This window comes from Anser anser (assembly GCF_964211835.1).
Source record: "Anser anser genome assembly, chromosome: 28".
In the NCBI taxonomy this organism is placed as follows: domain Eukaryota; kingdom Metazoa; phylum Chordata; class Aves; order Anseriformes; family Anatidae; genus Anser; species Anser anser.
Window position 1 is genome coordinate 2,538,591 of NC_139749.1, and position 128,612 is coordinate 2,667,202.

Genomic DNA, 128,612 nt, shown 5'->3' on the forward strand with positions numbered 1-128,612 from the left:
GGAGCCGCTCGCGTGGCCGCACGAGGGACGGGGACGTGGGGACAAGGGGACGCGCGGCCGCTGCCGGCCCTGACCCCGGCACCCCGGCTGCGGGCAGGCGATGCTGCGGGTGGGTGCAGGATGTGGCCCGCGAGCCCTGAGCGAGGCTCGCAGGGTGCTGCTGCCGGGGGAGGCGGGGGGGGGGTCCCCACAGCCCTGCCCCGCTGGGGCTGTGACAGCTTCTGGCTTTTAGCTCGCCCGCAGCCCCCCGGCTCGGGGGGCGCAGCCCGTTCCCGCAGCGCCCGACTTCCCTTTCGGTGTAAATGAAATGGGGGGAAAAACCAAGGTTTTAGGCAAAATGCTCGCCCTGCCCAGAGCGCGGCTCTGCCCGAGAGGTGGCAGCATGCGACCGCGCAGCGGGCCGGGCTGGCTCCGGGTGGGGGTCCCCCCCCCAGGGCACCCCCCCTAGGGTGCAGCCCGCAGGTGCTGAGCCCTGGCTCCGTGCATTAACCCCAAGCCGCTGGGGTGAAGCTGGGACCGGTGGAAACCCGGGCTTTGAGCGGGTCAGGGATGGCAGGAGGGTCAGGAAGGTCTGGCGTCCACGGGGAAAGGCAAATGAATGCCCAAAGCTGCTTTATGCAGCGCCTGAGCCTCTCCCAGCTCCGGGTGAGCTGTGGGGTGAGGGCAGAATTAGTGCCCCTGCTGCCAGGTGGATTTGATGGGGAACGGGCTGGGATGCTGGGGGCTGCCCGGGGCCACCTTCCCTCTCCTGTCCCCCACCAGCCCTACCGGGTTATTCATCACCCACACGGGCAGGACGGGCTCTGCCGCAGCGAAGCGGGAGCTGCCTCCTCCTCCCTGCGCACCCGGGGCAGAATCAGGCCGGGGCACATCTTAGCAGAGCTGCTTCCCCTTCCTCGGCGAAGCCCGTGCCAAGTCACCGCTTCCTTCACCCCACAAACACCCACGTCCCTCCAGCCAGCCTCGTGCAATCGCCCTCCATCAGCCCCAGGGCTTTCCTGCTGCAGCAGGGCACAGCACCGCGGACCGGGGGGTCCCCAGACACCCCCACGGAGGAGGGGACCTAGGGGCACGGCCGGGGCCGCGCTGCTCGGCTGCGTGCAAGGGGGCTGGGATGCCGGGCAGGGAGCCTGGAGCATCCCTGCTGCACCAGCACCCATCCCTAGGGATGCTGCAGGGTGTTTCTAGGAGGGGTGGGGGCAGTGGGACCGGGCACAGGCACTGAGCACCATGCAGGGGATGCCACCGCGCCGGGGATGGGCAGGGGGGAGCCCCTGGGTGCTGGGGGGAGGAAGGCACAGGGGTTTTTCGTGGCCACCCTCCTTGGTCCACAGGTGATGCTGCTGGAGGCCGTCCACGTGGTGACCAAGGACTGAGCCCTGCAAGGACGAGAAATGAAGCGGCTGCCCCCAAATCCAGCGACACCTCTCCCTGCCCCTGCTCCCACCCCGCGCCCTGCAGCGCCTGGTCCCAACGCTCCCCATCCAGGGACTCCTCCGCTACCCGGTCAGCACCGGATTCATGTTTACGGCCCCAAATTCGGTGTGAGAGAGTAACTCAGCGTCTCATAAAACCTTCCATAGTTTTTTAATAAGTGAATTATTTACTGGTGACCCTGACTAAATGCTGTGCGGCATAAATTATTGACGGGCAGATCTGTCAAAAAGTTCTCATAAATAAGTTATCCGGTGCCGTCTTAATGTTCCCAGTAAATTACTCATTCAATCTGCCGTCTAAATGCTCTCCTGGGAAAATTACTCGCGCCTGCTGATTTATGAATTAGGACTGGGCAAATAAGGACGAGCGGGAAGGAGAGCCCTGCCGGGGCACCCCGGGCTTTCACGTCGCTGTGACGTTTTGCCGCGACGTGCAGCGCCTGGCACTGCCCCATCCACCGGCCCCGCGCGGCCGCGGTGCAGGGGGTTTGTAGGGTTTGTAGGGTCTGGCTCCAGGGGTGCCACCTCCTGGGGATTTGGGGAGCATGGGGAGCATGGAGCTCATATAAGGTGGCACAGATCCAGCCCTGCCCTGTGTACCAGTCCCAGCAGCCGTGTCCCCCCCCCCCACATCCCCCAGACCCACCAGCAGCGGGTTCGTGCTCCCCCCGCACCCCCCACACCCCGAGCACCCCTGCAGGGAGCCCCGGCTGGCGGCGGGCTCGTTACCTGGGCTTTATTAACACCGCGGGGCACTGCGCACTTGCTTTATGGCCGCTATCATCACCAGCCGGCAAACACGCATTTCCATCTCCCCCAGCAAGCCTAAATCCTCCCTGCCAAGGACCAGGGCTTGCTCTCGACATCTCGAGTGTGCGGAGAGCCGTATTTCTCCCAGGTCCTGCTGTCATTAAGGCAGCAGGAGCCCGGTGCAGAGGGAAAATTCCCCGGCACCGAGACCCGGCCCCTGTCCGGCACAGCTCCCCTCCCCGTCCCCTCCCCGCGTCCGTTTCTGAAGCACCTCGTTCCTCTGCCTCTTTGCCAGATCTGACGGAAATAATGCATTAAGCGGGGCTCAGCCTCGTGGGGTAACGGGATGAAAAAGCGCAGTCCCCAAGACAAGGCACAGGGTCCCCAAGACAAGGCACAGGGTCCCTATGACAAGGCACAGGGTCCCCAAGACGAGGCACAGGGTTACCAAGACGCGGCACAGGGTCCCCATGATGAGGCACGGGGTCTCCAAAACGAGGCACAGGGTCCCCATGACAAGGTACAGGGTCCTTATGACAAGGCACAGGGTCCCCAAGATGAGGCACAGGGTCCCCATAACGAGGCACAAGGTCCCCAAAACGAGGCACAGGGTCACCATAACGAGGCACAGGGTCCCCAAGATGAGGCACAGGGTCCCCATAATGAGGCACAGGGTCCCCATGACAAGGCACAGGGTCCCCAAGATGAGGCACAGGGTCCCCATGATGAGGCACAGGGTCCCCATGACAAGGCACAGGGTCCCCAAGATGAGGCACAGGGTCCCCACGATGAGGCACAGGGTCACCATGACGAGGCACAGGGTCCCCAAGATGAGGCACAGGGTCACCATGATGAGGCACAGGGTCCCCATGACAAGGCACAGGGTCCCCAAGATGAGGCACAGGGTCCCCATGACAAGGCACAGGGTCCCCTGGCAAGGCACAGGGTCCCCAAGATGAGGCACAGGGTCCCCATGACGAGGCACAGGGTCCCCATAACGAGGCACAGCCTGCGAAGCAGGCAATGAAACCCAGCCCAGAGGACGGGGAACAGGCAAGAAAATTCACACCTTTGATCTGCGAGGGCGACCTCCCACACTTTGCCCTGGGTTTGTCCCCATGGGGGGGGACGGGGACGGGGTGGACGCGCGGGCACTGCCTGGGGATGCCCCTCGATCTCCGCGGCTCTCCCAGAGCATCCCGACGCTGCTCCGTCACCCGCGCGCCAGTGTTTGCTTTAATAATTGAATGCCAGTTTGGGGGACAATTATTTATTTAAAGGAAACAGCGTGTTAACAAGAACACAATCTAATCCCCCGTGACAGATGTCTGCTTTATTAGCACCTCTGTCCGAGAGCCGAGCCCGGGAGGCGAACAAACAGACACGACAAATAAAACCTCGTTAGGAGATGGAAGCACACTCCAGAAATTAGTGTGCAAAAGGGAAAAAAAAATAAAGAATAAACAGCGACGGCACCCCTTCGGTGGCATTTCCATTGGTGTTGGGGTGCTCGAGGTGAGCTGCGAGGGGTGGGGAGAGGTGAAGCTCAGAGCTGGGGCCGGACCGGCCCTGGGGCAACGATGCTGGCGGCAGCGTTTTGGCCATTTCCCTGGCATTTTGGGCAAATGCGTGGTTAGGCAGCACCCGGCCATCCCCAGGGCTCCCAGCTCTGCTCTCGCTGGCCCTGGGGAGCCGCTGCTGCGCGGTTTGCCGATGGGGAAACCGAGGCAGCGAGCGGCAAAGCAGCTGGAACCCGAGGAAGCCCCGCTGAGATCCTTTATCCCCGTGACTTTGACCCGCTTGTGAAATTTGTTTTCCATCAGCCAAGGAGTTCAGAAGTTATTGGCAGGGAGCGGGAGCACGAGCGCATAAGCTGCGTTTCCTTAGGAAATCGAGCCTCCTGCAGCTCTTTGCAAATCACCATCCGCCGAGCAGGCAGGAGCCGGGCACGCAGCGCCCGCTGCCTCCCCTCCTGGAAGGCCGTTAATTACGGCGGAACGGAGGTCACGCTGGTGGGAGCACGGGAGTGCAGGCAAGGAGGCTGCCTCGTAATTGCTTTACAGAAATAATAATAATAAAGAGACCTAACGCGGGGCTGTGGCGCCGGGCTGGACTTCTCCAGCCTGGCCGCTTATTGAATCGGGGAGGGAAATCCACCTCCTTTCCCCGCCGAGGTGCTTTTCGGAAGCTTTCAAATTATTTTTCCGCTCCCCGTTGTTCCATGCCGGTGAGCGGAAAGTGAAATCCCGTCCTCTCCATCACGCTGCGAGCGGGGCTGGCGGCACCGGCCAGGGCCCCCCGGGCATCGCAGCCCCCCAGGCACCTCCCCAGACCTCACCAAAGCCACCGAAGGCCAGGGGACCCTGGGCAGCCCCGCGCCGATGTCACCCGGCACTGCGCCCATGCGGGCCGGGGCTGGCTAACGAGCGGGTTCGTTAGCCATTCCGCTCCAGCGCGCCGCTCGTAATGAGCAAAGGCGAGCGGCTGCCTCCAAATGGGTTCTGGAAGCTGCTCGGAGACATTAGGCTCTGTATAAATATCATTATGATTGTTATTATTATTGGCACAGATGGGCTTTCATGGACCGCCGCGCACCACGGGAGTTCCCGTTCTGCCTCCGGCGCTCGGCGAGTGGGAGAAAACAAATCGCTGATGCCAGCTCCGGCCCCGCGCGGGGCGCCGGGAGGTGTCGTGAGCCTGGTCCCCAGCTGCCCCCCTCCCGGCACCGCCAGGAGCTTCCTGACCGCTCCTCAGGACCCTACCGAGTGGGACCACGGGGACCTCGAAGGGTGTCCCCAAGCCACGATGGCCCACGCTTGCCGCGAGGATGGGTTCGTTCATCCTGCCCCAACTCTGGGGTCGATGGGCTTGATGCTCATTCCTCCGTGCTGCCGTGGTGGCTGGCACGTGGCGGGGGCCAGGGGGTCCTGCTCTGCTTCTTCCAGCCTTGGTTTTGGGGGGTGCCCCCAGCGCCAGCCCCATCGCCAGCCACCCCTGCTCCTGAGCAGCGAACGTGGCAGCGAACGTGGCAGCTCCTCTGCTCTGCTCTGCTCTCCTCCCCCCGTCAGCAAATTCCCCACCGCTCCCCCCTGACCTCCCTCCCTTTCCTTCGTGCCTGACAAACTCCCTCCTATTTCCATCTCCATCTCCTCCGCTCCACATTCCTCCGGGGGGGCAGGGCGGCAGCCCCCCGGTACCCTCGCCCCCCTCCAGCCCCGGGGGCAGAGCAGCGGGCTTTGGCGAGCCGAGGGCAGGATTTGGCCGCTCAGGAGGGCACGGGACGCGACGATGCCTCGTCCCCAGCTGGAACCGGGCGCCCCCGGCGCTCAGCATCTTTTTATTGCCCGGGCGGCGGCACCAGGGGGCAGCGCGGAGCCGCCGGCAGCGGGGCCGGATCCTTCCTCGCCGAGCGGGGGGGCAAAGGGCAGGGCCGGGCCGGGGCGAAGCTGCAGCCCCCAGCCCCCTGCGAGGGACGAGGAAGAGGAGGAGGAGGAAGAGGAGGAAGAGGAGGAGGAGGAGGAAGAGCCCCCGCAGTCCGCCGTGAGCCACCTCCTGCATGGCACGGGGGGCACCCGGCCACGCCAGCGCCCCGCGCGGAGCCCGGGCTGGGGGCGGCAGCTCCGGCAAAAACTAAAAATCAGAGCGAAGGCTAGAAAGCCCTGCTAGAAATCCCCGCCGGAGCCAAGCGCTTGGCCTCTCCGCTCGCGGGCGGCCTCAGCTCCCTGCCCGTCGCCCCGCGCTCCTCCACCCTTGGCAAAGCTGCAGCCGCCGGCGGGCGCAGGAGATGCCTGCTGACTCAGGCAGGCAGCCGGCGCTGGTTCCCATTTGCAATGTTTTCTCTAAAACCCTCAGGGCTAGAAATTCTATTTAAAAAAAAAAAAAAAAAAGAAAGAAAGAAAGAAAGAAACCCAACAACAACAGCCAAGAAAAAAAAAAATAAAAACCCGACCATGAAAGCTGAAGCTTCTGCCTCTACCGAGGGCTTAGCCCGCTCCGCTCGACTTGGAAAGCTTCCCTTCCCCGGAGCCTGTAGGCAAGAGGATTTTTCGAGCCGCTGATAGCCAGGGCCTTCAGTTGGGGCTTAGAAAGTTTTCAAAAGAGGAATAGAGAGAGGGGAGGATCAGCAAGCGTGCGGCGCGGGGGAGAGGCTGCCCGAACGGCGGCGGAGAGGTGAGGCAGGGCGAGGGCGGGGGGCTCGGCCCGCAGCCCCCTGCCCCGGGTGGGTGCCGCGGGGTCCTGGGTGGGTGCTGCTGGGTCCTGGGTGGGTGCTGCTCTCCCCGGGCAGTCCCACACTGTGCACGCCCGTCCAGCTGGCCTGCACGTGCCTGAGTGTGCACACGCAGGGGGACGCACGCCCCGGGACGCACACGTGCAGCGTGACACGCGTGCACAGGCGTGCACGCACGCGGGCGCAGCGGCACAAAGCCACCCCCAGCGTGCTCACACGCGTGTTCGCCCCGCGTGCACGCGCCAACACGCACGCACACGCACAAACACACGTGCACACGCGTGCACACTCATGCACACGCACACTCATGCACACGCATGCACACTCGTGCACACGCGTGCACACTCGTCCAACTCCAAGGTCCCACGCGCGTCCAGCCGCACCCCCCGGGTGCGCACCCCCTCGCCGTGCAAAAAGCCGCCCCCCGCCCAGGCCCGGGCCCCCTCTCGCCCCCCCGCCCCCGCTCCCCCCTCCCCAACTTTCCCGAGTTGCCGCCCCCGGCCCGGCCCCGCCCCGCCGGCAGCGCGCACTCCGGGGCGGCGCGGCACGGCTCGGCACGGCTTTGCACGGCTCGGAGCGGCTCGGCACGGCTCGGAGCGGAGCCAGAGCAGCCCGCGGCCCTTCCCCGGCCCCTGCCCGGCCGGGCCATGCTTTAGCAGCGGCGGCGGGGCCGAGCGGGGCGGCGGGGCAGCGGCCCCCCCCCGCGCCCCGTGCCCGCAGCGCGGCCGGGACGGGAGCATGCGGATCCTCTTCCTCTGCCTCCTGACTCTCGCTGACTCCTACGGGCAAGGTAAGCGCCGGGCACCGGGGGCACCGAAGAGCCTGGCACGGCTCCCGGGGCACGGCACGGCTCGGTCCGGCTCCGCCCGGGGCCGGGACCCGGCTCCGGACCCGCGCGGTGCCGCCGCGCCCCGCTGGGATGCGCCCGGCCCCGGCCAAAGGAGCCCGCGGCTGGGTCCAGGGGGGGGCTCCCGCGGCTCGGGGGGGGGCCGGGCAGGGTCTTGGGGGAGCCCCCCAGCGGGGGCTGGGACCCCGGGTTCGTGCTGGTGGACCCCGGCTGGGGAGCCGCGTCCCCGGGTTGGGAGCAAACGGACCCCCCCTTGCTGCGTCCCGATGCAGCCCGGGGTGGGCTCTGCCCCCCCCCTCCTCCCCCAGCCCGCTTCGGGGCAGGGCCCCCCGGTTTCGGTCCCGCTGGATGCCCCGGTCGGGGCCGTGCCCCCCGTAGGGGTCCTGGCCCCCCCCCGGTCCGGTCCCGCTGGAGCCGGGGTGAGGCCGTTGGAGATGGGGTCCGGGGGGGCCGCGGCGCTCGGACGCAGGAATTTTGTCGGTGCCGGGGCAGGCGGGGGGGACCCGGCAGCTCTGGGGACCCCCAGTGACCGGGGGGATCCACGATAGGGGGGGGACGTGTGGGGGGGACCCGGCCTGGACGTGGCGATGCTGGCCGAGTGGGGACTGCCGTCCGTCCGTCCGTCCGCCCAGGATACCTCTCGGTGAGAGGGGGTGAGCGCCGGGGGCAGCCGGGACCCCCGGCTCCCAGCCTGGGCAGCCCTCAGGAGGGGGGCTGGGGACAGCGTGGGGCACCCCCTTTCCCCCCCCAGTCGCTTTACGGGGCTTGCTGCAACCCAGGGGCTCGCCCAAGCCCCCCCCCCGTCCCTACATGACCCCCCCAAATGACCACAGGGAGCCATCGAGGGAAACTGAGGCACGGGGCGCCGTGCGGCCAAGGTCACGCAGAGCAGGGGGCACGGAGCTGGGGACAGCCCCGGTGCCCCCCCGGCCACCCCGACCACCAGCAGGGCCCCGCAGGGATGGGCACCGTGCGTGCACCGAGCTGCTGGGGTCTCTGCTGGGGTTTCCCCCCCCCGCTGTGTCCCCCCAGATGGCACAGGGGGGGCCGGTGCGTGGCCGGGGCCGGGCGCTCGAGGGCATTGCCCTGCGCCGAGCCAGCCCCTGCACGGCCTCCGGGTCCTTCCCTGCTGCAAAATCCAATCTAATTTTTAATTAAGGGGGCGGCGTTGCTAAGATGCCAGGAACAAAAATGAGTCGAACGGGGGGTTTAAAAGGAGCATGCAAAGCCTCTTAGAGGGCCGAGGCTGGGGCCGGGGGGGGGGGGCCGATCCCAGGCTCCCCCGCGCAGGGCTTGGGGAAGCGCCGCGGGGCTCCGCTGCCCTCCCAGGAACAAAAGCGCCCGCACGGTGCCATGTGCATCGCGCCGGCCTCCGCGCTCTGCCTCGCCGCAGGGACGAGCTGGACGGGCTGCGGGGACGGGGACGGGGGTGGCAGCACCCCGCCAGCATCCCCCTGACCCCCCCCCGAGCGGCCCCGTCCCGCCACGGTCCCCATCTCGCTCCTGCCACCGCTAAGTTTCGCTTCTGCCTCCCCGCCGCGGCCCCGCTCTAAGGTGGGATGCTTGGGGAGAGGGGGGGGGAGCAAAATCTGGTGGGCTCCCCCCACCCTGGAGCCAGGTGTGTGGGTGCTGGGGGGGGGGGTCTGTGCCATTCATGGAGTTACACCCGCTCGCACAAAGATGTTGAATGGGTTTCATCACTCTTCATTTCTCACTAAATAATTTTCTGTATCTTATCTAAATGAAACCCATTATTCTTCCCCCCGTTTCAATCACTCGCTGTGATTGCGCCTCAAATTGAAATATTTATTCATTTTCTGGGCGATTCTTCTTCTCCTTCTCTCTGTGGGTTGTTGTGTGTGGTGGTTTTTTTTTTTTTCTTTTTTCTTTTCTTTTCTTTCCCTCCCTTCTTCCCTCCCAAGGAAGAGCAGCGAAATTGAAACAGCGGAGAGATGGCGGCGGGGGCTCGTCCCGGGGCTCTGGTGCCGGCGGGGGCTGCGCTGAGACCCCGCGAGCTCGCTGCATGCCCCAGGGGAACGTGGCTGAGCCCCGCTGCCTTTGGAGCCCTCACCCCTGGGTGCATCGCTGCTGAAGGGGCAGGAGTGGCACCGGGACCGGGCGCTCCGAGGTCAGGCCTGTCCCTCCGGCCCCCATGCTGGTGCCTTTTTCGGGTAGGGAGCGGGTGCAGGGCTCCGGTCCCCCCGCCCCGTGCCCCTGCAGGCACCCCAGGGTGATGCCAACCACCTGGTGCAGCACCAGCATCCCGCAACCTGGGGCTGCCCCAGACTTATGGGGCAGGAGGGACGGTGCCGGGGCACGGGGCCACCCTCCTTGTGCCGGGGAGCAGGACGAGGTGGCTGGGCAGGGGCTGCGCCCCAAATCTGCCTGCTGGAGCCGGGCGGAGGCAAAGGGGTCTCGGTGGCCACGGGGAGCTGCTGGGGATGGCGGCGGGCACCTGCCCGTGCTCCCCGCCCGGGGCCGCGGTGGCTCGGCTCCCCGCGCGCCGCCGGAGCGGCGGTGGCGTGATGTGATGTGTAAGCTGACCGTCGTCTGCTGCAGGGTAATAAAAGCCCCCGGGAGAGCTCCCGTGCCGCGGCGCGGCGGCTGGGGAGGGTGGGAAGGTGGCCCCGGTCCCCGCGGCTGGGGGGTGCCAGCGCTTGACATCGCCCCCCTCCGTGGGCAGAGGGGGGAGGCCGGGGACGTTCGGGGAGCGAAGGAGCCGCCGGTGGCTTCGGGTTGCTCGGGGCATCCCCGCCACCCTGCACGCCCGCTTTGCCCACCCAGAAAGCCCCGTGCCGCTCTCGGCGTGATCCTACAGCGCTCGCGGACCCGTGCCAGCTGTCCCCAGGGTCCCCTCCGGGTCACCGTGATTGTCCCTGCCACCCTGCAGACCCTCATCCCCAGAACACCTCGGAGGGGGAGATGGAGCCCCAAAGGGTCACCACGCGTCCCCCCAGCCCCACAGCGAGGGGGACCTTGGGGTGGCACTCCCTGTTCCCCGCAGCACCCTTCAGCGATCCCAGTTTGGGCATACTGGGATCGGAGCAGCCTGGGATTAAGGTGCTTGAGCGCAGGGGGAGGGGGCTGGCAGCATGGGGGGCCCGAGACCCCCGGGGTGCTCCCCCGTGGGGCTCCAGCACCGGCACGGAGGGAGGACGGGGGCTGCGCGGGGCGGGTGGGGAGGGTCCCAACCTCCCCAGGGGCCCCAAAGCCCCTTTGCGAGCACCAGGGATGCCGCGGTTTTGTGCAGGGTCCTGCCCCGAGCCTGTGGCACGTCCCTCGCAGAAGGGGCCGGATCCTGCCCCGGCACACAGCGAGCCCCGGCTCAGCCCCGCAGCGGGGCCACGGCAGCCCTTTGGGGCCGGCGGGACGGATCCTGCCGCGGCAGCCACGGCCCCGTGCCGGGACTTGCCCGGGCCGCCCGTGCCAGGGCTGAATCGGCCGCTCCCCAGCTGGGGCCGTGGTTTACTGCCGGGGAAGCATCCCAGGGGGGGTGGGGGGGGCAGCGGCCCCGTCCCGCTCCCATCCCAGCGGCCTCCTGCCCGTTTCCTGCAGGGCCCCCAACTGCGGCCCTCCTCCCACCCGCGGTGACCTCCGGCACCCCACGCGCCCTCCTCTCGGAGGTGAGATCGGGGTCGTCGGCCACCTCGGCCCCACTGACCCGAGCCGACCAGCATTAATTACATCCCCAGCCTTTAATTCGAGATTGATTTAATCCCGAGCCAGCTTTCTGCCTGGCCCAGAGCCCACCTGGGCTGCCCTGGGCTCTCTCGCCGCCCTTCGGGCACCCGTGGGTGCTCGCCCGCCCCGCTCACCCCATCCTTGGGGCCACTGCACCCAGCCCTGCGGCACCCACCTCGCCAGCCTGCGGGGGTGCCCGGGGGCCACCACGGCCCCAGGAAGCCCCCCGGTGTCCCCTCGGTGTCCCCTGCACCTGCAGGACTGGGGAGGGGACCCCGGTGGCCCCGCGGGGTGTCGCCGGCCCCGTCCGGCGGGGACGCAGCCCCCCAGCAGCGCGGGGCGGCGGGGGGATTGTCGCTAACTCCCCGTAAAGGTTCCCCCTAATTGCTTGCCTTACCTCAGGTTTTATCATCAAAGCATCCGTTATTCCCTCTCCAGCCTCCTTTTCTTTTTATTATCTCTTAATTAATCACTCTAGCTTTCACACTTAGCAGATAATTACAGTCTCCTGGGTGCACGGCTCATTTTCATAACCTCCTGCTCCCAGCCGGGGGTGGGCACGGCGCGGGAGGGCGCTGGGTGGTGGTGGGGGGGGGACACACCAAAGGGACCCGTCCTGCGCCCGCAGCGGGACCGCGGCACCCTCGGGCACCCGCAGCCCCGCCTGGGTGGGTGCGCGGCGGCCGGCGCTGAAAATTGACGTTGAGGGGGCCAAAATCAGCCAAAAGGCGTCGTGCAAGGGGCCGGGGGGGGGGCAATGGGGTGCCGGGGGTCCCCACGGGAGGAGGAGGAGGCTCGGGGCAGAGTTAAGGGGATGGAGGGAGCTGAGCGCGCAGCGGGGTGCGGGCGGGGGGCTCGGAGCGGGGCGGGGGGCTCGGAGCCGGCCAGGAGAGTGCCCGGGGCTGGGGGACGGCGGTGGTGGGGGCAGGAGGGGGTTCGAGGAGCCGAAACCCTCGGAAAAAGGCGCAGGGAAGGGAAAAGGGGGGGAGCGAGGCCTTTTTTCTGCAAGGGCTGGAACATAATGGGCTGCCAGCGCTGCCATGGCAACGGGCGGATTATGATCCAAATGGAAATCAAAATAAGGGGGGGGGTGGGGGGGGGGGGAGAAAAAAAGCGAAAAGAGTGGAGTAAAAAGGAGGAGGGGAGGAAAAACAACTTTTATTTCGAACCCGAGAGCGGCCGTGCGGGGGTTGCCATGGGAACGGCGGAGGGGGAAAGAAAAAAAAATTAGAAAAAAAAATTAAAAAAAGGGAGCAAAAACCGCGCACGCGGGCGTGCGAGGGAGCGCGCGTGGGTGCACGAGGGAGCACGTGCCCGGCTGGGCGTGCGAGGGGCACGAGGGGGCCCGCTGGTGGCACCGGGCCCCGGGCGGTGACACCCGGAGCATCCCCGGCCTCCTCTCCCTCGCCTCCTTGCAACGCCCTTCCCGGCGGATTTGGTGGGAAAGGGGGGGTTTTGCGGGGTTCCCGACCTCCCGCGGTGTTTTGGGGTGCACGAGGCTCGGCCGGGGGCCGGGGGGCGTCGTGGGGGCTTGGGGACGGGGCGGGGGGCACGGCGGGTGGACGGGGGCTGAGTGGGGGCTGGAGGTGGCCTCCGCGGGGACACAGGGAGGTGATGAGGGTTGGGGACGGCTTCTGCCGGGGGGGGGCGGGCAGAGATTTGGGGGAAACTGAGGCACGGAGCCTCGCCTGGCCCCGGGGAGGGCTGTGGGGCTCTGCAGGCAGCCTGCCCAAAGCGAACGGGGAGCAGCGGGGAGCAGCCTCCCCCCCACCCCAAATCCAGGGACGCCCCAAAAAGTGCCTCTGCCCCCCCCCCCCCGGGTGCCAGCCCCTGCCCGCCGCGGGCTCGGGGCCTGGCGCGGGGAGCCGAGGGTTAAGCGCCGGGTTTCCTTTCTCTCCCTCTTCTTCCAGAGAGCCTTGGCAGGAAATTCCTCAAATTCCAGGCTTGTAGGATCATTGCTGGGCTCTGACCGCAGCCAGGGCTGCTCCAGCTTCTCCTTTGCGGGACTCGCAGGGGCCGGCGGCGAGGGGGGGGGCTGCAGGGCGGCCCCCACGGCGCTCCCGGCCCCGTCCCCGTCCCCCCCCAGCTGCCACCCCACGGGGACCCCGGCACTGGGGTCGGCCCCATTTGGCCAAGCTGGCTTTGGCGGGCACGAAGCCCCACGGGACCCCCTCGTGTCGCCTCCCTGGGGGTGCTGGCGGGGGGGGGTGGGTGCCCTGCAGCCCCCCCCCCCCCCAGGTTCCCCACCCGGGACCCCAAATCCTCGTGGCGGCCACGGGGTCGGGGCGGGCTGAGATTGCTGCCCCTATTTTCTGGAGCAGAGGGGGAAGGGAGCGCGGGGCCATGCGGTGGGGGGGGACGACGAGGGTCCGCTCCCAAACCCTTGTGGTTTTGAAGGGGACACCTCACCCCCTGTCCCCATCAGCCCCCATCCAACCCCGTTCCCTCCCAGTCGAGGTTTGCACTGAACCCCCCCCCCCCTTTTGCCAGGGCGTGAGCTCAGCACCACGAACCACGGCCGACGCCGGATTTATCCGGGGATATTTATTTATGGGGAAACTGAGGCAGGGCAAGGGGCCGGGGGGGCGGGGGAGGGTTGGTCCTGCCCCGTGGCACCGGGGGGGTCCCGTCCGTGGCGGGGGCTCCGTCCCCCAGTCGCTCTGCCCCGTCCTCTCCCACGCGCCGCGGCGCGGAGGCCCCGTACCGGAGGCTCGCGCTCCCAGCTGCTCGTCCCGATTCAATGTGAATGATAATCCCATTATTAAGAGATGTCTCATTAAGACATCTGTAACGAGAGCGCTTACCAGCAGCTCGGTGGAAGGGTGCCAGCCCTGTTTAAATATTTCTTTCCCCTCCATTAATGATTAGGGAATTTTATTTTTCTTTTTTATTTTTGTTTTTTTTCTCCCCTTTCCCAAAGAAGAAGTCCCCTCCCCCCGGCGCGCACACACAAACAAAAGTCTTAATTAGACATTGTTCCTAACAGGGATATTACACAAATTAATTAAACTCAAGCCAATAAACAGCCCTGCTCCATAATTCTGACAGCCCCAGAAATGAAGAGGAAATAACGAGGGCAGAGGCGCCGCCAGCTCCCGGCTCGCCCATGGGTGGGGGGGGACGGGGGCACCCTGGGACCCGCCATCGTCCCCCCCCCCCCCAGTGGGGGCTGAGCACGGCGTGGGGGGGGAGCAGCGGCCGCACATCTGCAGCCCAGGCCTTTGTGCGAAGGGCAGCGGCGAGGGGAGGAGGAGGAGGAGGAAGAGGAGGAGGAGGAGGAGGAGGAAGGGGCTGGGGTGCGAAGGCTGCCCCGCTCTGCTGAGCCGAAATGCATGGAGCCCGGCATGGGCGCTGCGGGGCCAGCTCGGGGAGGGCGCACGTGGCTGCACGTGCACACACACACACACGTGCACACAGACGTGCACGCACGCACACACGTGCACACGGGTGTGCACAGGAACACAGCCCGCGCTCACGCTCACAGCTCCTGCGGACGCAAGGGTAGCGCCTTGCACGCGCACGGCTGGGGCGCGCGTGCCCGTGCAAGCGTTAAAGTTGGTGCGCACACGTGCACGCTGCTGGGCGAGCACACGGACGTGCACACACACGTGCACACGCCCCTGTGCAAGCAAGCGTCTGGTGCATGCGCACACATGTGCACGTGCTCCCGTGCAAGCATCTGGTGCATGCACACACATGTGCACGTGCTCCCGTGCAAGCGTCTGGTGCATGCACAGACATGTGCACGTGCTCCCGTGCAAGCGTCTGGTGCATGCACACGTGCACACACACGCGTGCACACACACACTCCTGTGCAAGCAAGCATCCGGTGCACGCACACTTGTACACACGTGCACACGTTCCTGTGCATGCACTTGCACACCCATGCACACTCCCGTGCATGCACAGCGCCGTTGCACACGCGCTCCTTCACGCTCATGCTGCACCCCGCTGCGGCCCCTCGCTCTGCGCCCGCCGGCCGTGCCCGGCCCCCCGTGCCCCCCAGGCGCGCCGAGCCTTTGTCTTTCTGCCTGGCTGCCCCCTTTCAGGGGCCGAGGGCAGAAGAAAGGCGCCGGGGTTCTCACAAACGGCCGCTGCCTCCGGGCAGGGCAGGTGGGGGGGAGACGGAGACCCCGGCCCCGGGGCGCTGGAGGGGGCTCGGGGCTCCTGGGGACACCGAGGTCCCGCGGGCGTGATCGCCTTGCGGGGGGACGGGGGGACTGTGGGGACCCCTGAAGCAGGGTTCTGCCAGGATCAACCCTCGGAGCGCCACGGGACGGCACCTTGGGGTCGGCACCGGGTGCTGTGGGGCAGCAGAGGTGTCCCCAGGGGGGCCTGGGGGGGTTCCAATGGGGAATCCGGGGGGGGCAGCAACGGGATTTTCTTGGGACAGCAAGACAGCTCCCATGGGGCAGCAATGGGGTTGCTGTGGGGAGGCAACGGGGTTCCGATGGGATAGCTGTGGGCTTCCCATGGGGAAACGAATGGGGTTCATGTGGGGAAGAAGTGGGGTTCCGGGGGGCTCCCCGCAGGGCACCCCAAACCCCCCACCCCAGGCCCCTGGTGCACGCAGGACGGTGGCAGCTGAAGGGACAGTGGGGTGGCCCCATGGGGACCCTGGCCCCGCGCGGCCCCCCCCAGCCCAGCTCGTTTGCCATAACGCAATAAAGCACTTCATTTATTCGCTCCTCTATTTTCTCCCTCTCCCTGCCCAACACTGGTTTATATTTTATTGGCATCTTTGCTGCGCTGAAAGTAATGTAATTACGAGGGGAATTTATATGTTGTTTCGTAAGTCGGGAGTTCATTTTTTTTGTATTATTATTATTAGGTGGGGAATATTTAAGGCTCCTCAGGAACGAAAAATAGAACCCAATTCCACCGCGTCATCTCCCCCGGTATTTATGCCTCTGCCCAACGAGGTTTCAATTGAAAATTGCTCCGTATGTTCCCAGCGCCGCGTATTTTCTCCCCGTGTCTCATCACAAGCTGGTGCCCCCTCTCCTCCTCGTCCCTGCGGGTCCTCCGCCATCGCTCGTGGCCTTTTTGGGGGTGTCAGAGCCGTCCCCAGATCCTCGCCTTGCGCTACCGCTTGCGCATCCCCTATCGAGGCGCCTTCCCCGTGCCTCAGTTTCCCCCCAGCGCCTTGCAGGGGGGGCAGCAGGGTGGTGGGGCCACGTCCCCGTCCCCCACCCCAGCCCTCCTCCTGCCGTCCCCAGCAGCGCAGGCGTCCCCGCCGCGGTGACACTGATGGGCTGTGACACGGCGGGAGGTGCTGGCCGCCCGCGCGGCGGCGCGGCGCCCGTCTCCTGCCCGGGAGGTAATCGAGGTGGAATATTTGATCGGCCGGGAAATGAGCTGCTAAATTTGTTGTGAGATTGGTGTCACAAGCAATCGCGGCGGCGCTCCTCGGCGGGCGGGGGACGGCAGCGGCGGGGAGCGAGGGGACACCGCGGGCTGGGGACACCGGGGGCTGGCGGAGCCGGTGGCGCTCCAGCTGCTTCGGTGGCACAGGGGGCACGGCGATGTCCCCGATGCGGAGATGTCCCCGATGCGGAGATGTCCCCGATGCAGAGATGTCCCCGATGCAGATGTCCCCGATGCAGAAATGTCCCCGATGCGCACCCCACGTGCCGCTGCCCCCGGGGACGCCGCGCCTGGTGGCACGGCCAAGGTCACCGTGGCCAGGGCGCGGGGAGGACGGCGGGGACCCGGCATGCCCGAAGGCGGCGGGGAGGAGGGGAACCGATCTCCTCCTCATTTGTTTTTATAATTTTGCCTTTTAAAAAATGAAAATAACTGGAGCATCCCTTCCCCGGAGAGCTTTGCTACCACCAGCTTCGGCAGCGGGAAGCGGAGCAGGAGGGGGGGAGAGGCAACGGAGCAGCCCCCGCCAGCCCCGTGCCAGCCCCGCGGGGACGCTGGGGACACCCCGGGGCCACTCCCCGAGATGGCGGCGAGGGGCAGGGCTGGATGCGGCCCCGTCCCCTCCGTCGGCCGCCCTGGTGCCTCCCAGCCTGGCGCTGGGCGCGTGCCAGCGATGCGCTGGCGTCATATGATGGTGGTGAAATACTTTCCGTTCCTGCTGGGACGGGAGGATCGGGAGCGGAGCCGGGGTCCTGGCTCTGGAGGCAGCCACGGGGGGGAAAAACGGGGACATGGATGGGGACGGGGATGGGGATGGGGACAAGGGACAGGGATGGGGACAGGGACAGGGATGGGGTTGGGGACGGGGACAGGGATGGGGATGCTGGCGTAGGGGGTGCAGGGTAGCTGCTGCGGGATTCAATTACCGAGGAATTAAAGGATGGTAATATTCAATTAATGTCAATCAGAGCGGGATTAGAGGAAGGAGATGTTGTCGGATGGGTTGGATGCGGAGTGGATGGGGTTGCGCTTGGGGCTGATAAGGGAGCAGGGGGCACGGATTGGGGCTTTGGCCCCAAATGGTGCAGTTGGCATTGGGATGGGCACCCCAGCATCCTCACGCCGTACCCCAGCATCCTCACACCGTACCCCAGCATTGTCCTGCTGTACCCCAGCATCATCCTGCCGTACCCCAGCATCCTGGCACCGCGTTCCCGTCAGCGTTCCCGTCCCCGCCACCCACCCTCCGGCCACGTTAGCGTTAAAAAGCGAAGGGGAAGGAGAAGAAAATAGAAGAGGGCATTGAGTGACTTCAAACAAGGAGCGGAAGCGGATTCTCCTGCCAAGATGCTTTCAGAGCGCGCGGCTCGCGCTGTTCCCGGGCAGCGCTGTCTTGCTGGGGTAATCGCAGCGAAGCAGCCTCATAAATTGTTGATGGCAACGGGGACCCTCTCTAGCAAATATCAATTTGCTGGCTGCGAGCTGCGGGCGAGCGTGCCGCCGGGCTGGGCTGGCACCCGGGTCCCCGTCCTGCTGCCATCGCCCGCCCGCGTGGCACGGGGACACGGGGACGCTGCGGGAGCAGGCTGGGGGCATCCCCAGCTGCGGGGTCCCCTCTGCCCCGAGCCTCGTCCCAAGTCCCATCCCTGCTCCCCGCGGTCCCCGGGTGGCTTTGGGGCCCTGGCTGCCACCCTGGGTTGGGGACACGCGCGGGGCTCCGTCCTTGAGGCCACCACCTCCACCAGCCACCCGCGTCCCTGCCCTGAGACGCGGCCGGCTTTAGCAGAAAGCCCCAAATTGCCGGAGCCTAAAATAGCTTCTGCTCCTCGGCAGATGGGGCGGGAGGACGGGGAAGTGCCAGGGTCGATCACGTCTCCGCTCCGCCGCGTCCCCCGCCAGCCGCGGCACCCGCCCGCTGCACGGGCAGGATGGCACCCGCGGGCTGCGTGTCCCCCCACCCCCCCGCTCCCGGTTTTGGGGACGCGGCGACACCGCCGGGAGCGCCGCGCTCGGCCCCGTGCCTCGGTTTCCCCACGCTGGCGGTGCCCGAGGTCCATCCGTGGCGCCGTCTGGGTGGTTTTGGGGCCGGCCGCAACGCTTGCGCTTTTTTTCCATCCCATTGCCTCGTGCCGGGTGACAAGTGGCTCGGGGCGCCGGCACCGGGGCGGTGACAGCACGGTGACAGCGTGGGGGCAGAGGGGACGCGGGCGGCGGCGTGGATGCAGCCAGCAGCGTGTCCCAGGGATGGGGACGGGGACGGGGACAGGGCGATGGGGACAGGGACGGGGACAGAGCGATGGCCCCGGCTGCAGCAGCCACCCGCGGCCCCGTCCTCCCTCCCGTCTCTTCCTTTCCGCTCTGCCGGGCAGGGCCACAAGGAAGCCAAATCCTCTTTTCTCTCCCGCAGAATAAAACCAGTGGAGGGTGGTTTTTATTTTTTTTATTTTTTTTTTTCCTCCCCGTGTATTTTTTTTTTCCCCCCCCAATATAAATAGAAGCGAACAACTTGGGAAGAGGAAAAGGGGAAAGGCTTAAATTTAAAAGCGGTGAGAAGAGGAAGGGGAGGAGGGAGAGAGATAAAATAATAAAAAAAAAAGAAAAAAAAACTCGAGCGCGGAGAGATTTAGCTCCATCTGAAAGCTGTCAGCGCGAATAAAAAGCTTTTCTTTGAACCCTCAGTTTAATAGCGAGAGGAGAGAGAGGGAGATTGGAGCACCAGCCCCAGGGCTTAATCAGACCTTCATTTGATAAATAGAGGGAGACAGGGCCGGGCGTGTGGCTCAGTCCCCACCGGGTCCCTCCGCGGGAGCCCCCCGCGTGCCCGAGCACCCACGGGTGGGCACAGGCCGGGTGCGCACGCCCGGCACCCCGCGGCGGTGCCCCGGAGCCTCGCGAGGGGTTTGTGGGCTCCTTGGCGCGATGTCAAGGCCCCGCCGCGGCGAGGGACGCGCGGTGCTCGCTGTGCCGGGGCCGAGCCCCCCCCGCGTCGCCCTGCGCCAGACTAAACAGCGGCGGGGACGGGGACGGGGATGGGGACAGGGACGGGGATGGGGATGGGGATGGGGACGGGGATGGGGATGGGGACGGGGACAGGAGGGTGCCTGCAGCAGGGTGGGGGGCTTCTTCCCACGCCTGCACACGCGTGGGCACACGTGCACGCCCGTGCCCCCCGCTTTGGCGTTCTGCGGGTGCCGCCGGGCGCTCTGTGTCACCCCGCGGTGGCCCTGGGCTGGCCGTGGGTCCCCGCTGTCTGTCTGGCGGCCGCAGCCCCCCCCCCGCGCTGCCTCCCCCCCCTTCCCCAGCTCTGATCTTCCCCCACGCCCACCTCTCTCCAGGCACCTTCCTCTTTGATCTCCGCTCTGCTTTTTTATTCCCCCCCCAGCTCCATCCCTCCCCCCGCCTCTCCCATTCTCTCCTTCCCTTTATCTCCCTCCCTCCCCCTGTCCCCGCTCCCGCTCCTCTCCCAAAACGCTGCCGCGGGGGGGCCACGGGGCGGGGACATCCGAGTGTCCCCAGCCGCCCCCTCCGTGCCCAGGGCCCCGTGGGCGGCTGGGGGCACCCCGGGGTGGGGGTTTGGGATGCCCACGCGGGTGGGATGTGACTGGGGGACACCGGCAGTGACCGTCCCCAAGTCACCGCGGGTCCCGGTGGGCTCTGCGAGGGGCCGCAGGGCTGGGTGCCCCTTCCTCAGCACCCTGGGGTGCCCCTTCCTCAGCACCCTGGGGTGCCCCGTCCGTGGGTCCTGGGGTACCGGGCCCAGGGGTGCTCCCATCCTGGGGATTTGGGGATGCCCGATGCCACGTGCGGGCTGGGGGGGGGTCTCTCCAGTTGCCTGGGGGCGATGCTTTTGGGTTGGTTCCTGGTGCTGGGGCGCAGCCAGGGGGTGCTGGGGGCTCCCCGGCAGCGGCGCGGGGGTTTGGGGAGCTGCCGGGGGCTTTGGCTGCAGGATCAAAGGCAGAGGGGGGCTGGAGCGCCCGGCTCTTGGGGACGGAGCACACGCTGGGGACACAGAGCTGCGTGGTGCTGTGCCATGCAGGGCCGTGCTGCGCCGTGCCGTGCCGTGCCGTGCCGTGCTGTGCCACGCCAAGTGGTGCCATGCTGTGCTGTGCTGAACTGTGCCATGTTGTTCCGTGCCGTGCCGTGCCATGCCGTGCCGTGCTGAATTGTGCCGTGCCGTGCCGAGTTGTGCCGTGCCGAGCCGTGCTGAGCTGTGCTGAGCCGTGCCAGGCCTTGCCGGGCCACGCAGGCGGAGGCAGGGCTGGGGACTTAGCGGCTTCGTTATCTGCAGCTCGCTCATCCCCAGAAGGGATTTCTGCCTCCCCCTCTCCCGCTCCACAGCGGAAATCATTTGAATATTTTAGCAAGAGGCTTTCAAGGAGGGGGGGAGGCGAGCACGGGGGAGAGAGAGAGGCAGCCCCCCCCTGCCACCCCAGGGGGGGGCGAAGTGCCACTCGCCCCGCTGTCCCCACGCTCCCCAAGCGGGCAGGGACCCCGGTGTGCCCAGGTCCCCAACCCTGCCCCCCCCCGCACACGCATGTGACACAGCCGCACGCGTGTGACACGCACCCCGCGCTCCCCCCGCTGCCCTCCCGGTCGATGCCCGCTCGCCACGTGACGGCCGTGGCACCAAGGGGACACGTCCCGGGGGGCTGGGGACGGCGCTGGGGACCCCGGTGCTGGCCGTGCCGTGCCGCACGCGGCTCCCTGGTGCCGGCACAGCCCGGTGCCACCGGTATGACGGAGCACTGGGCGCTGGTGTGTGGGGTGCCCTGGGCCGTCACCGATCCCCGTCCCACGTCCCCAGCGGCGCAGACGCGGTTCGTGGAGGAGCCGGAGGACCAGACCGTGGTGGCCGGCCAGAGGATCGTCCTCTCCTGTGTGGTGCTCAACTACTCCGGGATCGTGCAATGGACCAAAGACGGGCTGGCCCTGGGGATGGGGCAGGGCCTCAAAGGTACCCGGGGGAAGGCTCAGGGAACGTCACCGCGCAGGGCAGGGGGTGTCACCGCGTGGGAGGCTCCTGGGCGTTACGGCTCCCGCGGCGCCACGGCCCTCATTTCCCAGCTCCATGCGCCCGAGCGGGGCCACGTGTCCCGTAGCCAAGCTCCGGCAGGGACTGGGCACTGCTCTCTGCTCCTTCCTGCACACACCGGGGGCCCTGCGTGGCCCAGGGATCCTGCATGCACTGGGGTCCTGGCATGTGTTGGGGTCCTGCGCACACTGGGGTCCTTGCGCACGTTGGGGTCCCTGCGCACACTGGGGTCCCTGAACACTTTGGGGTCCTGCACGCACCGCGGTCTTTGCCGTGCCCAGGTCCCTGCATGCCCTGAGGACCCCCCCATGCCCCGGGGATGCCGCACGTGCCCCATCCCCTCTGCCTGCCCGTGTCCCACGCGGCCGGAGCTGGCAGCGGGCAGTGACCGAGCCCCCAGCCCCGGCGAATCTGGCTCAGAAGCTGGGGGCACGGGGAGCACCCAGGGGGTCCCGTCCCCTCGGCGCTGACCCCCCCGCGCCGTGTCCCCGCAGCCTGGCCGCGCTACCGCATCGTGGGCACGGCCGACTCGGGCCAGTACAACCTGGAGATCAGCGACGCCGAGCTCTCCGACGACGCCGTCTACGAGTGCCAGGCGACCGAGGCCGCGCTGCGCTCGCGCCGGGCCAAGCTCACCGTGCTCAGTAAGGAGCGAGCCCGGCTCCCCCCCGTTGTCCCCGGGTCCCCCGAGCCCCCCCCCGGACCCCCTGAGCCAGCCCAGGCAGGCGCGGGGAAGGCTGCTGCTGCCTACGCCGCCGCCTCCCCCTTGCCTTGCCTCCAGCAGCCTGGCTGTGCCATTATCTTTAATGCCTTAATCTATATTCACGCCGTGGCTGAGTTACGGGACCTACGAGTGCAGTAACTTTGATTTCCCTGACTTTTGTGTCTTGTAAAAAAAAAAAAAGAAAAAAAAAAAAAAGATGATGCCGGAGCCGCAGCGGAAATGTTGCATGAATGGGGTTTTGGGGCGGATTTCTTGCTTTTCTTAATTTTTTTTTCCCCTCTCTTTCTCCTTCTTCCCCTGGCGTTGAAATTCCCATTAGAAAGGCAGGAGATAAAAGGCGCGCGAGTGGGAGCTGTGGCTGGGTACTGAGCCCAGGGGGGTCCCCCTGTGTCCCCCACCCCGCGTGGGGCTCAGATAGCGCAGAGGGCTCCCAGGATGGGGGGGTCCCCATCAGCCATTCCTCCTGCACCCGGCTCCCACCTGCATAATTGCAGCCAGCACCCAGGGGCGCTCTGCAAGCAGCCCAGCCCCTCCCTCAGCACCCGTCCCTGCAGCACAGCACGAACCCCGCCGAGCCCCCCCGGTTCTCCTCTCCCCAAGAGCCCAGCCCTAATAAATCAGTTTTAAATCAAGGTTTTAGCTCCTCAGCTTGGCAGCTGTGGAGGGTCCCCGGTGTCCCCGGTGTCCCCAGTTGGTCCCCTGTCCCCTCTGCAGTCCCCCCCGAGGACCCCACCATCGACGGAGCCCCCGAGATCCTGCTGCGCGCGGGGACGCCGTACAACCTGACGTGCCGGGCGCGCAGCGCCAAGCCCGCCGCCACCATCGTCTGGTACCGGGACGGGCTCCAGCAGGACGGAGCCGTCACCACCACGGTACCGGCCGTCCCGTCCCCTCCCTCGGCCCCGCCGCGGCCCCGCGCGGCGCCGGAGCTCACCGCGGGCACCGTCCCCTTCTCCCTGGCAGGAGGTGCTGGCTGATGGCAAGCGGGAGACGACGACCAGCCAGCTGGCCATCAACCCCACCGACCTGGACATCGGCAGGGTTTTCTCCTGCCGCAGCACCAATGAAGCCGTCCCGGCGGGGAAGGAAACCTTCGTCAAGCTCAACGTGCACCGTGAGTCCGCGACGGGGACGGAGGGGACGATGCCGTGGCGCGGGGACGCGGCACGCGGGTGTCACCGGGGCAGAGCGAGGAGCTTCCAGGGTGCCGGGTGTTGTGGGGTGCCGGGGGGGTCCCAGCATTGTGGTTTGGAGTCCCCCAGAGGGTGCCTGGGTGGGTGGGGGCCGAGGTTGCGCCCGCTGGGGTTCACCGGAGCTGGGCTGCGCCGGCTGCAGGCGGGGGCCAGCTGGGGACGGCGCGGTGAACACCGACCTCCAGTGGCTGCTGCGGGAAGGCTCAGCCCGGCCGGGTCCACGGCCACGGTGGGCACCCAAATCCATCAGGGATGGTGGGTGCCTGCTTCTGGAAGGGGTGAGGGGCACCCAAAGCAGTCAGGGATGGTGGGCGCCTGCTTCTGGAAGGGGTGGGGGGCACCCAAATCCATCAGGGATGGTGGGCGCCTGCTTCTGGAAGGGGTGGGGGGCACCCAAATCTGTCAGGGATGGTGGGCGCCTGCTTCTGGAAGGGATGGGGGGCACCCAAATCCATCAGGGATGGTGGGCGCCTGCTTCTGGAAGGGATGGGGGGCACCCAAATCCATCAGGGATGGTGGGCACCCACTTCTGGAAGGCATGCCAGGCACCCAAATCGATCAGGGACGGTGAGCGCCCATAGCAGGCAGGGATGCCGGGCACCCCAGAAGAACATCGCAGTTTCGGGGCTCTCCCCCCGTGCCGTGCCATGCCCTGGGTGGCAGCACACGGGGCCGGCGTTGCTGCGCCGGGCTGGGGGATTCTCCCCTCGCCCCCTTCTCTCTCTCTGCCACGCTGAGCCCGCCCCAGCGGCCGCGACGGCTCCGTCCGCCTTCCCGCAGATCCCCCGACTGTCACCCTGTCCATCCAGCCCCAGACGGTGCAGGAGGGCGAGCGGGTCGTGTTCACCTGCATGGCCACCGCCAACCCCGAGATCAAAGGCTACAGGTGAGGAGGACCCGCGGACCCTGGGGGGGGGGGGGGGGCTCACCACAGCCTCCGGGCTCGGTGCGGGGCCGGGGGGCGTGCTGAACCCGGGGCTCTCTGCTCCCCCAGGTGGGCCAAGGGGGGGGTGATCATCGAGGAGGCCAAGGAGAACAAGTACGACACGCAGGTGGACTACACCTTCTTCACGGAGCCCGTGTCCTGCGAGGTGCACAACGACATCGGCAGCACCAACGTCAGCACGCTGGTGGACGTGCACTGTGAGCGGGGCAGCCCCCCCAACAACCCCCTCGAGAGCCCCCCCAGGGCTGCCTCCCACCCCCCCCAACCCTCCCCTCTCCCCGCCAGTTGCCCCTCGCATCATGGTGGCCCCCAAGCCCACCGTCACCGACATCGGCTCCGACGTGACGCTGACCTGCATGTGGTCCGGCAACCCCCCGCTGACCCTCACCTGGACCAAGAAGGAATCCAACATGGTACTGAGCCGCGGGGGGGGGGGGGGGCTCAAAAAGGGGCCGTGCCCCCCCCCCGCCAGCCCTCCTGAGCCCCCCCCTTGTCCCCGTGCTGCCCCCCAAGGTCCTGAGCAACAGCAACCAGCTGTACCTGAAGTCGGTGACGCAGGCGGACGCGGGGCAGTACATCTGCAAAGCCATCGTGCCCCGCATCGGCGTGGGCGAGCGCGAGGTCACGCTCTACGTCAACGGTGAGCGGCCGGGGCAGGGGGGGCACGGTGCCCGCGGTGGGACCCCCCCCCCACCCCCGGGTGCCGCTGGGTTTTGGTGACACCCCCCCCATCCCCGTCCCCGTCCCTCCCGCAGGGCCCCCCATCATCTCGAGCGAGGTGGTGCAGTACGCGGCGCGCGGCGACCGCGGCAAGGTGGAGTGCTTCATCGGCAGCACGCCGCCGCCGGACCGCATCGTGAGTCAACCGCGGTCGGGCAGGGGGGACGCCGTCCCCGTCCCCATCCCCGTCCCCTTCCCCATCCCCGTCCCCGGGGGGGGCCGCGGAGAGGCGCTGACGCAGCCCCCCTCTGCCAGGCCTGGGCTTGGAAGGAGAACGTTTTGGAGGCAGGGACGCTGGAGCGCTACACGGTGGAGAGGACCAACACGGGCAGCGGGGTCCTGTCCACCCTCACCATCAACAACGTGATGGAGGCCGACTTCCAGACCCACTACAACTGCACCGCCTGGAACAGCTTCGGGCCGGGCACCGCCATCATCCAGCTGGAGGAGAAAGGTACCGGGGACACGGAGCCGCGGCCACCGCCGCGCCGCCCGGCCCCGGCTCACGTCCCCGCGGCCTCGTCCCTTGCAGAGGTCTTGCCCGTGGGCATCATCGCCGGGGCCACCATCGGGGCCAGCATCCTCGTCATCAGCTTCCTCGTGGCGCTCGCCTGCTTCCTCTACCGGCGTCGGAAAGGAAGTGAGTGGGGGACGGGGACGCCGCGGATGGGGACGGGGCGGGGGGGGGACCGGCCAGGCTGTGCCCCCTCCGTGCCACCTCCGTCCCCGCGCGTCCCCAGGTCGCAAGGATGTCACCCTGCGCAAGCTGGACATCAAGGTGGAGACGGTGAACAGGGAGCCGCTGACGCTGCACGCGGACCGGGAGGAGGACACGGCCAGCGTCTCCACCGCCACCCGCGTCATGAAGGCCATCTACTCGGTAGGGGACAGCCCGCGGCGGGGCCACGCCGCAGCCAGGGCTGCCGGACCGTGGCGGGTGGGAGCGGGGGGGAACGAGGCTGTCTGTCCCCGTTTCCCCTGCAGTCCTTCAAGGATGACGTGGACTTGAAGCAGGACCTGCGCTGTGACACCATCGACACCCGCGAGGAGTACGAGCTGAAGGTCTGCTCCTGGGGCGAGGGGTGGGGAGGGGAGGGGATGGGGATGGGGTGGGATGGGGATGGGGATGGGATGGGATGGGATGGGATGGGATGGGATGGGATGGGATGGGATGGGATGGGATGGGATGGGATGGGATGGGATGGAATGGGGATGGGAATGGGATGGGGATGGGGTGGGGTGGGGTGGGGATGGGATGGGGATGGGAATGGGATGGGGATGGGATGGGGATGGGGTGGGGTGGGGTGGGGTGGGGATGGGGATGGGGATGGGATGAGATGGGATGGGGATGGGGATGGGATGGGGATGGGGATGGGATGGGATGGGATGGGGATGGGGATGGGGATGGGGATGGGGATGGGATGGGGATGGGATGGGGATGGTGATGGGATGGGATGGGATGGGGATGGGGATGGGATGGGGATGGGGATGGGGATGGTGATGGGATGGGATGGGATGGGATGGGATGGGGTTGGATGGGGTGGGATGGGATAGGGTGGGGATAGGGGATGGGATTAGGATGGGGATGGGGATGAGGTGGGAATGGCGACAGGGATTGAATAGGATGGGATGGGATGGGCTGGGATGGGATGGGATGGGGTGGGGTGGGCTGGGGTTGGATGGGGTGGGCTGGGCTGGGATGGGGTGGGCTGGGATGGGGTGGGGATAGGGGATGGGATTAGGATGGGGATGGGGATGAGGTGGGAATGGCGACGGGGATTGGATAGGATGGGATGGGATGGAATGGAGTTGGGATGGGGATGGGATGGCAGAAGGTTGGGAGGGGATGGAAGGCATGGGATGGGGATGTGGACGAGGATGAGGATGGTGTGGAGATGGGGATAGGGACAAGGACACAAATGGTGCTAAGAACAGGAATGAGGCATGAAAAAAGGGAAGCTTGGAGGAGGGAAGGGGCTGGGTCCTCGCCCAGCCCACCCCAGCCACGTTCCCCTCCCACCCCCCCATCCCCGCAGGACCCCACCAACGGCTACTACAACGTCCGTGCCCACGAGGACCGCCCGGCCTCCCGCACCGTCCTGTACGCCGACTACCGCACGCCGGGGCCGGGGCGCTACGAGGCGCGGCCCCCCTCCCGCCTGTCCCACTCGAGCGGCTACGCGCAGCTCAACACCTACAGCCGCGGCCCCGCGTCCGACTACAGCGCCGAGGCGGCCGCGGGCACCGGGGCTCCCCCGGGCACGGCGGGGGGCGAGACGGCCAGCCAGCTCTCCTACGAGAACTACGGGGGCCACGCCGCCTTCCCGGCCGGCGGCGGCTACGGTGGCTACCGGCTGGGCTACGGGCAGCCCCCCAGCCTGGAGCGGGCGCCCTACGACGCCTACGACCCCATGGGCAAGTACGCCAGCGCCACCCGCTTCTCCTACACCTCCCAGCACTCGGACTACGGGCAGCGCTTCCAGCAGCGGATGCAGACGCACGTCTAGGGGTGGGGGGCGGCGGGCGGCGGGGCCCCGGCGACTGTCCCCTGATATTCAGGGGCTCATCCTGACCCCCCCTCGCCCCGCTTCTCCGTGCGCCGGGTCCCTTCTCTTCGAGCTTCCACTCCCCGCTGGGATAGCGGTTGTCTTCGCGGTACCTTCCCAAAGGGGCGCGGGGCATCCTCCCCCTGGCCCCGTGCCCCCCGTCCCGGCCCCCTTTCCCCATTCCCGGCTCGGCTGGGAAGGAGGGGGGAGCCCGGAGCCTTCCCCGATGGGGGCTCAGCCCCGCACACCCCGGCCAGCGCCGCCCGTCCCACGGCACACGTGCGGCCGCGGACGTAAGGACCGCGCCTGGCTTCTGTTTTCTCCCCAAAATGCCCCAGCCCAGCCTGTTCCCGTTCCCTGTGCCTTGACTTTTGGGGTCGGCCCACGCTCGGGGCCGGCTCCCTCCCGTCCTTCCGTCCGTCCGTCCGTCCCACAAAGCCCCCGCTCCCACCCTGCCCCGAGCCGGTGAGCAGGGGGCACCCCGCTCACCCTGGGGGTCCCGGTACGGCAAGCCCCCAAAAACGCCCCCATGCCAAGGGGACGGGGAGCCCTCAGTGAATGTATTACAGGGATGTAGGACAGGGGCAGCTGCTGCACCCCGAGGCTGGGCGAAGGATTTCGGTCCCCAGACGGGCACCAGGACCCCAGAACAAGGGGGACCCCGGAGCAAGTGGGACCCCAGAACAAGCAGGACCCCAGAACAAGGGGGACCCCAATTCCCTCAGGAGCAGGGAGCCGGGTTCTGGCTGGGGCACGAGGGGTTTTGGGGGCACTTTGTGAGCTCAATGCTGGGGAGGTTTAGGGGGGGTTTGGGCTTCCCAGCTGCTTCCTACCCAGCCCAGCTCTCGATACCGGTACCCACCAGACTCGGGGGGGTCCCCGTGGGCCCCTGGGATTAGGTACGAAGCACCCTCCCTGCCTGCCTGGCTCTGCCGTGGGGATCGGGGCGAGCTCGGTGACCCCCATCCTGCAGAGCCTCCTCCTCCTCCTCTTCCTCCTGGCTGCGGAGCCGGCCCCGCGGCAAGCAGGTACGATTCGGCCGCAGGACGGTTCGGGAAGGAAGGGGCACGGCACGGAGGGGGGGGTCCCCATTTTCCCCCCCTTCCCGTCCCCATCGGGTTTAACCTCGACCCCAAAGGTACTGTCAGGACGGTGCTGAACCCGACCCAGCCTGAGCCCCCCCACCCCACCCCGGCCGGCCCGCGTGCCATTTCTTGCGATGGTGCCTGACTTAACCCCGGCTGTCGCCCCAGATGCTGCACCCCCACCGTCTATAGCAATAGCGTCCCGCCGGCCCCGAAGCCAAGCTGAAGCTTTAAACTCAACTCCCCGGGGCAGGGGAGCGGGATCGGGCCCCCCCCCCCGCCCCGGCCACATCCGAGCCCCAAAGGGAGCCCCAGGCCAGGCGGCGGCACCCCGGGGCGCGGGGGCGAGCGGGTCCCCTCCTAGCACAGGCTGTTTTAGACCCCCCCCCTAGAGACACGTATCTGTGACCCCTGCCCCCCAAGCCACCATTTTTTTATTTGTCCTTTTCCTTTTTTTTAAATATTATGTACTATATTTTTAGTCTTAAACACGATATATTATATATATTTAATTTTTTTATATATATATTATAAATATAAATGTTAAAAAAAAAAAGAGGGGGCTGCGGTTTGCCTTTGTAGCATCTATCTCGGGGGGGGGGGGCTCTGCCAGCGGGGCTGGGGACGTGGGCCCGGGGGGGGATGAGGGACTGGGGGGGGGGGGTCCCCAGCCGCAGCACACCCCACGCTGCCTCCGCCGACCTATTTTTTTTCGCCCGAGCTTTCAGCAGGAGCCGCTGCCAAGAGGGGCAGGGGAGGCGCTGGCAGCCCCTCCGCACCCGGCCTCGCTGCGTTTTATTTCTCCCAGCCAAGGCCGCGAACGGGCTCGCTTAATGATTCTGTTTCCCTACAAACGCAGCCTATTACTTTGTGTGTTTCCACGCCTGGTTTATTATGCATGAACCAGGCAATTTGCCTGCTGCTCCCGGGACCCATCTTTAAAACAAAAAGGTGCTTTGTCATTCCTAATGGCTTCTGCTGGAGCGTGGAGCGTGCGGTCGGTGGATGGATGGATGGAAGCATGGGGTGGATGCGCGGGGAGACGGATGTGAGCGGAGGGAGAGGCCTTAAGCTCCTGCTCTGCCCGGAACCCCTTTAACTCGCCGTGAGCATCCCGTCCAGGAGCGAGCCGTGAATTCACACCTGGAGATTAGATCAGCTCCGAAATCCAAGCCCCGGAGGTGCTTCCACCTCGCTAAAGAGGCAGCCGCGTTTCCCCGGGAAGCAACCCTCCCCTCCTCGCCATCCAGCTCATTTATTCCGAGATGTATTCTAATTTATTCCCCAGGATGGAGCGCGCTCGCCGCCTCCTCTCGGCTCCGCAGAAATCCCTCGCCTTGTTCTTCCTCCCTCGCCTCCCCGCAGGCACGAGGCTGCAGCCTCCAGAAGAGCAGGGGAGGGTGACGCGGGGCTGTTATTTCATTTTTCGTGCGTTCCCGCACGCCGGCTCGCGTGGATGTGCTGCACCGAGACGAGGGAGCATCCCAAAAGTTTGGGGGTGCAGATGAAGCACCGCGGGCGCGGGACAAGAGAAATTGCCTTTGGCTTCGCCGGGCTGTCCCTGTCCCCTCAAAGCTGGGGACAACAGAGGGACGGGGCACTTGGCAGCACCCGGGAGCCAACAGGCAGCTGGCTTTGGGTCCTGGGGTTTCCCCCAAACCCAGCCCGAGAGCACCAGGCAAGCAGGGAAGCAGCCCCCGTCACCAGGAGCTCCTGACCAGGGCAGGCACAGCCGCAGCCTCGCTCCCAGCCAGCTGCCAGCTACGGCAGGTTAAAAATAATTAAAAAAAAATGAAATAAGGGTCCCTCTAGAAAAGCGTAATTTGTCTCCCGGAGCCCCGGACCCGCTAATAGCACGCCGTAAGCAAACAGAGGCACGACTCCGGCTCTTCCCTCACCGCCGGCTGTCATGCTGGAATTTAATCTCTCAGCCCTCTGCTCCCCAGGCCGGTGATAAAGTAGAATTTGATTTCGTTCCTAATAAATCAGAGGCTCTTGGAGAGGAGGCGGCAGGAGGGTCGAGGACGCAGCCCCCCGGGCAGGAGTCGGGGCTGAGCCGAGGAACGGGGCTCTGGTGCCGGGCAGGGCGCGAGCAACGGGGACGGCCAAGTCCCCCTTTATCCTCAGAAAGCTGCAAAACACTGGGGACGTTTCTCCCCCCTCCATGAGACACCCCCCTTGTGTGTCCTGTTATCATGGTCCTCCAGGCTGGCGTCTGAGCCAAATCTCTCTTTTTTTGCACCAAAAGCAGGGGCAGGGCCACCAGCACCAGAAGATGGGGGAGAAGGCCCCTAAAGGCCCCTAAAGGCCCCTAACGGCCCCTAACGGCCCCTAACGGCCCCTGACGGCCCCTGACGGCCCCTGACGGCCCCTGACGGCCCCTGACGGCCCCTAAAGGCCCCGCGCCCTCACGGAGCCGCAGCTCCCCACCTCCACCACCGCCCGCCAGCCGGGCGGGCACTGAGCCCCGCCCCTTCCCGCGGGTCCATTTATACCAGCGGAAATCCCGCGAGACTTCAGCGTGGGCGAGAACGAGGGGAGGGGTGTCTTTGCGCGCCCCGCTGCTTACGTCATCAGTAGCTGCCTGGCGGCGGCCGGGGAAGGGGCGAGGGAGGGAAAATGGCGGCCGCGGGCGGCAGCGCCTGGGCCCGGGCCGGGCCTTTGGGCTCCGGAGGCTCTGGCGGGCGCCGAGGGCCCCGTGTGGGGCCTTGGCGTGGGAGAGCCGAGGCCGGGGGGATCTGAGGAGGCCAAGAGCTGGGGGAGGACGGCGGCTGGGGGGGCGCAGCCGGGGCTGGGGCCTTGCCTGGAGCCCCGCGGGCCTCTGCGGGGAGGGCGCTGGGTCCCGGCGCCCAGCGTGGGGCGGTGCGGGGCTGCCCCTGGGGCTGCTCGGGGCTGGGGTGGAGGCAGGAGGGGCTGAGCAGGGCTCCCCCCCCCGGGGCTGCCGAGCTCCCCCTTGTGTCCCGGGGCTCTCTCAGCGCTGCTGCTTGCGAAGCGCCGGCTGGAATGACTGCAGGGCTGGCCCCGGGGGGGAGCGGCGCGTACCGGCGGATCCCCGTCAGGAGCTGTTGGCGATAAACAATAAAACACCGCGCTTCCCTTGGCCGTGCGGCCTGGAGCTGTTCGCCGCGGCCCTTCGTGCGCTTTAACCCCGGCACAACTTCTTCCCGAGGGGCGAAAGCGCCTTGGAGCGAACGCAGCTCCGCGCTCCTTTCCCGGGGAGGCAGGAGGTGGTTCTGCCACCCAAAAAACGTGATCCGAGCCGGTTCCTAACGAGCTGACGGGATTTTAGGGGTGGGCTCCGCTGCCCTGCGCTGTCTCGGTGGGTGCAGCCGGGACCGCGAGGCTTCCCCTGCCCGGAGCGGCTGCAGGAGGCGCGGGGCAGGATCCGGCCCCCAGCACCCCTCCAGCACCCGGCGGCGCGCGTGGAAATCGGTTTTGTGAGCTCTGCCCAGCGGCGATGAAACCCTAAAACCCTTCAGGCCTCGTGCAGGGTTACCCGGGGCCCTTTTCGTGCGGCGCCCCCCCGTTGCCGACCCAGCTCGTCCTCGTGCTGCCGGCTGAGGTCCGGAGCGCGGCGGCGACTCGGCGGCGGTTCCCAAATCCCCCCAAAACGCCCCAATTTCTGCCGGGTCCTGGCAGAGGCACAGCCCTGGAGGAAGCCCCGGACCCAGAGGGGCTCCGGCAGCCCCCAAGGGGCGATGGCCCCGCAATTTTGGGACCCGTCGGAGGGGAGGACCCGAGCCTTTTGGCACCCACAGCACCTCGCGGGCCCTGTCCCCCTTGCCGGCAGATGGCAGGGCCGCTCGTCCCGGGGCCGTGGGGACAGCCAGCGGTGACCTCGCTCTCGTCCCCACAGCGGGTTCGCAGCGTCCCCGAAAAGGGGGGGCTGTCCCCAAAAGCACGTACAGGTCCCCGTCCCGGCGGTGCCAGCGAGGGCTGGGGTCCCCCGAGGACACGATCCTGGGCGCGTGGAGCTGCGCCGAGCCCCCCCTGCCCCGTGCAGGCGCTGTCCCCACCCCTGCGGCTGCAGCAGCGATGGCGGGGGGGGGGGGGAAGTGGCTTCCCCCACGCTCGGCCGCAGGTTTCCTGCGTGAGCCGAAGGGCTCCGGCTGGCCGGGCACCGGGGGACCCCAGGGGCTGGGTGGGCACCCGGGGGGGGGGCCCTGCTGGGGGGGCCATCGCCTCTCGGAGAGCCGGGGGGGGGGCTCTGGGGCTTCCCGGGGGCAGCGCTGGGGTGAGGAATGGTTTAAATCCCGCCCTGGGTGCTGGCGGAGGATCAGCTCAGCCCCGCTGGGCGCAGAGCGAGAGCAAGAGGTGGCAGAAATGATCCGATCTCAAGCTCACGCGGCCCCTCGTTCGTGCTTCCAACTTCAAGGTTCAGCCTTTTCCCCCCCCCCCCCCCAGTCGCGCAGGGTGGCTCTGTGCGGTCACGTTGAGTTCTCAGCAAATTGTGACTTTCCCGGCTGCTGACAGGCACGCTCCCTGCCCGAGGCAGCCCTGGGCTCCGCAGCTCCTCCTCGCCCGCGCACGAGGACAGCGCCGGGGGGCTCAGGAGCTCAGGATGCGGCCCAGCGGTGCCGGAGGGTTTCGGGGTTCAGGATGTGGCCCCCGCACGTCGGCAGCGCCGGCCCCGAGCTCCCTGGGCTGGGTCCAGCCGCGCGGGGCTGCGGCTGCTCCCGATGCTCGTGGGGTCGCATCCTGGCCGTGCTGCTGGTCCCGTGTCCCACCTCTTCGGGGCATCGGTCTCTCGGTCCCGGCACTGCTGCTGTCCTGCCAGGCGTCCCGGGGACGTGCCGAGGGGTGATTTAGGAGTGAGTGGCAACCATGCAGTGGCTCTCAGCCCATCCCCTCCGCCCCGTACCCCAACGCCCAGAGCCGGCCGCTTCCCAAGAGCCAAATCCGAGCACTGGCCCGGACCCAGGTGCGTGCTGACCTCAGGTTGTGTTGCCGCTTTTTATCTGGGGTGCTCCTTGGCGCCACGGTGACCTCCCCGTGTGTCGTATGGCGACGAATGCAGCCCGTGCCAGCTGCGGGGAGCAGCCCCTGGGAGCAGCTGGCACGAATCCGGGCTCTGTGGCTTCTCAGCCTGGGGTCTGGGAGCAGGACAGGGCTGGCTCGTGTCACCTCACGCCTTCCCGAGGGTCCTTCTCCCGACCCTCTGTCCCGGGCACGCTGCTCACCAGCACTGCTGGTCCCTCGGGGACGCATCCTGCAGGGTTCGGGCATCGCGCCCCTGCTCCCCAGGGGCTGATTTACCTTATTTTATTTTTTTTTGCTAACGCTCTGTCCAGCCGAAAGCCGACTGAACGTGGCGCTGAGGCTCGTTCCCTCTTTGTCTTTTCCACCTTGGCTCGCTGGGGGGTTGAAATTAAAAATAAGCTGGCCGAGGTGCCGATGGGGTCCGCTTCCTTCCCTGTGGGCACCTGGCACGGGGCTGGGAGGGCTCAGGGGGGGTCTCTGCCTTTTTGCATCCCCCCCCCCACAACCCCCGTGCTGATTTCTTCGCCCCAAGGAGCTCAGCCCAGTGGGGTTTGGGATGCGCCTCCCCCCTTGCTGCCGTGCTGCCTCCCCCAGGGAAACAATTCGGACCGAGGGGACCGGGATGCTCTGGATGCCACCGCCCGTGGATGCTGAGAGCTTGGGGGAGGGTGGGGGGGGACCCGGCTGTGCCCCCCAACCCTGGGCCGTGCGCGTCCCGCATCCCTGCTCGTTTGCGGCGAGCTCGTTAAGAGGCACGCGGTGCCCCGGCGCGATGCGATGCTCGCCTTCCTCCGGGTAGCGGCGGAGAGAGGCGGCTTTGCTCCTCCCCGTCTCCGCCGCCGCTGACTCTGCCCACCGAGCGGCACAGAGCAGGAATGGAGGGGGACTTGGCCACGAGCGGAGCCCGGCTGCCCGCGCTGCTGCTGGCGCTGCTCGGCCTCGCGCCAGGTGAGTGCACGGGCGCCGAGCCCTCGTCCCGCGTGGCCGGGGCCGCCCGGGGTGGGCAGCGCTGCCGCCGGTGCCGCCCGGCCCTCCGCCGCCGAGCCCTTGGCCGCAGGGGTCCAAACGGCCGCGCAAGAGCGCGCGATGCTCGAAGGAGAGGTTTCGTAACCGGGGGGGGGGACGCCGGGCAGCCCCCCGCTGCAGCCCCCGGCAGGGGCAGCTCGCCCCACGGAGCCCCCCGGGGGCTGTGCCCGAGAGAGAGCGGCGAGGCTCTTACGTAAAACGGGAGAGAGGAATCCCCTTAATTCCCGGCGTGCTAAGCCACACGTTTAATAATTCCCATAAAACCCTCGATTCCGACAGAAAGCATCTAATAGTCCGGGCGGATTAGCGGCGAGGTTTTATCTTCCTAACGCTTAATTGGCTTCGGGAGCGTGCGGCCGGCAGACGGGGGCTGCTGGCGCCGGCGCTCGGCGCGTGCTGCGGGCAAAAATACAGCCAGCGGGCTGGAAAGGAGGCCGGCGCGGTGCCTCGGGCTTTGCCAGCCCCCCGCCCCGATCCGAATCCTTTGCTTCAGGCGTGCGTGGGGGCGATGAGCCGGAGTGGGGTAAAGCCCGGGTTGAAATCACCTTCGGAGACCTTTGGGATCTGAGATCGGAGCTGGACGGAGCTGGACGTCCCCGCGCCGGGGAGCCTCGAGCACCTCGGGGGCCCCGGCTCTGCCCTCCCCTGGGGCCGTTAATAGGATAGGAGGGACCAGCCCGGGACGCGGCGTGCTTGTGCTCGGCGCCCACCCGCTTCTCCCACCCGATTTTCCTCCATCCCTCCCCGCTCCCCCCTCCTTGCACTCGCTGGGGGGCTGCGGCTCGTCCCTCCTGCCCCCGGGGCTCAGCATCTGCCCGGCAGCTGGGCACCGGCCTCGCGTGCCAGACCCTTCCCGCAGCCGGGGCCCCAAAAACTTGGGAATGCCCCCGGGGGAGCAGCGCGGGAGGGAGCGGGGCTCAGCCCGGTGTCAGGCTCGGGTGGAGGAGCCCCAAAAAAGCCCCCGATAAACGGGATCGGGGCGGCACCGCCGCGGGGATGCTGGGGAGCGTTCCTTCCCAGCGGGGCAGGGAGGCAGCTCGGGCTTTATAAAAAGCAAACGCTGGGATGTCCGCGTTTAATCTGCTTTAATATTCCGGCACATCTGCTTCTGGCGGCGGGGCGGGGGGAGAGGAGGGGGCACCGGGGACGTTGCGCCCCGGGTCCCATCCTGGATGGGGCAAAGGCGCTCGCCCCAAGCCCACCGCTGAGCGTCCCGGTCCCTGCGTGGGACAGGGACGGGTGGCAGAGGGGCTTCGACAAGATGCTGCCCCCCCCCCCCCTTCCTCGGCCCCTTTCTCCCCCTGGCAGGGCCGGGGGCGGTGGAGGAGACAGCTTGCGGGTAGGCGGGCGCCGCCAGCAGAGAGGGAGCTGGTGCCGAGCGTGCTTTCGCGCGGCGAGCTGGCGGTGCTGCCAAAAACTCGCGGCGTAGGCTCAGAGCGACATCGCCGCCCTGCATCGCCCAGGTGGCTCCATCCCTCCCGGGCCCCCACGGTCCCTCGTCCCCCCCCCCCCCGCCGGCGACGTCCCCGCGCTCCCAGGCACGTGGCAGCGGGGTGCGGGACCTCGTGCGAGCCCCCGAGCGCCCCGCGCCTCTGGAGCGAGGGGGAACCCAGCCCGGCCGCTCCCCCCCCCAACCCCTGCCCTAACCCCTTGTTGGTTTTTCGTAGGCATCTTGGCAGAGGCGCGTTTTAAGGCGGAAAATGAGGTTTTGCAGATGCTGGCGGGGAACTCCTCGCAGAGTCTGTTGGAGCGTTGTTCTGGTGAGCGCCCGGCCGCAGCGCCCTAGAGCGCGCCGTTCAGATGCGGCACCGGCATCCGAACACGTAGACGCTTTCTTTTTTGGAAACCGACCCCGGCGCCCTCCCCTCCCCGCCGCTAGCGGCAGCCTCGGCGTGCTCTCGGGCCACGTTCCCGTGTCCCCGGCCCGGACAGGGACATCCGCAGCGGGTTCAGAGGACACGAGGCGTCTGCGCCGGGGCCGGGCGATGCTTCCTCCTCCTCCAGCCCGGACGGCGGCACCGGGAGGGGACCCGTCCCCCATGGGGGGGGTCCTGCTGCCCATCCCCGCGTTGTCCCCGCGCACCCGGGTGACTTTCTGCCTTGTCCCCAGAGCTCCTTTTCGGCCGAGTCCGTGCGCAGCCCCAGCAGGTGATCGGCATCCTGGGGGGCTCGGTGCTGCTCTCGCCGGCGCTGCCCCCCGGCAGCAGGGTGAAGGAGATCGAGTGGAGCTTTTCGGCCGGCGCCGGGGCCACGATTCAGGTGGCGGAGTTTGGCCCGGGGGGGTTCGAGCGCCCCGACCCCCACGACCGCTTCAAGCAGCGGCTGGAGATGCTCAACGCGACGGCGCTGAGGATCGGGGGCCTGGAGCTGGGCGACAGCGGGGTCTACGGGGCGCGGATCAAACTGCACCCAGCGCTGGTGGAGGACCAGTCCTTCAACCTCTCCGTGTACGGTGAGCGATGCAAAACGGGGCCGGGCTTCGGGGACGCAACACAAAGCTCCCAGTGCAGGCTCGAAAAGATGGGGGGAACGCGGCAACAGAGCGACGAGGTGATTTAGGATTGACCCCGACCTTCCGTGCTGCCTTGCTTGGCCTTCCGTGCTCCCCACCGTGGGGTCCTTTGTGGGGTGGCCGCGTCCGTGGTGGTGGCCGTGCCCCGTGCCACGGCGTGGGGCGGCGGGAGGTGGCCGAGCGGTGCCGCGCCGGGCTGACCCCGTCCTCCCCTTGGGCACAGAGTCGGTGCCGAGCCCCCGGACCCGCAGCCAGCTCCTGGCCAGCACGGTGGAGTGGTGCAACCTGACCCTGCAGTGCCAGGGCGCCGGCAAAGGCGCCGTCAACGTCACCTGGAGGAGGGACAACGGGCGGCGGGACCTGGGCACCGACCGCTCGCAGCTGTCCCCGGACGGCACCACGCTGCGCCTGGCCCTGCAGCCCGGCACCGCCAACGCCACCTACGCCTGCACCGTCAGCAACCCCGCCGACCAGAAGGTCGTCCTCTTCGACCTGCAGGCCATCTGCCGGAGCGGGGGTGAGGGTGCTTGTGCTGCTCCTGGGGGTGGGGGGTCCTGAGCACCCTTGGGTGCCACCAGCTCAGCCTGGGGTTGTTGGGGGGGTGTGTGGGGAGGTCTCCAGCCGTCCCCCGGCTCAGCCCCGCTCTCTGCCCTCGCAGGGGGGCAGGCGACCTTCTCCAAGTCGGGGTACATCGTCCTCACCCTCATCCTGCTGGCCGTGAGCCTGGGGGGCGCCTTCTGGTGCTGGCGGCTGAACAGCGAGAAGTCGGCGGCGGACCCAGGTCGGTGGAGCCCCTCTCGGCGGCAGCTCGGGGCCGAGCCGTGCCCCGGGGGCCGTTTTCGGGGTCCCCCCTGACACCTCCTCCCCCCTCCTCCCCTGCAGCTGCCACCCCCACGGTGCCGGCCGAGGAGGGCCCCCCCGACCCCCAGTACGCCGAGATCGTGCGCCGGAGTCCCCCGGAAGGTAATGACCAGGTGAGGAGCCCCCCGGGAGGGTCGGGCACTGGGGCTGGGTGCTGCCGGCCAGGGGTGGGGGCACACTGGGGGGGTCCCCATCACCTCGGGGTCTCCATCAGAGCAGGTTCCAGGTCACACCAGGGGCCTGGCCACGTCGGGGTCCCCATCTCGTGGGGTCCCAGCCACGCAGGGCACTGCTGGGTTCTGCCGGGTGCAGGGGGGGCTCCGCGGCACGGGGCCACCATGAGCTCTGCATCCTTCCCGTACCGGGGACGAGCGGGAAGGGCAGCGGGGAGGGCGGGGAGGACCCTCAGCAGCCCCCATTTCTGCCCCAGGGCCTCCGTCCCCCCGAAAATAACCCGGACCCGAGCCCGCCGGAGAAAGCGCCGGTGACCACCGTCTGCGAGCAGATCCGCCGGGCGCCAGAGGACACGGCCGAGGAGGTGACATAGGTCCTCAGGTGCGGGTGGCCCGTGGCCCCCTGTCTGCCCCCGGGGGGGGGTCCGGGGCAGGGTGGGGACCCCCCCAGCCCTGCCACTGCCCCCAGCCCTGCCACTGCCCCCAGCCCTGTCGCTGCCTGCTGCGCCAGGCCCCGTCCCGCTGCCGGATGGAAGGGGGAGAGGAGGGGAGATGCAGGGACGGGCAGACGGCAGCACAGAGGGATGGACAGACAGCAGCGCGGACGGACGGACGGACAGGGCGGCGCGGCGCCCTCAGTCCGCCTGAAGGATTCCTCTCTCTCTCTCCCTCCCCGCAGGCGCCAGCAGCGCTGGAGCATCGGGACGCAACCCAAGGGCCGTGACGTGCGTTGTGTGCCAAACCCGACCCCTCTCCAGCCCCCGTTTTGGCTCCGGGGCACGGGAGGCACCGCCTCTGGGTGCCAGCCGGCCGGACGCTTTCCCACCCACCTCCGGTTTGCCCAACCCTCTGCCCGAAGCCCTCCCAGCCCCTTGGGGAACAAGGAGACGAGCGGCAGCGAGGCTGGGGTCCCCCCTCCGCCACCGGGGCTGGGTGCAGCTCTGATGCCTCAGGACCGCGGTTGGGAAGGGGGGGGGGGGGTCCCAGCCCCCATTTCTTCAAGCTGAGACAGCAGGCTGCCCTGGCAAAAAGAGGGGGGGGGGGGACCAAAACCTTTTTTTGGGGTTACAGGGGGCGGGCAGGGGGCTGGGTGCACCCCGGTGCCAGCCACTGTGGATGCAGGATGAGCCCACCTGGGGCAAATCGTCCCCCCCCCTGCCCCACTGCCCCAGCTGAGCCCCTGCCCTGGTCCCCCCCTCCCGGGGCCGAGCAGCCCCCGGTGGCATCCCGGGGGGGGGGGACGCGGGGGCACCGGTGCCGGCGTGGGTCCGCGCCCACTCTTCCTCTCCCCCGTCGCTGTTTCCGTGTTGCCCGTGCACTGCCTCGAAAAGGGGGGGGGGGTGGAGGGGGGGTCTCACTCGTGTGTGTCCAGCACCTTCTGTCACGGGGCCCCGTGCTCGGCCCCCACCTCCCAGCCTCGCGAAACCAGCAAATAATAAAATCTTGGTGAGAGCGCAGCGGGGAGCCTGCACGGGGCTGCGCGCGCCCAGGCGGGGACCCCTCTCCATCAAATCGTCCCCGGGGCCGCGCTGCAAAGCTCCCCGGCTTGGGGCTGCGCCCCAAAAAAAGAGCACGGTGCGGGGGGGGGGGGGCGCAGCCGCCTCTCGCTTCCCTTTTTGGAACTGCAGAAAACGGCAGCGGGGAGCGCGGTTCCTGCTCTGCGCCGCCCCAGCCCCTGTGCTGCTCCTCTGCAGCCGCCGGCACGGGGACAAGCCTGGCCGTGCCGCGCTCCCCTTCCCTCCCCTCGGCCCCGGTTTTGCTCCGGGGAAGGTTTTTTTCGACACCGCTCCCGGGGAGCCAGCTCGGCGGGGCGGGAGCGCCGGTTCGGCGTAGGGGCCGGGAGCATCCTGCACCCGCTGGCAGCATCCCCGAGCCGGGGGCCGAGCTCCTTGTCCCCGTCTCACAGCCAGCCGAGAGCTTCTCGACGGCGGCGGCGGCGGCTCCCCGTGCTCGTGGTGCCTCGCAGCCAGCAGGAGCCTCCTCCCCGAGCCCTACGCCCAAATCCCCGGGTGACGGGGGCCGGGCGCTCATCCCCAGCCCGTGCCAGGTGGCCGTCCCCGCACGCCGCCGGCCCAGCTGGCGTTATTTACCCAACAGCGGCATCCGGGCTCCAGCCCTCCTTTATTGCACCCGGAGGAGAGCGAGGGCTGGGCAGCGGCTCCAAAGGGCTTCGGGCGCCGGAGAGGTCCCGGCGGGGCTGGGCGGCGGCGGGGAGGCTCTGGCAGAGGGGCTCAGCATCGTCCCCAGGGTGTCCCCAGGTCGCCACTCCCCTGGGAAGGTGCGCTGCTGCCTGTGGGCAGATTTGCATGCGTCCTCACCGCCGCCTGCGCAGCTGAGGTCAGCGCTGCCTCGAGCTGGTGATGGAGACATGGGGGGGTCGCGCGGCCGACGGCGTCCCCTCGAGCCCCGGCTGCTGGCCCTGCTCCTCATCGCCGCAGGTAGGCACGGGGGAGGCGGCGGCCACCAGGCCCCGCTCGCCGGTGGCCCCCCGGTGCTGAGCCCGGAGGCGGTGGCGGTGGGAGAGCCGGGAGTGGGAGGCGAGCTCAGCAGCGACTCGCTGCTGCTGCAGAAACCCAGCGAAATCGTGGCTTCGGGGCTGGGTTGCAGAATGAGTCCTAGTCCTTTTGGAGGTTTCGGTGCAGGTTTGAAAATGGGGGAAACAGCGGGGTGGGAGCAGGGCTCAACCCCACGAAGGAGTCCCGGGCGCTGCTCCCAAGGGAACCCGGGCTGGGACGCCCTCGGTGCTGTTGGGTGCCGTGCCCCGCTCGCTCGCAGCCGATGGGAAGCAGCGTGGGAAGGGCTCAGCGCCGTGCACGGCATCACCATTTATTGCCAGCGTAAATCACCACCGGAGAGCTCTGCTGTCACCGGCGGGGCCGGGACCCGGGCGTGAGAGAGTTTGCTCCTCGTCCTGCTCCGCGTTAGCACTCGGCTCGCAAACCGTCGGGGTTTTGTGCCGGCCCAACCCTGCCCGCCCATCCCCGCAGGGCCCACGGGGGTCCCTTTGCTCAGCTCCCAGCTCGGAGGCAGAGGCGCTGCTCCACGCAGAGCGCTGGGGCTGGGCCGGGACCGCAGCCCCCAGTTTGGGGGGCACCCAGAGCACCGGGGGGGTGGGGGGACACGGCCACCACCAGCCCGAAGGCTCCAGCTCTACGGGGTGAGGGCCTGGGGACGGGGATGGGGACAAGCGGACACCACGCAGGAGCTTCCCAGGGCAGGATCAAGCCGGGAAATGCCGAGGCTGTGTTTGGGGTAAAGCTCGGGGCACGGCCCTTTGTTTGGGGCAAAATACCAGCGGGCGGCTCGGTGCCACCGGGGGCGACGCGCGGCGACGCGGGCTCGCTCTGCACCAGCGTCCCCAGAACGGGGGAGCCGGGAGGGCACCGTGGGGCTGGCCGCCCCCTCCCTCCCCACACCCCCGCTTTGCTGCCTGCATGCCAGCCCTGCAGCATCGCCTTCCTCTCTGCAAAACCAAAGCGGCCCCCGGCCAGAGCGCGGCTGCACCGGCAGCGGGTGGGAAACGCGTGGCCGGCCCCGAGCGGGGTACAGGAAGCGAGCGGCCGGCGCAGGATGGGTCCTGTGATGTGGGGACGCAGCTGGCCCCGCCGGCACGGTCGTCTCCACGCAGCTTTTCGCGTCTCAAAGCCGCATCCCGCCCCTCCTGGCGTCACGGGAGGTCTGCACGGCACGGCCGCGCTAGAAATAGGGCGCTGCCCGCAAAGCCGGCTGCACCCCGAAACTTGGCTCGCGGCTCCGGAGGGTCGCTGGCAGGCGTCTCACGGAGGGCAAGCCTCCAACCTGCCCCGGCTCGAGCCCCACAGCGGGCAGAGCCTGCCCTGCTCCTGGCCAAGCTGCTCCCTGCGGCTGGGGGGGTGAAGCCCCCCGGCAGCCGCGGCCGTCCCTGCGATGGGAACGGGGTGGCACGGGGACAAGGCGGCTCCGCGGGTGGCTGGCGTCAGCGCAGCGGTGCTGGCAGGGTGCTGGAGGCGAGGGGTGAAGGATTAAGGGTGCTTTGGGCTCTGCTTCTTCCTGACCGCCGCTGTCCCGGGCAGGCACCGCAGGCACCCAGCCGCAGCCGGCGAGCGGGGTCCGGGGGCGCTCGGTGCTGCTCTCCCCGGCACTGCCCAACGGCAGCAGCGTGAAGACGGTCGAATGGTACTTCAGGGCTGGCGCCGGTAAAAAAATTCAAGTGGCGGAGTTTGGCCCGGAGGGCTTCCGTCGCCCCGACCCCCGCGACCGCTTCAAGCAGCGGCTGGAGATGCCCAACGCGACGGCGCTGAGGATCGGGGGCCTGGAGCCGGGCGACAGCGGGGTCTACGAGGTGCAGATCAAATACGACAGCACGACGGAAGTGGACGACCCGTCCTTCAACCTCTCCGTCTACGGTGAGCAACTGGAACCGGGGGGGGGGGGGGGTACTGGGAAGCGCTGCCGCCGCCCCTGGGGTTTCCAGCCCGCGGGGAGAGGCGACAAAGCCCTTTTGTGCGGGGAGTTATCAGGAAAAGGAGCCCAGGAAAGGGGAAGAGAAACCGCCGAGCATCTGCCGGGGTGGTGGTGGGGGGGGGATTTTCCTGGCGTTATGACAGATCCGTGCCCCACCTGCGCTTCCCTCTCCCGCCCTTTGGCTGCCCGGCCCTCCCAGCCGGCGTCCCCAGGGTGTCCCCATGCGGGCCGGGTCCCAGCAGGGTTTCTTTGCGCCGCCGCCAGAGCCCGTGCCGCCGCCGCTGATCCAGCACCAGCTCCACTCCCGCGGCGCCCAGGGCTGCAACGTCACCCTGCGGTGCTCGCTGCCCCCCGGGAGCCCCGCTCGGGCCACCTGGCAGCTCGGGGACGCCTCGGGGACGCCGTGGGGACAGAGAGTGGACGGCCAGACCCTGCAGCTGGCCATCCCCGCCAGCGCCCTCAATGCCACCTACACCTGCGTGGCTCGAAGCCCCGCCGAGGAGCAGAGCTGCTCCGTCGACGTCAAGGCCCTGTGCGAGCACGGTAAAGCCCCGCCGCGTCCCCTCCCGCCACGGTGGGGTGGCCTGGGGGGGCGTCCGGCCACCCACCGCCCCTCGTCCCCGCAGAGGCAGGCAGGCAGAGGTGGTACATCTGCCTGGGGGTGCTGGCCGCCGTCGTGGGACCGCTGGCCGTCCTGTTGTGCCTGCGGAGGAGGAGGAGGAGGAGGAGGAAGGCGGCAGAGGGAGGTGGGCACCGCCACCGGGACCGCGTCCCCGTGGCTCCAGGGGATACGGGGGGCACGGGGGGGAGCCGTGTGCCCCCGGGGTGTGATGTCCCCAGGGCTGGGGGGTCCCCGTGCCCCCACGGCGGGGTGGCTCCAGGCCCCCCGTGTCACCCCCGCTCGCCCTCCCCAGCTCCTCTCTCCCCAGCTGCCCTCAGCGTGGCGGAGGAGCCGCAGTACGCCCAGGTCCTGAGGAGAAGCCCCGCCGTGGAGGACGAGCAGGTGAGGCCGGGGGAGGCCACCCGTGGCCCCGCCGGGCAGGGGTTGGGGACAGGGCCGGCCCCACGGGGGGGGGGGGGGGGTCCCGGGGCTGTCCCCAAGGGGTGACCCCGCTGCTGTCTGCTGTGGGGGGGGGTCCTGGGGCTGTCCTCACGGGGGGAACCTCAGGGCTGTCCCCCATGGGGGGGTCCCGGCACTGTCCCTACAGGGGGGTTCCAGGGCTGTCTGTCCCCATGAGGGGACCCTGGTGCTGTCCCCCCACAAGGGACCCCAGGGCTGTCCCCACGGGGGGGTCCCGGTGCTCTCCCCACAGGAGGGTCCCAGGGCTCTCCCTATGGGGGGACCCTGATGCTGTCCCCACGGGGAGATCCTGGTGTGCTGTCCCCACGAGGGGTCCCAGGGCCATCCCTATGGGGGGACCCCAATGCTGTCCCTACAGGGGGTTCTGGGGCTGTCCCTGTGGGGTGACCCCAGGGCCAGGGCTGCCCCCACAGGGGTGTCCTGTTGGTGTCTCCATGGAGGGACCTCGGCGCTGTCCCCTAAGGGAGGTCCCAGGGCTGTCCCCACAGGGGGGTCCTGGGGCTGTCCCTATGGGGCGACCCCGGGGCTGTCCCCACGGGGCTGTCTGGGGTCTCTCCCTACGGGGGGTCCCGTCCCGACCCCATTCCTCTCCCCGCAGCCCCCCCAGCCCCGCACCCCCCTCAAAACCATCTACAGCGAGGTGGGGGCCGGCCTGGCCCAGCCGCAGGCCTGAGCAGCAGGACCACGGCGAGACGGACGGCGGGACGGACGGACGGACAGACAGACGGACGGGCAGACAGGCGGACGCGCGGCCCTTTTACCCCCCTTTTTCGCTTTATTTCACCCCATTTCTGTCCCCTTCCCTCCCCAAACGCAGCGGGGCTCGGCACGACCCCAATAAAGGCGGTTGGAAACGGGGGGGGGCGGTGTCTGTGAGCGTGTGGGGGGGGGACCCCACGGGGGGGGACCCCAAACCCTTAATTTTTTTGGGGGGGGGGGAGAGAAAGGGGCCCGCTTCGCTTTCCGCCCTCTTTTGTCCCCCAGCGCCACCCGTCGGCGGGCCGCGGGAAGGGAGGGGCGGGGCGGCGCCGTGCGTGCGCGCTCCCGCCCCGCCCCGCCGAGCCGGAAGCGGAAGCGGGAGGAGGGAGGGGAGGGGGGGGAGGAGGGAGGGGACGGGCCGGGAGCGCGCCCGGAAGTGTGTGGGCGGCGGCGGCGGTTCCGGTTCCGGCGGCCGTGCGGGGGAGGTAGCGGCGGCGGCGGCGGCGGCGGCAGCAGGAGCGAGGCGCGCACCACATCGGCACCGCGGCCCGGCCGCGCTCCGCCGCCCTCCGCCCCCGCTCCGCCCCCGCAGGTGGGTCCCGGGAAGCGGCCCCGGGAAACGGCCTCGGGAAACGGCTCGGGAGCCGCCGCCATCTCGGGGGGGTTGTAAGGGGAGGGGGGGGGGCAAGGCCGCGCCGCGCCGCCGGGGGCGCTCCTCTGGGGGCGGCCCCGGGGGTTGGGGGGGGGGCCCCCGGTTACCGGAGCCCCCGGCGGGGCGAGCCCCGGGACTGCGGGGGGGGGGGGGGGGTCGGGGCCGGGAACCGGGGGTTGGAGCCGGGCGGGTTGGGGGGGGAGGGCCGGGAACGGGAGCCCCGGGGCAGGGCGGCGCTGGGGGGGGGGCAGGGCCGGGCCGGGCCGGGCGGCGGCGCTGTAACGGGAGCCCCGGGGGCGGCCCGCGGCCCTTCCCATCGCCGAGCGGCGGCGCCGAGCAGGAAACCCCGGCGGGGACGGAGCGGGAGCGGGGGCGGGCAGGGCTGGCAGCGCCCCCCGGGGCACCGGAGCCGGGTTTTGTGTGTGTCCCCCCCCCCCCCCCGCCCCCCCTTTCGGTCCCGGGCCCTTCGCCCCGTCCCGGAATCGAAGCCAGCTGCGAGCTCCCGCCCGGTAACCGGGGGCTTCCCTCCCCCCCTCCCGCCCCGTGTCGGTGTGGGGGAGCTGAGCAGCGCTGCGTGTTTTGGCACCGCTGCCCGGCCTCTGAGCAGGAGGCGAACGGCGCTCGCCGGGGTTGGCTCCCCCCACGTCGTCCCCCCCCCCCCCACCGGGGCCCCGCCGGGACGGGAGGTGAACGGTAACGGGGGGGGGGGAGGGGGAAACAGGGTCGGGGGGGCGAAACTGGGAGCGCCGCCGGCGTGTGGGGCTGGCCGGGGCTGATCTCCTTCTGTTCCTCAGTCAGCAGGAGGGAGAAAATGAAAGCGGGCTGCAGCATCGTGGATAAGGCAGAAGGAGGAGGAGGTAAGGGGGGGGCGCCCCGGGGGGCAGCCCGGAACCGGGGCACGGCGCTCGCCTCTGCCCCCCCTGGCCCCTTCCCGGCCCCGAGGAGCTCGGGCAGGATGAATCCCACCCCCCACACCCCCACCCCCAAAACCTCCTCATCAAAAAGCCGCGTGGCGGTGGGGACGCGAGGGGAGCCCCGCTCGTTGGTACCCCCCAAAGACCTCCGGCTTTAACGCACCGAATCCTCCCCGGGGACGTTCGATTTGTTAGGGTTAATCAATTTTTATTTGTGAGGACCTCCCCGTCGGGTCTCTTGTCCCGTCCCCCCCCCCCATCTCCCCCAAGTTTTGGCACAGCCGTGGCTGTTTTCGTTCGAGCCGCCAGCCCGCGACGGGGGCGTGGGTGCCGGCCGGGCACGGCGAGGCTCCGTGCCCGCTGCCCGAGCCGAAAATCGCGGCCGCGACCGTTTGGAAAAGCGCGGCCCCGGCAGCCGCGCCGGGGAAACGGCTCTGACAAAAGCTGAGCTTGGCAGCCGCCCCGAAACATCTGTCGGCGCGCCTGGCCCCGCAGCAGGGTGCCGCGCTCCGAAAGCCGCGTCGCCGGGGTCCCCGGCAGCCCGCTCTCCGCTCGCCTCGCTCGCAGTCGGTGCCCCCAAGTAGGCAAATCCGGCCCTCTTTGGGTCATCTGAAGCACCCGGAGCCCGAATCGTAGCGGCGTTTAAAGCCGTCGGGCTGCTTCCCGCTACTTCTGCCTTCTCTCTGTTGGTGTTTTTTTTTACGTCCCTTTAAGTTTTGTCTTTTTTTTTTTTTTTTTTTTCCTTTGGAGCTCCTCCAAGGAGACTGGGGCGAAACGAGTAAGGAAGCAGGCGGCTCGAGCGAGCGAGCCGGGCTTCCCTGCTTCTTCCTCACGGAGCGCGCGCTGGGCTCCCAGCTCCCGGCCACGCTCTGTGGCCCCGCTCTGGGGAGAACCCCCCGGGTCTGTAGCGCGGGCGCTCGCGAGCTCCGGAGCCGCGGAGTTGCCGCCTGAGCTCCTTTTCCCGTCGCTCCCCAAGGTTACCACTTCCCCGAGTGGGCGTACAAGACCGAGTCCAGCCCCGGCTCGCGGCAGATCCAGCTCTGGCACTTCATCCTGGAGCTGCTGCAGAAGGAGGAGTTCCGCCATGTCATCGCCTGGCAGCAGGGCGAGTACGGGGAGTTCGTCATCAAGGACCCCGACGAGGTGGCGCGGCTGTGGGGCCGGCGGAAATGCAAGCCCCAGATGAACTACGACAAGCTGAGCCGGGCTCTCAGGTGAGCAGGAGCCCCCCCGGCTCGTCCTGGGGGGAGCCGGTTGCGGTGCCCTGCCCCGCTCCGGGTGCGTTTCGGGGAGCTTCGTGTCGAATCGGAGCTCTGGGGTGCGACTGGGGAGGCGGGGGAGGGAATTCCTGGCTGCCCGTGCCGCGGTCCGCGGCGGCGCGAACCTGCACCTGTGGCTCAGGTGGTTATTAGCAGGACGGCTTCCTTCCGGGGAGCTTTTCTGCCTCGTTTCTCCGCTCCCGTCGCCGCCGCCGGCTTGAGCAAGAAGGTGTGGGAGGAAACCGAGAGGTGTTACTCGATTATCACGCCATCGATGGTACCGTTTCAGAGAAAGCAGCTCCCCTTTCTAACGTTTCTCGTGCTTGCCTCTTCACTGCCAAACCTCCTCCCGGTGCCGCGGGTGGCTGGGGCTGCCCGTGACCACCCCTGGGCGCCGCTCAGGTGGGGGGGGGACGCGTTCCCCGAGCCCCGGCGAGGCTGAAGGGCGCCCTGCTGCTGCTGGCGAGGGCTGAGCGTCCCGCGCCTCGTAACGCGAAAACCTCCGCTGAGACGTCGCTCCCTTTCCTTTCGGCCCATCACCCCGTTTGGTTTTTTTTCCGAGCGTTTCGAAGCGAGGCGGTAAAAACCTCGCCGGATCCGCCACTGCGGCCGTTTCAGTGTTTGAAGGCTGTCGGGAGCAGCCGGGTCCTCGGCAGGCCCTGGCGTTTATCGACGCGGTCGCTAACGCGGACTTCGCTGCCTTACGCCCTCTGATACCTCCTGGGTGGAGCTGGCAAAGGCAAACAAGGCAGCAAACGCAAGAGTCCCGTGCTGGAACAGGAAGGAAACGATAAATCGAGTGGCACCGAGGCCGTAATTGAGGCATGGGAGTGGAAAATAGCCACCACCTGCCAACACCGATCATGCCTTGGCATCTCGGCGCCAAGCGTGACGGCGGCAGGGCAGGAGCCGCGCGCAGGGACCGTGGCTCCCCCCGGGGAGCCCGGGCTCGTCACCCCCCCTCCTGCCAGGAGCCCTCCCCGCTCCGTTTGGCGTCGCCCGCCGCCGAGCACGGGGGATCTGCGGCCGTGAGCCGCCCGCAACGCCTCTGTTTGTACGCCGCAAGGCTGAGGACAAACAGAAGTGGTGTAAGCGGGGAGGAGGCTGCGCTGCAGGTTATGCCTCCTTTCCCCGCGGCCGAGTTCTTCCTCGCTCCGACGTCGTTTGGGGCCGTGAAGGGCCCAAAAAAGGAGCAGGAGGGGAAGGAGACCGGCCGGGGCTTGGTGATCGGCGCCGCCTGGGCAGGCGAGGGAGCGTTTTCAACCCTACGGTGCTCTGGGTAAACAGGAGGGAAATAAATTCCTCGCCCGTGAGTCCGACGGCAGCAGGGACCGGCCCTCCCGATTTCCGGCCCGGTGCCCTGCGCCCTCTTTGTGATGGCGTGCCGGGCCTCGAGGCTGGGAGGAAAAATAAAAGCCAGGGGTGCCTGGGGAGCCTGGTCCCTCCTGCATGGCTCTGGAACTGCCCCGAGCTTTGTTCCGCCGACGCCTCGGGTGCAGATTCCCCTTTTTCAGGCTCGGCGTCGCAGCGCAGGCTGCCTCCTGCCTCTGCCCCTCTCGTTCCGCTCCGGTGCTGCGTGGGGGCGCTTGTGCGAGCCCCCCAGCCCACAGCACCGGTCCCAGTTCGGATGGGGGCGAGAACAGCAGGGGCAGCCCTGGGGGGCCTTCGGGGTCGCCCCTTTTCCCGCGTGTTTTAGGGAATGTCACGCTTTGAAAGCTACCCCTAAAGAACGGGGGACAGGAGGAGCGAGTGCCGTCTGGAAACTTCCCGAGCCCGTATTTTGTTGCCTTCCTGATGTCAGAGCTCTGGGTGACTGCCTCCTGGCAGCCGTGTCAAAGGTGGACGTCGGTCGCGCTACGAAAACAAGACCTTTGGACGGGTTGCCACGTGCCTTGATCGCTCTCCCTGACGTTTCTTTAACAGATACTACTACAACAAGAGGATCCTCCACAAGACTAAAGGCAAAAGGTTCACCTACAAGTTCAACTTCAACAAGCTGGTGATGCCCAACTATCCCTTCATCAACATTCGTCCCAACGGTGAGTGCGGAGCCGGGGCTGCCTTTCCCTTCCCGTTGGCGAGCGCGGCGGGGCCGGGGCGGGCAGAGCAGCCTCTGCGGGTCCCCCCCCTATCGCTCGTCTCCTGCGCTCGAAAGGCTCGGCCGGGGCAATCAGGGCCGGCGCGGTGGGGGCGCCTGGGCGCCGATAAAGCTTTATCTCGAGCGCTCCTTCCCTCGGTTTGTCACCGGCGCATCTGTGGTTGTCCTCGGGGGAGCCTCGGAGCGGTTTGGTTTCCTATTTGGGCTCGCCTCGACGGGTGCCGCAGGTTCGCTCTGCTTTCGCTCCTGGGGGAGGAGGGGGGGGGCGGGCGGGCGTCCTTGGGATAAGAGGGCTTTATTTCTCTTGCAGGGCCCTTGCCTCACATGTTTGTAACCTAAGTTTATGGTGCCATATAAAGGTGAGCCTCCCTGACAAGGAGCTTAGAGGCGTGCGGCCGGGCGGCCCTGTCAGCACGGTCACAAAGTCTGCAGCTCAGCAGCACTTTGCACTCCTCCCCTCTTCCTGCAAAGCCCCCCGCTTGGTTGCGGCTCGGCTCCTTTCGCACCAAAAGGAGTTGCTGTTGTTTTAACGAACGTGCCTGGGGTTCAGAGAAAACCCGGGAGTGAGCTCAGAGCGTTTCTCAAGTTTCCAGAGCAGCGTAGGAACTCGTCTGGGTTTGACTAAAATCGCAGGTATTTCTCGATCCTCCCTGCGGCAGAACGGCGTGCTGACATTCAGGGTAACGAGAAGGAGTTTGGGAACGGAGCGTAATTGTTCCCTGCCTGTCCTAAAAGGCCTTTGAGTCTCTTGCCAGGAGCAGTAGCAGAAGTTCACGCTGGGCTTGTCCTAGAGTCAGCATTACTGCTGCGGTTTCTCTGGAAGAGGGTCCTTTGTTTCGCAGGATCCTTTTTGGTGGAGTTAAATCCCCCCCGTAGCTAGATTTCTGCAGCCGGGGCGATTGTCTGCGTAGCTGCGCTGCCACCGCGCAGCCAGGGAAATTAATGGCGATGGTGTCCGTCAAAAAACCCCCTTCTGGAAGTCATTACAGCGGGGCCCTAGACTCCAAACTCTCCGCAGCAAAGAAAGCGTGACTGCAGAGGCGCCTGAGCCAGCCTTTCTCACAGCGCCGTGCGCTCGGTTCTCACCTCCAGAAGAGCGCCTCAGGGGAAGCCTTGAAGATCTGTCTCGCAGAGAGGGAGGGAAGGGAGAGAGCAGGGGAAAGTGGGGATTGAGCGTTGACTCTGAAACCCCAGCGGCTGAGAAAAACAGGTTACGTGTGGGCAAAGCGATTTCTCATCGGCGCTGCTGTGCTCTGTGCCTACGTACGGCGATGAGCGCTCGCCGGTCTTGGCAGTTGGAGCGAGCTGCATCCCTCTCCGCCCCGGGGAGCCCCAGGCAGGCAGGAGCACGAGCGTGACGGCGAGGCATTGTCCTCCGAGCGAGCGGGAACCCAGAAGGCGAGGCTTGGGAGAGGAGAAGCGTTTGGAAAGGCCTTCTGCCTCACCTGTGTGGGACACGTCGCCTTTACGGCAGCGGGGAGGGGGAAATGTGTTCTCCGGGAGCCCTCAGCCAAAGCATGGGGGTGTAAGATGTAGTACGAAGCCGCGCTGCAGATCTATAATTACTTGCAGCAACAAGTCTGGGCAGTTCCAGCTCAATATTGCTCACTGCTGTTCCTTTTCCCTGTTTGCAGCCACTCCCTCCTATCTCTGGGGCATGCATTTAAAAAAAGAAGTTTGGAGAACTGGAATGCACTTGTCTAATTACAACCTGTTTTCTTTCCTTCTGGCTGGGATGGGGGCTGGGATATCAAACCTGTTTGGGGCACCGGAATCAGGTTTCTTGACTCCGGCTCCCGCAGCTTTGTGAAGGGAAAGGAGGACGGGACGGGGCGGCGCGCTGCGGAGGTGAGAAAGCGTGCAGAGCGACTCGCCTCCCGACGGCTCGCTGCAGCCGGAGCACGCTGGCGAGAGGCGGCCCCGCAGTGGGAGCTCGCCTCAGGAGCCTGGGGGAGAGGAGGCAGCAGGAGCCGGCAGCGCTGCCGGCGGAACCGTTTTGGGGGGGAGAACGTCCTCGCAGCGAAGCCCAAGCCGGGGGCTTTCAGTATCCCACCCCGAGAGCTTGAGGTTTAGCAGCAGCGCCTCCGCGGGCGGCGTTGGCGCGCGGTTGCCTAAGCGTGCCCCCGGTGCGCCGTCACCAAGGACGTTTTCGGGTTAAACCGGAGCGCGGAGGTCAGGGGGAGAGCTGCCCGAAAGTGGAAGTTTCCTTCGGTGGTGCCGGAGGTTCGAGAAACCTCTGCCGGGGCGGAGAGGAGAAGGTTCCTCCCCGGCAGCGGCGAGGTTTCGAGGTGGGCAGAGGAGACGGGAGCCGCGCCGGGGAAGGGAGCAGATGGGGAAGGCGCCTCCCATCCCGGCGTCTGCCGCGCTGTTGACAGCGCATGGCATTTTCGTGTTGCTCTTCCAAACGCCTGCGGGCGCAGCCCGAAAAGCAGCTCCTCACCTGTGATTTAACTCCCTCAGCAGCGGCGCCCTTAACTCTCTCCCCCCCCCCTTTCTCTCTCCGCCTTGCCCCAGGTGTCGTGCCGCAGAGCGCTCCTCCCGTCCCCACGGCTTCGTCCCGCTTCCACTTCCCGCCGCTGGACAGCCACTCTCCCACCGAAGATGCCCAGCCCGGCCGCTTCTCCGGCGGCTCCCTGGTCCCGTCCAACCCAGAAGCTTTGGGCGACGGCGGCGAGAGGAAGCCTGACCTGCCGGAGCTGGAGGACGGCTCCTCCGACTGGCGCCGCGGCGTGGATCTCATGGCCTCGCGCAACGCCGTGGGCGCCGGGGGCATCAACCACCAGAAGCGCAAGCCGGATATCATGCTGCCTCTCTTCACCAGGCCCGGGATCTACCCGGATCCTCACAGCCCCTTTGCTGTGTCCCCTCTGCCGGGGCGCGGCGGGGTCCTCAACGTCCCCATCTCTCCCGCGTTGTCCCTGACGCCCACCCTCTTCTCCTACAGCCCCTCTCCAGGCCTCAGCCCCTTCACGGGCAGCAGCTGCTTCTCTTTTAACCCCGAGGAAATGAAACACTACCTGCATTCGCAAGCTTGCTCCGTCTTCAACTACCATCTGAGTCCGCGGACTTTCCCCCGCTATCCGGGCCTCGTGGTCCCGCCACTACAGTGCCAAATGCCCCTCGAGGAGCAGCCCCAGTTCCCCATCAAGCTGCAGCCTCCGCCCGTCGGGCGCAAGAACAGGGAGAGACTGGAAAGCGCCGAGGAGTCGGCCACCCCCCAGCTCGCCAGTCCTCCCCCCAGGGTGAAGGTCGAGCCCTCGGTGGACAAGGAGGCCGAGCGCCAAGAGCCGCCCGCCAAAGGGAAAGACAAAAGCGAGAAGGAGGAAGGCTCCGGCATGGCAGCGGCGCCCGGCGCCGGCCTGGAAGAGGAGAAGGGGCCCGTGTTTGCCAGACCGGCCGCCCCGTCCTGGCACCCGGCCCCGCCGGCGCCCACCCAGGCCGCCTTCCCGGCCGAAGAGCCGCAGGAGCGAGGGGAGAGCAGCGGCGAGAAGCCCCCGAGAGAGCCCGCCGCAGAGCCGGGGGCTCAGGAGAAGAGGGAGGACGCCCTGATGCCCCCGAAGCTGCGTCTGAAGCGCCGCTGGAACGGGGACCGGCAGGCGGACGCCCCCGAGGAGCGCCCCAACGGCCGCCTCCACTGGCACGGGGCGCTGGGCGGCCCGCACCTGGCGGCCGGACCCAAGGCCGTGGCGGCCGCCGCCGCCGCCTCCGATGCCTAGGCCGGCCGTGCCGAAACCGGCCGTGTATTTATGTAGCAAGGTTGCAGAGCGTTGGGGAGGGGGGGCGGGGGGGGGGGAGGTTGGGGGCGGGCGGGCGTTGGGGTGGGGGGGCCGGGGGGGGGTTGGCGCCGGGGCTAGACATGGTTTGGTAATCGTAGAGACTAGGGGTTTGTGTTCTTTGTTTTCCTTGTTGACTTGCAGGTGAGACGCGGTTGTCTTGTTCCGATCGGGAGAGGCGAGGGAAGCCGGCGAGCTTCAGGCCTCGCGCGAGCTCCGGAGGGGTTGAGGCCTCCACCGAGACGGAGGGACTCCAGGCGCAGTCGGTTTTCCGTGCGCTCTAGTATTTATAGAAGCGGCGATCTCGGAATTCATCTAGTTCCCCCTTTTTTTTTGTTGTTGTTGGTGGTGGTGCTGGTTTATTTTTTATTTTTTTTTTACCGAGTCCGGCGCGATGGCGGGAGAGGATTTCCTGATGCCGTGCCGCTCGGCGGCGGCAGGAGGGGCAGGGGGAGAGGGAACATCGAATGTCGCACGGTCCCCGCGTGGCGGCGGGGTGCGGGAGGGCGGCTGCCAGCCCCCCCGGGGACGTGGGGCGCCGCCGGAGGAGCGGCGGCGGCGGCGAGGTCCCGGCGAGCTGGTCCTGGGAGCGCTTCGGGACCGGGCAGGCGTCCTTTTAGCCTTTCAGAAATAGCGCAGAAGCCATGAGCAAATTACAGGATCTTTCAGGGAAGGGAGTGGGGTGGGAAAAAAAAAAAATAACCTAATGCCTTTAATACACGCATTAAAATGTACCCTAGGTTGGTTTTTTTTTTTTTTTTTTTCTTTTCGTAATTGTATGGGTGGAGCTGGGAGTGATTGGAAGCTTAACACTGAAACGATTGTGGGTGAGTTCATAGAGAAGGAATGACAGGAGCTTTGTTAAATCTCATTTCCTTTGTTCGGTTCCCCTATCACTTTGACTCATGCCTTAACTACGTTGTACACTTTAGGAGAGAGCAGGGGCTGGTGACAGGAGGAGCCCGTGCGGGTGCCAGATGCCTTCGGCCCCGGGTCGGGCCGCTCGGTGGAGGCGGGCTGAGCCTGGCGGAGGCGGCCGGGAGCCGCTCGCGAGCCGGCGGCGGCGTTGGCCCCCCAACCCGCTCTTCCCCGACGTAGCCGCGGCTCTCGTTAGGCCGATGAACTCGGGCTCCGGATTGCGCCGGGGAACGCGGCTCCCTCCCGCTGCGCCACGACGGATTTCGAACGATTCCTTGAAAGGAACGTTTTTTTTTAAAAAAAAATAATTTAATAATAATCGGTAGAGCCGCATCCGCAGCGCCATGACCCACGCGGGTCCCGGCGAGGGGCTCGTGCGGGAGGATTCCTTCTGCAGCCGGGGGGCTTTAGGAGCTGTTGGGAGAGGGCAGGGAGCGCGGGCACGAGGTTGTTCGCGTATGCTGTTAGGCAGGGAAGCGCCGGCCGCGGGGCCGGAGACGCCGCCGCACGAGGAGGGGACCCCGGGGGGAGCTGGGGAGGGGGGGGCAGCGATTTGTGGCCCCCCACCCCACCCCGGGCTGCCTCGTCCCCGTGGGACCCCGCACCGGGATTTACCTCCGGAGGGGCGGGGAGGGAGCCCCTCGGTCCGTGGCCCTCCTCTCCCTTCCCGCAGCCCCGACGTCAGCGTGAACTCAGGAATTAGAAACACGAGGCCTTTCCCCCACCCCCCCCCCACCCCCCCAGTAATGCGTATCGGGGCCCCCCCCCCCCAGTGACCCAAGTGCCGGAGCCCGCGGGTGCTGCTCCCGTTTGGGGTAGGGGGGGCACGGCCCTGGTCGCACTTCTTTAAGGCAAAAAAAAAAAAACAAAACCCAAGAAAGAAACGGAGTCGGGCTGTCGTTTGGCTTTAAAACCGAGTTCGGTTTGGGGGCCGGGGCGTGCCAGGGGGGTGTGTGTTTTTTTTTGGGGGGGGGGGTGGGGTGGGGTTTGTTTCTTCATAGCCATTGCACTGCAAACCGGGAGCTCCGCGTTCAGGGATAAAGGACTCAGGTTCTCAGGACAACGGACCAGGGACCGGCTGCGGGCGGTGGGCTGCGCCTCGGGGGCATGGGGGGGGGGGGGGGCGGCCAGGACCTCCCCCCCTCCCCAAAAAAACCCCCCCCGGCAGTGCCACCCGCGTCCCCGCTGGCTCAGGGGTCACCGCGGTGCAAGGCTGGGGCTCCTCCCGGCCAGGCGGCGTCGCATCGCCCGGCGGCAGCCCCGGGGGGAGCACGCTTATAAAGAACATTTTAAATAAGAAAAAGGAAAAAAAAAAATAATTAAAAAAAAAATTTATATATATTCCGATGTGCCAAAATATTTAAACTTGTAAAGTTTAAATGGTTGAAATCTCAACGTCCACCTGTATTAATTAATCAAGAGCATGTTAATGTTTAAACCATTTTTTGCTTTGTTTAGCCGTAGAGAACCTGTAGGAAAGAGACTTTAATCGGACAACCAGCCGCGAGCCGAGAGTTTGGGGGGAAAAAAGATAACGCGGGCAAGACAGGGCAGGGAGGATTAGCCCCGCGGCTGCCCGTAGCGGTGAGCGAGTCCCGCGGACCGGCCTGCATGCCCCGACCTGGACCCCCCCCCGATCCCCGCGGGGGTCACGGCGGAGGACCCCCCCCTCCAGAAGCATTAACCACGGCGGCGGGACCTTTCCACCCCGCGCTCGGTTGTCCCTTGTTTTTATTTATTCCGTAATTATGTTTTCGTTTTTAAAGTAACTTTTTTTTTTCCTCTCTTTTTTTTTTTGTCTTACGGATCCTGGTGGGTTTAAAAAAAAAAAAATGAGTTTCTTCTTTTGGTTTGAAATAATCGTAATCAGATTGTTTTTAAAGACAAAGTTCGATTGTAGAGTGTTTTTAAGGAGAACGTATTTACCGATAGAAAGTTTTCTTTTTTTTTTTTTAAAAAAAACAAACACTTTTCCTGAGGCATGTTCTTTGACTTTACTAGACTCGATTCAGCAGGGATTAGCAGGGGTGCATACACATACGGGCGGGGACGTGGTTGGCTTCAGCTGTCTGTCCGCGGAGAGCAGGAAGAAAAGTGTGTGTGTATATGTACATAACAATGTAAAGTAGTCCTTAAATACTCCATTGTGCAGTGCCTTTAGACGTTCCACTTTCTATAAAGTCTTCAAAACAAAAAAAAAGTTTGCATATATATATTATATATATATGATGTAATGTTATAGAAATATATGTATAATATACATATTTTTTTCCAGGGGTATCTGATAGCTCTGTATTTTGTTATGGAAGTTGAAAGAAAAAAAAAGAAAAAAAAAAAAAGTATTTTACCTCAAATTAAAAGTTAAATAAACCTTTTAAATAAGCATTTCTGCTCTTAGCTCGCTTCTTGGGGGCTCCCACCCTGCGTCTCCTAGACCCGCCGCCGGCTCCGCCGCGGTCGGCGCCCGCTCCTCGGCCCCGCTCGGTCCCCAGCGAGGAGACGCTGCCCCAGGTGAGCGCCGCTGCGGGTCCGGGCTCGGGTCCCGATCCCATTCCTGCCGTCGGGACGGGGCAGAGCCTCTCCTCCCCGGCCCCCGAAGGCGGCCGGGATTCGTGTCCCCCCCCGGCACGGGACGGGGATCGGGTTGTTGCAGCGCATCCATCGCGCCACAGCCTCTTGGCTCGGCAGCCGCGCCGCTCTTGAGGCCGTTTTAAACTAAATTTAACTAAAACTGGCTGAAATCCACGCCCTGAAATCGGCGCGTTGTTGACCGGGCTTTTTGCCAGGTTTTTTTTTTTTTATTTTTTTTTTTTAAGAGCGTTTCTGCAGTGGAAAGGGGCTTGGGAAGAGGGGCCGGGGGGGAGGCGTGGAGCAGCCCCGCTCTGTCTGGGGAGGCGGGACGGGGCTGCTTTATTTGATTTTTTTTTTTATTTTTTATTATTATTTTTTTTTTGAGCACAGGGACGGATCTGTGTCAGGAGGGGATTAGGGGCTGGAGCTGCTGGCTCCCGGCCCTGTGCTTGCACCACGCAGCTCGGCGTCGCCGCCGTCCCCTTTCCAGGCCTTTCTGTTGTGCTCCTGCGAACGGGGCAGCCCTGGCTCGAGCCCCGCGGCTTTCTGCTCCCTTCCCTCGACGCACGACGAATCTAACGAGCAGCGCGCGTTTGATTAAGCCCCCGGTAATTCCCAGGCCACGTGCGCTGGGGTCCTGAGGGCTGATCCTCCCTCCCCAGCCCTTTCAGCCCTTCCCGTGCCAGCAGTTTTCAGGCGTCGAATCGAAGACCCCTGGCGGAGGGGGCTCTGCGCCCGCTGCTGCCCGAATTCGCTCTCGCCGCGTCTTGCGGCCGCGCGGAGCTCTCGCGGGGTGCCCTGAACGAGAGGCCGCCGCGCCGGGGGTTTAAGGCATCCCTCAGCACGCGCTGGGCCTGCCGGGGGAAGTTCCCAAAGCGCCCGCCTGCGGGTCGCGAGCCCCCCTCCGCCGATGTTTTTCTTCTCCGCGCGTTCGCCCCGCGAGGTCCAAGCGCAGAAAATGTTTCCACGCGCCGGAGCGGAGCTGGCAAGTGAGGGTGAGGGGGGGACGCTGCTCCCCGTCCGAACGCGGGCTGCGGAGCTGCTTCTTCTCCCCCGACGAGCCGGAGCTTCGGGGGCTGCGGGAGACGCCCCCCCTCCCCGCGCGCGCCTCCCAAATCCTCTCGCACCGAGCGCTCGCTTTGGGATGCTCGGCCCCACGCAGGGCCAGCCCCCACCCTGGGGGGAGAAGAGCCAGGAAAACGAGGGGAGAAGCTGAAGTTTCGCAGCCGCCCTCCCAGCTCCTCGATGGGAAGGGGAAACGCAGTTTCGCGGATGCTTTTCCAATTTTGTGATTAAAAAGGAGCCCTCTCCCAGCCCCCCCGCCAACCTCTCTGAAGCAGAACGCTGTCTGCTTTCCAGGGAAAATAAGGGAGGTTTGGGCCCGAGCTGGAAAACCAAAGCTTAGTATTTAGAAACTTCCAGTAAAATCAAAGCAGTAATTTTCCAAAGCGGCCCCAGCAGCTCTTTCTGGGAGCCTGGAGCTGATGGCAAAGCTGATTAGAGGCTCCTCGCCTGCCTGCGCGCTCCCGGCCAGGTGCTCCCCCTCCTTTCCAAACACCGGCGCAGCCAAAAGCCGAGTTCAAAGCCCCGCGCGGGGGGCTCAGGGCAGCGACGTGAGCCGGGGGGGGCTGCGGGAAAGCCCCCAGCCCAGCTCCCCCTTCCACCTTCCCTCGCTTCCCACTCCCAGAGCTGCGGCAGCGAGGGGGTGATGTTGCAGCCTCCTGGTTTTTTTTTTTGGGGGGGGGCACGCAGCGATTTGGGGCTCGCAACACCCCAGGGGGGAGGAAAGGGGGGTCGCTGATGGAGCGGGAAAGCGGCAGCCTCTCGCCCCGCGCCTCCTTTCCATCTCCTTGACCCCCCCCCAAGGGTTTTTTTGTGGGTCCCCGTGTCCTTGCTGCGGGGGGGGGGGGCGACGTGCCCCACGCGGCAGCCTCGGGGGCGCTCAGCCCCGCAGCGGAGGGCACGGGGCGGGAGGGGCCGGTGCTATTGATCTGCCAGATTACTCAATTTCACCCGTATTGATCAGGTAATTGCTTTATCTCAGTTCTCATTTGGCCGCTGCTTTATCTGCTCCCAGCCCCGCTCCCCAGCACCGAGAGGCACACACTGGGGTGGGGTGGGGGGGGGGGGGGTGACAAAAAAACCCACCGCCGCCTCCCCCCCCCAGCCCCGAGCATCCTGGGTCCCCAGATCTCTTTCTCCCCGGCCAGCTGCGGCGCTCGCAGCGTGCATGGGACCGAAGCCCCCCTTTGGGACCGGGCATCCCTATGGGGTCAATGCTATGGGGTGGGGGAACAGCTCGGGGGCTTCCCAAAGGGTGTGAGAAGGGTGCCCAGCCCGGCTCTCGGGGGGATGCTCGCACGCAGCTGGGCGCGTGGGAGGGCTCCGCACCCCGCCGGGGATTCCCCGCGCCCTCTCCCCACGCGCGGGCCAAGGGCAGCTCTGCCTCGCTTTGCTTTCAAGCTTCGCCCCGGGTCTTCTTGTGAAGCCCACCAGCCGCAGGGGTTGGCGCTGCCTGGAGGGGGGGGACGGGGGCTCTTTTTTGGCCTCTCCTCCCCAAAATCCCATCCCACGGGGCTCTGCTCCGTAGGGCAGCTTCGCCAGGATGCTCCCGTGACGGCGGGAGCCTGCCGATACCCCCAAATTCGCAGGTGCGACGAAACCCCCCGAGCTCTTTCATCCCGTCCCTGCCTCCTCCTAGCGCAGCCTTACGCCGGGCAATTAAAACCGCCTCCAGCCCCGCTCCTGCCTCGGGTGCCGTAATCCTCCCTTGGCACCCGAGCCGCGGGGAGGAGGGACGAGCAGCGCCGCCGCCGCCTCTGCCGGCTCCGCGCAGCCCCAGGGCCCGATCCTGCCCGGCACGTGGGCTGAGCGCGAAGTCGCGCTGGATGGGGCCGGGGCGCCCAGAAATGTGAGCGAGATGGGTTTATTACGCGGAGTCTGTTGCTGCGATTGTTATCGATCCGCAGCTGTCACCTTCCATTGCTGCTAATGGGACGTGAAGAGGCTTCGGTGACCGGAGAGGCGCGTGCGCTCCCGCGTGCCGGCCTCATCCTGCTCTGGCGCAGTCCCCCAGCACCCCTGCTCCCGCTGCTGCCTCCTTTCTCCTCTCCTCCTTTCGCATTCCTGTCCATTTCTGCCATTTCTCCTTCTCCCCTCTCTCTCCAGCTCACTTTTCTCGTGCCCTCCTCTTGCAGCCCCCTTTTTCCACCCTCTCCTCCTGTTTTCCATCCCCTCTGCTCCTCTCATCTCGCTCCTGCTCCCTTTTCCCAACGGCTCCCTCCCTCCCTGCTCCCTTTTCGTCCCAATTCCGCCTTTCATTTTTGCCATCACCTCCCTTGCATTTGGCCGTCTCCCTCTCTCGGCCGCACGGCCGCCCCATCCGCTTGGAGCCCCTTTTTGGGGGTCACCATCGGCTCCGCTCCCACCCCGCGGAGTGGGGCTCTCTGCGGCCTCTTCTTTTTCTGCTTTCCTGCCTCGCCTCCTCCTATTATTTTAATTTGAGAGGGCAAGGAGGGAATTAACCCGTGAGAAATGACACGTTGACCCTAGGGCCATCACGGGGGGGGCGGGGGGCACAGGGACGTGGAGGCGCGTGCCCCCCGCTGCCCTCCGGGGGCCGTCGGGGCTGCCCCAGGGGCATCGCCCGGCACCGGGGGCTCCTGGAGCCAGCGGCGTGGGACCGGGATCTGGCCCCGGGGTCCCCGTCCCCTTCGCGTGGTGGGGCTGGCGGCCCCGCTCCCTCCCTCCCCGTGCCGCTGTCGGGAGCCGTTCAAGTCTGAACAGATAGCGAGCCGCCCGGGCGATTACTCCCAATTAAGGGGAGGGAAAGCAAAAGGAGCCGGAGCCCGTGCGGCGCTTTGGTAGGCAAAGCTCGCAGCGCCCGGGGCCCTGGCACCGTGCCGCCGTGGCTCAGGGTGTCGCAATGGGTGGGCAGCCGCGCTCCGGCTACGCCCTGCAGGACTCGCAGCGAGCTCCTGGATCGGCAAGAAACGAGCGGCGGCTCCACCCGGCCGCCGCGCTGCCCGGGCGCGTCCGTCTGGCTCCGGCTGGGCTCGGGCCGCGGGCAGCGGCGCTGCTCCGCCTGGGATCGGGGCGAGCCTGGCCCCAAAGCCCGGGAGGTGCCGCGGCGTCGAGCGGCGTCCCGGTGCCTCCCGCCCTGCCCTGCGCCCTCGTGCGTCGCCCGCTCCCCGGCCGTGCCGCCACGCGTCCGTCTGTCACTCATCCCTCCCCACACCCCAACCCCGGTATCGCTTTCCATCACGTTAGCCTCGGTTGATTTAACCAGAAAACAACCCCAGAATTTAATTCCCCAGCAATGCTTCTCCCATCTCGATCAGGAGGCCGGGCTGCTCCCTGCTGCCTCCGCTGGAGCCGAGCCCCTCGAGTAACCAGGGGATGGGGAACGGGGCCAGCCCGCAGCCCGGGCTTTGTAGGGTGGGCGAAACCCGCTGCCCTCCGGGGGCTTCGTGCCCGCGGCAGACCCCACGTGCCTGGTGGCAACCCGGGCTGGAGCCGGTGGCAGTGCCCGGCCCCGGCGGCCACCCCGAGCCCCTGCGCTGGTGGCTGGCCGTGGAGCATCCCGCTGGGGACGTGCCGGGCTCGGGGCGATAGCAGCCCCCGTGCCTTCTTGTCCCCGTAAAAAAGGTTTGGATGGGGAAAACGGGGCTGGAATGAACCCGGAGCCATCCAGCAGGGTCGGGCTGCCGGCAATTCGGGTGCCTCTGGGCTTCGTGCTCGGTTGCGTGGCTCCAAGGTGAACCCCGTCCCGGCCAGCGCGTCCCACCCGCTTCCCCCGCTCGCGCTGCCAGCCCCGTCCCTTCGGTGCAACCCCTGCGTCGGGCACAAAGGGTCCCGGGGGCATCCCCATTGCCCGCGAGGAAGAGGAGGAGGAGGAGGAGGAGGAGGAGGACGGGGAAGAGACCGCGGCTGCCACAATCGGGCGGCTGCAGCGGTCGGCAGCCCGCGGCCGGTGAGGGGTTAACGCGATTGTCTCCGCAGCCACGGCCGCCCTCCCGGGAGCGCCGAGGACTGGGTTTTCATTTTAAGTAACCCTAACGCGGCGTGCGATGAAATGCATCGGGGTCGGGCGCGACAGAGGCGAGGAGCGCGTCGGGGAGGCGGACGCCGAGCGGCAGCCGGGAGGTAGGAGACGTGCCAGCGGTCCCGGTGCGAGGCACCGCGCGCGCGACCCTCGCCGTGGGCGTCCCAGGGGGGTCCCAGCCCCGGCGGTGCCTGGAGCAGGTCCCGTGCCCATTCAGCACAGGGCATGGGATGTCCCCGGGCACCCCGCTCCTTCCCCCGGTGCTGCTGGGGCGTCCCTTCGGGGTGGTGGCGGATGCTCGGGGTCACCACGGCGGTGGCAGCCTCGTGCTGCCGAGGCTGCTCGGTGCCTCGGTGCGTTCTTCACCGATTTCACCGAGGTCTCGCCCCGCAGACAACTTCCAGGTGGACTCGGCTGCGTCTCTCTGCTGGGTGACCTGCAAGAGAGAAGGGAAAAAGGGGGTAGAAGGGGAAATTTGGGGGGATGGCTTCTCCCAAGCAGGGTTTGGGGAATTATTCCCCCCGGCTGAGCATCCCCGCAGTGCTCGCGTCCAGCCAGGTTGGTGCCCCTGCACCAGCACCGAAGCGGATTTAGCCAGCGAGGGAAAACCCCAAAGAGCTTTAGGGATTAGGAGCAGGCTCAGGGGATGCAGTGGCCGATATCCCATCCCAAATCTCAGCCCCGCTCCTCCGCAGGAGCCGTGGCAGCAGCAAGCCGGGGAGCAGGGATGTGCAGCTGTTCTCAGCCCGGCCCCACAGTCAGCCTGCGTCTGTCCCGTAGCAGCCGGTGTCCCCGTGTCCCCTGTCCCCAGGGTCCTGCAGCCCTACGGTGGCCGTATCCAGCCCCGGACACGCTGCCCCGGCTCAGCATCACTCCCATCCCAGCGCCGGTTTTGCTCGCTAGGGACTCGCGTTTAATTCCCGCGGCGTCGCCCGTGGTGGGGACGGAGCAGAGCGCAGGGGACGGCGTCGCTCCTGCTCGCTGGGGGTGCGCAGAGCCCCCGTCCCCGACCCCTCGCCAGGACGCTCACAGGGCTTTGACTTTCCGAAGTGACCTTCACCCCCTGTCCCCAGCGTCCCTCCCGGGTTAGGGTTTCTGTTTGAGCGCGTTACAAAAGCCTTTTAAATCCCACAGCCCCTGGAGACCGAAGGAAGGGAAGGAGAGGGAGGGAAGGAGGAAAACCTCTGCGAGCACCGGAGCCCGGGACGGATTTGGGGCTGGGGTCCGACCCTGCGGCATGGGGGGCTCCCAGCCCTGGGAAATGGGGGGGGGACGTGTCACCGGGGGTGGCTGCGATGACGCTCCATCCCCATCGCTCTGGGGACGGGGACGGCCGGCAGCCCCTCTCCCTGCCCCATAACCCGGGATGGGGGCGCAGGGGGCGGCCCCACGGCCCCCAGCCCACCCTGCTCGACTCCCCCTGCCCCTTGCTGTTCCGATGGCCCCTAATCCGCTTGTTTTAATAGCATTAAATGCTTTTAAACAAACAGGCCCTTCACCTCTGCCTGCTCCGTGCGCGATGCCCGGGAGGGCTGGGCGGGCTGGCTAAGGAGATTGGAGCGGGATTTGGGAGAGATAAAGGGGCAGGAACCCGGCCAGATCTCACCCCGGACAGACAGACGTGTTTGCCTTGTGCTGTCCCTGGGGGGGGGACACCCAGGTGTCCGGGCTCCTTGAGCAGGGCAGCGGGACCCCAGCCCCAATTCGGAGCCCGCCGCCTCCTTCCTCCACGTCCCCGCTCCCCTCCTCTGCCCCGCGCCGGGGGTCGCTCGCCCCTGGATGGGGCACCCCAGGGTGACACCCCCGGGCTCGGGGGTCCCCGAAGGGCTCTGGGGGGGGGGGGGCGCCCTAACCCCGCAGCCCTCGGCACGGCGGGATTGCAGGCAAGAGACTTGAAAGAGGCGGCGAGGCCCTCGCTAATGAGGGAGAATAAAGAAGCGGGGAGAGAAAAGCAAATGAGGAGAGCAAACAAGGAGGAAAGAAAAGGCAAGAAGAAAAGGCAAGAGTCATTTTCATAACCGCTTGGTGCCGAGCAAGCCCTCGGGGCGGTTTTTCGCCTCCTGCCCTTTGTATCTGCTGTTCTCAGGGGCCTGTTTGCATTTCTGCTCGAATCCAAACACCCCGGATTGCCCCGGTTGTATTTACCCGTCTGGGACGGCGCCGGGCCCATGGCTGAGCCCGCAGCGAGCCCGCCCTGAAGGGCACGGCGTGGGGCGCGCTCCCCTCCGCCGCCTCCCATCGCCCCCGTCCCTTTTTTTGCCTTTTTTTCTCCCCCCCGTTTTCCTTTGAATCTCGAATCACGCTTAGATAAATCACGGGGCATCGAGCCCTCGTCCTCCCGGGCGCCAACAAGCACAAGGGGATGTGCCCCAGGCGGGGATCGGTCGCTCCATCTCTTTCCCTTCCGTGCCCCAAATTTCCTCCTCCATGGGGGGAAATTTCCTCCTCCACGGGAGGAAATATCCTCCATCATGGGGGGAGCAGGGTCTGGGGGGGGGGCTGCGGGGCAACAGAGCCACCCCTGGGCAGGATCCGACCGCGGGAGCCCCCAGACCGCCCGGCCCCGCTCCCCCTGCACCTTTCCAGCAATTTCTCCGCTCCCTGCCAGGGGGGGTAAGAAGATTTACGCGTAACCCATCCCCTCCCCGTATATATGAAGGCGATTCTCCCTAAGACCCTCAGACGCTTTCTCTCGCCCTGCCCGGGACGAGGTCCCCAGCGGTGCCGCAGGTGAGTGGGGCAGGATGCGGCCGTGCCCCGGGGCCTGGCGGTGCTTTGGTTTCCCTTCTCTCCTGGGACACGGGGAGGGCTGAAACGCCACCCGGGCGCTCCAGGGAGAGAGGAGGAACGGTGAATTTGGAGGGTTTTAGCCTGGCGGGGTGCTGGGTGCCACCTGCACCCCTCCACCTGTCCTTCTGCTGCCCCAGGGGTGACCAAATCCTGGGCTTTCCCCATCCCTCCCAGCCAGCCCCGTTCCTGTTCCCTCCATCCCCAGGCCTGGGGGCCCCAGGAGCCCCCCCGAGCCCCCCAGCCAGGACACTGCACCCCCCCCCCAGCCCACACCCCCCTGGGGCAGCCCCTGCGAGCGAGGACGTGACTGTCCCCATGAGGGACCGCGGCGCGGACGGGCTGGGGGACCCCATCGCCCCTCTGCTTTCTGCCCGCAGGCTGCGGGATGCAGTGCGGCTGCGTGCCCCCGCCGCTGCCCGCCCTGCCCGGCTCCTACTGGGTACCAGGTGAGCGCCCAGCACGGCCAAACTGGGAGAGGCGGGGAGCGCCCTGCGGGGCCGAGCGCCCCCAGCGATGCTCCCCGCCACGGACCCACGGCCACCCGGGGGTCGGGGGCACGTCACTGTGGGCCCCCCCCGGCAGAAATGGAGCTGCCTCGGGGGGAGCAGTGATGCTGCGGGGCGATGCCCCCGGGCCCCGGGGAGCCGTCGGGGCCCTAAGAGTGCACGGCTCGCTCCGCAGGGCTGGCCTTCCCCGACTGGGCGTACAAGGCTGAGTCCAGCCCCGGCTCGCGGCAGATCCAGCTCTGGCACTTCATCCTGGAGCTGCTGCAGAAGGAGGAGTTCCGCCATGTCATCGCCTGGCAGCAGGGCGAGTACGGGGAGTTCGTCATCAAGGACCCCGACGAGGTGGCGCGGCTGTGGGGCCGGCGGAAATGCAAGCCCCAGATGAACTACGACAAGCTGAGCCGGGCTCTCAGGTGCCGCAGGGAACGGGGTGGGGCGAGGAGCCCTGGGGGACACCGAGAGCCCTGGGGGACACCGAGAGCCCTGGGGGACACCGAGAGCCCTCGGGGACACCGAGAGCCCTCGGGGACACCGAGAGCCCTCGGGGACACCAAGAGCCCCTGAGGATACCGAGAGCCCTGGGGGACACCGAGAGCCCTCGGGGAAACCGAGAGCCCTCAGGGACACCGAGAGCCCTCAGGGACACCCAGAGCCCTGGGGGACACCGAGAGCCCCTGGGGACACCGAGAGCCCTTGGGGACACCAAGAGCCCTTGGGGACACCCAGAGCCCTGGGGGACACCGAGAGCCCCTGGGGACACCCAGAGCCCTTGGGGACACCGAGAGCCCCTGGGGACACCGAGAGCCCTCGGGGACACCGAGAGCCCTTGGGGACACCGAGAGCCCTGGGGGAAACTGAGAGCCCTGGGGGACACCGAGAGCCCTCGGGGACACTGAGAGCCCTCGGGGACACCGAGAGCCCTTGGGGACACCGAGAGCCCTGGGGGACACCGAGAGCCCTGGGGACACTGAGCGCCCTCGGGGACACCAAGAGCTCTGGGGGACACCGAGAGCCCTTGGGGACACCAAGAGCCCTCGGGGACACCGAGAGCCCTTGGGGACACCGAGAGCCTTGGTGGACACCGAGAGCCCTGGGGGACACCGAGAGCCCTGGGGGACACCGAGAGCCCTCGGGGACACTGAGAGCCCTCGGGGACACCGAGAGCCCTTGGGGACACCGAGAGCCCTGGGGGAAACCGAGAGCCCTGGGGGAAACTGAGAGCCCTCGGGGACACCAAGAGCTCTGGGGGACACCGAGAGCCCTGGGGACACCGAGAGCCCTGGGGGACACCGAGAGCCCTCGGGGACACCGAGAGCCCTGGGGGACACCGAGAGCCCTGGGGACACTGAGCGCCCTCGGGGACACCAAGAGCTCTGGGGGACACCGAGAGCCCTTGGGGACACCAAGAGCCCTCGGGGACACCCAGAGCCCTGGGGGACACCGAGAGCCCCTGGGGACACTGAGAGCTCTCGGGGACACCCAGAGCCCTTGGGGACACCGAGAGCCCTGGGGGACACCAAGAGCCCTGGGGGACACCGAGAGCCCTGGGGACACCCAGAGCCCTGGGGGACACCAAGAGCCCTTGGGGACACCCAGAGCCCTCAGGGACACCGAGAGCCCTGGGGGACACCGAGAGCCCCTGGGGACACTGAGAGCTCTCGGGGACACCCAGAGCCCTGGGGGACACCGAGAGCCCTCGGGGACACCGAGAGCCCTTGGGGACACCGAGAGCCCTGGGGGAAACCGAGAGCCCTGGGGGAAACTGAGAGCCCTCGGGGACACCAAGAGCTCTGGGGGACACCGAGAGCCCTGGGGACACCGAGAGCCCTGGGGGACACCGAGAGCCCTCGGGGACACCGAGAGCCCTGGGGGACACCGAGAGCCCTGGGGACACTGAGCGCCCTCGGGGACACCAAGAGCTCTGGGGGACACCGAGAGCCCTGGGGACACCGAGAGCCCTGGGGGACACCGAGAGCCCTCGGGGACATGGTGGCCACAGGAGCGGGCGGTCCTGGCCCCACGGGCTGCAGCACAGCCCCCCGTATGGGGACAGCGGGGACGTGGCCAGGGGGACCCCTCGGCTCTCCAGGTTCCCAGGATTTCGTGCAAAGCCCCCCCCCACCCATCTGCCCACCCTCCCACCCCCCCGTGCCGCTGACACCCCGGTCCCCCCCCCCAGGTACTACTACAACAAGCGCATCCTGCACAAGACCAAGGGCAAGCGCTTCACCTACAAGTTCAACTTCAGCAAGCTCATCTTCGTCAACTGCCCGCTGTGGGACGCGCGCTGCCCGGCCCTGCTGGCGGGCGCCGTGCCCCCCGCCCTGCCGAGCCAGGTACGGGGGGCTCAGCCCCGGGGGGACGGCCCCGGGGACCCGCTGCCCCCGTCCCCACCGCCGCCACCGCCCCGTTCGTCCCCGCAGCTGGTGCAGAACGTGGTGCTGAGCCGGCGGGCGCTGCTGGAGCCGCTGGTGTGGTCCCGGGGTCCCCGGCACCCCCTGCACCCCGAGGTGCTGGAGAAGAGCCGTAAGTGTGGGGGCACGGCGGGCACGACCCGGGGTGGGCACGACCCACGGGGGGCACGACCCACGGGGGGCACGACCCACGGCCTCGCACGCCCGCGTGCACCAAGCCCGTGCCACCGTCGGGCACGCTGCCACCCAGCCGGGGAGGGGACCCACGGGGTTCGGGGCCTGGGGTGGGGGGCGGTGGGTGCCGGGGTGGGTGGGTGCTGGGGCTGGTGGGTGCCGGGGTCGGTGGGTGCCGGGGTCGGTGGTGCTGGGGCCGGTGGGTGCTGGGGTCGGTGGGTGCCGGGGTCGGTGGTGCTGGGGCCGGTGGGTGCTGGGGCCCATGGGTGCTGGGGCTGGTGGGTGCTGGGGTCAGTGGGTGCCAGGGTCAGTCTGTGCCAGGGTGGGCAGGTGCCAGGGTCGGTGGGTGCCGGGGTAGGTGGGTGCTGGGCTTGGTGGGTGCCGGGGTGGGTGGGTGCCGGGGTGGGTGGGTGCCGGGGTTGGTAGGTTCCAGGGTAGGTGGGTGCCAGGGTCGGTGGGTGCCAGGGTGGGTGGGTGCTGGGGTCGGTGGGTGCCGGGGTCGGTGGGTGCCAGGGTGGGTGGGTGCTGGGGTCGGTGGGTGCCGGGGTCGGTGGGTGCCGGGGTCGGTGGGTGCCAGGGTAGGTGGGTGCCGGGGTCAGTGGGTGCTGGGGCCGGTGGGTGCCAGGGTGGGTGGGTGCCAGGGTCGGTGGGTGCCGGGGTAGGTGGGTGCCGGGGTCAGTGGGTGCTGGGGCCGGTGGGTGCCAGGGTGGGTGGGTGCCAGGGTCGGTGGGTGCTGGGGTCGGTGGGTGCCAGGGTGGGTGGGTGCTGGGGTCGGTGGGTGCCGGGGTCGGTGGGTGCCAGGGTGGGTGGGTGCTGGGGTCGGTGGGTGCCGGGGTCGGTGGGTGCCAGGGTAGGTGGGTGCCAGGGTAGGTGGGTGCCGGGGTTGGTGGATGCCGGGGTGGGTGGGTGCTGGGGCCGGTGGGTGCTGGGGCTGGTGGGTGCCAGGGTAGGTGGGTGCCGGGGTAGGTTATTGCTGGGGCCGGTGGGTGCCAGGGTGGGTGGGTGCTGGGGTCGATGGGTGCTGGGGTTGGTGGGTGCTGGGGTCGTTGGGTGCTGGGGCTGGTGGGTGCCAGGGTAGGTGGGTGCCGGGGTAGGTGGGTGCCGGGGTCAGTGGGTGCTGGGGCCGGTGGGTGCCAGGGTGGGTGGGTGCCGGGGTCGATGGGTGCTGGGGCCGGTGGGTGCTGGGGCCCGTGGGTGCTGGGGTTGGTGGGTGCCGGGGTCGGTTATTGCTGGGGCCGGTGGGTGCCAGGGTGGGTGGGTGCCGGGGTCGGTGGGTGCTGGGGCCGGTGGGTGCAGGGGTTCTCGCCCCCTGGGTGCAGGCAGCAGGGCCGGGTGCAGGCGGGGCCTCCGCCGTTGCCGGTCCCACAGCAGCACCCAGCGGCTGCGGCGGGGAGAGAGGAGGGGGCCGAGGGTGCCGGGGCCGAGGCGAGGTGGAAGGAGAGAGGGGGACGGGGGGGGGGGGGGAGCACCCCGGGGTCCCAGCGTCCTCGGCCGTGGTGGCCGGCCGGGCTCTCAGGGTGCTCCCCGTCCCTCTCGCTGCTCGCAGGGCTGGGCTCCGCGTCCCCCCCGTGCCTGGGGGGCTCCTGCTGCCGCCCCGAGGAGTTTCCCCCCTTGGCCGCCTTCCCCTGCCCGCTGCTGGCCCCCCCGCTGCGCGACTGGGCCCCCTTCCCCGGCCACGTCCTGCCCCCCCCGCGCCATCCCCTGCCGCTGCTGCCCCCCCAGCTGGGAGCCCCCAGCCCCGGGGGGCTCCCCAAAACCGAGCCCTTCCTCCTGGGCCCCCACTGCCCCCCCAGAGCCTTCCCCGGGCTCTTCTTCGGGGGGGGGCTCGCAGCCGAGCACCCGTGCCGGCCGGGGGAGGACGGCGAGGAGGAGGAGGATGAGGAAGAGGAGGACGAAGGCCGGCACGGCGTGGCTCCCGTGCCCCCCCGGCCCCCCAGCTGGGCCCTGCAGCCCCCCTAGGGTGGGCTGCCAGGGGGCAGAGCAGCAGCGAGGCCCCGCGCCTGCCCCCGGTCCCCCCCCCATAAGACGTGACCCCCCCGCATGGCTCAGAAATAAAGCGTCGTGCAGCGAGGGGGCTCGGCGTCTCGCTGCCCCCCCCAAAGCCACCGGGACCCCCGGCCTCACAAAGGGGATTTTGGGGGGGGGGGGGGAAGGTGGTGCGGGGGGAGGCTGGGAGCGCTGTGGGGTTCATGGGGGGGGCGGGGGGGGGCGATCCCGGCGGCCACCGCTCGCTCCCAGGGATTCCCGGAAAAGGGCCCCGGCCCGTTTTCGTTTTCGCTTTCCTTTGGTTTTCCCGCTGGGGAAATCCGCGGGGGGGTGAAAACGGGGGGGGGGGGACACGGGGGGACCCCCGCACCCCGCCCACGGCACCCCCACGCCCAGGACGCGTCTGCGGGGCCCCAACCCTGAGGCTGTGCCCGTGGGTCCCCAAATCTCCGACGTCCTTCTGGATGCCCCCCCCCCCCCCCCCCCAGGCCGGCTGCCCACTGTGGGTCCCCGAAACCCCGGGTGTCCCCCTGGGTCCCCCAAATCTGTGCTGCCCCCACACCTGGGTGTCCCCGAGGGTCCCCCAAATCCCCGCTGTCCCCGTAGGTCCCCAAATCAGTGCCGTGTCTCTGACCCCCCCCCGCCGTTCCTGGATCCCCCAAACCCCCGCTGTCCCCGTAGGTCCCCAAGTCCCTGCTGTTCCTGTAGGTTCCCCAAATCACTGCTGACCCCAACGGTCCCCCAAAATCCCTGCTGTTTCCACAGGTCCCCAAATCACTGCTGTGCCTCTGACCCCCCCCTACACACCTGGCTGTCCACAAAGGTCCCCCAAATCCCTGCTGTCCACAAAGGTCCCCAAATCCCTGCTGTCCCTGAAGGTCCCCAAATCCCCGCTGTCCACAAAGGTCCCCCAAATCCCTGCTGTCCACAAAGGTCCCCAAATCCCTGCTGTCCCTGAAGGTCCCCAAATCCCCGCTGTCCCTGAAGGTCCCCAAATCCCTGCTGTCCCTGAGGCTCCCCCAAATCAGTGCAGTGCCTCTGACCCCCCCCCCCCCCCGCTGTCCCTTTAGGTCCCCAAATCCCTGCTGTCCCTCGGAACCCCCACCCCTCTGGGTTGTCCCCGAGTGTCCCCAAATCCCTGCTGTCCCTACAGGTCCCCAGATTCCCCCTGTCCCCGAGGCTCCCTCAAATCCCTTCTGCCCCTCTGAACCCCCACACCCAGGTGTCCCCAAGTGTCCCCAAACCTCCGCTGTCCCCAAAGCTCCCCAAATCCCTGCTGTCCCCCAAGTGTCCCCAAACCCCCGCTGCCCCTCTAAGACCCCAATCCCCCCTCTTGCCCCTATAGGACCCCAAACCCCCCTCTTTCCCCTGCAGGACCCCAGCCCCCCCCTTGCCCCTCTAACACCCCAAACCCCCTCTTGCCCCTCTAAGACCCCCAAGACCCCCCTGCCCCTACAGGACCCCAACCCCCCCTCTTTCCCCTACAGGACCCCAACCACCCCCTTGCCCCTCTTGTCCCCCAAACCCCCTCTTTCCCCTCTAAGACCCCCAAGACCCCCCTGCCCCTATAGGACCCCCAACCCCCCCCGCCCCTATAGGACCCCAACCCCCCCTCTTTCCCCTACAGCACCCCAACCCCCCCTTGCCCCTCTAAGACCCCCAACCCCCCCCCGCCCCTCTAAGACCCCAACCCCCCCTCTTTCCCCTCTAAGACCCCCAACCCCCCCCTTGCCCCTACAGGACCCCAACCACCCCCTGCCCCCCTCGTCCCCCAAACCCCCTGTTTCCCCTCTAAGACCCCCAACCCCCCCCGCCCCTCTAAGACCCCAACCCCCCCTCTTTCCCCTACAGGACCCCAAACCCCCTCTTGCCCCTATAGGACCCCAACCCCTCCCTCTTTCCCCTATAGGACCCCAACCCCCCCCTTGCCCCTCTTGTCCCCCAAACCCCCTCTTTCCCCTCTAACACCCCCAACCCCCCCCGCCCCTCTAGGACCCCAACCCCCCCCTCTTTCCCCTACAGGACCCCAACCCCCCCCTTGCCCCCCTCGTCCCCCAAACCCCCTCTTTCCCCTCTAAGACCCCCAAGACCCCCCTGCCCCTATAGGACCCCCAACCCCCCCCGCCCCTATAGGACCCCAACCCCCCCTCTTTCCCCTACAGCACCCCAACCCCCCCTTGCCCCTCTAAGACCCCCAACCCCCTCTTTCCCCTCTAAGACCCCCCTGCCCCTATAGGACCCCCACCCCCCCTCTTTCCCCTCCAAGACCCCAACCCCCCCCGCCCCCCCCGCCCCCCCCTCTTTCTCCTACCCCCCCCCCCACTTTCCCCGTGCCACCCCCGCCGCCGACCCCCCCCCGTGCGGCGGCAGCGGGGGCCGGGCGAGCCCGGGGATTGGGAGCGGCCCCTAGGCCTCTCCCTCGGCCCGGCCCCCCAGCGCCGCCGGGCGGGCGCTCGGTGGCGGCGCGGGGGGGGGGGGGGCGGGGGGGGGGGGCTGGAAGCGAAGCCTTTGGGGGGGGGGGTGGGTTCGTTGAACCGGAGCCGGGTCGAAGCGAGCCGGGGCCGGGCCGGGCAGGGCCCGCCGGGGGCCGCCGGGGATGGTGGCGGCCGGCGGGGGTGGGGGGGGGCGGCGGCGGCGGCGGCTCCCGGAGCCCTGAGAGCGGAGCCGAGGCCCAGGGGCCCCCGGGCGGCGGCCGCCGGGGGAGGCACCATGAGCGTGAGGCCGCCGCAGGCCGCCCTCGACAGGTAGGAGAGGGGCCGGGGGGGGGGGAGGGGGGGGCACGGGGCTTTGGGGGGAGCCCCCCGGCTTCGGGGAGGGGCTGCGAGGGCTGGGGAATGGGGGGGGGGGGGAGGGAACGCGGCCTTGGAGGGGGGGGGGGAGAGCCCCGGCCCCGGGGGTTGCGGAGCCGGTGGGGATGGGGGGTGGGGGGTGGGGGGGTGGGGGGGGGGTCGCTGTGAGAAAGGGGGGGTGAAAATGTATAAAAAGGGGGGGGGTCCCTCGGTGAGACGGGCCCCGCGGTATGGGGTCGGGTCGTGGTGTGGGTGGGGGGGGTCGGGGGGGTCGGTGGGGGAAGGGGGGGGGTAGGAAAGGGTCGGGGGGGGGCTACAAAAATGGGGGGGGTCTTACGGGAAAGGGGGTCCTTAGGAAAGGGGGGGGGCAGTGAGACGCCCCCTCCGTGTACTGGGTTTGGCTGCTGGTGTGGTTGGGGGGGGTCAGCGGGGTTGTTGTGGAAAGGGGGGGCCCTAGGAAAGCCAGGGGAGGTGGGCTACAAAAAAGGGGGGGGCTACAAAATGGGGGGGTCCCCAGTGAGGCGGCCCCCGTGGCGTGGGTTTGGCCGCTGGTGTGGTTGGGGGGGTCAGGGGGGTTGGTGGGGAAAGGGGGGGTCTCTGTGGAAAAGGGGGGGCCCTGCGAAAGGGGGGGGGCTACGAAAATAGGGGGTCCCTAGGAAAGGGGGGGTCTGCAGCAAGGATGCCCCCCCCCCCCATGTCCCCGCAGTGGGTTTGGATCCTGGTGTGGTTGTTGGGGGGGGGGGGGCTTTGGTGGGGTTGCTACGAAAGGGGGGATCCCTATAAAAGGGGGGTCCCTACGAAAGGGGGGGTCCCCAGTGAGGACGCCCCCCCCCCCCCCCCCATGTCCTGGGTTTGACTCCTGGTGCGCTTGGGGGGGTTCAGTGGGGTTGCTATGAAAAAGGGGGGGTCCCTACGAAAAGGGGGGGCCCTGCTAAAAGGGGGGGCCCTACCAAAGGGGGGTCCCCAGCAAGGACGCCCCCCCCATGTCCCCGCAGTGGGTTTGGATCCTGGTGTTGTTGGGGGGGGGGGGCTTTGGTGGGGTTGCTACGAAAGGGGGGGAACCCTACAAAAAGGGGGGTCCCTGTAAAAGGGGAGGTTCCTATGAAAGGGGGGGGTCCTGGTGAGGACCCCCCCCCCCCCCCCCGTGTCCCCGTAGTGAATTTGGCTCCCGCTGCGCTTGGTAGAGGGGGGGTTGGTGGTGCTGGGGGGGGGCTTCAGTGGGGCCCCTGTGAAATGGGGGTCAGGGGGTTAGGGTCACACAGCCGGGGTCCCATCGGGGAGCGGGGTCAGGGCAAGGGGGGGTGGGGAAATCGGGGTCCTCCTGCAGCTCCCGGCCCCCCGGCATGACGCGGGGACACGGGGGGGGGGGCACCGAGAGCCGCGGGCTCCCCGTCGCTCCCGCCGGCCCCGCGGGGAGGCGTTGGGTTAATTGCAATTAATACAAACGGGGTGCCGCCGCCGCGGCCAGGGCTCCCCAAACGTCCGAACCTCGCGGTCCTCGGGGTCCGCAGGAGGGGGGGGGGCTGCCGTGCAGCTGCGAACCCAGGACCCCCCCCCCACACACACACACCCCCCAAAGGCTTTTATCGTGTCCCCGGGGCGCTCCTCGTTGCCTTGGGGCTCCCGAAAGGCCGGCGGATCCGCAGCAAGGTGGCCAGCGGATCCGCGGCGAGGTGGCCGTCAGGAAGGGGACCCAGGCTCGCCGCCCCCGCGAGCCCACCGGTGCTGCCCTTACGGCCCCGCGGCCTCGGGACCGGCCGTCGGCCCCCCCCCGGGGAGGGGAAGAAACCCAAAGAGCCCGACCGAAGGCGGCCACGCAGCCTCAAACGGCAGCGGGCGCCCCGGCGGCGGTGGGAAACGGTGGCCGAAAGGAGAAGGAAGGAGGTTTGGTCCTCTGCTGTCCCATACCGATATTGGGGCTCCCCGCCCCCGCCCCCTGGGCACGCGGAGGGGGCGTTTTGCCCCGATTTTCCTCCGTTTCGACCCGATTTCGTGGGAGGGAAGGGGCGGCCAGGTGAGCGCCGGGTTACGGGGTCGGGGCCGGTGCACCTCTGCCCTCCCACCTCCCGCAGCTATATAATAATAATATATATAATAAAGGGCTGGGACGTGGCCTTGGGGCCTGCGTTTGGGGTTAAATCTGCAAGGAACGGGCGCCTCTGGCCCTGGGATGGAGACGGGGACGTTGCACGGGCAGGGCGAGCGGCGCCGACCCCGTGCTCGCCGCTCGCGTCCCGTCCCGGCGTGGGCAGCGTGGCGCCGGGCAGAGCTCCGGACGCTGCCCTTCCCCGGGGGGTGCGGGTTTGGGGGTTGGAGACGGGCATTTTCCTTCCTGCGTGAGGAAGAGGGCGACGAGTTTGCACGTCGTACCCCCAAAAAAAGCCCCACTGCCTTTTTTTAGCGCCGGGACGGAGGCAGGAGGGTGAGGGGCTGGGGCAGGGCGGCTGCGGCCCCCCACGGCCGAGGCTCAATTTTGGGAACCCCCATCCGGCGTCCCCGCGTGGGGACGCGGCGCGGCAGGAGGGGTCCACGACCTCGCTCGCGCCACGGCCCCGAGCGTGGGGCAGGGCCGGGGGCTCCGGGGGGGGGACGGTGCTCGCCCCTGAGCGCCCCCGGGGTGCCGGGAGCCTCGCCGGAGGCTGGAGGAGGCACGAGGGCAGGTGCTCCCTGCGTTATCCCCGCTCCTCGGTGCTGGGCTCGCCCTGCCCGCGGGATAAACGGGGCGCTTCCACCTCCGGGGTGGAGCGCGGCCTTCGAAGCCGCCCCGCCGGGCTTTGCCCCCGGGTTCGTTGGCTGGGGCCCCGCAAGAAAGAAAAGCCCCCGGGGGCACAGGGGGTGCCGCTCGCTGCAACCTGGGCGAGCGCCGGGCGTTACTGCGGGGCTCGGGGCCGCCCCGCGCTCTTTAAATAGCCACCGGCTCTGCCGCCCTTTAAGGTCAGGTGCCTGAAGCGCCCTGGGAGCCGCTCTCGAAGCCACAGGCGACGTGAGAACGGGTTAAAGCGAGGGCTTTCTCCCTCCGCTTCCCCCCCGCGGAGCCCCGGCAGGGCTGCCCCGCTCCTCCCGGCTCCCCGTCCCCGGGCCGCTTTTGGGGCCGGGGGCGCACGGAGAGCAGGGGGCCCCGCTGTGGCTCCCACCTGGGCTCGGCCTCTGCCCTCCGGCCTCCCTCCTCGGTGAGGTTTCGGTCGCGGGAGGACCCCACGGGAGGCGTTCCCCACCCGGCGGTTGTTCGCACCCGTTCCCGAGCCGCGCTGACACGAGGAGACGCGAGCTGCCCCGCCGCAGGGCGCACGGCTCGCCTCCGCGAGGGCGCTCGGGGAGGAGACGTCGCCGCGGGGCAGGTTATTCCCCATCTCGCCGCTACACCCACGTCTCGCACCCCCAAAGCGCCGTCGGCGGCCGCCAGCGGCCGCTGGGCCGTCCAGCTCAGCCAGGCTGGGTTTATCCAAGGCTGATCGGCCCCGGCGGCGCCGGCGGGGAGGGTTCGGGCAGGGTTTGGAGCTCGTGCTCCGGCCGGAGCCGCTCGCTGCCTTTCCCCGCGGGCCCCGGCCCTGTTCCTGGCAGAGCCGGGCCCTGCGCTGCGTGGGAATCGCGCTTCCTTCGCTGGGGATCGGGATCCCGGCCCTGACTGCCCCGTCCGACTCCCTCCGCGCTCCCATGGCGCGCTCTCCTCGCGGGCAGGGCGGGGAAGGGTGGCACAGGCGCTTTTTCAGACAAAATCGGGTGGGAGGAGAGGGCTCCCCGGGGGCCGCTGCTCGGCTCGCTGAACTCCGCTGGTGGCGGTACCGACGCCTGGCATTTAGGCAGCACGGCTCCCGAGCGGCGCGCTTCGCGAACGCCGTCTGATGGAGACGTAAAGACCCGGCGCTGCCCATCCTCGCCTCCCGGCCCGGCTCTCGCGACCCCTCGTGCTCCTGCTGCCGATCTCCGCGGGCGCGGCTCGCGGCTCTTGAGCAACGGGAGCCTTCTGGACACGCTGCCGCCCGGCAGCTCCCGCCTTGGCCTCCGGCCCCTTGCCCTGCTTGGCACGGCCGGGGCGCTTCGAGTGGCCCCGTGCCGCCCCTTGGCACGCTGCGGGACCGGGGACCCAAGCAAGGGCACCGGGGACCCAAGCGAGGGCACCGGGGACCCAAGTGAGAGGATCAGGGACCCAAGCGAGGGCACCGGGGACCCAAGCGAGGGCACCGGGGACCCAAGCGAGGGGACCGGGGACCCGAGCGAGGGCCGTGGCCGGACCCTCGCATCCCCTCCTTGGGCTCTTCCACCCGTTTTACGAAACCCACCAGCTCCCGAGGCGCAGCCTCCCCGCAGGGACCTGGCATCACAAAAATTTGCAGCACACAGACAATTAGAGACGTGGGGAACGGCGCCTGCTCTGCCAATAAATAGGCAGGGCTGCTGCGCTCGCCGGGTTAATTTTTTTTTTTTTTTTCCTCCTTTTAATTAAAAACCTTAATTTAAACAAAGCTCTCGCAGAATCCCCTGCCTGCTGCAGCGAGGTTGCTGCTGCAGGAATCCAGGGATTTGAATTTGGTTTGCTGCGGCGTGGACTGGGGCGGGGGGGGCGGCTTTGCGTCTGATTTGCAAAATGGAAATCGTTACCCACGGGCCGAGGCTTCGCTTCGCCGCTCTCCCTCGGAAATAAAAGCTAAAAAAAAAATAATAAAGGGGGGAGATTTGCTGCAGAAAGCCCCAAAAACGAGCCAGGTTGGACCGCGGCCTCCTGGCGCGGACGGGCAGAGCAGCTGCGGGGTTTTTTCGGCAGCCGCGGGGACCCCGGTGCGGACGGGGCCGCGCGCCCTCCGCTTCGCCCCGCCAGCAGCAGCCTCGGCAAGGCTGCGATCTGCCTCCGCGCACAAACTTGGGAGCGGACCCGTAATTACGAGCTTCCCCCGTGCGTCATCGTTCGGCAGGCGAGCGGCAGGGCCCCGCCGCGGGAGCAGGGGGCAGATTTGGGACCGAACCCGGCACCGGCGCGGGCAGCGGCGAGGAAGCCGCCGGGCGCTGCGCACGTGCCGGGGCTGGACGCGGCCGGGCAAACGCCGCGTCCCTCTGCGGCGCCGTGGGGAATGGTTGGGGGGGGGGGGAAGGGGAGGAAGTTGAATCATTTTTAGCTGAAATTCCTTCCTTCCTTCCTTCCTTCCTGCCCCCAAATATCGGGAGGCGGCCGGCACGGGAAGGGCCGCGGCTGGGCAGGGCTGCGGGCTTGCAGCGGGGAGCGGCGGATCGGCGCGGCGCTGCCTCCACCGCGGCATCCCGCTGCAGGGCCCGCCGGGGTGGCGAGTCGGGCATCCCCCCCCCGGGAGGCGCATTTCCCTCCCCAAGTTGTGGTTTTGCCTTTGGTTTTTTTTCCCCGATTTATTTCTCTTTCCCGCAGCTCTCGCCCCGCTGGCGGGGCCCGCGGCGGCGCGACCGTGCCCGAGCGTCGCGTCCCCAGGAGGGGGGCACCGCGGGGAGCAGCCATTTGGAGCCCTGGAAGGAAAAAAAAGAGCGCGGCGCCTCGGAGGCAGCGGCTGCGAGGCGCTGGCTGGAGGCTGACCCACTTTGCGGGTTCGATTCCGTTTCCCTCTTCATCTTTTAATTGCGCCGTTCGCCCGGCGCGGGCTCCTGAGGTGGCAGCGCGGGCCGGGCCCTAGGTGTTTGCTCTGGGGCGTGGGTGCTGATTTTTCTCCCTTTTTATTGATTTTTTCCCCCACCCTTTTTCGAGCTGAATTGTCCGGAGTGCCCTGTCCCGAAGGAAACAAAGAGGCAAAGGAGGCGGACAAAGCTGGTGGTGCCCACCTCGACCCCGCCGGGTGCTGGGCTCCCGCCGTGCCTCGCCGTGGGGGGCTCAGCACCCCCAGCGTGCTGCCACGGGGGAAATCCCGACCAGAGATGATAATTGAGCTAAAAATAGCTGGAATCGGGGCAAAGAACCTCAGGCCAGTAACGTGACGTGGCCCGGGCGCAGCGGAGCGTGGGACACCCGAGCGGTCGGGCGGGGACGGGGACGCTCCGAGGGCCATCGCCGCCGATGCCGGTTTGGAGCGGGCGAGCGGCCGGAGCCTGGCCCCGGGCCCGCTGTGCCGGGCCCCGATGAGTCAAGGGCGCTGGCGTGAGTCAGCCGGCAATTCCCAAGGAATTTCGGGCCCCGGAGGAGCCTGAAGGGCCTTGGAGCTAAAGCCTGTAGGAAAACCTGAGCGCTGGTCCTTCTGCGGGCGCTGGTTTGGGACCCGATGGCGTCCCCGAGCGAGCGCGTGGCCACCAAAGGCGCAGGGCTCGTTTGTGTGCCCCGTGCGGGGAGCCCGTCACCCCCCCGGGCAAACATCTGCGGGGCCAAAATCCCTGCGGGAACGTGGCAGTCGGCACCGAAGGAGAAACCCCGGCGCTGCTGGAGGAGCTGCTGCAGCTGGAAACCCGCACCAGGGTCAGGACCGAGTCGAGGCGGCGCAAGCGCCCGCGCGGCCTTTGGTTAGAAACGGCCCCGTTTTGGCTCGCCGTAAGTCAATTAGGAAGAAGCTTACGCAAAGCCGAATTAAACGACTCTTGGAGACGGAAATAAGCTGGCGCTGGCCTGGCTTCCGCGGGCCGTGCGGGAAGGGGATCCCGCCGTAAGCGTGGCGTTGGCGTCGCCCCGCGTCGTGCTGGTGCAGGGCTGGGGGCTGCCGGCCGGGCTCCGGGCACACGCGGGCACCTTCGGGCACCCGGGAGCTCGCCCTAAAGCCGGCCCTAAAAGGCTGCTCGGGCCCCGGCCGCGTTCGTCAGCACCTCCCCTCTTAAGTCCTCGCATCCGGGGCGATGCCAAAAGAGGAGCCGATCCTTCCTTGGCCTGGATTAACGGCACCGCCTGACCGGCCGGGTAATCCCGCGGGTAATCTCAGCGGGATCACGCCGGTGCCGTGCCCCCGCGCCTCCCGTGTGCCAGGAGGGAAAGCCGCCGGCTCAGCTCGAGGCTGGGGGGCTTAGGGTTTGCGGGAAGGTCTGCTCCCAAAGGCTCGCCTCACAGCGGGGCCCTGTCCCTTCGTTTCCCGTCTCCGCTGAACCCTCACCAAATCCCCCAGGCCACGGATCTGCCCGGGCTCCTTCCCGCCGAGGGCTTGATTTCGTCCCCTTTTTTTTGGGGGGGCTGTTTGCATCACCGGGGTAGGAAACCAGGGAAGGAGCTGGAGCAGGAGGCGTTGGCCAGCCCCGTGCGATGGAAACGTCCGTCCCCGCTCTCCGGCTTGGCCGGGGGGTGCCAGGCAGGGAGGGGACGCGCAGGAGAGTGCTGATCCCACGGAAAGGGGCGCAATTACCCCAGCGTGCCTGTAATTGTGGTTTCGGGAGCCGTTGCGTCTTGGAAAGCGGCAGCGAGGTTCTCGGGCTGGCGCTGCCGTGGGCTCCAACTTTCCTTCCCCTGGGGGGGGGGTTGGGGGCCGTGCAGGGACCCTGCTGGGTGCCCCCCCACCTCCCGCAGCCTGGGTTTTGGTGCCAGCACGGGGCAGCTCGGCACGAGCGCACGCGTGGGCTTGCGTGTGCCCGGAGCTACAGGAGATGGAGCTCCATCCGGGGGTGCCTGGTGCTCCTAGAGGCTGCTCGCCCTCTCCCCAGGCTTCCCGCAGCCCCCCTGCCTCCCGCCCCCTGTCCCTGCTCCTTCCCAAGGCCGGGAGGACTCGCGCAGGCGGTGTCCGAGTCTCCGAGGCCGTGCCGGGCGGGAGGAGAAGCCCCGGAGGGAGCGCAGGACGCGGGGAGGCGGTTCGGGGTCCCTCCGTCTCCTGATCCATTCGTCTCCTCTTTCCGTCCTCCCCGCACCGCTGTCCTCGGGGCCTCGTGCCTCCTGCCACCACCCTGGCTCCGCTCGGGGTTTCTGCCCCCGGGAAGCGGGCTCGGGGCTGCTCGCACGCTGCACCCTCGCTTCTTCGCCGCCTTTGGGGCGCACGGCAAGGACCGGCGGCCGCTCCTGCCAGCGGTGCCGCGAGCCCCGCAGCGCTTCTCCGGGCGCTTTGGGACCCCTGCGCCACCAGCACGACCCCGGGGGGGCTGCTGGGGCTGGCAGGAGGAGGGACGGGGATGGGACCGGCTCGGGGGACGGAGGCAGGGCCCCCTCCTCCTGCCGCAGCCCTTGGCAGCCGGCGAGCGGCTGCGTCCCTGCGGTGCGCCCAACACCCCAGCCAGCTCCCGCGTCCCGCACCCGAAGCCTTCCCGCAGCACCGGGGAGGCTCAGCGAGGGGAGGAACGCTCGAGCACCCGTCCGTGGTCTGTCCGTCTGTCTGTCCGTCCGTCCCCGTCCGTCCCTCGCGGCTGTGTCTCTGTCCTTCCCTTGCAGCCCGCTGAGACGTGCGGCTGCGCGCCCTGCGTGAGGCGTCTGTCCCCTGCCTGTCCCCTCCGCTGCTCTCCCTCAGCCCCACTCGGGACCCCAAGCGTCCCCTGGGGCTCACCCCAAGCGTCCCCTGGGGCTCTCCCCGAGCCCGGTGGCGGGGCTGGGCTGGGAGAGGCGTTTTCCCGAGGCCAGGCAGCTGGGGGGGAGATGGACGGGTGCCAGCTGCCGATGCTTTCCAGCGCCGGGCATCGGTTTTTGCCGAGAAGGGGACAGGTCCCAGGTCCCGGTGGTGCCTTGGGGTCGCTCCATCTGCCCGACCCCGCTCTCCTCCCCCGCAGGTTGAGCAGCCTGTCTTCCCTGGGCGATTCGTCTTCGGAGCGGAGGTCTCCCGGGCACCGCCGCCAGCCCTCTGACTCCTCCGAAACCACAGGTAGGCTGCGCTGCCCCTCTCGGCAGCTTCTCCAGGATGGCGCTGAGCGTCCTGCCTGCGCCCTGCAGCACCCAGCACTGGCAGTGCATCTCATCCGTCCCCGGGGCATGGGTGGGGAGGGAAATGGGGTTGCAAACGGCCTCTGAAACGTCCCCTGGGGGGCTGCAGAAGACGGGGTGGCTTCTGCTGCTGCTGCTGCTCCTGCTCCTGCTCCTCCTGCTCCTGCTGCTGCTGCTGCTGCTCCTGCTCCTGCTCCTCCTGCTCCTGCTCCTGCTGCTGCTGCTCCTGCTGCTGCTGCTCCTGCTGCTGCCAGGGGGGCCAGGCGGGGGCTGTGGCCCCCGAAACCGGGCGCACCGGGGGATCCGAAGCTCAGAGCCTCGCTTTTTATTCCTCTCCCGTCCCTCCCCAGGTCTGGTCCAGCGCTGCGTCATCATCCAGAAGGACCAGCATGGCTTTGGCTTCACGGTCAGCGGGGACCGCATCGTCCTCGTCCAGTCCGTGCGGCCAGGTGAGGGGGCGGAGGGGACGGGGGGGGGGGGACCCGCAGCCGGTGGTGGTGGTGGGGGTGCGGGTTTCCTCCCTCAGCCCCGCAGCGGCCGCATCCTGCCCGTGGCGGCCGCTGCGGGAGAAGGGAGGAGGTTTCGGGGCGAGGGTACCCGCAGCTCCCCGCCCTGGGGGCAGCGCCAGATTAAGGCCGGGCTCCCCCCCCACTCCCCGTGCAGCCGGCGGGTGGGTGGCTGGGGAATTCCCTTCGGCAGCCCTGGGTAAACACAGATCCAGCAGCCCGCGGCGGCTCTTGGCGCTGTGCTGCAGGAGACGCTGCCGGTTTTGCTGTATAATGACTTTGCGGGGTGGCAGGGCTCGGAGCAGCAATTTAGACAGACAATGAGCTGCTTATTTTACAGCGGATGTTCCCACCTCCTCCCCCTTCCCCCCCCCCCTCCTAGCCCGAAAGCCAGGAAAAATGAGAATATAGGGAAGGGAAAACGCTGCGAGTTTCGAGGGCAGGTCAGCGCCGGAGGTCCTCTCTCCAGCACCGGGAGCTGCGTGGAGAGACCCCCCCCTCGTCCCAGGGGGACGGGGATGGGGACGGGGACCCTTCCTGGAGGTCCTGGTGCTCAGTGTGTGGTCAGGGGCGCGTGGGAGCCCCGGCGAGGGCGAGCGCCCGGGTGCAGGACAGGGGGGGACTCCCGCACCCCCGGGCTCCTCCAGCTGCCACCAACACGAGCGTTAAAGCTGGAGGAGTCCCAGCAATCCCGTGGACTTTCCACTCTCCGAGCTCGCTGCCATGTCTCGGGCCCTTGGCCCGGAGTCGGAGCTGATGGAAACATTTCCTCTCGGTTTTGGCTGGAAGAAAAGAGCATTTTTCGCGTCTTTTAACCTCGACGGCTTTGTTACAGAGCGGGCCGGGGGGGTGGAGGCGGGGGGAGAGAGGAGGCAGAGCGGCGCTGCTCCTCCTGGGCCCCCGCTCCTGCCTTTGGACGGAGGCGGCTCTGGGGACGGGCAGGAGTCACCGGGGACCGGGGGGAACCGGGGATGGGGGGGTCCCGGCTCCGGCCAGGGCTGGCAAAGTTCGGGCCGCGGCTGCGCGAGCAGCGCGGGGCTTCTCGGGGCTGGCAGGCGGCGCTGGGGGCTGCGGCGAGCCTGGCAGCGCGCGGCCTTGGTGACGTCCGTGTGTCCTGGCTGTGCGGCAGGAGGAGCGGCCATGAGAGCCGGGGTGCAGGAGGGCGACCGCATCGTCAAGGTGAGCACCCCCGGCCCCCCGCCTCGCCGCTGCCCCGCGCGCCCCGGCCTGACGCCGCTCCTCCCCTCTCCTCCCCTCGCCAGGTGAACGGCATGATGGTGACCAACAGCTCCCACCTCGAGGTGGTCAAGCTGATCAAGTGTGAGTACGGCCGGGAGCCGCGGAGGAGATGGGTGGGAGGCGCACGGACGTGACGGGGGCGGCTCAGCCCCCGCAGCCGCGGCCGATGGGCACGGTCTGCCCCGCGGCGGGGAAACCGGGGCCCGAAAAGCACAGCTCAGCTGGCCTCCCCGCGGCAGAACCAGCAGCTTCTCAGCTCTGCCCCGTGCTGGCGCGGTTTTCCCCGTGGATGGAGGGCACCAGGGAGCATCGAGCCTGCTGCCGCCCAGAGCTTTCCGTCCCTTTTTGCTCCTGGGGATGAGGCTCGTCGTAAATCCCCAGCTGTGAGGCCTAAAGACAGGGCTTGGTTCTTGGGAGAAGATGAGGAAACCCGTCCCGGTCCTTCCTGCACAGGCTCACAGGGACGGGGACGCGGCCACCCCGGTGCCGTGACACTTGCCCGACGTTTGGGGTCCAGGCAGCGAATAACGCGACTTTTTCTCTCCCTTTCCTTCCCTCCCCGCTCCCGGCTTCTTCCAGCTGGCGCCTACGTCGCTCTGACCCTCCTGGGCTCCCCCCCGCCGTCGGTGGGGCTCTCCAGCTCCCAGCAAGACGTGAGCACACCGGGGGCTCCCCGCGTCACCCCCGCTTGCCCCCCGCCGCCTCCGCCCCCGCCGCTCCCACCGCCGCAGCGCATCACCGGCCCCAAACCCCTGCAGGTCGCGCACCCTGCCCGCCGCCCCCCCCCCTGCCCACTGCCCCCCTCCCTGCGTGGCCGGGGCGAGGGGGGGGGAGACGGGCAAGGCTCAGCCCCTCTCTTTCGCGCCCACCCTCCCTCCGTTGCAGGACCCCGAGGTTCAGAAGCACGCCACGCAGATTCTCCGCAACATGCTGCGGCAGGAGGAGGCAGAGCTGCAGGTACGGCGCAGCCACAGCATTTTTCCTTCCCCCGAGGAAATCCTCCTCCCGGGCTGGGTTTTCCCTCCCCCCGGGGGCAGCTCACCTCTCTCAGCCCTTCGTCCCCGCTCGCCGCAGTCCGCAGCGCCTCCGCCGGGCCGCGCTGGCGTCGGGGGGAGAGGGAGGATATTCGGGTGCTGGCCCGGGGGAGCCCCTGCAGCACGCGGGTGCGCGGTCAGCCCGCCGCCCCCTTCAGCTGCGCCTTTTCCCTCTCCCCGCGGGCTGTGGGATGGGCCGACGGGCTCGGGGCCCTCGTGAGCATCCTCGTCTCTCCGCCCAGCGCTTCTACGAGGCCTACAGCCGCAACCCCGCCACCGTGGTGGAGGAGCAGATCGAGGGGGCACGCCGGCGGGTCAGCCAGCTGCAGCTCAAAATCCTCCAGGAGACCGGCGGCTCCGTGGTACGGGAGACGCGCGGGAGCTTTGGGGGGAAATTCGCGGAGTTGGGACATCCTGGTTACGGTTCGGGTGTCCTGGGCTCCCTCCAGGGCTGGAGGTGGCCGGGCAGGGTGGCGGAGATGTTCGCGCTTTCCCAAATTTGCTGCCGCGGGTGGGAGCCGCTGCAGCCGGGCGTCCCCTTGCTCCATGCCCGGGTGTCCCCGCGCGCTTGGTGGCATCCCAACGCCTCTCCTTGCAGGATTCGGGGCGGCTCTGCGGTGACTCCGGCTTGGCCAGAGCGGCAGAAGGTGAGCGGTGCTGGCAACTTGGCCCTTCCCTGTCCCGCTGCGTGGGGCAATCCCAAACGTGGGGCTCAGCCCCTTCTCCGTCCGCAGGCCGCCTCTCGCTGGACTCTCAGGACGGTGACAGCGGCTTGGAGTCGGGCACAGAGCGGTTCCCCTCCTTCAGCGAGGTGAGAGCGCACCCCAACCGCTGCCGGGCACTGCCGGGGGGGTGAAAATGGGGGTGGAAACCCGCTGCCCCTCACCTGGGGTGGCTGAGGACAGCAGCGAGCCTCAGACGGAGGGCGCTGTGCACCGCTAGGAGCCGAGGAGCTGGCTTTGCGGGTGTAGTTACTTGTTTGCCTTCTGAACAAGCTGAATTTCTTGTAACGCGGTCTCAGCTCTGAATTTTTTGGCCACGCAAGGCAGATCCTGAAGTGCAGCGTACCCGGGCTCGTGGTCCCAGTCCCAAAGTCCTCCCAATAGCCCCGGAGCATGGCTGTGGTGTCCAAGTTCCCCGGGCCCATTGAGAACGGGGTCTCACGGTCTCTGAGCTGGAAACTGCTCCCGAGACAGCCCCAAACATCTCGGCCGGGCGGGCGAGAGCCCCCCCCAGCCCCCGGTGGTGGCGCGGAGCCGTCCCCGCACCCGTCCCCTCCGTCACCTCCCCGTCATCCCGAGCAGATGTCCCTGAACCGCAACTCCGTCCTCTCCGACCACGGCCTGGACAGCCCGTGGACCTCCCCGGTCATCACCTCCCGCCTCTACCAGCACCACCGCCGCCAGGGCTCCGACACCCCCTTCACCCCCACCGCCGAGCAGGTAGGACGGGGCCGATCCTGCCCTGCCGTGGGCTGGGTGCCGCGGCGCTGGGGACGGCCCGGCGGGCGTCCCTGCGCTCCCCGAAGCCGGCGCCTGGCTCCCAGCGCCGTCCCTTGTCCCTTGCAGGGATCGGAGCGCGCGGGACGCCCCCTCATCATCGGGCCGGAGGAGGATTACGACCCGGGATACTTCAACAACGAGGTAGCGGCGGCCAAGCTCCTCTTGGCTTTCGTCCCGTCTCGTCGGGGGCGGCTGGCCGGGGTCACGGGACGGGGCTCTCACCCCTCCCACGGCCTTCCCTTTGTCGCCGCGTGCCCTGGTGCCCGGGAAGCGGTGGCATTTAGAAATCCTCCCAAGGAGGATTTCAGCCGGGCCGCTGACCTCCGCTGCCCCCATCGCCCAGCCTCTGCTGTCACCTCACCCACGCGGCGGGGACGGGGATGGCCCCGGTCGAGCTGGCGGTGCTGGTCCAGGGGGAGGCCGGTGGCCCCGTCGGGGTGGGAGATGGGGAGCAGGGGCTGGGGTTTAGGCCAGCGATGAGCCGCGGGGTGGGGATAATCCGGAGAATTCGGTTCCTTTCTTGCCTAACCGGTGCTTTCTCCTCCGGGTCCTGCAGTGCGACTCCCTCTTCCAGGACCTGGGCAAGCTCAAGTCGCGGCCGGCACACCTGGGGGTCTTCCTGCGCTACATCTTCTCCCAGGCCGATCCCAGCCCCCTGGTAAGAGCTACGGGCACCAAACGGGGGGAAATAGCGACGGGGCAGCGTGTTCGGGGCCCTCCCCGTTTCCCTGGGGTCCCGCAGGGCGCTGGCGGTTTGCAGAGCATCTTGGCAAAGCGCAGGCTCCGCGCAGGGCTCCGGCAGCCGGCTCCTGCTGCAGGCAGCTGCCAGCCAGCGGTGTCCCCAGCCGTGCCTGCGGCGAGGGGAAAGCCCAGTGTAGGGTTACACGGCCTCCCCTTCCTCCCAGGCGTGGCACGGGGAGGGTGCTGCCCTCCCCGGACCCCCGTGAGCGTTTCCTGTTTCATGGCCGTCCGGCGTTACTGAGCGTTTCACCTTCCTGCCTCGAGCCCTTCCTCCCTCCTCGCTGACCAGCTCCGCTCTCCCCTCCTTGCAGCTCTTCTACTTATGCGCAGACGTGTGCCAGCAGACGGCCGCGAAGGATTCCCGGGTCTTGGGAAAGGAAATCTGGAACATCTTCTTGGAGAGGAACGCGGTGAGGACCGGAGCTGTGAGCCTGCGTGGGGATGGGAGACGGGAGGGGAATCAGCTGGAAAGCCAACCTCGCACTTCGGTGTCACGTCCCTTGCACAACGGCCCTTTTTTTTTTAACGGCGTTTTTGCCGCTGCCGTCGCTTTGCTGGTTCCTCCGCATCGGTGCACGTTGCGTAAGGCGCGTACCCACGCGTTGCACAACGGCAGCGGCCTCAGCGCCCGGCAGCTCGGAGCAGGAGGGGCAGGAGGAGCAAGAGGAGCAGCAGGAGCAGCAGGAGCATCCTGGCAGCAAGGATGGGGCTCGAGGCTCTGCCCCTAGCGCTCTTGGGGCACCTACTGTTTGGAGGGAGCAGGTTTCGCTCCCGCTGCTCCAGAGGATTTTGTATTTTGGGTGCTGAGATGAGTGCCAGGCGTTTGTGTGTCTGGGAGCGTTGAGACTCAGCTCTTGGCTGCAGCAATGCCAGGTGGTGGTGCAGGAGCACGGGCACCCTCCCCCAGCAGCTTGGTGCTGCTGTGAGCGTGGTTTCAGCACCCCCAGCTCCTTCCAGCCCTGCTCGCTGCCTGGCAGAAGCGAAGCGGTGCTGAGCTGCTCTTGTGTCGCCTTCCCTCCCCCAGCCTCTCCGAGTGAAAGTGTCGGAGCAGCTCCTGGCTGAGATCGGTGAGTGAGGAGGGTTGGTGAGCTCCAGGCAGATGGCGAGGCTCTCGCAGCCTGCCCCGGGGCAGCCAGGGGATCCTCTGTGCCCCCCCCCCGCGGGCTGCGGTGACACCGGCCGTCCTCTCCTGTCACCCAGAGACTCGCCTGCGGAACGGGGACGATGTCCGAGCCGCCCTCTTTGAGGCTCAGGAGATGGTGATGCCCGAGATCCAGGAGCAGATCCAGGACTACAGGTGGCCCAGCGGCGCAGAGCCCGTTGTGCTCCCCCCCGTGCCTCCGCCCGGTGTCCGGGCTCGTGGCACTGAGCCCCGTGTGCCCGCAGGACGAAGCGCACCATGGGCCTGGGGAGCCTGTACGGGGAGAACGACCTCCTCGACCTGGACGGGGACCCCCAGAAGGAGCGGCAAGTGGCCGAGAAGCAGCTGGCCCAGCTGGGTGACATCCTGTGAGTGCCCGTCGGGAAGGGATCGGGCACGGGAAGGGCTCGGCTCCTCCGTCCTGCCACCTCCCCGTCGTTACTGGGGGAGACTGGGGGAAGGAGAGTTTGGAGCGGGAGCTGGGCGCGCTGGCATCGGGGCAGGAGGAGGGGGCTCCTGGGGGGAGTTGGGGGAGGAAGGGCTCGGTGCTGGGAGCACCTCACCTGGGGGCTGAGCAGAGGAACCCTTCCAAACAAGCTCTGTCATCCCTGTCTCTCTTTCCAGGTCCAAATATGAAGAGGACAGGAGGTGAGTGACCCCTGGACACGGCAGGCGTGCGCCCAGACGCGGCTGCACTGCAGTAGTTAGCTCAGGAGGCAAAAGGGGGGCCCAGAGAGGAGGTGTAGGGGCACCCCCTCCCCGTGCTGGCCCGCGGCACCCTCTCCCAGTGCCGTGTATCCCCGGGGGCCCTCGGGGTGGCCCTGGGGAAGGAGCAGACCCCGTCACCCCACACCCCGCAGGCCATCCTGGCCTCGTTCGCCTCCTCCAGCCCCCGACGCTGTGTCCTGGTGCCTCACCTCCAGCTCACGCTCGCCTCTCTTCCAGCTCCCCCATGGCCTTTGCCCTCAGCACGTACATGAACCACACCGGCATCCGCAGCCGGGAGCCGCGCGTGGCCAGCGCCAGCGAGAAGGCGCAAGCCCTCCCGGACAAGGACAAGTGGCTGCCCTTCTTCCCCAAGACCAAGAAGGTGGGTGGCTGGCTGGCAGCCGGCCCTCGGGGATGGTGCCGCCGCCTCCTGAGGTCGGGGTGACCCTGGGGAGCCGCGCTGTGACGCCAGCGCTCCTCTCGGGTGCCCCAACAGAGCAGCAGCACGAAGAAGGACAAGGATGCCATGGAAGACAAGAAGCGCAACCCCATCCTCAAGTACATCGGGAAGCCCAAAATCTCCTCCCAGAGCAGTGAGTACCGGCACCTTCTGGGACGCCGTTCCACCGACGCCCCGCTGCCGGAGGGGACCTGCAGCCACCCGCCTGCCCTTGGCTCCCCTTCGCCCACAGCAGGCACCTCGCAGCCGCTCCCCCACGCTCTCCTCCTCCAGCCGCCCATTGGAAACCCCTTATCTGGGCCGTCCGTGCTCCCACGTGGCTTTGAGGGGAGCAGGAAGGGAGCTGAGCTTGAGCTCTCCCCAAAATTCATCCTAAATAACCCCATCCTGCAGGCTGCCACAGCCCAGGAGCTGCTGGGGTGGGCTGGGATGGTGGAGAGCCTCCGCACGTGTGCCTACAGCCGTGTGTGTTCCCCTTCCTCCCCTTCTGCTTTCAGTTCTCATGCCGTCAGCTCACACGCTCCCTCTCTGCCTCCTTCGCCGCTGAAACGCAGGATTGATTTGACATCTCATTTTTGTTTTTCCTTTCAGCATTTCATGTCCCTTTGTCCCCTGTCGAAGGTAAAAGGCCTCTTCTTTTATTTGCCATTCACCTCATGCGCTTGGTTTTTGGTTTATCCCCCCCCCCCGAGGCACCCAGCGTTGGGGCGGGAGGAGGGCTGCCCCGCGTGCGCTCGGGACGTCTCCCCGGTGCTGCCCGCTGGCCTTGGGGACACCCCCGTGGTGAGCTCCGGCGGCTCCCCCTGCCCGCCCTCACCGGGGTCCCTTCCTCGCCTTCGCCCCAGCAGTCAAACCCGGCAATGTGAGGAACATTATCCAGCACTTTGAGAACAACCAGCATTACGAGAGCCAGGAGCCCGGCACGCAGCGCCTCTCCACCGGCAGCTTCCCCGAGGACCTGCTGGAGGCTGACGGGTAGGGTGGAGGCTGCCGGGTGCCCTCGGTGGTCCCGGGGCTCTTTGTGGCCGGGACCCTGAGTTTTCCTGCACGTGTGCGTCCCTGCTGCCTCTGCGGGCTCGGCCTGACTGCTCCCGGCTTTGTCTCGCCGCTGCAGCTCCCGCGCCGAGGTCAAGCTGGGCCGGTCGGAGAGCTTGAAAGGCCGCGAGGAGATGAAGAAATCTCGGAAAGCAGAAAACGTGCCCCGGTCCCGCAGCGACGTGGACATGGATGCCGCAGCCGAGGCCACCAGGCTTCACCAGTCGGCGTCGTCCTCCGCCTCCAGCCTGTCCACCAGGTGGGAGCCGCTGCTGGAGCCCAGGCTGGGGGGCACCCGGGTTCCCCTCGGCCCTCAGGAGGGAGCTGGGATGCTCGGGGGCCTGAAACCTCCCCCTCGGGCTGTGACGCTGCCTCCCGGGCAGGCTCCGTGGGTCAAGGCCAAGCCTTGGCCACGCAGAATGGGACGGTCGCTGCGGCACCCAGCTGCCTGCAGAGCTCCGGGGCTGACGTTCGTCATGGGAAACCGGGGGGAAATTGGGCTTAATCTGGTGGGAAACGCCGCAGGGGTGCGGCGGTGGGCAGAGGGGGCTCGCGGGTGATGCTCCTGTCCCTCCCCAGGTCGCTGGAAAACCCCACGCCCCCCTACACGCCCAAGATGGGACGCAGGTGAGTGGCCCGGCCGCCGCTGCCATCGCCTCTACCGCGCCGCCCCGAGCCCGCCGCGGGGCCGGTTTCCTACAGAGCAGGAGGGTCACTGTAGAGGGGACCGGGGGGGGTCAGAGGGGCTCTGCCTAGCTTCTCCCTTCCCACCCCCCGGGGCCTTGCCAGAGCACAAGGGGAAACGGCGCCCAGGGCTGCCCCGGGAGGGAGTCCCCGGAGATGCCTCCGGCTTGGCGCAGTCGTGCTGCGTAACGGCAGCTCCCCGTCCTCGGGGGCTAGGGGGCACCTCTGTTCCCTTGTGTCTCACGCAGGAGCTTAATGGACCTATGTAGATGGCTGCTGGGGGACCTAGTCTTTTAGCTCGAGAGTCAGAGGCTTGTGCTTCTTGTGCGGAAGGTCCCGGGTTCAAGCCGAAATAGGGCCCAGGTAGATATTGGCTGTGCTGGGAGCGCTGCAGGCGGGCTCGCTGGCGGCCGCCGCCGCGGCGTACTCCCACCGCCGCCTTTCACCCTCCCAGGAGCATCGAGTCGCCCAGCCTGGGCTTCGGCGTCGACCCCTTCCTGCCTCACCTCCTGGAGGACGAGCAGGGCCAGCTCTCGGACCTGGAGCCCGAGCTGGACTCGCAGAACTGGCAGCACACGGTCGGCCGGGAGGTGCTGGCCAGCCTGCCGCAGAAGGAGATCGACCGGCAGGAGGTGATCAACGGTAAGGAGCCGGGGGTCTCCCGCCCCCCCCCGCCGGCACCTCGGGAGGCCCAGGGGACGTCCCCAAGCCCGCCTGCCTCTCGCGCAGAGCTCTTTGCCACGGAAGGGTCTCACCTCCGCATCCTCCGGGTCCTCGACCTCCTCTTCTACCAGCGGATGAGGAAGGAGAGCCTGCTGTCCCGCGAGGAGCTGGCGCTGCTCTTCCCCAACCTCCCAGACGTGATCGAAATCCACAGTGAGCCTCCTCCCTCCCGCCTTCCCCTCTCCCCCGCAGGCCTGGCAGCGCCGTCCTGTCTCACCTCTCCGCCCTCTCGTTTCCCGGTGGCTCTCCAGAGCCTGTTAAATTCTGGGATCTGCCAGCGCCCGCCTCTGGGATGCCCGAGCGTCACCAGCCTTTGCGTAGCGTGATCCAAGGACAGGCATCGGTGCCCCGCTCCTTGGCAGATTTCATTCGAGCGGTCCGAGCTCACTTCTTGTCTCTCGCATCCTCGCCCAGATTCTCTCTCCGAATCCATGAAGAAGCTCCGGGAAGAAGGACCAATCATCAAGGAAATCGGGGATCTCATGCTGTCTCGGGTAAGGAGGGATGGCTGCGGGGGGGGGTGCGGAGGCGAGGCAGCCCTGGGGACGTCTGGTTATCCGGGAGGACGGGCTGGAGGGGATGGAGGGGGCTCTGTGGAGCCAGGGCAGCGGGGCGGACGAGCTCTGGGAGAGCCCTGGATGGGGTCGGGGTGGGCCAAGCCTCGGGGTGACCGGGCCCCCCCTGTGCCCCCCCAGTTCGACGGCCTGGCCAAGGAGGAGATCCAGCAGGTGACTGCGGACTTCTGCTCGTACCAGTCCATCGCCCTGGAGCTGATCAAAACCAAGCAGCGCAAGGAGACCCGTTTCCAGATCTTCATGCAGGTTCGCTCCTCTCCTGGGCCGCTCCTCGCCCTGGCGCTCCCCCGGCTCGCCCCCGTCGCACCTCGGGGCCTTCATCCTCTTCCTCCCGCCCTAGGAAGCAGAAAGCAACCCGCAGTGCCGGCGCCTGCAGCTCAAGGACTTGATCATCTCCGAAATGCAGCGCCTGACCAAGTACCCGCTGCTGCTGGAGAACATCCTCAAGCACACCGAGGGTAGGGGGCGCCGGGGGGGGCACCGGGGGCCGTGCGCTCACCTCGGGCACGTCCTTCAGGAAGCGATGGCTTTGGGCCGTGGGGCTCGTGCCTCTCCGTTGTCACCCGGAGCCAAATCCGGGGGCTGTGAGGAGGACGTGCTGCTTTCCAGCGGGGCTGGGGGGGGGGAACCTCCCCCCCTTTCAGCAGGGAGCTCATCTCTGAGCCCGGGGTGCAGCTGCGGGTGCGGGAGCTGGCACGGAGGGATGGGGCAGCACCATCCATCTCCTCCTGACCCTCGGCTCCGCTCCGCCGTCCCAGCGGGCACCTCGGAGCACGACAAGCTGTGCCGAGCCCGGGACCAGTGCCGGGACATCCTCAAGTACGTGAACGAGGCCGTGAAGCAAGCGGAGAACCGGCACCGCCTGGAGGGCTACCAGAAACGCCTGGACGCCACCTCGCTGGAGAGGACCAGCAACCCCCTGGCTGCCGAGTTCAAGGTAGCCCCAGCTCCCCGGGGGGTTCGGGGGGGGGTCGCCCGGTGCCAGCCACGCTCACCGCTGCCCTCTGCCCCCCCCCCCGCAGAGCCTGGACCTCACCTCCCGGCGCATGATCCACGAGGGGCCGCTCACCTGGCGCATCGGCAAGGACAAGACCGTGGGTACGGACCTTCCCGGGGAGAGCCGGGAGATCCCGCCCCCCCCCCCCCGCCTCCTGCAGGATCTGGGCCTTTCACCCCGGGTCCCGGTGGCGTTTTGGGGACTCCGTGAGGCTGGGGACGGCCGGGGACAGCGTATCCGCGGGGCCACCGTCCCTCCCGGCTGCGAGGAGCTGCGAGGAGCTGAGCCCCCGCCGTCCGCTCTCACACCGCAGACCTGCACGTGCTGCTCCTCGAGGACCTCCTGGTGCTGCTGCAGAAGCAGGACGAGAAGCTGGTGCTCAAGTGCCACAGCAAGACGGCGCTGGGCTCCTCGGACAACAAGCAGACCTTCAGCCCCGTCCTCAAGCTCAACTCGGTGCTCATCCGCTCCGTGGCCACAGGTAGGGGGGTTTGGGGGGGACCCGAGGCGGGTGGCAGGGGAGCTGTCCTGCTGGGACCGGGCGGCCCTCGCCGGACCCCGACCTCCTTTCTCCTCCCGCTCCCCGCGCAGATAAGCGAGCCCTCTTCATCATCTGCACGTCGGAGCTGGGCCCCCAGATCTACGAGCTGGTGGCGCTGACGTCCTCCGAGAAAAACACGTAAGGAGGAGCGGGACGGGCGCTGGGAGCTGGCGGGGACTGGGGGTTGGGGGACGGGGGGGTTCCTCCGGGTGTGCCCCCCCCCCCCAACACCCCAGGAGCTGAAGGTGCTGCTCTGGGCCGCCCCAGGTGGATGGAGGTGCTGGAGGAGGCGGTGCAGAGCTCCACCAGGAATGCCACCTTCCCCCCCAAGCGCCGGACGCCGGAGCCCACCCGCGCGGCCCCCTCCAGGTGAGCGGCGGGGCCTTACTGGGAGCCGGGGCCGGAGCCCAGTTCGGCACTGGTTCGGCACTGGGGGACGAGGCCAGCGCGCCACGGGCTCTCTCAGACCCAGGGCGCTGGGGACGCGGCTCCCCCCCTGGTGCGAGAGCGGCTCGCTGGGGACCTGGGGGTGGCTGCCAGGGCTCCCGGCCCCTTGTCGCTGCTGCCCCCCCCCCGCCTAACCCCCCCCTTTCCATCCTCGTAGCCTGGTGCTGCCGGACGCCGACGTCTCCCCCATCCTGTCCCGAGGCGCCGGCTCCGCAGCGGAGGCGGAGGAGAGCTCCTCAGGTGAGCCCCCCCGCGCCCCCCCCCCCACCGCCTCGGCTGCCCCGTCCCCGGGGTGGGGTGGGGGGCGCAGCTCTGAGCCCCCCCCCCCCGTGTCCCCGCAGCGGACGACAATCCCGCCGAGCTGCTGGGCGAGGAGAAGCCCCCGGCGCTGCCCGAGGAGCCGCAAAGCAGCGAGGTAGAGGAGGAAGGGGAGGAAGAGCCCGCGGGGGCGGCCGGAGCCTTCCCGGAGCCCCCCATGCGCCTGGCGCTGCCGGTGCCGCTCTCGGCGGAGGGGCTGGCCGAGGCGGCCCTGGAGGACGGTGAGCACCCTTGGGGGGGGGGGAGATCAAGGAGGGGGGGTCCCCCGAGGGAGCGGGGGTGGGGATGGCACCCAAAAACCGCCTCTTCCCCCCCCCCCCCCCCCCATCCCAGTGGAGAACCTGCGGCTCCTGATCCTGCGGAGGCTCCTGGGCGGCCGCGACGCGGAGCCCGAGGACGACGTGACGCCCACGCCGTCGGTCAGCGGCGGCGCCCAGCCGTGGGACCCGGTGCTCTGCGGCCACGATTCGGCCTCCCAGGAGGTGCTGGCCGAGCCCCCGGCACCCCCCGAGGAACCGAAGCCCCCGCACCACCGAAGCTGGGAGGAGACGAGCCGGACGCGTCCGGCAGCGGAGGAGCCCGGCGGCTACAAGGTCGTCCGGAAAGGTAGGGGGCTGCCGACAGCCCCCCCCCACCCAGGGGCCGGGAGGGGTGCGGGCACCCAGGACCCCCCCCCCCAGCCCTCTCTCTCCCGTACCTGCCCCCGGCTGCGATTTGGGTGCTCGCTCCCTGCTTGCGCGAGGTTTGCGTGAGGGGTGCGGGTAAACCCCGCTCCCTGTGCACGGCGCTGGGTGCTGGTGCTGGGTGCTGTGGGGTGCCGGTGGTGGTGGTGGTGCTGGTGGGTGCTGGTGAGGGGTGCAGGTTGACCCCCCCCCCTCCCTGTGCACAGCCCTGGTGCTGGGTGCTGGTGCTGGGTGCTGTGGGGTGCCGGTGGTGGTGCTGGTGGGTGCTGGTGGGTGCTGGTGCTGGGTGCTGGTGGGTGCTGGTGCTGGTGGTGGGACGCTGATGTGGTGCTGGTGGTGGGGAGCTGATGGGTGCCAGGATTGGGGTGCTGGTGCTGGGGTGCTGGTGTTGGGGTGCCGGTGGTGGTGCTGGGTGTGCTGGTGGTGGGTGCTGGTGGGTGCTGGTGCTGGGTGCTGGTGCTGGGTGCTGGTGGGTGCTGGTGCTGGTGGTGGGACGCTGATGTGGTGCTGGTGGTGGGGTGCTGATGGGTGCTGGTGGGTGCTGGGGTGCTGATGGTACCAGGATTGGGGTGCTGGTGGTGGGGTGCTGGTGCTGGTGTTGGGGTGCTGGTGCTGGGTGCCGGTGGCGGGTCCCGCTCACCCCCCCCCCCTCTTTCCGGGGTGCCCCCTGCAGGCAGCAGCCAATCAGCACCCGAGCTGCAGGAAGGAGGCGGAGCTCGTGTAGATGGTAAAGGGACCCCCCCCGCCCCCCCCCCCAATTCCCAGCCCGGGGGGGGGGTCCCCGGGTCCCAGCAGGGACGCGCGGCCCTGTGATGGGGGGGACGCCCCCGTGTCCCCCGGGGGGAGCCGTGTGTCCCAACGATGACACGGGGCGGGGGGGGGGGGACACGTCCCTGGGATGGTTGGGGGGGGGCTGTGTCCCCTGGGAACGGGGGGGGCCGTGTCCCCAAGGACCGTGCCCCCCCCCCCCCCCCCAGTGGATGCCACCGAGCGCCCTGGCAGCCCCGCTGCCCCACGATCCCGTGGCCGGATCCTGCCACAAATGCCCCCCCCTGCAGCCCCCCCCCCCGGCCATGAGGCCGCCAGCCCCCCCCCCGTGCTCCCACGGCCCCCCCCCGCCACCCCAACACTGCTCCCCCCCCCCCTTTCCAGGCAACTACTTCTACGTCAGCATGCCCCTGGGACCCCCCAAGCCTGCGCCGCCCCCCAGCCCCCCCCGGGGCTCCCCCCCCCGGGACCTCTCCTCCTGCCCCAGCACCGCCGAGGCCCCCCCGGAGCCCCCGGCCCCCCCCGCGACGTCGACCTCATCTTCCGCACCATCGAGCAGCTGACGCTCAAGCTCAACAGGCTGAAGGTGAGCCCCCGTCGTGGTGCCTTGGGGGGGGGGGGGGGGCGGCTTTTTGGCATGGGGGGGACACCCCCAAACCCGTGCTGCCCCCCCCCCCCCAACTCCGTGCCCTTTCTCTTTGTGCCCCCCCCCCAGACCGTGGAAAGAGCCCACCGGGAGCTGCTGCGCTCCCTGGGGCACGGCTCCTCGCCCGACGCCACCCCCGTGGGGGGCTCGGCCCCGGGGACGGAGGGGGGGCCCCAGCGGCCCCCCAGCCCCGAGGGCGGCAGCCCCCTGACCCTGCGGAGCCTGCAGGGCCCCAGCGCCAACACGCCGGGTGAGTGGCGGTGCCTGGCCCCCCGCCGACCCCTTTTTCCCTGTCCCCCCCCCCCGTTATCCCCCTTTTTCCATCCTTTTTGCCCTTCTCTCCATCCCCCTTCGCCCCCTTCTCACCCATTTCTCCCCCCCCCATTTCGCCCCCACCCCACTTTTCATCCCCTTCTCACCTTCCCCTCGCCCCCCACCCTCTTCCCACTGCCCCCCCCGCCCCACACCCCTTTGCCTCCCCCCCTCAGCCCCCTCCCTCCCCCTCACCCCCTTTCTCCCCCTCTCTTCCAGGCTGCCGAGCCCCCCTGGCCGAGGACCCCGCTCACACCGCCGACCTTTAGCCCCGCCGCGGGGTGTGGGGGGGGGGCAAATCTCCCCCCTAAAAATCACTCTAAAGCTGGGGGGGGGGGGGAGCTGCCCACCAGCCCCCCCCGGCACCCCCGGGGGCCGGCAGCGAGCGCGAGGAGCCTCGAGACCCAGGCTGCTGGGGGGGGGGGGGGCTTCTGCTGGAAGGAGGGCGCGCGGGACCCCCGCCCCGCCGGCCCCCACCCTGCATGGCAGCCCCGGCTCGGCCCCCCCCTGCGCCCCCCCCGGCCGCGAGAGCTGGATCTAGTCTGTATAAATGCACTTTGTTTCGTTCCTCTCCGTGCTGCGGCCCCCCCACCCTGTCCCCCCCCCCCGCTGCCTATAAATATGTACGTACGTGCCCCCGCCGTGTAAATAACCCCGCGGCCCTCCCGTGTGTCCCCCCCCGACCCCCCCGCAGCCAGGATGGGGCCCGTTGTCACCGGGTTGGGGGGGGGGGGGACAGCCGGCGACAATCGGAGGCAGCCAGCCCCCGGGGGGGGCCGTGGCGAGGGTCTGGGGGGGGGTGCCTGTGCCCCCCCCCCTTCCTTCATCCCCGTCCCGCGCGTAGAGGCGAGGCCGGCGCTGGGGTGTGGTATATATATTATATATAATAGAGCCAAGACCGACTGGTTGCTGTTCGATGCTGTATAATCTCGTTTATTTCCTTCCTTCCGACGGTAAAGATTTTGGTTTGTGATTATTATTTGATTTTATTTTGATTTTTGTGTCCGTCCGTCCCCCCCCCCCCCCGAATCGAGCCGTCCCCTGGCTAGGGCGCCGCACCCTGCTCCTCCTCGCGGCCCCGCGGCCCGGGGACGGGGTTGCGCTGCTGCAGCAGCTCCCGGAGCCGGGCGAAGGCCTCGCAGCTGGGAGGGAAGCCGTTCCTCTGCGGGGACACCAGGGATGAGGCCGTGTCACCGTAACCCCCCCCCCCCGTCCCCTGTCCCCCCCCCGTGCGCCCCGCTCACCTGCAGCGAGAGGCGCAGCAGCCCCGGCCGCCCCGCGGCCCCCCCCGGCTGCTCCTCCTGCTGCTGCCCCTCCAGCACGGCCAGGAAGGCGCCCAGGCCCCGCTCCGTGATGTGGTTGTCTGCCGGGGGGGGGACACAACATGGACATAGAGGTGGGGACGGGCCCCGTGCCGCCGCCGAGCCCCCCCCCCCGAAGGTCCCCCCCCACTCACGGGCCAGGTTGAGGTTGAGCAGCGCGCGGTTCCCCGGCAGGACGACGTGCCCCCCGCGGTGCCACGCCGGCTCCAGCAGCGGGTGCGACGGCTCGGCCGGATCCTGCGCCTGGGGAGGAGGCGGAGGGGGGGGTGCTGAGGGTGTGTGGGGGGGTCCCAGACGCAGCATCGTGTCCCCCAGCCCCCCCCTTCCCGGTGCCACTCGCCTCCACGCTCTGCTTCTCCTTGCTGGCGGCTTTGGCGCCGCGGCCTCGGGTGGGCCGGGGGTCTGCGGGCGCTGTCGTGGCTGGGGGGGGGGGCAGAGGAGGAGGGAGGTGAGCCGGGCACAGCCCCCCCGTGCCCCCCAGGCCCCTCACTCACGCTTCTTGGGCTGCTTCAAGTCGTCCTTCCGCAGCAGCTCCTGCGAGGGACAGCGCCGGGGAGGGGGGGGGCACCGAGTTCAGCCCCGCTGCACCCCTCGGGCAGCACTTTGGGGACCCCCCCTTGTGCTGGGGGGAAACTGAGGCACGGCCACAGCCCCGCCGGCCCCCAGACAAAACCAGAATTTTTTTTTTAATCTGGCAGCTGTCTGATCGGCCGTGCCCCCCCCCAACCCCAAACCCCCCACGCTGGCCGCCCACCCCCTCACCTTCTTCTTGGCCGTGCCCTTGCTGTGCTTGGCCGGAGGCAGCCTCTCGGCGGCCGCGCTGCCCTGCAGGCTCGGGGCGTGCTCGCTCCTGGCCTCAGCCTGCTTCGGGAGCCACACACCGGTGCTCGGGGGGGGCGCCCAGGAAGCCCCCCCCCATCCCGCACACAAAACGCTCACCGCCTGGGGCTGTCCCAGCGCCTCCGCCAGCAGCAGCCGCCGCCGTTCCACCACCTCGGCGTGCGTCAGCGCGAAAGGACCCAGCACCTGGCACGAGCGGGGCCGGGGCTGCGATAATGGGGCCGGCCCCATCCCGGTCCGACCCCATCCCGCTCTGACCCCAACCTGCTCTGACCCCATCCTGCTCAGCTCCGACCCCATCCCGCTCCGTCCCCATCCTGCTCCGACCCCATCCCGCTCCGACCCCATCCTGCTCCGGCCCCAACCCGCTCCGACCCCATCCTGCTCCGGCCCCAACCCGCTCCAGCCCCATCCCGCTCAGCTCTGGCCCCATCTCCCTCCGGCCCCATCCTGCTCCTGCTCCCTTGCTGGGGGGTGAAGCCCACCTCGGCCAGCCGCAGGGCCCCCACGTCCCCGATGTCGTTGTGCGCCAGGGACAGCGACAGCAGCGAGCGGTTCCAGCGCAAGCCCTGGGGGGGGGGCACAGGATGGGCTGAGGGGGGGGGACGGGCAGCAGGCAGCGGCTCGCCAAGCCCCGCAGCCCCCACCTGGGCGATGTGCCCCGCTCCCACGTCCGAGATGCGGTTGAAGCTGAGGACCAGCGAGACCAGGCCGCGGTTGGAGGAGCTGAGGGTGGAGAGGCTCTGCCCGATGAGCCGGGCGGCCTCGTCGCCGATGCCGTTGTTGCGCAGCGAGAGGTGGGACAGCCTGCGGGGATGGGGGGGGGACAGCGGGGGTCCCGGTGGTCCCAGGCGGGATTTCGCCCCGTAGCGTGCCCCCCGCCCCGCTCTGCGCGGGGTCGAGCGCGGCACTCACGTGCTGCCGGGCCCCATCAGCAGGTGGAAGGAGTGCTCTGGCAAGGGGTTCCCCTCCAGGCTGAGCGTCCTGCGGAGGCAGGAGTTTCCAAAATTCTCTTAATTAAAGATAACGAGACAACAATTAAGGTGTTTCCCCCCCCCCTCCCACCGCCTACCCGAGGCCGGGGCAGCGTGCCAGCAGCGTGGTCAGCGCGGGGAGCAGGCGGTCGGTCAGCCCGGCCCTCCAGAGGCTGCGGGGGGGGGACACAAGTGGCATCAAGCGGCACGTCGCTGGGGAGGGGACGTGGCAGCGCCTGGGGGGGGGTCACCCGCGTGCCCCCTCCCCAGCCCCACACTCACTGCACGGCCCGCAGGTGGGCGAGGGCGGGCAGGCACTTGCCGAGGACGCCCAGCATCTCCTCCTCGACGGTCCAGCCTGACGGGGGGACGAGGCCAAAAAAGCGGGGTGGGGCGGGGGAAAAGCCCCCCCAAATGTGGCCTCGACCCTCCTCAAGGGCCTGCTGCGGCTCGTCCCCCGTCCCCCTAGGGACATTTTGGGGGAACTTTGGGGGCTCACCTCGCACGAAGACCTCGCGGACGCTCCGGGGGTCGTCGTGCTCCGTCTCCACCTGGACGCAGCGCTGGACGTGGCCGTGCCGGCGCCGGGTGCGGGTCTCCGGCCCCGCCGGTTCCTCGCCCTCCGCTGCAGAGGGATGGGTGCCTCGGGACCCCAAACCCCAGCACAACTCCCCCCGCCCCCCCCTCTCCCGCACCCCGCTCACCGGCTGCGGGGCCAGCGGGGGACGGCCGCGGGGTGACCGCGGGGACGGCGGCGATGCCGGCGCGGGCGCAGAGCTCGGCCAGGTCCTGCTCCAGGAGGCCGCTGCACTGGTACTCCTCTGGGGGGGGGGGGCGAGGTGTCAGGGGGGGTCCCCGCTGACTGGGCCCCCCCCCAAGCACTGCCAGCCTCACCTGCGCCCTGCTCGCCCTTCCTCGCCGCGTTCCTCGCCTCCTCCTCGGGGGCAGCCACCGCCACCTTCTCCCGGGGCGTTCGCTCCCGGCGCCGCCTCATGGCCGGCAGCTGGGGAGGGGCCGGGGGGGGGGGGGACACTCAGCGCCCCCCCCCCCCCCCCAGCGCCCCCCGGCCCCGAGGCTGGCACCCAAAGGATCCCTGGGCTAAGGGGGAGCCCCCTCCGAAGGGGACCCGGGGTGGGGGTCCCAGGGGTGGGGAGGACCCTGGGGGGGGTCCCATAGGTGGGGGGGACCCAGTGGGGGTTCCAGAGGTCGGGGGGGACACCTATGGGGGTCTCTATTAGGGGATGTAAGGGGGGTAATGGGGGGGGGGGGCAATGGGGGTCGCCACAGGGAGCAAGGGGGTTGCAGGGATGGGGGGGGAACCGCATGGGGGTCCCCATGGAGGGCTCCAGAAGGGGCATGGGGGGGGTCCCAAGACTGAGGGGTGCCCGTGGAGGTCTCCATGGGGGTCGAAGGAGGGTCCCGGGTGCTGAGGGGCAGCACTGGGGGGGTCCCCAAAGGGGGGAAAGGGGGGTCCCAGAGCGGGGGGGGCCTATAGAAGTTTGCTTAGGGGGTGGGGGGGGTCCCAGGGGGTTTGCACCGCCGGAGGGGGGAGCTGTGGGGGTCCCCCCGCGGAGCAGGGGGTCCCGGTGCCGGGGGGGCCCCGGGGGGCTCCTCGGGGGTCCCCATGGGGCCGGGGGGGGCCCAGGCCGGGCCCCACCTCGCTCGGCGGCCTCGGGCCGTCCCCATGGCAACGCGGGGGCGGGGCCGGAGAGCGGGGGGCGGGGCCGAGACCGGGAGGGGGCGGGGCCGGGAGGGGGTGGGCGGGGCCGAGGTGGAAGGTGGGGAGGGGGTAAGGGTGGGGCCGTGCTGCAGCGCTGATTGGACAATGTTTGGGCCAATCACGGGGCGCGCTTTGGATCCGCTCTGGGAGCGTTGCTGGGCCAGGTCCAGGGGCTGGGCCGGAGCTGCCCTGAGCCTGCCCTGGGCCGGCAGTGGGCGCCCGGCGGGGCCCTCTTGGGCAGCACTGGGACTTACTGGGGCCTTTCCTGGTGTTCTCCTCTGAGTTACGCTGGGCCAACCACCGGCATTTTGTTGGGGCCCTCATGGAAGCACTGCTGGGCCTTTCCTGCAGCCCTCACCGGACCATCACAGGGACAGTCACTGGGCACGTTCTGCTGCTGTTTCTGACTCATTATGGGGCAAATACTGAGCCTTCCCCGGAGCCTTCCCCAGAGCCGTTATTGGAGCATTCCTGGGGCAATCACTGGGCCTTTATTGGAGCCTTAATTGGACCAGAGTTGGGCCACAAACTGGGCCTTTACTGGAGCTTTCATTGCACTTTACTGGGCCATACAGTGGGCTTTTATTGAATCCAGCATTGGCCATTAATGGGCAAGTCACTGGGTCCTTAGTGGTGTTTTATTAGTACCATTATTGGGCCGAAGACAGGGCCTTTAGTGGAGCCTATTGCAAATTTTCTGGGGCAATCCCTTGGCCTGGTTGGGGTCTGTCATGTTACATAGCTGGGCAACCGCTGGGCCTTTAGCGGAGCCTTAACAGGACCAGAGCGGGCGCAAGCCCGGCCCCCCCCGGAGCCCTGCTGGGCAGTTCTGGGCCCGCCACTCGGCCTGGTTGGGCTCTGTCGCTGGACCGGAGCTGGGCCAATCACGGGGCCGGTGCTGGACCTTCAGCAGCCAATCACGGGGCGCGCTTTGGATCCGCTCCGGGAGCGTTGCTGGGCCCGGCCGAGGGACTGGGGAGGAGCTGCCCCTGAGCCTGCCCTGCGGGGCCCTCTTCGGGCAGCACTGGGGCACGGACTGGGATTTACTGGTGCTGGCCTGCGGGCCGTACTGGGCCGATCACCGGTATTTTGTTGGAGCCCTCAGGGAAGCATTGCTGGGCCAAAGATGGGGCCTTTCCTGCAGCCCTCACGGGACAATTCATGAGCCAATTAGTGGGGTTTGAGGGAGCCGTTACTGCAGCATTCCTGGGGCAATCACTGGGCCTTTATTGGAGCCTTAACTGAACAGAGCTGGGCTAAAGCTTGGGTCTTTACTGGAGTGCTGTTGTACATTTTTTGGGCCCGTCCCTTGGTCTTTTTTTGATCTCCCCTTGTCCCAGAGCTGGGCCCATCACTCAGTCTGTACTGGAGCTGTCCTCGCACCTTTACTGGGCCAGTCACTGGGCGTCTTCTGCAGCCCTCATTCAACCATTACAGGGGAAACTTCTAGACATATTCTGCAGCTGTATTTGGATCATTCTAGGGCCAATTCCCGAGCCTTTCCTGGAGCAGGCACTGGTCCATTCCTGGGCCCATCCCTGGCCCTTTCCTTGGGCCCTCGCTGGTTCATTCCTGGGCCCGTCCCTGGGTTGTTCTGGGTCCGTCCCAAGCTGTTGCTGGAGCTCTCCTGGCACCTTCCCTGCACCTCCCGAGGCGCTCCGTGGGGGCCTCACCGGACCGTTACCGGTTGACCCCCGCGGGCCCTTCCTGCAGCCCTCTTGGACCACACCAGCCCCCGCTGTCCCTTGGCCCGGCCCCGGGCCACGCTCGGGGCTTCGCCGCAGCCCCCTCGGATCGCCCCTGGGCCAATCACCGACCCTTTGCCGGCGTTGGGCAATCAGCGAACCAATCAGCGGGCAGCGCCTTGCTCCGGAGTGACCAATCACGAGGCGCGCTCTGGATCCGGCCTGGGCGCTTTGCTGCGCCATCCCCGCGCCCTGCTGCAGCCCCCCGGGCACGTAGGGGGGGTCTGGGGGCCCCTTCCCGGCCCCATCCCGGGGTCGTTCCCGGCCCCATCCCGGGGCTGCGCCCCCCGGGGCCCCCTCTGTGCTCCCCCCACCCCTGGCACAAGGATGCGGCCGCAGGCAGCCTGGAGCCCCGGTTCCAACAACCCGGCTTTATTTACAGGCTGCACCCCCCAGGGCTGGGGGACAGGGACAGGGGCTCCGGGGGGGGCGCTCAGCCCCTGCACGGACCCTGGGACGGACCCACCGTGTCCCCTGTCCTTGTCCCCATAACGTCCTGGAGCCAGGGCAGGGTCCCTTGTCCTTGTCCCCGAGGCAAGGGGCGGTTTTTGGGGCGGGGGGCAGGCGGGGGGGCGGCTCAGCGGTCCTTCCTGCGCAGCGGGGGGGACGGCGGGTGGTGGCGGACGGGGGGCACGTCGTAGTGGCTGGGGATGTGGCTGTTCTTGGGGGAGTCGTAGTGGCTGGGGGGGGCCGGGGCTGGTTCCGCGCCCTCTGCCCCCCCCGGGATGCTCTCTGGGGGGAGAAGAGGGGGCTGCTGGGGGCAGCTGGCAGCAGGGCTGGGGCCGCCCCCCCCCGGCTGTACCCCCTCGTCCGTACCCTCCTCGGGGCCGGCAGGAGGCTCCTCGAGGAGCCCGATCTCGGCATAGGACATCTCCCGCTGCACTGGGGCCTTCATCTCCATGTAGCTGCCCTCGGGGGTCTTGGCCAGGAGGGGGGGCAGGTCCTTGATGGTGGCGTAGGGGTTCTCGCTGGCCAACGAGCTGGCGCTGGCCCCCAGCCCCTCCTGGGGGTGCTCTGCGGGACGAGACAGAGGGGTCCCCATCACAGGGGCAAGGGAGCAGCCCTGCACCAGCTGTGTCCCATCCGTTCCACCCCTCGCTGCACAGAGTGCTCGGTTTTATTCCTGTTTTCATCCCTACTCCCAGGCCTTCTCCTCTCCATCCCCATCCCCATTCTCTTCCCTATCCCTATCCCTATTCTCTTCCCCATCCTCTTTCCCATTTCCATCCCCATCCCAATTTCCATCCCCGTCCCCTTCCCCTACCCCCATTCCCTTTCCCTACCCTCCTTCCCCCTCCCCTTCCCCTTCCCCATCCCCGTTCCTGTTCCCGTCCCCATCCCCTTCCCCTCCCCATCCCCTTCCCCTCCCCATCCCCTTCCCCTCCTCATTCCCTTCCCCTCCCCAGCCCCAGCCCTTCCCCGTGGGTACCCTTGCCGTAGTACTTCCCCAGGCTGCAGCTGTAGCTGTAGCTGTAGCTCCGGTCCAGATGCCCCCCACCTGGAAGCCGAGGACCGTGAAGAAGCAGGGGCCGGGACAAGGGGACAGGTTTGGGATCCCCGTCCCCCCTCTGCACCCCACAAGGTGCTCCCCCAAATCCCGGGGTGCCCAGCACCTTCCCCACTCCCTCTCACCCCTGGGTCCCAGCGGGGGCGCCCCGAGGTGCTTCCAGTCGGGGGGCAGCGTGGCGTTGCCTTCGGGGCCGTAGGGCCTCTCCGCACCAGGGAAGAGCTGGGGGCCGGGTACCTGGGGCCGAAAAAGGAGCCAGGTCGGCCACGGGGCTCCCAGCGTAGCGCCCGGTGCCGTGCCGTGCCGTGCCGTGCCGTACCTTTAGGGAGCTGGCTCTGTCCTGGGCGCTGGGGGCAGGCAGTGTGCACTGGGACAGCGTGTGGTAGCTGGGGTTGGAGTAGTAGTGCGCGTGGCCCGGTGGCACGTCTGGGGGACAGGCGTCAGCCCCGGTGCCACGGGACCCCGGGGGGGGGGGGGCTGGAGAGCCGCGGCCCCGCGTGCCGCTCACCTGGCACCACGTACTCGGAGGTGTCCGTCCGTCCCGCCGTGTACGCCACGGCCAGGTGCCGGTTCTCCTTCCCCTTCTGCCGGTGGCGGTAGCACAGCGCCGCGGCCACCACGGCCACCAGCAAAGCCACCAGGGCCACCAGGCTGACCACCACCCCCAGGGTGCTGTAGGCCAGCGGAGGGGTGGGCACGATGGTGTAGGGCTGGTCGGGGGTCGCTGCAGTGGGGGGGGGGGGACAGGGACAAGTCCTTAGGGTGGGCAGGGGCCCCCCCCCGCAACCCCCCCACCCCTCTCCGTGCTCACTCACCAGCCTCACAGTGGGGTCCGCTCCTGCCAGGGGCGCACGGGCACGCGCCGGTAACGGGGTGACAAGTGGCATTTTGGGGACAGCGGCACAGCTGCTCACACTGGAGCCCAAAAGTCCCGGGGGGGCACTCTGCAGGGTACAGGGGGTGCCCAGGATGGAGCCAGCTGGTGGCCCTGTACCACCCAGGACCCCCCCAGGATGGACACTGGGGGGGGACACGGAGCTGCAGGGTGGTGGGGGTGGGGGGGTCCCCCACCTTCTTCGCAGTGCGTCCCCGTCCAGCCCACGGCGCAGAGGCAGACGCCGGTGGCGGGGTGGCAGGAGGAGCGGTTGGAGCAGGAGCAGCTCAGCGAGCACCTCTTGCCGTAGCGGCCGGGCGGGCAGGCTGCGGGCGGCAGGGCTGCGGTGAGACGAGGGGTGCTCGCTGGCGGGGTGCTGGGGGGGGGGGAGGTGGGAAATAACCCCGCTCCCCACCGGGGGCACTCACAGCGCTGGCAGTTGGGGCCGCGGTAGCCCGGGGCGCAGGTGCAGGATCCGTCCTCGGGCGAGCAGGACGCCCCGTTGCGGCAGGAGCAGGGCTGGCCGCAGCCCCGGCCCCAGAAGCCGTGCGGGCAGCCCCGCTTGCACTGCGGCCCTAAAAGGGGGGAGAAACCGTGAAGGACAAGGACGGGGGTGTCCCAACCCACCCCCCAGGTCCCCCCTCACCTGTCCAGCCGGGCAGGCAGCGGCACTCCCCGGTGACGGCGTCGCAGCCGTCCGCGTGGGCGCAGTCGCAGCGCTGCCCGCAGCCGGCGCCGAACGTCCCGTTCTAGGGGCACGGGGACGGGGTCAGCGGGGGGGACGGCGGCACCGAGCCCCCCCCACCCCTTAGTGCAGACAGGGCTGTTGGGGACGGGGACTGCTCACCGGGCAGGGCTGGTGGCAGCGGGGGCCGTGCCAGCCCGGGGAGCAGCTGCAGGTCCCGCTCTGGGCGCTGCAGGCGGCCCCGTGGGCGCAGTCGCAGCTCCGGTTGCAGCCGGGGCCCCAGGTGCCGGCGGGACACGGCGCCGAGCAGTCGGGTCCGTGCCAGCCTGTGGGGCGAGGGGAAGGGGGGGGGGGGGGGGGGGGGCGGCGTGGGGATGGGGATGGGGAAGGGCAGGGGGATGGGCCCCCCCCACCACCACCACCAGCACCACGTCCCCGCTGCGGCCCCCGTGGCGCACCCACCTTCCTTGCAGGAGCAGGAGCCATCGGTGGGGGAGCAGGCGACGGCGTGCTGGCAGGAGCAGCGCCCCGAGCAGTTCACCCCGAAGGTGTCAGGGGGGCACAGGGAGGAGCAGTGCTCATCCTGGGGGTGGCACAGGGACAGGAGGAGGGGGGGGTTGTGAGAAGGGAAACCCCCCACAAGAGCTGGGAGTCCAGGGACCACCCTGCTCTCTCCCCTCGGCGCACCGCTGCTGGAAGCAGAGCGGGTGACCCCAAAATCCCGACCTCCCAAGGGACCCCCTGAGGTTGCCCCAACCCCCCTCGACCCCAAACAGCCCCCAGACATAACCAGACCCCCGAGCCCACCCCAAGGATGCCCAGTGTCCTCCCCAGGGCCACCCAGACCACCCCCCGTGTCCCGTCCCCCCCCCCCCCCCGGGGGTCTCCACACCCTCCCGTTTCCGCCCCGCAGCGGTGGCAGCTCGGGGACGCACCGTGTAGCCGGGGGGGCAGTGGCAGCGGCCGGTGGCCCCGTCGCAGGTGCCCCGTTGAGGCAGAGGCAGGACTGCAGGCAGCCGGACCCGAAGGAGCCGGGGGGGCAGCTCTCGTTGCAGAAGAGCCCGGCCCAGCCGGGGCGGCAGGAGCACTCCCCGAGCAGCGGGTGGCAACTGGGGGGGCACCCGCTCAGCGCCCCAGTGCTCCCAGTTTGGGGGCACCGGGTGCGCCGGGAGGGGCTCTGCAAACGGCGGGGAGTGGTGGGGGAGCTGTCCCCTGCCCACCCTGAACAACCCCCCCCCCCCCCCCCCAAAATTCTGCATCCTGGGCAGGGACGCGGGGCCCTACCTGAGGCTGTGCTGGGGGTGGCAGAGGCAGCGGCTCTGGCAGTGGAGGCCGTAGAGGCCGGGCAGGCAGCGCGGCTCCTCGCAGCGGCTGCCCTGGAAGCCGGCCTCGCAGAGGCAGGCCCCGTCCACGTGGAAGCACTGGCCCCCGTTGGCGCAGTCGCAGCTCTCCCGGCAGTCCTGCCCGTACCGCCCCACCGGGCACCGCTCCTGGCACCTGCGCGGGGATGGGGATGGTTGGCACGGCCCACGGGGGGGGCTCCCGGGACCCCCTCTCCATCCTCCAGGCTGAGGCCGTGCAGCTCGCCGCATGCCACGCCGCCTGGAGGTCCTGCTCTGGCAGCACCGGCGTTTGGTGACCCCGTCCCCCGTGCGCCCCATCCCCGTGTCCCCCCGTGTGCGCCGCTGTCCCCTCCAGGTGCGCCCCCATCCCTCTGCCCCCCAGCCCCACGTTTCCCTGTCCCCTGTGCCCCATCCCCGTGCCCACTTCCCCACGTGCCCCCGTCCCCCTGCGACCCTGTCCCCACACTCACTGCTCTCCGGTGAAGCCGGGGGCGCACTGGCACTGCCCCCCCAGGGGGTCGCAGCGGCCCCCGTTGTGGCAGCGGCACTCGCCCTGGCAGCCGGGGCCGAAGCGCCCGGGGGGGCACGGCGTGGAGCAGATGTCCCCCTGCCAGGGGACAGCGGGGTCAGCGGGGCTGGAGGGGAAAACGGGGACACCCCCGTGCCTTAAGGGGGGGGGGTCCGCAGCCCACCCACCATCCATCCATGAGGGCACACGCAGGTGTTGGAGCCGGGGGGGTGGCAGATGCCCCCGTTCTGGCAGGGGCAGTGGCTGTCGCACGGCGTCCCCTCGGGGCAGGGCACATCGCAGCTGCGGTGGGAAGGCGAGGGGTGAGCGGGCGGCTGGGACCCCCTCCCCAAGGGGATCCCCCCCCCCCGTGGGACCCCGCACTCACAGGGGGCCGGCGAGCCCCAGGGGGCAGAGGCAGGCGCCGGTGGAGCCGTTGCAGGGGGCTCCGTGGTGGCAGGGGCAGCGGAGGCGGCAGCCCTGCCCGTAGGTGCCCGGGGGACAGGGCTGGCGGCACAGCGGGTCGGCGAAGCCGGGGGGGCAGGCGCAGACCCCGCTCAGCGGGTCGCAGGGGGCCCCGTGGTGGCAGTCGCAGCGGTGCCCGCAGTCCCGGCCCCACGACCGCTCGTCACACTCTGTACGGAGACACCACCGCTGCCTCCCTGCGCCCGGCCCCAGCCCCACACCCAGAACCTGCCACATCCCAGCCCCGTCCCAACCCCGCTCCATCCCAGCCCCATTCTGTCCCCATCCCCATCCCACCCCTCACCTCCATCCCCATGTCACTCCCAGTCCCCATTCCAAACCCCGTCCCATCCCCATCACAATCCCATCTCCTTCCTTTTCCCTTCTCCTTCCCCATCCCTGTCCCTACCTCATCTCCATCCCCACCTCCCTCCCAGTCCCATCCCCATCCCATCCCCATCCCCTCTCATTCCTTTTCCCCATCCCCATCTCCCTCCCAGTCCCTATTCCAATCCCCATCCCATCTCATCCCTTTTCCCTTCTTCTTCCCCATTCCTGTCCCTACCTCATCTCTATCCCCTTCCCCATTTCTCTCCCAGTCCCCATCCCCATCCCCACCCCATCCAACCCCATCCCCATCCCCATCCCCATCCCCATCCCCATCCCATCCCACCCCATCCCCATCCCCATTAACCACCGGGACCCGCCGCACTCCCCCCATTCCCCCATCCAACCCCACAGCCCCACTCCGGCCCCCACACCCGGGAGTCCCCCACCCCGCGCCCCCCCACCCCCCCCTCCCCGCCGAGCCCTCACCGCTGGAGCAGTCGGCGCCCCGCCAGCCCGGCTCGCACTGGCAGCGCTCGGGAGCCACGCACCGGCCGTGGACGCACTCCTGGGTGCAGCGCGCTGCAAGGACACGGCCGGGAGGTGAGGGGGGGGCACAGCCCGGGCCCCCCCCCCCCCCCCCCCCTCGCCCCCTTGCCCCACTCACGGACGCAGACGTCCCTGCTCTCGTAGTAGCCCAGGCAGCACTGGTAGCGCCGGCGGTAGTCGGTGCGCACCGCCTGCCGGTACTCGGTGCGGTACACGATCCTGTGCCAAAACCAGCGCCGTGAGGACGGGGTGCGGGGGGGGGGACACCCTGCCCGAGCCCCCCCCACCCCACCTTGGCCACGGGGCAGCACCCAGGGGGACAGCGCTGAGGACACGCTGCGGTGGGACAGGAGAGCAGGGACCCCCCCGGCCCCGCTCCAGGCACCGGGGGCTGGGTGAGCAGGGTGGGTTTTTTTGGGGGGGGCTGCGCTCACCTTTGCTGCAGGCAGAGCTGGGATGTGCCCAGCACCCCGGTGCAGGGCTCGGTGGAGGCCACGATGTGGGGCTTGGCGTACGACTCCTTCACCGCCGCTGTGAAGCTGCCGGGGGGGCAGAGGGCGCGGGGTGGCGGCAGGTCCTGCGGGGTCCCCGCCGCCCAGTCCCCCCCCCTCCCAGTACGGCTCCTACCTCTCCCAGTAGCTGCAGACGTTGGGGTCGCCGGGGTGGAGGGCGGCCAGGAGGCAGGCGTGCACCGCCAGCGCCGCGGCCCGCAGCGCCATCCTGCACGGGACACGGCGCTGAGCTCGGAGCCGGGCTCGCACGCCGCGTTCCCGCTCCCCACCCACCGCCCCCGGCTCGGATCGGGCTCCCCGCGGGGCCGCGTTCGCATTCCTGCGTGCGGAGGAACGGTCCTGGCCCCGGCCCCAGCCAGGCGTTAAGGGGAAACTGAGGCACGGCCGCACGGGTGGCCCCAGCACCGCGCCGACCCCACAGGCAGCCAGAAACGCCGCGGCCCCGGAGCTGCGCCCGCTCTGCCCCGGCCCCAAACGCAGCCGCTGCTGCTGCGGGGCCCCGAATGTCCCAGCCCGGGGATGGTTTTTGTCAGCCGCCACCACCGCGGCCACGGCGCTGAGGACATCCCATGGGACGCCCCAGGCCTTATCCTGGCATCTCCTCACCCTGAGAACCTCAGCTCCAGCCTCTCCCCCCCGTCCCATCGCAGTGCGCAGCCCTGCCGGGTGTCCCCAGGGTGCCGGGGACCAGGCTGCGGGGCGTGGGGAGGGGAAGGAGTTAACCCTCCCCCCCCACCCCCAGGCCCCCAGCCCTGGCAGCCGCCCCACGTGGCCCCGTTTCAATGCTTTTAATATTTATTTGCAGTTGTGTTTCCTGGATCCGCCGTGTTCTTGCTCAACCGAGCGAGGGACCGGGCTCGCCGGGGCGGCGCTGGGAGCGCGGCCAGCTCGGAGCGGGGTCGGCGGACGGGGCCGCACGCTGCGGAGTTTGGGGGGGGGCGCATCGGGGCTTTGGCAAGACCGAGCAGGAGGGAAGGGCAAGGGCCTGGGCACCGTCCCCATTGGGGACGCCAGGACCCCGTCCCGGTGACCCCGAGCCAGCCCCGCGTGGCCCCGAGCACGCGGCACCGCGTTTACGGGGCCGTTCCGCGGCTCTCCGGTAAATGCACGTGTGCCGCGGGAGGAAACAGAGGTTTCCTGAGCCACGCAGCTGGATTTACGGCCGCTTCCTCGCTGCTCCAGCCAGGCCGGGGCCAGCCACCGGCCCAGCCTGGCCGGGGACACCCCAGAGGTGCCACCACCCCCCCCCCCCCAGCACCATCCTCCTCCTCCCCGCTGGGGCCGCGCTGGCTTGGTGCAAACCCAGGCAGCGGGCGAGGGGGCTGGGGGTGACCCAGCAGCCCCCGCACAACTTCCCCGGGGCCGAGCCCTCCTCGTCCCAAAGCGGCGACGTTTTTCTAGTGGAAAAACCGTTTAGTCAGAAAGTTTCTCCCCGTTTCCCTTCAGCTCCCAGCGGCCGTTTCCAGGGTGAGTAATTGCTCGCCCGCTTCCGAGCCTCCCGCCCCGAGCCTCTCCTCCCTGGGACGGGACCCCCGAGCCCTCCCCATGGCCCCGCAGCGCCCCGGCCCCGGCCCTGCTCCAGCAAAGCCCCGCGCCAGGGGCTGGGGGGCCCCAGCGCCGCTGCGAACAACAGGAACCGCTTGGAGATGCTGGCAGGAAAAGCGAGGAGTCATCAAAACACGGGGCCCAGCTGCTCCTAATCGGGGAGCGGGGGCGGTCTCCTGAGACCCCCAGGGTTGTCTTGGGGGCGCATGGCAAGAGGGACCCCCAAGAGCCAGCACTGCCCGGCCCCACAGGCCCCTCCAAACCACCTCCAGAGCAGGGAGCAACCCATCCCCGTTCCGGGGAGCCCCGACCCTATTTGGGGACAGGGCTGGGGTGCTCAGGCACTGGCGGGGGGGGTCACCAGCACCCAGACCTCCGTCACCTTCACCCCTGGGGTGGCAGCTCCCCTAGGGACCCACCTGCGTGCTCCTTTTGCAAACCAGACCGGGGGAAAGGGGACACCCCGAGGGGCTGGGGGATGGATTTCATCCCGACCCCCCCCAGAAGCTCCCTGCCTTCTCCCTCCCGGGGCCCGGGGTGACGCGGGGTTGGGGAGCATCGCCCGCGGGTGCAAAGCCGAATTGTGCAGTGTGGGAAGCTGGGGGCGGGGGCTGCAGCCGGGGTGAGGGCAGGGGATGGGGGCTCCTGCCCCGTCCCCATCGGGGACACGGAGCCCGGGAAGGCGCCGGGGCCCCCGGAGCTGCTATCTGTGCCCCGGCGCTTCCTCTGCCGCGGGCTGACGCGTTTCCTCCGGGGGCTGCGAACGTCGCGGGGACACCGCAGGGACGGGGACAGGGATGGGGACAGGGATCGGGATGGGAATGGGGCTGGGGCTGGGGATGGGGATGGGGATGGGGACGGGGATGGGGCTGGGGCTGGGGATGGGGATGGGAATGGGGACAGGGTGGGGACGGGGATGGGGATGGGGCTGGGTCCCTCTTAGGGTCAGGGTCAGCGCTGGGGTCACCACAGGGGGTCGCAGCTCCATCCCCCCGCCCTCCCCCGCCACCGGGGGACCCCAGAACCGTGGGCACGGGGCTGGGGACCGTCCCCTCGGGGCCACCCCCGGGGGGCGCGGCGTGGGACACTCACCGGGCCGGGACCGGGACCCCCTCCGGGGTGGGACCGGGACCCCCAGCGGGCCGGGACCGGGACCCCCAGCGGGCCGGGAGGCGCAGCGCGGCCGTCGGAAGCAGAGGGAGGGCCCGGAGCCGCTGTCAGGAAGTTTGGACGCGGAGACAACTACGGAAAAGGGAAAAAAAAAAAAAATCCTAGGGTTGGGTGGTTGTTCTTTTTTTTTTTTTTTTCCTCGCCTTTTCTGGCCAGAAACCAGCAGGTTTGGAACAACAACAGTGCCGGGGCTCGGGGCGGGGGGGGGGCGGCCCCGCAGCCCCTCCGTGAGACACCCCCAAGTGGGTCCCGGCCCCCGACGGCTCTGGGGGACACGAGCGCGGCCCCGAATCCCCCTGAACTCCCCAAATCCCCCCCCTTTTTTTTTCTTTTTTTTTTTTTTGGGCGGCGGGGGTCAGTACGTGAGGAGGCGGCACCCCCCCGGGGCAGCCCCCGGGGCCGCGCCCGGCTGAACAGCAGCACCTGGCGGCCGCGGCCAGCAGAGCCCGGCCGCGCGTCCTGCCGGCAGCCCCGGGCACGTTTCGGTCCCGCAGCCCGGGCGCAATTCGTCCTCGCAGCCCGGCAGCCCGTGCACACATCGGCCCTGCAGCCCGGCATCCCGTGCACGAATCGTCCCGGAATCCCACACACATCATCCCGCAATCCCACGCACATCACCCCTGCATCCCGCACACATCACCCCTGCATCCCACGCACGTGTTGTCCTTGCCGCCCTGCATCCCATGCACATATCATCCCTGCAATCCCACACAACGTCCCTGCATCCCGGGCACAATTTGTCCTTGCAGCCCGGCATCCCGTACACATCATCCCTGCATCCCACACGCATCATCCCTGCATCCCAAGCACATTTTGTCCTTGCCGCCCTGCATCCCCTGCACACATCAGCCCTGCATCCCATGCATATTTTGTCCTTGCAGCCCGGCTTCCCATGCACACACCGGCCCTGCATCCCCCTACAACATCCCTGCATCCCATACGCATCCTCCCTGCATCCCAAGCACATTTTATCCTTGCAGCCCTGCATCCTCTGCACACATCAGCCCTGCATCCCACGCACATTTCGTCCTTGCAGCCCTGCATCCCATGCACATACCATCCCTGCATCCCCATACAACATCCCTGCATCCCATACACATCATCCCTGCATCCCAGGCACAACTTGTCCTTGCAGCCTGGTATCCCGTACACATTATCCCTGCATCCCACACGCATCACCCCTGCATCCCGTACACATCATCCCTGCATCCCAAGCACATTTTATCCTTGCAGCCCTGCATCCCATGCACATTTTGTCCTTGCCGCCCCGCATCCCGCACACATCACACCACGGCCACGCGCCGGGTCCTGCGCTTTGCCCACACCGACCCCGTGCAGCGCTGCAGGCTTGGGACAGAGTGGCTGGAAAGCAGAGGAAAAGGCTCTGGGGGTGTCGGTCGATGCTCACCTGACCATGAGCCCGCAGTGTGCCCAGGTGGCCAAGAAGGCCACCGGCGTCCTGGTTGTGTCAGGAGTAGTGCAGGCAGCAGGAGCAGGGAGGTGATCGTCCCCCTGTACTCTGTGCTCTGCTGAGGCTGCACCTCGAGTGCTGGGTTCAGCTTTGGGCCCCTCACTCCCAGAAGGACATCGAGGCCCTGGAGCGTGTCCAGAGCAGGGCCACGAGGGTGGGGAAGGGCCTGGGACACAAGTGCTGTGAGGAGCGGCTGAGGGACCTGGGGGGGTTTGGGCTGGAGAAGGGGAGGCTCAGGGCAGACCTCATTGCTCTCTGCAGCTCCCTGAAAGGGAGGTATGGGGAGCTGGGGGTCTGCCTCTGCTCACAGATAACCAGGGATAGGACCAGAGGGAATGGCCTCAAGTTGCGGCAGGGGAGGTTCAGGTTGGAAATGAGGAGACATTTCTCCTCAGAAAGAGCGGTCGGGCGTTGGGACGGGTTGCCCAGGGAGGTGGTGGAGTTCCCGTCCCCGGGGGTGTTCAAGGGGAGGTTGGACGTGGTGCTTGGGGATGTGGTGCTTGGGGACGTGGTTTAGTGGGTGACATTGGTGGTAGGGGGCAGTTGGCCAGATGGCCCTGGAGGGCTTTCCCAACCCTAATGATCCTGTGATTCTCCCTGCAGCCCATGCTCATTCTGTCCCTGCAGCCCAGCGCCCCGAGCACTCGGCGTCCCCGCGTGCCAGGATCCCGGCCACAGGCCACACCAGGCACACGTTGTCCCCACATCCCCGGCAGACGCTGTCCCGGCAGCCTGTGCACGCAGCAGCCCCGCGCTGCAGGATCCTGGCCGCTCGGCACCCCTGCGGCCTGGCTGTACACCACGGGATGCCCCCCGGGGCAGCACCCCAGCATCCTGGCCTTACACCGCGGGTACCCCACCACGTATCTCCCCCCCATCCCAAGACCCCCGCCCTAATACCACCCCACATCCCGGGCTCTTCCCCCTCACATTTCACCCCTGGGGGGCTCCCCCAGCCAGGCGGCTCAGCACCGCGCATCGCCCCCTCCCCGCGCCCAGCCGCCCCCCGCGAGCGCGTACATTAGCCGGCCTCAACTGATGTCAAGGCGCCGTTAATTGCCTCTCCTCGTTACAGTAATAGCTCTAATCACTCGTAACGATTTTCACGTCCCAGTGTGGCTCAACCGCTCCCCCCCCCCGCCCAACGGGCTCCATTAGGAGCAAGCCCACCCGCGGCCCCGGGGTTTGCCACGGCCACCCCAAAACGGCCCTGCCCAGAGCAGGGCTGGGCACGGAGGCTGTAGGGGCAGGGGGGCTGCGGGTTGGGGACAGCGGGATTGGGATGAGCTGGGGACATCTGGGCTGGGAGCCCCCTGGAAGTGACGCCCCCCCCCACACACGCATTGCTCTTAAATAAGGCATCCCCGGGGTCACGGGGAAATGTTGCTCGGGGACACTTCAGCAGCACTTCAGCTGCGCCTCGTTAGCGCTGAGATGCCTCTGCAGCCCCTCCGAGACCTCCGGGGCCGGGGGATCGAGGCCCCACAAGTGCACTTAGGGGCTGTGTGGGGTCCGGCCTCCACTCACCCCCCCCCCCGAGACCCACGGTGCCGGGACGCAGCTGCATCCCCGCAGCTGCCACGAGCGCCGTGCCGGCCCCAAAAACCATCCGGCCCCAAAAACCATCCGGCCCCAAAAACCATCCGGCCCCAAGACGGGGCAACCTCCACGCACCAAACCCGCAACCGAGCGGCGCCCCCGGGGGCTCCTCCCGCCCCACAGCGCTGTGGGGTGCCCCATGGCGCATCCCTGTCCGACGGGGGGAGCAGGGCCAGGGGCACCCCGCCGCGCAGGATGCGGCCACAGCATCAACAACCTCATCCTGCTGGATGCGGGATGGGGCCCAGGACCCCGAGCCCTCTTTAACCCTCATCAGCCCCGTCCCCAGCCCGGCTGCGGTGCTGCTGGGGGGGGGTTTGGGGGGGGGACACTCTTCCAGGGAGCAGAGCCGTTAATTACCTCATTGCCAGAGTCCATTACCGCTCCCCCCGGAGCAGCTGAAATGGAGAAACTGCGGGGTGGGGATGAAATCAATCAGGGCTGAACACTTCTGGGAGCGGGGCTGGCGTGGGGGGGGCTTAACCCTTCCCTAGCTGCCCCGCGGGGGAAACTGAGGCACGGCCACGGGGAGACCTGGCCCCGGGTCCCCCGCACCACGCCCGGTGCTCTCTGCCACGCACAGTCCCCTTTTTGGGGCGTTTTGCTCCTTTTTGCAGCGCCCGGGCGGCGGGCGGCCGCCGCTTCCCCTCCGCGGGGAGCGGTATTGACCGAGGAGGCAATCTGCAGCGCGGCGCTGGAAAAGCTCAAAGTTGTAATCTTGTTCCTTCCTCAAATTAGATAAGAGGGAAAAGCCCATAAATCAGCGCGGGCAGCGATTAGAGAAACCCCAAGGAAGCAGGTCGCCCTCCCGGCCGGGCTGCGCACCGGTGCCACGGCTGGGTGTGGGGCACCGCTCGGACCCCCCCCCCCCAGCCCCCCAGGAAAACTTTGGGATGGGACAAGGGGCCAGGAGCCAGGGCCTGGCTGCATAGGTTCGGTTCCCGCACCTGCAGGACGGCCCCTGGGCTCGCTGCCTCAGTTTCCCCACCTGCTTTGCCAGCCCCTGTGCCCCATCCTCGGGCTGGTGGCCTGGAGACGGTGACCCCACTGTGGGGTGACAACTGGGGACAGATTGCATGCAGGGGGGCACTGGGGGGGGGGGCAGCTCTGGTTTCCTGCTGCTCTCGCCGTGCCGAATTCACCCCAAGCCAACTGGCACGGCAAAGCACCACGGCACCGCACCGTGCCTCAGTTTCCCCCCCCGTCTCCCCTTCCCTTATCTCAGGTCGCGGTGGGTAACAAAGGAGCTGGCAGGGCCCAGCCCGCGCTGCCTAATTAGCCAGATGAAATCAATTCGGCTCCATTACAGTCAGATCCAGGTCTCAAACATTACCAAGGCGGCCGGAGAGCCCCGGGAAGGATGATTAAGTGGACGCTACAGGGCATTCGATAACCCCGTGGCTCCGATGACGGTGCGCGGGGAAGGGCGGGCTCCTCCCTTTGTTCCGAGTTTTGGGTTCTTCGCCCCTTTGTGCTGCGAAGCGTCCCCGCGGCGTGCCAAACCTCGCCCAGGGCCGGGGGACCAAGCCATCTCTGTCCACCGTGTCCCATCCATCTCCTCTTCCCCTGCTCCAAAAAGCCCTTCTTTCCCCCCAAAGCCCCTATTTCTTCCCAAAAGCCCCTCTTTCTCCCCAAAAAGCCCTTCTTTCCCCCCAAAAATCCTCTCTTTCTCCCCCAAAAGCCCTCCCTCTGCCCAGCAGACCCCCGAGGCAGCCAGGTCCCAGCGTGGCAGAGAAGTGGATGTTTTATTATTGGCCGGGTTTGCTGCGGGGCGTCCCCGCGGGCCGGGGAGGGAAGGAGCAACCAAGCCACGGGGGACCCTCGCCCAGACCCCCCGGCCCCCCGGAGCGGTCGAGCCACCAACGTGGGGCTGGGGGGCTCCCGGTTCTGGCACCCCAGGAGCAAACCCACGTCGGGTGGGTGCCGCGGCCACAACCCCGTGTGGCACAGCTCCAGCGCACGGCCCTGGGACCCCAAACCAGCCCTACAGCCCCCCCCCCAGGAAGCTTTCCATGATAAATGGGGTTCGAGCCCTCAAGGCATCACTTTGGGGCAGGGAGGGGATGCGGAGAGAGGGGCCGGACCCCTCCGGCCGGCCTGGGGGGTGAAAGCCAACCCCTCTGGGTGGCTGGGGGGGGCATCGGGGAGCCGAGGGGCGTGGGGGTCCCCGCTCAGCCCAGGATGTCCAGGTAGATGGGGGGGCTCTTGACCAGAGCCTGGAGGCGGCTGTGGATGTCCTTGATGCGCTGGCGCTGCTGGGGCTCCCGCTGCCAGCAGCTCTGCATGATGTCGTACACCTCCGAGGGGCACGTGCGGGGCCGCTCCAGCTCCCGGCCCTGTGTGATGCACTCGATGGCCTGCGGGAGGTGAAGGTGGGGGGGGAGAAAAATAGAGCTTGGCCCCCCCAGGCACCCTCAGGACGGGGGGGTGCTCTCCGTTCCCCAGCCCAAGTGCGGAGGAGGACGCAGGAGGCCAGCTCCCGGCTTGACGCCGCTTGCCGACCCCAAAATTGAGGGTGGGGGGCTCTGACCAGGTGCTCCCCCCACTCCCCCAGCTCACCTCGGTGTTGGAGAGCTGGTACCAGGGCTGCTTCCCGTAGGTGAAGATCTCCCAGAGCACCACGCCGAAGCTCCAGATATCGCTCTCGGTGGTGAACTTGCGGTAAAGGATGCTCTCGGGGGGCATCCAGCGGATGGGCAGCATGGTCCGGCCCCCCACCTGCCCGGAGGGGGGCCATCAGCTGGGGGAACCCCCCCCACCACCCCGGTCCTCCCCCTCCCCGCAGCCGCCGGACCCCCAGCCCCCCGCGCTAAGTGCTCTGCGGCACCATTAAATATGGATGGGCTTGGGGTAGGGGGCAGCGGCTAAAATGGAAAAATCGAGGCGGGGGGTGAGGGGGGGCACAGACCAGCCCGGGCTGCTCACCCGGTAGTAGTCGGTGCTGTAGATGTCGCGGGACATGCCGAAGTCGCCGATCTTCACCACCAGCTCGTGGCCCACCAGGCAGTTGCGGGTGGCCAGGTCGCGGTGCACGAAGTGCAGGGAGGCGAGGTAGACCATGCCCGAGGCGATCTGCGTGGCGATCTGCAGCATGTGGCTCAGCGTCAGCTGCCCGCGGGGCTGCCCCTGCCCCTGCTCCAGGATCTTGGCGTCCGGCCCGTGGGACCTGGCGGGGCAGAGGGGATGCTCGGAGCGGGGGGGGGACGCGTGCCATAGGTGTGGGTGTGGGGGGTTGTGCACGCAGGGGAAGGGCGTGCAGGTGTGTGTATCCGGGGTGGGTGCAGCGGTGCGGGTGCTGGGGAAGGGTGTGCACGTGTGTGTGTGCATGCACGCAGAAAGGAGTGCACATTTGTGTGTGCATGCATGCAGAAAGGGGTGCAAGTGTGTGTGCATGCACGCAGGAAGGCGTGCACGTGCGTGTGTGCTCAAGCCAGAGAGGGCCATGCACATGCGTGTGCACGTGCTGGGGAGCGTGCGCACACGTGTGCGGCCACACCAGGGAAAGCCACACACGTGCGCACACGTGCTGAAGCAGCATCCACACGCGCGTGCATGCACAGAGGGAAGGCAGGCACACACGCGCGTGCGTGCACACCGGGGAAGCCGTGCACACGTGCGGGGAAAGCGCGCGCACGCACATGCCTGGAGGCGTAGTGCACGCACGTGTGCGCGCGCCCACGCCAGGGAAGCCCGGGTGCGTGCCGAGGAGGGCTGTGCACGCGTGTGCACGCGCACACACCGCCTCGGCGGGCGCGGGGAGGGCGTGGAAGCGGCCGGGCAGGCGCGGAGCCGGGCGTGCGAGCCGGCCGGGGGCCAGCGTGGCTGCGGGCGAGCCGGGGCAGGGGCAACGCTGCCTTTGATGGCGAGCGCTGCTGACAGCCGGGCCGAGGAGGCCGCGGCCGCGAGCGGGGGGCTCTGCTCGGCAGAACCATTACTGCCAAGTCCCATAACAATAATCATAAAAGCCACGTCTCAGAGCTCATCGCCTGGCCACTAAAGCGATGCCTCTGGCAGCCCCCCCTTACCCCCCCTCGTCTAGCAGCAATACCTGGGGGGCCAATCGAAAAGTCTCTGCTTATTCCAGCTGATGGCCAATCTCTCTCTATTTAAGCCTCTCAGACAGCTAATCTAATCAATATTGCAAGGAGGGCTGCATTAGCAGGGAGCGCGGGGCGGGCTGGCTGAGCCCTGCTGATGGAGCGCGGGGAGGGGGCCGCGCGCGCCGGGCCCACCTGAGGAAGCGGTTGAGGTCGCCGTGCTTCATGTACTCGAAGACCATGATGAGGGGCTCGCCCTCGGTGCAGACGCCGTAGAACTTGACGATGTGCTCGTGCTGCAGCACCGTCAGCAGCTCGGCTTCCCGCTGGAAGTCCAGCCGCGCGCTCTCCGTCACCTCCTTCAGCGCCTGCCGCCGGCACACGGCCTCAGCCCGGACCCGGGGACCCTCCTCCCCCCCGGACCCCCACCTCCGTTCCCCCCCTCACCTTCACGGCCACCAGCATCTTCTCCTGCTCCGGGAGGAGGTTGTAGCACTCGGCCAGGAAAACCTTCCCGAAGGCGCCTTCGCCCAGCTCCCACTTGAGCACGATGTCCCGGCGCTGCACGTGGTGCACGCCTGGGGGGCACCCAGGTGTCAGCCCCAAGCCCCCCACCCCGGCTGGGTTCAAGAGAGGGTGCATGGGGGCAACAAGGGGTGTTCGGGGGGGTCCCCCAGCCTTACAGGTGTTGCAGAAGTACTGCGGGTTCTCGATGAAGTTGCTCTTCAGCCCCTCCAGCTTGCTCTCGGTGGAGGACATGGGGCTGCTGCCCAGGTTCATGAAGTGCAGGGACATGGCCAGGTCGTCCTCCTGGGCCAGCACGGCCGAGCCTGCGGGGACAGGGACGGGGACATCACGGGGTGGGGTGACGGGGGGGGGGGCGGGCGTTTTGTGCAGCAGTGCCAGGCGCTGCCGAGCATCCCCCCGCCCCGGCCGGCCCCAGGGGGAGCCAACCCGATCAAACCCATTTAGAGGCTGAATCCATTCCAGGAGTGAATTAGCAGCTGCTGCCCGCGCTGCCTGGCCCCAGGGGGGGGCCCCCATCGCCACCCGGTCCCCCCCCCCCAGGGGTGCAGGGCACCGGGGACCCATGGGGACCGTCACCCTGCGGCCGGGCGCGGGGAGCGGGGCGAGGGGGGACTCACGGTTGATGCCGAACTTGGAGCGGCGCCCGCACTTGTTGAGCATGAGGAGCATGACGGAGAGGAAGAGGCAGGCAAATACAGCCAGGGCCACGGCCACGGAGACCTGGGGACAGCGGGGACGGGGCTCAGGGTCCTGCTGCAGAGCCGGGTCCCTTTTCCCAGCCCTTGGGGTGGAGGCGGCCGCGAGTCCGTTGGGGAAACCGAGGCACTGGGAGGGCAGGGGACTGCCTTCGTCCCCGTCACCTTCCCACCTCGTCTGGCCTCGGGTTTGCCTTTGCCTTACGGACTTATCCTGCGTTCCCATGGGTGCCCTGGTCCCCCCCCCCAAATCACAGAGAGCCCCGTCCTGGCCGAGCCCTCACCCCAAACGTGTGCTCGTCGGTCGTCTCCACGGGCCCCTCCAGCGAGCTGTTCCTGGTGCCTGGGGCGGGGAGAGGGGCACAGGGTGAGCGTGGGGTGGGGGGACACAGCGGGGACAAGGACAGCCACGCTCCTCCATGAGCACTGCACCCACACTGGGGGGGGGGACCCCGGGGGGATTGGGGCAGGGGGAGCAGCGTGCCCCGTCACTCACCCAGCGGAGACAGAGACACTGGCACAGCATGGAGAAAGGAAAAAACACGCGTTATTCCCCCCAAAAAGAAAACCCCAAAAAGTTGGGGAAACTGAGGCACGCAGGGGCTCGGAGCCACCAGGCAGCGAGGCGGAGACAGAGGCACCGGTGTTGGCGCATGGAGAGGTGTGGGGCACCTCCACCAGCCGGGTTGGGGGGGGGGGGAGCCCCCAGGAAGCCCCCAGCCCCTCCACGACGTACCAGGGATGGGCTCCTCGGGGCTGAAGCTGAAGGGGTTCTCCATGAAGCGGACCCGCACGCTGCGGGCGGCGGCGCCCAGGGGGTTGCGCACCAGGAGGGTGTAGTTGCCGTTGTTGACATGCGTGGGGCGGTTGAGCTGGAGGCAGCCGTGCAGCACGGTGGAGTTGTGCTCGTACTCCACGATGCGGGTGTGGATGTAGGGCCCCTCGGCCAGCGCCGTGCCGTTGAAGAGCCAGCGGATGCTGGGCGCCGGGTTGCTGTCCACCGAGAAGGGGATGCACCAGAAGTGCTGCGGGATGGCCTCGTGCAGGAGCAGGATCACCGGCGGGACTGGGGAGACAGAGCCACCTGCGTCCCCAAACTGGCGTCCCCCAAACCGGCGTCCCCCAAACCGGCGTCCCCAAAACCGGCGTCCCCAAAACCGGCCCCCTTGTCCCACACCAGTCCCCGCATCCCCTCCCCGGGCGGCTCACAGGTGACGTTCAGCGTCACGCTGTCCTCCGCCGGCCCCACCGCGTTCTCCGCCCGGCACGTGAGGTCTTTGTGGTTGAGGCTGGAGGAGACGTTGGTGATCTCCAGGACGAGCTCCCACTCTGAGAGCTGCGGGGAGCAGCGGGATGCGGTGAGCAAACCCTGCCGCGGCAGGGACGGTGCCACCGGGAAGGTCCCCGCCGCGCCCCGAGCCCCGGTGTTGCGCTTGCCTTGGTGACCCTGGGTGGCTCCGATCCCACGTCGGGCACCAGCCAGTCCCCAGTGGCCGGCGGCTCGCCGGTGATGTGGCAGGTGAGGTTGACGCCGTCCCCTTGGCGCAGCACCACGTCGGCGTGCTCAATGCGGACGGTGGGGAGCTCTGCCGGGGAGCGGGGTGAGCGGGTCCCCACACTGTCCCCAGCTGCAGGCGGCTCAGGAGGGGGGACACACGCCAGCACCCCCTCCTCCCCCGGCAGGATCGGGTCCCCCACCCCCGGGCGCCGCGTCCCCGCCACCTACCGCAGCCGTGCAGGGGCTGGCTGCCCAGGGGCACCAGCACGCCGCCCTCCCAGCAGCTCAGCGACTGATTGCCCAGCTCGGCGCGGCTCCCCTCCTGCCACAGCTGCAGCCAGCGGAGGCCGCAGGAGCAGTTGAGGGGGTTTCCCACCAGGATGCTGAGAGGGGGGGGGGCGAGAGGATGCGTGCTGCAGCGCGGTGCCCGGGGGGGGCCAACCGGGCATCCCCGGCTGCGCTGCTTCTGGCCCAGTTGCCCCGGATGGCTGGTTTCAGCTGGGGCTGTGCCACATGTGCTGTCCCCATCCCCATCCCCGTCCCCATCCCCATCCCCATCCCCGTCCCCGTCCCTGACCCTATTACCGTCCCCATCCCCATCCCCATCCCCATCCCCGTCCCCGTCCCCGTCCCTGACCCTATTACCGTCCCCATCCCCATTCCTGACCCATCCCTGTCCCTATTACCGTCCCTGTCCCCATCCCGTGGCTGTCGGAGCCGCCGGCTCGCTGCAGGGTGTGCGCGACCCACGGCCGTGCCCCCAGCCCCGCTCACACATCACCCAGAGCCACGTCTCCCCCCCCCCCGCCGGGGGCCATCCCAGCCGCGCCCCGCGCCCCCTCCCCGGGCACTCACAGCTCCTGCAGGGGCAGATGCTGGAAGGTTTTCCAGGAGAGGGTGTGCAGCGCGTTGTAGGAGAGGTTCCTGCAAGCACAGCGCCCGTCAGCCCCCCCCCCTTTCCCCAGGGACCACCCTCGTCCCGGATCACCCTCGCTCCCGGGGGGGGGGGGCCTGGCACAAGCTGGGGACACCGCTGTCACACCGTGACCAAGCGAAACCGCCGGTGCCAGGCCGGCCCCCGGGGAGCCCGGCGCAGCTTTTGGGCACCCCCTTGCAAGCAGCGACTCCCCGCGCATTACCGGGCAGCCCCCCCCCGCTCTCCAGCCTCCCCTCCTGCGCGGGGCCGGGGCAGCACGGCGCTCCCGGGGGGGCTCCTGCCCCGATCGATGGTTTCCCACTCAGCAGCACGGCCCCACGTGCCCCCCCCCGCGCCCCCCCCCAGCCTGGCTGCAGCGGATCGAGTTTTGCTGCCGCGCTGACGGGCAGGGGGACAGCATCGATCCCCCCCCCCGGGCACGGGGACGAGCCACCCTGCACCGGGATGAGCGTACCCATGGGGGGGGGGCAGGGGGGGACGTGCAGGGACGGGGACCTGAGCCCCGGAGCCGTGGGGGGGGGGGGTACTCACACGTGGCTCAGCCTGGGGGTGTCCTGGAAAGCGTCGTCGGAGATGTGCTGCAGCCCCGAGTTGGCGATGGTGCTGGGGGAGGCGAGGGCTCAGCACACGCAGCGGGGACCCCCCCCCGACCCCCCCCCCCGCACCCCACCCTCAGCCCTCCCCACCCCACCCCGGGGTGCTCACAGGTTCCTGAGGTCCCGCAGCATCCTGGTGTCAGCCCGGGTCAGGGCGGTCAGCAGCGGCTGGTTCTCGATGACGCTGGAAGGCGACGGGGCCCCGGGTGGGGGTCAGCCCCCCCCCCCATGGGGTCAGCACCTCCCAGGGGTGGGGGAGAAGCCCCGAACCCCCCCCGCCTCGTTCCCCACGCTTTGCTGTCAGGAGCTGCCAGTGGGGGGGGGGGGACACACCGCTCTCCGCACCCCCAGGCCGGGCAGTGCCCCAGTCCCCCCACCTGCACCCGGGAGCAGGGTGCCCTGGAGGGCTGGGGGGGGGCTGGGGGGGGGCAGAACCCATGAGAGAGGGTTGGGCAAGGGCTGGGGCACCCACACCGTGGGGAGGGCATCAGCAGGACCCGCACCCCCCTCCTGCCCCCGTTGCCGCTCTCCCCACCCTGCAGGATGGGACCCCCAAGCTGGGACCCCTGTGGGGCAGGGACCCCCCCCCTTCGAAGCCCGCCCTCCCCGCCCCCCCCAGACACCAAAAGGCACCGGGTGATGATTTATGGCATCGGCTTCCCGGCCCTAACGCAACTTCTCCCCGTCCCCACCCACGATCCGGCTGCACCAGCCCACTCTCGGGGACGGGAACGGGGCCGGAGCGGAGCTGCCCCCGCCGTGCCTCAGTTTCCCCCGGCAAACAGGGCTGAGCCCCCCCCCCCCACCTCGGAGCTGCTGCGGGGTTTTCCCCCCACCCCACCCCAGGCTGCGATGGGGACAAAGGAGGCCGGGGGTGTCCCAGGGGACCGTCACCCCCGCCGCCACCCACCCCGCCCCGGCAGGCAGTGAACAAAGAGCTGGGGTGGGGAAACTGAGTCGGGGGGGAGGCATGCGGCAGCCACCGCCGGCAATGCGGCAGGGCCAGGGCTGCGGCAGGGCGAGGACCCAGCCCGGGCACCCCGGTGGCACCCACACGGTCCCCAGGCAGGCCTTGGGGCAAGGTGACAGCGCCAGCGGGGTGGGGACAAGGGGGTCGCCCCCCCCCCCCGCACCCCCTCCCTGCCCACCGTGGACCCCGCTGCCCGCCAGCCCTTCGCCCCCGCTGGCACCCCCGTGGCAGGGGGCAAGGAGCCGCCCCCAGCCCCTCGCTCACTCCCTGGGGGGGTCACAGCAGGGACCCCCCTGTCTCTGCCCTCCCCAGTGCCCACCTCCGGGCGGCCCCGATCCCCGCAGCGTTCCCCACCCCCAGCCTCATCGGCACGGTCCCTGCCCCAGCCCTGTGCCACCACCCCGGCCCCCAGCCCTGCCGCCCCCACCCAGGCAACCCCCACCCAGCCCCAGCCCCACCGCCCTGTCCGCGGCCCCGTCCCTGTCCCCATCACCGCATCCCAGCCCCAGCCCCTGCAACCTCGCCTCGTCCCCATCCCCGTAATCGTATCCCGATCTTATCTCCCCATCCCATTGCCGTTTCCCCGACCCATCCCCATCCTCATATCCCAGCGCCAGCCCCTGCCTTACTGCCTCGTCCCCATCCCCATCATCGTATCCCAGCCCCAGCCCCTTGTCCCCAGCCCCAGCCCTGTCCCCACGATAGTATCCCAGCCCCATATCCCCATCCCATCGCCTTGTCCCTGTCTCCATCCCCATCACTGTATCCCAGCCCCAGCCCCTGCCTCACCGCCTTGTCCCTGTCCCCACCATCATATCCCAGCCCCACGCTTCATCCCCATCCCCTTCTCCCCATCCCCGTCCCCATCATCGTATCCCAGCCCCACCCCCTTGTCCCCAGCCCCATCCCCATCATCGTATCCCAGCCCTATCCCCTTATCCCTGTCCCCATCCCCATCCCCGTCATTATATCCCAGCCCCGTATCCCAGCCCCATCCCCTTGTCCCCATCCCCATCGCATCCCATCCCCAGCCCCTGCACCACCACCTTGTCCCCGTCCCCAGCCCCATCCCCGTCTCCCATCCCCTTGCCCCCAGCCCCATTCCCAGTCCCTTGCCCCCAGCCCCAGCCCCTTGTCCCCAGCCACATCCCAGCCCCATCCCTGCATCCCAGTGCCATCCCCATCCCCAGTCCTTTATCCCCAGCCCCATCCACTTGCCCCCAGCCCCATCCCCATTCCCAGTCCCTTGTCCCCATCCCCATCCCCTTATCCCCATTCCCATCCCCTTGTCCCCATCCCTGCATCCCACCCCCATCCCCTCGCCCCCAGCCCCATCCCCGTCCCAAGCCCCTTGTCCCCAGCCCCATCCCCTTGTCCCCATCCCTGCATCCCACCCCCATCCCCTCGCCCCCAGCCCCATCCCCGTCCCCAGCCCCTTATCCACAGCCCCATCCCCTTGTCCCCAGCCCCATCTCCGTCCCCATCCCTGCATCCCAGCCCCAGCCCCTCGCCCCCAGCCCCAGCCCCAGCCCCTTGTCCCCATCCCCTTGTCCCCATCCCTGCATCCCACCCCCATCCCCTCGCCCCCAGCCCCATCCCCGTCCCCAGCCCCTCATCCCCGTCCCCGTCGCCCAGCCCCACTCACAGCTCGGCGAGGCGGCGGGGGCCCGGCAGGAGCCCCCCCAGGCCGCGCACGGTGCCGGGCTCCCCGCAGAGGAGGCTGCGGGGCGCGGGGCAGCGGCAGGGCAGGGGGCAGGGGGCGGCGGCGGCGGCGGGGGCTCGGGGGGGCAGCAGGGGCAGGAGGGCGGCCAGGCAGAGCCAGGAGGGCAGCGGCAGCATCGCGACCCGGGGCCCGGGGGGCTGCTCCCGGGGCCGCCCCCCCCCCCCCCGCCTCGCCCTCGCCGCCCCGCAGCCCACGGGCACGGCGAGGCGTGGGACCGGCGGCTTAAAGCGGCCCCGCGTGGCCCGGCCTCCCGGGGAGGGGCCGGCGGCTCCCCCCGCCCCGACCCTGCCCGCGGCCCCGCGGGGGGCAGGGGGACGGGGGGAGTTTGGGGGGGGGGGGCGGGGATGGGCCCACCCCCCCCCCAAGTGGGGCAGGGGGCGCCGGGCACCCCCCGCCCCTCCCCACGCAGCCCCAGGGTGTTTGGGGGGGGGGGTCGCAGTCGTGCCCCCTTCCCCCCTGGGGTCCCGCACCCCCCCGGGTACCCCTCAGCACCCCTCACCTCCAAACCTTCCCCCCCCCCCCGGCCCCCTCCCCGCCTTCAAACCGCGTCCGCAGCCCTGCGCCCCCGAAGCAGCACCCGTCCGTCCGTCCGTCCGTCCCTTCCCGTGCCCCAGGGTGGGCAGCACAGCCCCCAGACCCCAACCCCCTCCCCGCAGGGCCACCAAGACCCCCCCCCAATTCCCCCCCCCCCAATGCCCCCCAAAATCTCACAGTGCACCGAGACCCCACTGGGGGACGCTCGGTGGCACCTTGGCCCTGTCCCCAGCTGTCACCCCCGGGGTCCCCTCCTCGTGGTGGGGAGGGCACAGCACTGCCGTGACCCCCCCCCCGCCATCGCCGCCCCAACTCTCCCCCCCCTCCATCACGGCAGCAGGGCTCACACGTGCGCTGAGTTTGGCACGTCCTCAGCCCAGGTTTCTCCCCCCGTGCTCAGCCCCAAACCCGAGGCACCCCGGGGTTGAGCAGAGCCCTTGCAGGACCCCCCCCCCAACCCCCCCCCCCCCAAGGCTGATCCCCCCCCCCCCCCGGGCTGAGCCCCCCCCAGCGGCCCGCCACGCCACCTCCTCCCTCCCGAATTCCGCGGCTTTGACGTTTTTTCCCCAGAAACGCCCCCGGCTCGGGCACTGCAGGGCAAAACCACAGCTGGGGCGCGCAGGAAACAGATGGGGCCGGGGGGGGTGGGAGCGGAAAACCCCGAGCTGTGCCCCCCCCTAGCCCCCCCCGTGCCCCCCACAGACCAGGCAACCCTCGAGCGAGCCCCATCCCGCTTTATTTGCCCTCGTCCCGCGGCCACCAAGCCCCCGACGCTGGTGCCAGCAGCAGGGCCTGGGGGGGGGGGGAGAGGGCAGGAGGGCAGTGCCGTGCCTCAGTTTCCCCACCTGCCAAAAGGGGGGGGCACCCCGCTTTATTCCCAGGGCAAAATGCGACCCCACAGGGCAACCCTTTTTTTTTTTTTCCCCAGCGCGATGCCCCCCCACCCCCCCCAGAACCCCTCCACGAGCGCAACACCTCGCCGGCCAGCCCCCCCCCCCTTCCCTTAAAAGCAATAAATAACCCGAAAGGGCCCCGCGGATGGGGCCGGGGGGAAGAGTCCGGAGCGGGTCGGGACCCCCCCCTGCTCAGAGGCAGCCCGTCCCGTTGGGGAGCCGACCCCGGCCCCTGCGGGTGGGCAGGGGGGGCACGGGGGGCTCGTCCTCCTCGGGGGGCTGCTCCGTCTCGGCGTCGGAGGGCTCGCCCGAGCCGCGCCGGTGGTTCTCGGGGCTGTAGAAGAAGGAGAGGGTGCGGAAGGCGGGCGCCATGTGGTCCTTGATGCTCTCCAGGAGCTGGACGAAGGACGGGCGCTGGCGCGGGTTCTGCTGCCAGCACAGGCACATCAGCTCGTGGCTGCGGGACAGAGGGCACACGGTGGGTCTGGGGGTCCCTGTCACCCCCTGTCACCCCCCCCCGGCCACCCCGATGGCAGCTGGGTCACCGTGACCATGCCCCATAGGGGCCTGAGGCCGGGGTGACGGGCTCGGTGCCTATTCCCGACCCCATCCCACCCCAACTCACAGTTGGTCAGGGCAATTCTCCGGCTTCTCCAGGACGCCGTTGTCCATGACGAAGTGCAGGACCTGCTCGTTGGACATGCCCTGGTAGGGCTGCTCGGCCAGTGTGGCGATCTCCCACAGCACCACCCCGAAGGACCTGCGGCACCCCACGGTCAGCCGGGGGGGCATCCTGCTGGCTGGGGGGGGGGGGGGCTCAGCTAGCACAGCCCCCACCTGCTCCATCACCTACCAGACGTCGGACTGGGTGTTGAAGATGCCATCCTTGAGGGCTTCGGGGGACATCCAGCGGACGGGGAGCAGCCCCTTGCCCCCTTTGCGGTAGTAGTCCGTCTCGTAGATGTCCCGCGTCATGCCGAAGTCTGGGAGAGGAGGAAGAAGA

The 128,612-nt window shown here is 68.5% G+C and overlaps 10 protein-coding genes across 28 annotated transcripts in view; 6 read left to right on the forward strand and 4 right to left on the reverse strand.

The window, feature by feature from the left end:
• The first annotated feature begins 6,935 nt into the window (after nucleotides 1-6,935).
• KIRREL1 (kirre like nephrin family adhesion molecule 1) lies at nucleotides 6,936-29,111 on the forward strand. Its single transcript, XM_083813611.1, has 15 exons — nucleotides 6,936-7,204; nucleotides 21,114-21,263; nucleotides 21,836-21,985; nucleotides 22,780-22,937; nucleotides 23,029-23,179; nucleotides 24,039-24,144; nucleotides 24,253-24,401; nucleotides 24,490-24,617; nucleotides 24,718-24,844; nucleotides 24,960-25,060; nucleotides 25,180-25,378; nucleotides 25,457-25,564; nucleotides 25,665-25,804; nucleotides 25,909-25,986; nucleotides 26,961-29,111. The coding sequence occupies exons 1-15, from the start codon at nucleotides 7,153-7,155 to the stop codon at nucleotides 27,429-27,431; spliced, it is 2,268 nt and encodes a 755-aa protein (XP_083669737.1). The 5' UTR covers nucleotides 6,936-7,152; the 3' UTR covers nucleotides 27,432-29,111.
• A 3,773-nt stretch (nucleotides 29,112-32,884) lies between these two features.
• On the forward strand, nucleotides 32,885-39,564 carry LOC310887633 (SLAM family member 8-like). 5 transcript variants are annotated; one of them, XR_014575761.1, is made up of 7 exons: nucleotides 32,885-34,483; nucleotides 36,672-37,013; nucleotides 37,297-37,590; nucleotides 37,732-37,854; nucleotides 37,956-38,036; nucleotides 38,365-38,489; nucleotides 38,787-39,564. XR_014575761.1 is itself a non-coding variant. In XM_083813775.1 (7 exons), exons 1-6 carry the CDS (start codon nucleotides 34,411-34,413, stop codon nucleotides 38,479-38,481), a joined length of 1,041 nt encoding a protein of 346 aa, XP_083669901.1. In that variant the 5' UTR covers nucleotides 32,885-34,410; the 3' UTR covers nucleotides 38,482-38,489; nucleotides 38,787-39,564. The 5 variants fall into 5 exon arrangements, 3 of the variants coding, with proteins under 3 accessions (XP_083669901.1, XP_083669900.1, XP_083669902.1); XR_014575762.1 differs by having other exon boundaries at nucleotides 38,365-38,472; XM_083813775.1 differs by having other exon boundaries at nucleotides 37,956-38,047.
• An 848-nt stretch (nucleotides 39,565-40,412) lies between these two features.
• On the forward strand, nucleotides 40,413-44,489 carry LOC310887632 (SLAM family member 8-like). Of its 2 annotated transcripts, none has more exons than XM_083813773.1 (6): nucleotides 40,413-40,545; nucleotides 42,160-42,492; nucleotides 42,815-43,093; nucleotides 43,177-43,296; nucleotides 43,465-43,553; nucleotides 44,230-44,489. In XM_083813773.1, the coding sequence occupies exons 1-6, from the start codon at nucleotides 40,476-40,478 to the stop codon at nucleotides 44,302-44,304; spliced, it is 966 nt and encodes a 321-aa protein (XP_083669899.1). In that variant the 5' UTR covers nucleotides 40,413-40,475; the 3' UTR covers nucleotides 44,305-44,489. The 2 variants fall into 2 exon arrangements, with proteins under 2 accessions (XP_083669899.1, XP_083669898.1); XM_083813772.1 differs by having other exon boundaries at nucleotides 43,480-43,553.
• A 270-nt stretch (nucleotides 44,490-44,759) lies between these two features.
• On the forward strand, nucleotides 44,760-53,679 carry ETV3 (ETS variant transcription factor 3). Of its 3 annotated transcripts, none has more exons than XM_083813777.1 (6): nucleotides 44,760-44,922; nucleotides 45,777-45,839; nucleotides 46,873-47,110; nucleotides 49,079-49,194; nucleotides 51,768-53,009; nucleotides 53,171-53,679. In XM_083813777.1, the coding sequence occupies exons 2-5, from the start codon at nucleotides 45,794-45,796 to the stop codon at nucleotides 52,967-52,969; spliced, it is 1,602 nt and encodes a 533-aa protein (XP_083669903.1). In that variant the 5' UTR covers nucleotides 44,760-44,922; nucleotides 45,777-45,793; the 3' UTR covers nucleotides 52,970-53,009; nucleotides 53,171-53,679. The 3 variants fall into 3 exon arrangements, with proteins under 3 accessions (XP_083669903.1, XP_083669905.1, XP_083669904.1); XM_083813779.1 differs by having other exon boundaries at nucleotides 44,766-44,922; nucleotides 45,784-45,839; XM_083813778.1 differs by having other exon boundaries at nucleotides 44,768-44,922; nucleotides 45,781-45,839.
• A 413-nt stretch (nucleotides 53,680-54,092) lies between these two features.
• LOC310887635 (ETS translocation variant 3-like protein) lies at nucleotides 54,093-69,529 on the forward strand. 5 transcript variants are annotated; one of them, XM_083813782.1, is made up of 6 exons: nucleotides 54,093-56,455; nucleotides 61,517-61,660; nucleotides 64,727-64,795; nucleotides 65,031-65,268; nucleotides 67,035-67,381; nucleotides 68,990-69,529. In XM_083813782.1, exons 2-6 carry the CDS (start codon nucleotides 61,585-61,587, stop codon nucleotides 69,400-69,402), a joined length of 1,143 nt encoding a protein of 380 aa, XP_083669908.1. In that variant the 5' UTR covers nucleotides 54,093-56,455; nucleotides 61,517-61,584; the 3' UTR covers nucleotides 69,403-69,529. The 5 variants fall into 5 exon arrangements, with proteins under 5 accessions (XP_083669908.1, XP_083669910.1, XP_083669909.1 ...); XM_083813780.1 differs by lacking the exons at nucleotides 54,093-56,455; nucleotides 61,517-61,660 and adding an exon at nucleotides 64,219-64,289 and having other exon boundaries at nucleotides 67,035-67,191; nucleotides 67,279-67,381; XM_083813784.1 differs by lacking the exon at nucleotides 54,093-56,455 and having other exon boundaries at nucleotides 58,640-64,289.
• Nucleotides 69,530-71,920: 2,391 nt separating this feature from the next.
• On the forward strand, nucleotides 71,921-97,018 carry ARHGEF11 (Rho guanine nucleotide exchange factor 11). The gene is given in 42 exon segments (XM_083813826.1): nucleotides 71,921-72,173; nucleotides 80,832-80,923; nucleotides 81,333-81,431; nucleotides 82,618-82,667; nucleotides 82,751-82,808; nucleotides 83,307-83,485; nucleotides 83,613-83,684; nucleotides 84,004-84,123; nucleotides 84,360-84,408; nucleotides 84,496-84,572; nucleotides 85,066-85,203; nucleotides 85,330-85,404; nucleotides 85,820-85,921; nucleotides 86,316-86,414; nucleotides 87,029-87,071; nucleotides 87,205-87,301; nucleotides 87,391-87,513; nucleotides 87,770-87,793; nucleotides 88,091-88,235; nucleotides 88,350-88,446; nucleotides 88,905-88,934; nucleotides 89,159-89,288; nucleotides 89,428-89,607; nucleotides 89,928-89,975; nucleotides 90,487-90,674; nucleotides 90,762-90,908; nucleotides 91,170-91,249; nucleotides 91,451-91,576; nucleotides 91,671-91,788; nucleotides 92,089-92,267; nucleotides 92,353-92,428; nucleotides 92,641-92,808; nucleotides 92,919-93,006; nucleotides 93,136-93,237; nucleotides 93,473-93,555; nucleotides 93,657-93,854; nucleotides 93,967-94,239; nucleotides 94,990-95,043; nucleotides 95,469-95,603; nucleotides 95,606-95,670; nucleotides 95,800-95,980; nucleotides 96,262-97,018. Coding segments are annotated over 42 exon segments (4,473 nt in total). The 5' UTR covers nucleotides 71,921-72,138; the 3' UTR covers nucleotides 96,312-97,018.
• On the reverse strand, nucleotides 96,976-100,883 carry LRRC71 (leucine rich repeat containing 71; the record flags this gene model as incomplete). 6 transcript variants are annotated; one of them, XM_083813828.1, is made up of 15 exons in its annotated part: nucleotides 100,836-100,883; nucleotides 100,073-100,181; nucleotides 99,883-99,999; nucleotides 99,678-99,803; nucleotides 99,461-99,536; nucleotides 99,277-99,351; nucleotides 99,120-99,188; nucleotides 98,852-99,011; nucleotides 98,690-98,773; nucleotides 98,304-98,390; nucleotides 98,127-98,228; nucleotides 97,859-97,898; nucleotides 97,499-97,784; nucleotides 97,287-97,405; nucleotides 96,978-97,204 (listed from the first exon to the last, which is right to left on the reverse strand). In XM_083813828.1, the coding sequence occupies exons 2-15, from the start codon at nucleotides 100,170-100,172 to the stop codon at nucleotides 97,029-97,031; spliced, it is 1,617 nt and encodes a 538-aa protein (XP_083669954.1). In that variant the 5' UTR covers nucleotides 100,173-100,181; nucleotides 100,836-100,883. The 6 variants fall into 6 exon arrangements, with proteins under 6 accessions (XP_083669955.1, XP_083669954.1, XP_083669953.1 ...); XM_083813831.1 differs by having other exon boundaries at nucleotides 97,053-97,204; nucleotides 97,499-97,607; nucleotides 97,705-97,784; nucleotides 98,127-98,225; nucleotides 98,690-99,011; XM_083813829.1 differs by lacking the exon at nucleotides 97,859-97,898 and having other exon boundaries at nucleotides 96,976-97,204; nucleotides 97,499-97,607; nucleotides 97,705-97,784; nucleotides 98,127-98,225; nucleotides 98,690-99,011.
• A 2,111-nt stretch (nucleotides 100,884-102,994) lies between these two features.
• On the reverse strand, nucleotides 102,995-112,258 carry PEAR1 (platelet endothelial aggregation receptor 1). Its single transcript, XM_083813519.1, is given in 23 exon segments — nucleotides 102,995-103,375; nucleotides 103,460-103,657; nucleotides 104,073-104,141; nucleotides 104,276-104,387; nucleotides 104,470-104,576; nucleotides 104,659-104,874; nucleotides 104,966-105,094; nucleotides 105,222-105,365; nucleotides 105,453-105,599; nucleotides 105,671-105,773; nucleotides 105,872-106,035; nucleotides 106,172-106,292; nucleotides 106,645-106,697; nucleotides 106,700-106,818; nucleotides 106,994-107,206; nucleotides 107,523-107,659; nucleotides 107,749-107,863; nucleotides 107,949-108,195; nucleotides 108,842-108,934; nucleotides 109,020-109,120; nucleotides 109,336-109,440; nucleotides 109,529-109,621; nucleotides 112,051-112,258. Coding segments are annotated over 22 exon segments (2,940 nt in total). The 5' UTR covers nucleotide 109,621; nucleotides 112,051-112,258; the 3' UTR covers nucleotides 102,995-103,220.
• A 4,970-nt stretch (nucleotides 112,259-117,228) lies between these two features.
• On the reverse strand, nucleotides 117,229-126,313 carry NTRK1 (neurotrophic receptor tyrosine kinase 1). Of its 2 annotated transcripts, XM_083813520.1 has the most exons (17): nucleotides 126,105-126,313; nucleotides 123,599-123,673; nucleotides 123,425-123,496; nucleotides 122,812-122,880; nucleotides 122,185-122,339; nucleotides 121,896-122,044; nucleotides 121,668-121,794; nucleotides 121,195-121,524; nucleotides 120,955-120,972; nucleotides 120,743-120,801; nucleotides 120,381-120,483; nucleotides 119,919-120,065; nucleotides 119,683-119,813; nucleotides 119,431-119,603; nucleotides 118,124-118,364; nucleotides 117,758-117,916; nucleotides 117,229-117,555 (listed from the first exon to the last, which is right to left on the reverse strand). In XM_083813520.1, exons 1-17 carry the CDS (start codon nucleotides 126,296-126,298, stop codon nucleotides 117,370-117,372), a joined length of 2,388 nt encoding a protein of 795 aa, XP_083669646.1. In that variant the 5' UTR covers nucleotides 126,299-126,313; the 3' UTR covers nucleotides 117,229-117,369. The 2 variants fall into 2 exon arrangements, with proteins under 2 accessions (XP_083669646.1, XP_083669647.1); XM_083813521.1 differs by lacking the exon at nucleotides 120,955-120,972.
• A 1,131-nt stretch (nucleotides 126,314-127,444) lies between these two features.
• The window catches only part of INSRR (insulin receptor related receptor), a 9,850-nt gene continuing 8,682 nt past the window's right edge, over nucleotides 127,445-128,612 (reverse strand). For both annotated transcript variants that reach the window (XM_083813084.1, XM_083813083.1), the window contains 3 exons: nucleotides 128,463-128,592; nucleotides 128,235-128,369; nucleotides 127,445-128,066 (listed from right to left, as the gene is read on the reverse strand). In XM_083813084.1, the coding sequence (XP_083669210.1) occupies nucleotides 127,802-128,066; nucleotides 128,235-128,369; nucleotides 128,463-128,592 (530 nt within the window). In that variant the 3' untranslated portion in view covers nucleotides 127,445-127,801. The remainder of the gene's footprint in view (nucleotides 128,067-128,234; nucleotides 128,370-128,462; nucleotides 128,593-128,612) is intronic.

Coding starts and splice junctions, on each gene's coding strand:
- KIRREL1 (XM_083813611.1), top strand. CDS start 7,153: ATGCGGATCCTCTTCCTCTGCCTCCTGACTCTCGCTGACTCCTACGGG. Junction 22,938..23,028: donor ACGGAGCCGTCACCACCACG/GTACCGGCCGTC, acceptor TCTCCCTGGCAG/GAGGTGCTGGCTGATGGCAA. Junction 25,565..25,664: donor CTACCGGCGTCGGAAAGGAA/GTGAGTGGGGGA, acceptor GCGCGTCCCCAG/GTCGCAAGGATGTCACCCTG.
- LOC310887632 (XM_083813773.1), top strand. CDS start 40,476: ATGGGGGGGTCGCGCGGCCGACGGCGTCCCCTCGAGCCCCGGCTGCTG. Junction 40,546..42,159: donor CCTGCTCCTCATCGCCGCAG/GTAGGCACGGGG, acceptor TGTCCCGGGCAG/GCACCGCAGGCACCCAGCCG. Junction 42,493..42,814: donor CTTCAACCTCTCCGTCTACG/GTGAGCAACTGG, acceptor CGCCGCCGCCAG/AGCCCGTGCCGCCGCCGCTG.
- LOC310887635 (XM_083813782.1), top strand. CDS start 61,585: ATGAAATGCATCGGGGTCGGGCGCGACAGAGGCGAGGAGCGCGTCGGG. Junction 61,661..64,726: donor CGCCGAGCGGCAGCCGGGAG/GTAGGAGACGTG, acceptor TTCTGCCCGCAG/GCTGCGGGATGCAGTGCGGC. Junction 64,796..65,030: donor CGGCTCCTACTGGGTACCAG/GTGAGCGCCCAG, acceptor CTCGCTCCGCAG/GGCTGGCCTTCCCCGACTGG.
- LOC310887633 (XM_083813774.1), top strand. CDS start 34,411: ATGGAGGGGGACTTGGCCACGAGCGGAGCCCGGCTGCCCGCGCTGCTG. Junction 34,484..36,671: donor GCTGCTCGGCCTCGCGCCAG/GTGAGTGCACGG, acceptor CCTTGTCCCCAG/AGCTCCTTTTCGGCCGAGTC. Junction 37,014..37,296: donor CTTCAACCTCTCCGTGTACG/GTGAGCGATGCA, acceptor CCTTGGGCACAG/AGTCGGTGCCGAGCCCCCGG.
- ETV3 (XM_083813777.1), top strand. CDS start 45,794: ATGAAAGCGGGCTGCAGCATCGTGGATAAGGCAGAAGGAGGAGGAG. Junction 47,111..49,078: donor AAGCTGAGCCGGGCTCTCAG/GTGAGCAGGAGC, acceptor TTTCTTTAACAG/ATACTACTACAACAAGAGGA. Junction 49,195..51,767: donor CATCAACATTCGTCCCAACG/GTGAGTGCGGAG, acceptor GCCTTGCCCCAG/GTGTCGTGCCGCAGAGCGCT.
- NTRK1 (XM_083813520.1), bottom strand. CDS start 126,298: ATGCTGCCGCTGCCCTCCTGGCTCTGCCTGGCCGCCCTCCTGCCCCTG. Junction 122,881..123,424: donor ACCCCCAGGCTGAGCCACGT/GTGAGTACCCCC, acceptor CTGTGCTTGCAG/GAACCTCTCCTACAACGCGC. Junction 119,604..119,682: donor AGATGCTGGTGGCCGTGAAG/GTGAGGGGGGGA, acceptor TGCCGGCGGCAG/GCGCTGAAGGAGGTGACGGA.